Source organism: Gossypium hirsutum, chromosome D06 (genome assembly GCF_007990345.1).
Source record: "Gossypium hirsutum isolate 1008001.06 chromosome D06, Gossypium_hirsutum_v2.1, whole genome shotgun sequence".
Classification (NCBI taxonomy): domain Eukaryota; kingdom Viridiplantae; phylum Streptophyta; class Magnoliopsida; order Malvales; family Malvaceae; genus Gossypium; species Gossypium hirsutum.
Genome location: NC_053442.1, coordinates 11175287 through 11319465, shown reverse-complemented (window position 1 = coordinate 11319465; position 144179 = coordinate 11175287). Strand labels below are relative to the sequence as shown.

The 144179-nt window shown below is 33.7% G+C and overlaps 5 protein-coding genes and 3 long non-coding RNA genes across 14 annotated transcripts; 6 read left to right on the top strand and 2 right to left on the bottom strand.

Moving 5' to 3' along the window:
- Window positions 1–9574: 9574 nt before the first annotated feature.
- On the top strand, window positions 9575–12724 carry LOC107901255 (transcription factor bHLH68). 3 transcript variants are annotated; one of them, XM_016827180.2, is made up of 9 exons: window positions 9575–10179; window positions 10328–10664; window positions 10810–10884; window positions 11246–11311; window positions 11474–11539; window positions 11697–11753; window positions 11873–11917; window positions 12180–12227; window positions 12336–12724. In XM_016827180.2, the coding sequence occupies exons 1-9, from the start codon at window positions 9923–9925 to the stop codon at window positions 12453–12455; spliced, it is 1071 nt and encodes a 356-aa protein (XP_016682669.1). In that variant the 5' UTR covers window positions 9575–9922; the 3' UTR covers window positions 12456–12724. The 3 variants fall into 3 exon arrangements, with proteins under 3 accessions (XP_016682669.1, XP_040951598.1, XP_040951599.1); XM_041095664.1 differs by lacking the exon at window positions 11873–11917 and having other exon boundaries at window positions 9594–10179; XM_041095665.1 differs by lacking the exons at window positions 11697–11753; window positions 11873–11917 and having other exon boundaries at window positions 9594–10179.
- Window positions 12725–12995: 271 nt separating this feature from the next.
- Window positions 12996–17712, top strand: LOC107901254 (uncharacterized). Of its 3 annotated transcripts, none has more exons than XR_005914665.1 (3): window positions 13072–13446; window positions 13813–14327; window positions 17494–17712. It is a non-coding gene; the product is annotated as an uncharacterized lncRNA (long non-coding RNA). The 3 variants fall into 3 exon arrangements; XR_001685187.2 differs by lacking the exon at window positions 17494–17712 and having other exon boundaries at window positions 13080–13446; window positions 13813–14105; window positions 14182–14382; XR_005914664.1 differs by lacking the exon at window positions 17494–17712 and having other exon boundaries at window positions 12996–13446; window positions 13813–14382.
- Window positions 17713–29186: 11474 nt separating this feature from the next.
- LOC107901253 (uncharacterized) lies at window positions 29187–31869 on the top strand. The gene is made up of 2 exons (XR_001685186.2): window positions 29187–29381; window positions 29480–31869. It is a non-coding gene; the product is annotated as an uncharacterized lncRNA (long non-coding RNA).
- Window positions 31870–39087: 7218 nt separating this feature from the next.
- On the top strand, window positions 39088–41541 carry LOC121218472 (rac-like GTP-binding protein ARAC7). The gene is made up of 8 exons (XM_041095663.1): window positions 39088–39513; window positions 39620–39707; window positions 39830–39939; window positions 40132–40195; window positions 40304–40368; window positions 40498–40563; window positions 40644–40750; window positions 41236–41541. The coding sequence occupies exons 1-8, from the start codon at window positions 39415–39417 to the stop codon at window positions 41264–41266; spliced, it is 630 nt and encodes a 209-aa protein (XP_040951597.1). The 5' UTR covers window positions 39088–39414; the 3' UTR covers window positions 41267–41541.
- Window positions 41542–52083: 10542 nt separating this feature from the next.
- Window positions 52084–59210, top strand: LOC121218471 (protein tesmin/TSO1-like CXC 5). Of its 2 annotated transcripts, none has more exons than XM_041095661.1 (8): window positions 52084–52830; window positions 53167–53271; window positions 54474–54651; window positions 55055–55414; window positions 55664–55758; window positions 55835–55929; window positions 57260–57676; window positions 58253–59210. In XM_041095661.1, the coding sequence occupies exons 1-8, from the start codon at window positions 52523–52525 to the stop codon at window positions 58510–58512; spliced, it is 1818 nt and encodes a 605-aa protein (XP_040951595.1). In that variant the 5' UTR covers window positions 52084–52522; the 3' UTR covers window positions 58513–59210. The 2 variants fall into 2 exon arrangements, with proteins under 2 accessions (XP_040951595.1, XP_040951594.1); XM_041095660.1 differs by having other exon boundaries at window positions 57224–57676.
- A 312-nt stretch (window positions 59211–59522) lies between these two features.
- Window positions 59523–60696, bottom strand: LOC107901250 (uncharacterized). Its single transcript, XR_001685185.2, has 2 exons — window positions 60134–60696; window positions 59523–59832 (listed from the first exon to the last, which is right to left on the bottom strand). It is a non-coding gene; the product is annotated as an uncharacterized lncRNA (long non-coding RNA).
- A 39767-nt stretch (window positions 60697–100463) lies between these two features.
- Window positions 100464–107589, bottom strand: LOC107901248 (peroxisomal fatty acid beta-oxidation multifunctional protein AIM1). 2 transcript variants are annotated; one of them, XM_041095659.1, is made up of 18 exons: window positions 107278–107589; window positions 107038–107109; window positions 106721–106777; window positions 106549–106605; window positions 106013–106080; window positions 105826–105907; window positions 105650–105705; window positions 104938–105240; window positions 104597–104683; window positions 104200–104374; window positions 103803–103924; window positions 102941–103104; window positions 102411–102665; window positions 101963–102084; window positions 101744–101865; window positions 101423–101571; window positions 101022–101172; window positions 100464–100749 (listed from the first exon to the last, which is right to left on the bottom strand). In XM_041095659.1, exons 1-18 carry the CDS (start codon window positions 107366–107368, stop codon window positions 100699–100701), a joined length of 2184 nt encoding a protein of 727 aa, XP_040951593.1. In that variant the 5' UTR covers window positions 107369–107589; the 3' UTR covers window positions 100464–100698. The 2 variants fall into 2 exon arrangements, with proteins under 2 accessions (XP_040951593.1, XP_016682664.2); XM_016827175.2 differs by having other exon boundaries at window positions 101022–101160.
- An 18271-nt stretch (window positions 107590–125860) lies between these two features.
- LOC107899980 (uncharacterized) lies at window positions 125861–126316 on the top strand. Its single transcript, XM_016825711.1, has one exon. It carries the CDS (start codon window positions 125861–125863, stop codon window positions 126314–126316), a length of 456 nt encoding a protein of 151 aa, XP_016681200.1.
- The last annotated feature ends 17863 nt before the right edge of the window (window positions 126317–144179 follow it).

Sequence of the window (144179 nt, the reverse complement as noted above, 5' to 3'; positions counted from 1 at the left end):
TATTTAAGTAATTAATTTTTCCATATTATTTTATTAAAAAAAATAAAAACCCCAAAAGGTGTTGTCTATTTCAGTCGTCCATCTCCTCTCCTCTCTCACGGGCCAGTTTTATACTCACTCATTATTTACCGCACGTTTTTTTTAGCTTATTCTTATACATTATTTCTATTATTTACTTTGTTTTATTTTTTTAGTATAATAATTTATTTGACTCTTCAATTTTATAAAAAAAATTATTTTAACTCTTTATTTAATTTTTTTTACCTTTTTAGCTTTTAAATTTTCGTTCTTCTTTTTAAATCACTCCAAAATGAATGAAAAAATTAACATTTTTTTAACTTTACTGACGATTTCTCAAAATTTTAAAATTCAAAAAATTATTAAAAATTCATTAAAAAAATATTTTTTTAAATTAAAAAATTAATTAAATGTTAACATGTCATTTACGTGACAATCCATGTGGAAGCAACGTTAGAAAGTTAAGAAAAAAATTAACATTTCCATTTATTTAGGGGTGATTTGACAAAAACAAAAAAACAAAAAAAATAAGAGCTAAAAAAGATAAAAATTAAATGAAATGTTAAAATGACTTTTTTTTTAATTAGAGGACCAAAAACTTCATTATGCCTTTTTTTTAAAAAAATATTTCCATCATCTTAACATCATTGTTTAGCATTATATTTATAGTTCCATTTCTAAAAAAATTAAAATGAAATATGATGTTTATATTTATGTACTTTGTGTTAGTGTCACAGGTCGAGGTGCAAAGTCTATGATCATCACACAAAATGTGTCCTACGGAGGTCTATCAATTAGATGGTGCTCATTTGACCTACAAGAATTGACCCGATTCAAATAACGTATGAAAAAGCCTATTTATTTGAAGCCTGAGTGGCCTAATGAAGCAAATATGGAAAATTAACCTACCTTGGTAAAAAGAAAAACTAATCTTAGAATATTGAAGAGAATAAAATATGATAAGATTTGATTTGATTATGTAATCTTGTAAATCCTTTAATTGTAGAGATAGGCTTTATCTCGTCCGTCGATGTAAATTTAGCTAGAACGTTGGATTTGGAGAGCTAAACTATAAATCCCTCTTAGTTGTAAATCATCCATTGTATCTTGTATTCTTTGAGAGAATATATTGAGAGCATTTACTCAAACACCTCTCGTGCATTGTTTTTCTATGGCTATTCTTTTTTTTTTTAGCATTCTTTTGGCTTGAGTTGCTTCTGCTATATAAATTGGCGTTTTGGGGGAATTTTGCAAGAATACCCATTTTGTAGGAGTTAGGCTGACTTAAGCATATTTGAGTCAAAAGAATTGCTCAAGACCGCACGAATTGTGAGACTGAAAGTCTAACCCCGTGACATTAGTAACTACTATACATGAATAATGTTTGAAAAATATTTATTTATATAACCTCATGATTAAGGAAGCCACTCAACTAAAACTTCATACTTGCTCGTACTCATATCAAAGCAATTATAATAACCTTAAACACTTAATTTAATTTGTGTTATGATATATGAAAATTAAAATAAAATTATAATTAAGAATATTAAGCTTCATTTATTTGTTGAAAATATTTTCTATCTTTATATATTTTTTTTAAAAATTAAAAAACATATTTAGTATTTAAAAATAAAAATTCATTTTCAATAATAAAAATGTATATTTGGTGACTATCTTTTTTATTATTTTTTATTCTTGTAAAACTACCACAATTACACGTACAAATAATACACATTTGAATATTTATAATGTAAATAAACTATTTAAAAAATTATCTGAATAAATCTTAAGCTAGACATAGTTTATAATAATAGAGCACTTAATATGAAATAGTAAAAATTCCAAAAATTCAAATCTTACTATTAAGTTAATTGCTATTTTATTTATTTATTTACTTTTAAGATAGTTATTTAATATACCATTAATGAAGTTTTTTATTATCTCTTATAATATATTTGTCAAATTTTCAACCCATTTTTGAAGTCTAAAATTTGTTAATGATTATATATAAAATAATTTTCCATATTTTCATATGTATTGTTATTGGCTAATTTAGCCAAATATGCTGATTTTTTTAATTGGTCAAATAGTATTTTTTTTCAAAATTTAGGGAAATAAGCTGATTTTAGAGAGAGAGCGTAAAAGCGCGTCCAGATGGATACGCTTTCGGTACAGTTGGCAGGAAAACGTGCCCAGTTGGACGCGCTTTCACACTCTTTCTCTTTGGCTTCTGATTTTGTATGTGGTTTTTAGGGTTAGTGTTAGGGTTTTTTTGTTTAGGAATTAGGGTTTAGTGTTTAGGGTTTTGGAAGTGAAACCGTGAAAGTTTATAGGTAGATTTGAGGGACCGGGGATGCAATAATATGTCTCAAAACACATACATTCCATATGTCATGTCGGGATAAAACCATTACCTCAGAAACCCATCTTATAGAAGTCAGGTTTTGGGGTGATAGTGTTTGATACAGCCACAGGTTGAAGTCTAAGTGGAGGACCCAGTTGGCGGTCGTGATGCGGTCACGAGTTTGAGTATAACTTGGGGCTAATTGACTGTCATTATGCAATCACGAGTTCAAGTTTTTTGGATACCTGCAAATGATACATTATATATGTCATACATAAGATTGAGACCATAATCATAGGAAAAAATGAATGGCTTTCCGATGCAATCATAATGGTCGTCAACCGAGACCTCTACGTAGAATTTCACTCGTGACTGTATAAAGCAAAATCATTTCGGAACCCAACTTCCAAAGGATAGGTTTCCAAGGTAATGGTTCAATCTCGACAGGATATATAAAATGTATGTGTCTCAGAACAATACCACATCACCAACGACTTAAGAGTACCTCAAACAGAAAATTTTATTAGCGACGAAATTTTTTAACATTAAAGCGGGGAAGAAACCTGAGAGAGAAATATTATAAAGTGGAAGGATGGTGGCTAGGAGAGATGATGGGTTTAGGGATAATAGAGTATGGAGGGAGAGCCATCTTTTATAGGCGTGGGGGAAGGGTGAGATTGGAGAGAAAAAAACCCCATAGTTGAAAACTCATTGTAGGAGAGGCATTTTCATCAAATATCTAAAAGAGGTGCCTCAAATCTTACCCGGGATTTCTGGGATCATGACACTTTTTTCAAGATTTTAGTGGTGGTGGTAAGAAAGCTCATCTAACTAGGCAAGCTTTCCTATTTACATGGTAGGAAAATGCGCTCAACTAGAAGCGTTTTTCTTGTATTTAGTGGAATGTACATCCAGCTAGGCGCGCTTTCCTACCATGTCAGCAGGAAAGCTTGCCTAGCTAGACGAGCTTTCTTACCACCATCACTCAAACCCTCAAAAAAGTTCCCTGGTCTCGAGAAACCCAGGTAAGATTTCAAGCACGTTTTAAAGTATATTGAAGACTTTTTGAAGCACAAGTCTGATGAAATTAATTCATCTTTGAAACACGTTTTCAAGCACATAAAATTCTTTCATTATTATTATTTGATGAAAATGCATTTTTTGAAACGCATTTTGAAGTACGTCTTCCCTCCCTCCTCGTTATTTTTTTATTAAACTATCGAATTATTCAATACTTAGACACGCAACAAATTCATTCTTTTTTGAAGAGTTGCACTGTGAGTGTCGACTGCATTTCTTTAGATAACCATCTGAAGATTTCTTTATACTAAATATCTAATTCATTTTAAATTGAAGTGAAAAGATGATTGAACCATACCATTCAATTGCATGAGCTATAAAATAAAATCAAGAGAAAAGTTGAGGGTTCGATTTGGGGAAGAATTTCGAGCTTACAATGTAGATATTTGACATTGGCTGACCCCTTTAAGTATGAACTATTTGATGTGAAAGGCAGGCTCGAGCTGGAGGCAATCATATCATTGCACTATTGAAGCAAAAATGCTCTAATGGAGTTTTATGTTTAGTTTGTCGAGGTTGATGGAGCTGGTCCATCTTCAACCACTGTTGCAGTTAATGCGGGAATCAAAGCAGAAACAAAAAGTCCTACTACACGGTTGTGTGGTGGGTTCATTGGTTTGCTACAAAGCTCCTATTATGATATCCTCAAAGCATTAATGGGTAGACATTATTTGGTCTCAAGCACCGATTTTAACTTTAGCAGCCATTATCAGTCGGGGTATGAGCGTAACCCGAACCTCAACAGCTTGGCACGACATTCAGTCAATATACGGTCAAATCTGACAAGGGTACATTAAACCATTTGGTTGAAGATAACAAGGAAGATAAATTGAGGAAGAAGATGCAAATGAGGAAGAAGGGGTAGCGGATGTTGTTGATGGATTGGATTTAGACCTCGGTCTAATTCGGTAGTCCGTTTCGGATGATTCAGAAATAGCACTTTTTTCTGAACCAAAGCAAATTCCAACTAAGCCAGAACCTTGCGATTTTGATGTTGACAGTTCAAACAATGCTCCAAATAACCAACATCGACATCTCCACTGATGGTGGTTTAAAGTTCCAGTAGCTCCCGTACAAAACACCTAGCCATGCGAGTTTATTGACAAATGTCTGGATATTGGAAGTTGGCTTAGAGTATCCCAACAAAGATGTTTTTCTTGTTGCACTGAAGTGATACAGCTTTAAGAACGGCATGAACTATCATGTCACAAAATTTCTTTCGGAGAAATTCGAGGGAAAGTGCACAATGCGCCATGGGAGATGCAAATAGAAAATCATGATATCTTTTCGGAAGAAGATAGAATTGCGAACAATAAAGAAGTATATTGATCCACATACTTGTGTTGCAACATTTGCATGATAAGATCACCCAATATCTAACATAATGTGACCTGATCGGGGTTTTCGTTTTTGTTAATAACATAACTTTAACTCGTTCTTTGCAAGTGTAAGTCAGGATCATCCGCGAGCATGATATCTGACATAATTCTACTTATGGTGAAAGTGAGTCCCAAGATTCCCATCCAGATGTTGATTGCCAACATCTGTAGCTAGTACGCGTCACAAAACAAAAGGCTATTGATAAGTTGTATCACTACTGGTACAAGTTATATAATGATTTGTGGCAATAGTGTCAGGTATTAAATCGGTACATACTAGGTTCTATAACCAATCTGGAAATGCATCCAACATACTTCAATGATTGTCTGGTCCTTAGGAAAAGAGTATCCCATCGATTCTTTTAGACCTTCGATCAATGCAGGGAATATATCTAGCACTGCAAGCCTTTGGTACAAATTGACGGAACCTGGTTGTACAGAAGGTATGAGCATCGGTTGTTGATGGTAGTTGCCAAGATAGTAATCGGAGGATTCTACCGATAGCATTTGCAATAACTCCTTCTGAAAAGGAAAAAAAATATTTACTCGCAGTCTGACATATGTGTCATATCCTACAGGGGATCCAGAATCTTGGACGTTATTGAACGACATGGTAGGCTTTGGGATCACACACACCATAGGTACTATATAAGATATGTTGGCTCTAACTACCACTCAAATTTACCTTCGAAAAGTGAGTCAGATCAATGCATTGACATGGGTATGTAGTTGCCACTATTTCCATAATCATGTTAAACCATATTTCGTTCATTATTTGTATTCATAGGTATACTTTTCTCAATAGGAAACGAGCTCATCCAATATCGTTTCCATGAAATGTTAGATAACTTGTGTGCCATCAATAGTGCCGATACAGCCTACCTCGCTAACATACCGTTTGAACAGTGAACACAATTGTATGACGGGGGTTTATGGCACGGGTGCATGATAACGAACCTAGCAGAATGCATCAATTCTGTATTAAAGGGGACGCATCATTTACCGATAACCTCAATTTTCAAAAAAACATACTTCCGCTTGGCAACCTTATTTCCAAAACAGGTGGCTAATGGACTATCACATTTGATACTAGGATGTCATGAAAGAAATTAGACAAAATGCAAAAAGAGCAAACACTATGTATGTAGTGTGTCGTTCTCGTCGAAACCTGATATTTTGGGTCACATAGTATGCTAGACCCAACCAAGACATGTTAGGGGCATCATACTGTGTTAACATACCAAAAATGACTTGCAATTGTGGAAGATTCAAGGTACTTTGATTCTCATGCGCGCATGTAATTGTTACATGTGCAAACATACGAATAGAGCACATGGATTATGTTAACGATGTGTAAAGACTGGAATGCATACACAATGTATGGAGATCTGAATTCCCATCCATCTTAGATGAGAGTATGTGGCCGCCAGTGTCTAATTCCCCATTCGAGTTGGCCTCAAATATGAATTTCCGTCATGTCCCAAAAGGTCGTCCAACTTCTACTCAGTTACGCACCAATATGAATGTTCGGGAGAGGGACAATCAATAAAGATTATGTCACTATTGTAGCAACCTAGGGCATACGAATACAACATGTTCCGTATTAAGGATACATTGAGGCTTCAACGTCATTAACATATTTTTTTGTGTAAAAAATCATTACAATTTTTTTTGTACAAAATCTATTCATTCATTTTTGTTGTATTTCATTTGTATTTTCCACTGTCAACTAACATTCATGTAATGAAAAAATTTCTACTTTAAGCGCTACTTCAAGTACAAATTAAAATTTATCTAGCGAATGAATTTTTATCATTTTTACTATTTAGTCTCTGTACTTTAATTAATCGCTAATTCAATAAAACTACCTATCCGAAGTTCAATTCACCTACTATATAACTCTGTAAATATTGAATAAAAATACTTATGGCTCTAGTTTACGGAAATGAAGTCTAAAAATAACGTTTTTCAACACCATTAATTTTTGAACCGTTACGTATTTCATATAAAATATTATATATGGAAAATTAAGACCAATTTAAATTAAAACTTAACAAACACAATTATGAGTTGCAACAGAAATATAAAAAAAATGATCATTTGCCAGTAGGATTTTTGTATACAAGTTAGGGTGTCGACTCCTCCTCTTGGTTGTGATCATCGTCTTCATCTTCTTCGTCTTCACCTTGACCCCCGTACACATCTTTATCTCAACCCTCATCTTTACCTTCATCTCCACCGCCGTCTTCTTCTTCGTTTTCGTCTTCGTCTTCATCTTCTGTGCTTGAGTACAATGTCATCCTAGCCTCCCATCGTGTGTCCTTCATTCTACGAGAAGGTGGTTGCGACGATGAGCCACCTCGATAAAACAACAACGCGGTGAGTGTTTGTGACACTATCGATAAATAATCGTATGATGTCGCAAAGCCCGGATACATTGGCATTGATGCGGGCATTGATATTGGCATTGATGATGACATTAGTGTTGACATCAATGTCAACATCGGGGCGTAATATGCTGGGGACGAAGGTGTAGATGCAAGATGTTGCAGTGGTGTATAGTGTGGTGCATAATGTTGTGCTTGTGAAAAAAAACATGATGTTAGTGAAAGAAACAAGAATATACAGAGGGAACCAACCAGGATGTGGTGCAGACATCAGTGGCATTTGTTGGGTTGGAGCCGATGACGAACCCGTCACGGCATTTGCTTCGAACCTATGATGCTAGTGCAATCGTCGTTGCCTTTTCGAACAAAGTTGCATACTTCTCGCCTCCACCAACAGTAGATATAGCTTACGGACTACTCTAAACCAAGGCATGTACTCCAAATAGGCCGCCATGTCTAATGAGAAAAAAGGTTTGCGAATTGGTAAGAAACCCATCCTACGATCCCAATTGTCGATATACTTATTGTAGAAATCTTGTCAATTTTCATTGGGTTTCCCCCGCAAATCAAACTTGTGCAGTGCTTCCATGTCTTACTGTGGCACTGAAATTTATTTTCTTTACTCGAATTGTCGCATCACTTGATCTGATTCGTGCCTCTCTACTATCACGTAAACTATCAATGGACATTCGCATCCCATATATCTGAATGGCAAAAAATTCAGGCAGGACGCATTCTATGATATCCGGATTGGCGTATGACATCCATTCAAACTGTAGTGCATAATTATAAATTTTGTTATATACAAAATTTTAAATTCCAAATCATTCTGTAACTATTATAGGTTCAAAAAAATCAATAACTAACATTGGCTTCCGAGCGTTGATCTAACAACAACCGGGTATCTTCGAGCTGCTTTAGTAGTCCCACATAACTCAGCCTATGGTTCCACTCAAATAATATGTTAAGTCTATAATAAATAAACAACATTTACTATATTAATTTTATATTATTATCGAATGAATTTTACCTTATCACCAATGGAAATGTATAAGGGTCGTTCACTCGGGGATATAAAAATGGTAACTATCACCATGCCCATGAGTATAGTAGGAGCAGACAATTACCGATTAACATCTTATTTAGTTCTGTCGCCTGACACAACTCCCTGTACAACATGGCCAACATGGTTGATCCCTAACTCAGTCGTCTGTTTTATTTAATGTCGACTAGGTGTAGTAGCCACCTTATGTGTACCAAAATTTGAGATTTATCGGGCATTAGAATGCCCCCGATTAACCTTAGGATGAATGCTCAGACGTACTGTTCTTTGGCGATGTTAGTCGCGTTTGGAGGAAGGTCTTTGAAATTATTTTCCAACCATTTCATATCTATCTGGCCACCTTGAGACTTTTCGACACCTTCCCCCCAAATACCTTGCAAAGGTCCTCTTTATCAGGAACCACCATTGACCCTATAACGACTGGCCCATCCACTGGTAAATCGAATTGTAAAGCTACATCATCAAGTGTGAATGTACACTCATCACATAGAAGATGGAATGTGTGCATCTCGAGTCTCCATTTTTCCACCAACACACTTATAAGTGTAGGATCCAATTTGCAGCCCATGAGCATGCGATACGCATGTAAGAATGTCGCATATTGCAAATAACCACGAATTTTAGTGTATGTACACTTTGACAAATTATGTATGAGTCCCTCCAAAACACGACCATCCGCCTATTTATATTGACAAACTAAAATATTTTAAAAATTAAAAACTTTAAAATTAACTTAATTGAAAATAAGGAAATTAATTTTTTCCCTTACCATTATTGATTGAGCGACAGAAATGTGATTGTTGTTGAAATGAATCAGAGAGCTTGCCATTCGTGAAAATTTAATTGAAATGAATAATATACGAAATAATGAAATAAAACTATAATATTTTTAAACAAAGGTATTAGAAAATTTTGAACAAAAACAGAGAAAATTGATAAATTTGAGAGAGTTGAGAGAATTGAGAGTTTAGAGAGAATGGAGAGAGTTATATTTTAGTGAAAAGAATAAAAAATGACCTGATACTTATAGGAAAAACAAATAACCGTTGCTCCTTAAAAGAATTTTCCGTTGGCAACGTTTAAATTTTGGCCATTGAAAAATGATCGTTTCGGACACAGAACAAATTGGGCGCGCTTTCATACACCCTCTCAAAAAACCGCATATTTTTTAAAACTTCGAAAAAGTGACTTATTTGACCAATTAAAAAAATTATATTCTTCTAAATTATCCTTTGTTATGAATAATTAGAAATTAATTAATTGCTACTACTTTTTCTGTCCCACTTTGAGATAAAGCAAAAGCAGGGAAAAATAGGAAGAAACAGAAAAGGAAAACGTAAAAGAAAGAGAGAATGAAAAAGGCAAAGCAATAAAGAATTAAAGGGAATAAGGCAAAAAAAAACCACAAAGGTTTTGATTCAAATTCTCTCAAACGGAATCAATAGGAGTTGATGGTTTCTTCTTTCTTCCCCCTCTACTTAAGCTAGTGTCGGAACACATCTCAAACTTTCTCTACAAGTTTTTGATTCGACAAAGGAAAGAGAAAAACGAAAACAAGGAGGAAATTAAATATAAAGTTTTTGAAGCCATCACTCCACCACCATCATCATTATTAGTTCTTTTGATAGTTTGTTGGTGAGGGAGGACGGCCATGAACCGAGGAGTGTTGCAGAGCTCACCACTGCAGCAAATGACGGCTGGAAACCTTAACTGGTGGAACATCAACACTACCATGCGTCCACCGCCGACAACTCATCTACAACCACCTTCTCATTTCTTACCTCCTTCTCCCCCTACTTTATTCCCTCAATTCACTCCCACTCCCACTCCCACTCCCACTTCTTCTTCTTCCTCCTCTTGGAATGATAATAACCAGGAGCTTCCTCAGTCATGGAGCCAACTACTCTTGTAACTCTCTCTCTCTCTCTCTCTCTCTCTCTCTCTCTCTCTCTCTCTCTTATCCCTTTATCACTTTGATTCAGTCCATAAGTATATATTATACCATACAGATACACACTTGATTAAAATAATTTGTGTTATATGTTGTTATTTGTAGTTGTGGACTGATGGGTGAAGAAGAAAAGGGTGGCATAGGCCAGTTTCAAGTTCAACCCAAGAAGTTGGAAAACTGGGAAGAACAAGCATTACAACAAACTTCAAATGCTATTTCTGCTGTGGATGTGAAGCAAGAAAACCCAAATAATTATGTGTATGGTCATGCAAATGAAGATTTTCATCATCAGGCAAATAAACCAGCTTGGTCTCATCAAATAATGGCTACTTCTTCAGCTTTATCCCCCAAGTCAGGTGTAACTAGTTTCAGTAGTAAGATGTTGGAATTTTCTGGCAACAAAGCTGATGCAAGGCAGCCACACCCAGATCGGTCTTCTGAGGTGAGTGGAACAAAGAAAGAAAATTTCAAACAGAAAGTTATAATTACACACACTTTAATTTAGGGTTTTCTGATCTATTTCAACTGATATCAAATATATGGTGTTTCTTCTTTCTCGTTCCTTTTTTTTTCTCTTGTTTTGGTAGTGTAACAGCAGTGCAAGTGGTGGGGCATGGAAGAAAGCTAGGGTTCAACCGTCCGCAACCCAATCCACCTTCAAGGTAATGTAAAAAAAAAAGAAGAAGAAGAAAAGAAAACCCAGTAAAATATTGACCTAAGCTTTCAGCCTCCATTTCTGATCTCTTTCTATCTCTGTCATATTCACCACATAAACACAAATTGCACGCACACTCATATAAGATACCCTTAAACCAGAAAACAAACACACTCTCATCTGTGGACTGGTAGAAGTTTGTCCTTCTCTGATTGTCCATTTCTTCACAGCTGATGATGCTTTTGACCTTGCTCTCTCTCTCTCTCCCCTAGCATATGTATATATATGTATGTATGAATGTGAAAAGTAATTAACTAATCATCAACTTTTTTCTTCTGATTTTATAAATTAATTTATATTCATAACAGGTGAGGAAGGAAAAACTAGGGGACAGAATTACAGCACTTCACCAGCTTGTGTCTCCATTTGGGAAGGTATAATTAAGCATTAATCAATGAAGTTTAAGAAGGCTCAAAGATTTACATCTTTATGACTTTATGGAGAAGACCTATAAAAGAAGGTTTTTATTTTTATTTTTTTAAAAAGACATTAAAAATGACTTTGGAGGTTTGTGATGGTTTTACATCTTTTTGCAGACTGACACAGCCTCCGTCTTGTTAGAAGCTATTGGGTACATCAGATTCCTTCAGAGTCAAATTGAGGTAATTTCTTTTTTCTTTTTCTTCCTGCAATCAGTAACCATCAATAACACTAACACCACACTGTTTAAAGTCTCGGCTTCAGACAAAAATTTTAAAATATTTTGTTATCGAAGTCCTAAATATTATTCCTTCTCTTACACCCCCACTTCGACTATAGGCTCTCAGCTTACCGTACTTGGGCAATGGTTCAGGAAACATAAGGCAGCAACAGCCTGTAAGAACAAATATATATTATCTTTTGTTTAGGTTCTCATATTCTTCTATTAATTATCTATGCATGAGAATATGTATATAAGCAATTAATTGATTAATGATTGGTATGATGTTGTTTAGGTTCAAGGGGAGAGAAATTGTATATTTCCTGAAGACCCTGGTCGGGTAATAAGCTTTATTGGATCCATTAGTGGGGCAATACTTGAATTTCGAAAAAAGCTATCCCTTTACTGTATTTTTGTTTAATAAAAAGACAATAAAGAAAGTTTCAAAAGAACAATGTGCTTGGCTTTACTCTTCATTAAAATCATTTTTTGTTTACATTTAATTAAATAATTAAGCTAAAACAAATGGAAAATCAATGAAATGTGCTTTAGTTTGACAAATGAATTAAAATGCTAATATATACTTTTTTGAATTTGTGTAGCTGTTGAATGAAAACTCCATGAAGAGGAAAGGTGGTCCCGATCGGCAGGTAATTCTTCTTGACAACTAAAATTAATACTATAATTTCTTAATATTTCCATTTTTTTAATTTCACGTAAATGATAAATATTCATTTTTCACAAATAATATATTATAGGAGTGTGATGAAGAACCAAAGAAGGACCTTAGGAGTAGAGGGTTGTGTTTGGTTCCTGTGTCATGCACACTTCAAGTCGGCAGTGACAACGGTGCTGATTACTGGGCTCCTGCGCTATGAGGGATTCCGATAGAAGAACCCTCGGAAAGGCTAGCAGACTTTAAACAAAACTAAAGAAATGTAGAAGCAGTGATGAGAGCTTTCCATGGGAAAGAACGATATAACATCATGAGCAGTTACTCTGCAAAGTTGAAAGGCTGATTGCTCACGATGCTATATAAATGTTCTTTCTTTTCAACAATTTGTAGATGGTTTGTGTGTTAAATTAAGCTCTAACTGGCCTGATGATTTTGAATAATTTAAGCTTATAATTATCTATATTTTTCTTTCGTTACTTGCATTATTAGCTGTTTCTACACTTTTCGCTTTGTTTATGTGTATCCTGTTGTATGAATTAACCAGTTTATAATTCATACAACTAAATATACATTTGTATAAATTTCATAATTTAATGTATGAAACAAGGTCTTACATATTTTTCTTCTTTGATTTTATTTTAAAGATTGTTTTCTTTACAAACCCTGAATTTATTGAAAATTTATGTAGATATATAGATAGTAAGTAACAATGATGCACGTATATATACTTCTTTAGGTTAAAAATTGTAGTAAAAAATGTAACTAGGTTCACATCTCTCACCTACAAGAATTTTATCCAATTCTATATATTCATGGATCCTACAATACGTCAATATGTTTGGTTGGGGGAATGGAATAGTCAATCCCTCCTTATTCTTGATGAGCAGTGAAGCTATAGCTTGGTTTATCATTTTCTTCATTCGGCGAATAGCTATTCCTTTTATATTCGTCTAATTTACAGAATATCATTTAGTGAACGGGGCTAAGAATAGCCTATTCAACAACAGAGGTAATAGCAAAAAAAATTCCACAGAAAATTTTACCCTGTATTTGTTCACCCATCGATTCCATCAATTGGTGCCTCCCTCGATTTTTTCGTTGAGAACCGTCGATTCATCTTCGACTCGTTCACTCGATTCATTTCACGGAATAAGCCTCCCCAAAGCTGCCTTCTTTCGTTTGTGAGAACCTTTGTAAGTTCCCCTTTTTTCTTCCCCTTCTTGTTTTGTAATTTCAACTATGTTTGTATTATTGGTTATATTTTTCCTCTTTCCTTTCAAAAAATTTTTCAATTATCATTTGACCCAAAAGAATATTGAGAAATATAGTTCACATAAGTAATTATTTTTCCATAATTTTCTTGAATTTTGAAGAAAAATAGAATTTTTTTTAGTTGCAAAGACTGCAGTATGGGGATAGGGTTGGAAATTGTAAATTTTGGTATTGGGACCTTTTTAATTAACCAACTGGTTAAATCCAAGTTCAGAAATTGTAGATTTTGGTATTGGAAGTATTTTTTCCATAAATCTAATTGTCTTACTTCACATGTATACGCACAGCTGCAACATGTTGTAAAATTGCAATTGCTTTCAACATTGAGGCGATGCCAAGTTCTTTGGGATGAGATGAATCATTTTGATACCAACTTCTAATACTATATCATGTTTGAAGTCTTGGAGGTGTCATGGCCCGATTTTTCCAATGAAATGAAAGTAGCCAAAGATCTTGATGATATACTTGCAGCACATGAGAAGTATCTCCACTCAATTGTAAAGCTATCAATACGTATGGGTTTAAGGAGTTGTTGCTCATATTTGAGACATCTTTTTGTACAACATCTCTTCGTTTTTAGGTAAGAAAACTTGTACTCTTCTATTATTTTTGTTCTATATTTTTACAGGCATCTGACACTGTATATTATATTTTAGATAGCTTGTTTGGAATGTTGCAGTTGATTTGAAGGTATTCTTATAATTTTGTTTATGGTGTTTATGTAGTAGTGTACAAGTTTTGGATCTGATATTCCAAGGTTCTTGGTGTTTTCTTACAGCTCTTACAATTGATATGTCCAAAGGTTGTATATTTGTACCACATTTCTCTATTTGTTAATTGATGAGCAATTCATGCTATATGTTTGATTTTTATCTCTTTTATATTAACTTAACCAGTTCTTGTGTTATACCTTTAGGGACTTTATTGTGGCACTAAGATATGGTTTTTATCTGGTTTTTGATGCAAAGCCTTTTTTTTTTGTATTTGTTGCAAATTTGGCTCACAATGCAAACTGTGATGGCTCAATGCAAGTGAACAAGGAAGTTTTACTTTCATAATTTTCTACTATAAGGGACCATTAACCTACTTGTAATATCTATCCATTTTCATTTTCCTTTTCAATTTCAATTTCTGCATAGAATAGAGATAAGTAAGTACTATAATTTTGAAATTCAAAGTATGACTAGCAATCTGGAAAGAACCTTTTACAATTTTATTTTTAGGTAGTAGGAAATTAATAATATTTAAATGCAACCAATATTTTATTTCCTTGACAGGGATGACATATGTTTCTGTTCATTATTTTGTTGTGTTCCACTGTGGAACACAACTAGATGATATATTCAGTAGTTTTGGATTATTTACACAATGTTCGTGTCATGTGAACCTATTCCTCAGCCATGATATTAATTTTGTATGTCACCCCTTAAAACTGCTTTAGCTACAAACGGCTTTTCAAAAAAAGCAAAATCCACATTACCAATGATGCTAATAGCATCAAGTGGTTGGGTTTTTACCTTGTCAATGTGAAAATTCTTATTCTCATGGCTTATCATTATAGTTTCACCCATTGATAAGCAATAGCTTTTAGATTTGAGATGCCAAGGAAGTCAATGGTGTATAAGGTGAACTGAAATCCTCTGTCCCTTCTGCTTGCTCCTATTCATGGCCCACTAATCTAATTGGTCCATGTGTCAGATTGAATTTTTTAATATCCCTAAACTGGGTCTATTAGTTTTGGGTATATTTTTCGGGTTCCGAGTGTGAAGGGTTCCGAGTGTGAAACTAGGAAGTTATGGGGTTTCTAGTAATTTTTAATTTAATTTAGGAGGTTAATTTCATCTAAAATCGATTAAAAATAATCTAGAAAAATAAAAATATTTTTAGAAAATTAATTTTAAAGCAATTAAATAATTATTAGTGAGAATAATTAATTTTGGTCAAAAAAGAATTTTAAAATGATTTTATTGGGGTTAATTTGAGTTAAATTTAAATATTAATTAAATAGGATTTAATTGTAAAACAAGAGAAAATTTAGAGTCTTTATTTGGAAAATAAACCTTAAAATTCAGAATTTTGGAGGGAAAGGATCAATTGCTAAAGTAAGGGAAATGTGGGAGTGGGAGTGGCCAGTAGACAAATTTCTCAATTTTTAAAATTTTGGTGGGTTGTTTCAGTTTTAAACACAATGCATCTAGCCTACTTTTCACACCGTTTACATCAGATTAGAGAGTTACAAAATTCATTTTCTTTGCATGGTTTAAAGATATATCATCAGATGATAGATCCAACCAATTTTCTTCTAAAAATGCACTCTCAATTCACCCGAAATTATTTTCAAAAGTAGCCAAAAATGTTCTGAAATTTCTCAAGCTTCTTAAATCAAGATTTTCAATAAACGAATTTAGAGCGAATCAAAGGTAATCTTCAATCCTAAACTTGTTTTTATGAAGATTAAAAATATTTTTACATGATTAGAGAGTCAATTAAAGGATTTTTATCAATGTCATCTTCTTCCAAGAACACATGGTTCTTTAATGATGGATCTTAAATTTTGAGAGGAAATCCACAAATCAATGGATGTTCCAACTCAAAATGGATCTATTAAAAGGTTTTGGTCTTATTTATCAAGATTAAACATTATTTGTGAGGTAATTTGAAGAAATCCAAATTTCATCATCTTCATAAATCGATTTTTCAGATTTTTGTGAAATTGATTTAAATGTGAAATTGATGCTTAGTATATGTGTATTTGGACTAGTATTGATGTTTGGAAGTGATTAGGAGGGCTGGAGAGATTGATTTTGTGAGGAATCGAGTTTTTGACTTGATGTTACAAATCCGGTAAGGTATCTTTGTGAGAGAATTTCAATTAGTATAGTTAATTAAAATTTGTGTTTATTATAGCATTGGAAAGGCGATAATGTCTAATTTACCTCTGTTGAAGCCCCAAATCTTGAAGAGGATCGAGATAACCGAAATTGAAGCTTGGAATTACTAAGTTGATCACTTGTTATGATAGAATAAAATTGTGTGGTGAGTGTTTCTAAGGGTGATTTGGTAAATTGACCATCAACTATGTTTAATTAGTATCTTAATTAATGGTTTCAATTAATTGATTATGGTTGAATGACTAATTTTGCAAGATTTGTATTAAATGTGCAAAAATTAAATTTGTATTGGAAAAAATGGTAAGTAAGCTTTTGGGTGGTGTTGTGTTATTTAATTAGATTAATCTTAAAGATGATTTAAAGCATGTGTACTGAATATTTTTATCATGATATGTTGATGTTACAATTGGTAATTGAATATGAGAAATTGCAAATGAATTGCTTGATTTAATTAGATGTTAAATGGTTATGTTACAAGTTACACATAAGCATATTGTCACATTAAATTAAGCACAATAGTGACTGATTAATATGCTATGTTTGACTGAATATATTGGCAACATGCATCATGGATCCATTGGATATAGTTGGCATGTCATAGGGTTTGTGGATACTCACCTTTATTTGTGACATTGTAAGCATATGACTCTAGGTGGACTCATTTGTTTAGAGTAGATAAGGGAGTGTTGAGCATGAGTTTCCACTCAATGGGTTATCTGAGGCGCTATAATAGAGCGTGTGCTTCGACTCGCTCAACTCGGTGGACTGTTTTTGATATTTGTGGGAGTTCGGAAATCTATTTATTCGATGTATGATCACCTGATTAAGTCATGAGAAGTGTATGTCGATCTATTTATATGTGATTGTTGCTATATTAATTGATGATTGAAAGCCATGAATAATTGATTTTTCGTATTGAAAATGCTTATGGAAATTAAATTGACATGTTTAATCATTTGGCTGACAATTGGTGAATGATTGGTTGTGAATTAAGCATGAATTGGATGTTAATTTACTAGTCGTTTTTGTTAACATTCACTGAGCTTTTTAAAGCTTACACACTCAAAATTTGTGCAGATAATCGTTGGGGTTGAGGAGTCAAGCAAGAGAGTTCCAAGAGATTTAGGCTTGGTAGAGACTTTATTACACATTTTAGTGACTGTAATCGAGCATTGTGGAACTCTCGGGAATTAGTTTGATTTTGGTTGTAATTGGACTTTGGACATTAGACATTTATTTTGGATGGTTTTATAATAGTTTTGCGGCATGTTTGAGTTTAATTATTGAATGATTTACGGTGTATTGTTTCTTGATAATACGGTGATTGATAACGCGGTGTGTGAAATATGAAATTTATATTAATGATTGTTTAAATGAAGCTTCCATAGAGTGGTTTACTAGCGACTAAGGTACTCCACTTGTTTCATTTATTCGGTATTTGATGTGCATGAAATTAATTGCCTAATTCTATTTAATTGGGGCTTAATTGATGTTAATAAATTCAATTGAAGTTGTGTGTATATATGTTAGTTAATCGTAGTTAAATCGAGTTAAATTGGCCGTTTAAATATGTAAAATCGGGTTTTAAATCGAGTTTTTCGCAAAAATAGGTGCAGTGTTTTCACACGGGCGTGTGGGATTTCCATACAAGCGCGTGTGATCTGCCTAAAAGTTTTTCACGACACGAACACGGTCATTTAATGACACATGATCTAAGGGACATGACCGTGTGGGTTTTTGGGGGTTTGAATTTTTTTCTTTTTAAATTGAAATTTTAATTTGTTTAAGTTACAATTTAGTCCTGAAAATTTATTAGTCTAATTAGATCCCTAGATGATAAGGAAACTTGGTAAATTTTTAGGATTAGTCTCATAATAGGTAAAATTCGATAGAAACACACTTAATTTGTAACTCAGAATAGGTCTTGATTGTTTGTATTTGTTACAATTTAGTCCATAATAGTAAAACTTGAATTAGACATAGCAAATGAACTCAATTTAAGCTGAAACTTTTAGGCTTGCATAATTTTGACTAAAAAAAGGTCGGTAAATGTATAGATCTAAAATCGGGTTAGTTTTATTGTAGGTGATAAAATGACAAAAATGCTCTTATGTTAAATTACCTAGGAAAAGTTTAAAATTGGCTAATAATTTGCTTTTGCATTAATAAATAACTAATATTAAGGTTCGGGTATATATTGGGTGGTCGTTAGCCAGAGAGCCACTTAGGTGGCTAATGTAACTCTTAGAATTCAAGTTGGTCCGTCCCAGTCAGGTTTTTAGCTTAACAAATTGGCTTAGCAATAAAATCATATAATGTCCATTGGTAAATAATGTAAGAGAAACACAAGCAACCAAAGGTTTTCAACTTAAAAAATTTTAGTTTGCAGCCATACCATGCTTCAAATGGAATTCTTTTATAAAAAGCTTTGGTTAGAAGTCTATTGAGCAGATAAACTGATGTGTTTGCTACCTTAAACCAAAATTCCTTCGACAACCTTTTTTCATGAAGTAAGCACTTTACCATCTTCATAATTGTTCTATTTCTTTTCTCCACCACGCCATCTTGTTATGGAGTGTAGGGTGTAGTCAACTAATGCTCGATGTTTGCATCTTGATAAAATTTGTTAATTTTTTTTAAGTATATTCAGCTTCACTATCAGATCTAATTACCTGCATCTTGCAACCACTTTGAGTTTCCACGAAAGTTTTAAACTTCCAAAAAATGTTAGCAAGTTCATATTTCAACTTCATGAAATAAGTCCAAAAAATTCTTATGTGATCATCAATGAAAGCAAGTAGTACTTATTGTCGTTCAATAATAGTGTTCTCATGGGCCCTCCTACGTCAGTGTGTATTAAATCTGATTTTTGAATAGCCTCCAAGTTGTATTTTGTGGAAAAGGAAGCCTTGTTTGTTTCCCGTATCGACAAATTTCACGTGCAGGGTAGCTCTTTCTCCAATTGAGGCAAGCCTTTTGCAAAATTGTTTTTCTTTATAAAAAGTACAGCGGCATGGTGAAAATGCCCCAACCTTTTGTACCAAAGCAAATTATTGTTTTCTTCTTTGTGTACAACAACCCGCTCGTCTTGCATCATGTCTAAGGCAAAGCTTTTTTCTTTCATATGGCTTTGAGCATGTCTCTGATTTTTATATCTTTGATTATGCAGTTTTTTTTTTCAAACAAACAACACCTTATATCTTTTTTCCAACAGCTGAGCAACACTCAAAAGGTTCTGATTACTTTCAAGTACATATAAGACATCAGAAATAAATTTCAAACATGTGTGACTTTCAATCCCCACCGTTCTTTTGCTTTCCATAGTGATATATGCCCCATTTCCAATTCTAACTTTAAAGACAACAATCTGATGAAGCTCTTTGTAGAGTTCATGACCACAAGACATATGTTTTGTACAACTGCTATATATATATATAAGCCAACTCTCGGTTGAGTTGCTAGTGGTGAAGCAGGATGCCACAAACATTTGCTCGCCATCTTATGGATTTTGAGCAACAATAGTTTCTCCTTATTGTTGTGGAGACCTTTATATTTTTTTTTCCACGTGTACTAACTATCCACACTTACTGCGTTTCACATCCGACCTCCACCAGCACCTTTTTTGTGAGTGATTTGTCTTTTTACAGTAAGGACAACATGGAAACACTTGGGCGTTGTTGCCTTTTTTGTTGTCATCTGTGGAGCCTTTGGTTTGCTTGTTTTTATTCTGCATCTTTTTCTTGTTTTTTCCACCATTGCAGCTTAGTGATTTGACTTGAAGAGCGCCCTTTATTGTTCCTCCTTGTCTTATGTGTCTCCTTTGTTCATGCGTCTGCAAAGCATTCAACAATTCTGCCAAGGTGATGGTTGATAGGTTTTTCATGTTTTCCAAAGATGAAATTATAGTCTCAAATCTTTTAGGAGTGTAACGAGGAGTTTTTGCACAATCCTAGAATCATAGAAATTAGTGCCAATGAGTCTTACATTGTTGACAATGCCAAGCAGTTTATCGGAGTATTCCTTGATAGTCTCTGATTCTTTCATCTTTTCGAACTCAAATTCTCTACAAAAATTCAATGTTTTCATACGCTTGACCCTTTCGTCTCCTTTATACTCTTGCTTTAAGAAATCTCAAGTCTCTTTGGCAGTTCTCATAGTCATTATTCCATAAAAAAATAGAAGTTGAGACTGTTGTAAACAAACTAGCTTTGGCTTTTGATTTTTGTTGCTTCCGATCTTTGTGATTTTTTATTTAAGCCACCGTTAGATTGTTTGGCAAGGGAGGAATTCCATATTCTTGTTCTACAGCTTCCCACACATCAATAGCATCAAGATAGGCTTCCATTCTAACAACCCATCCTTGATAATTTGTGTCTTCAAAAATTGGAGGAGCAACTGCAGTGAACAAAGCTTCTGTATTCATGTTTTAATTGTTATGGTTTTGTGTTTATATAAATGGTTGAAGAGTGTTTATGGGTTTTTTTTGGTTGTTTGATTTCATAAGTCCTTTAAGATATAGCTCTTGATACCAATCTGTTGGTTAACAAAGTATTAAAAGCATTTAAAGAACTTGCAGAAATCATACATTTTATTGAATAACCAAGCCATCTACTTATACAGCAAAATTTTGAAATTAAAATGCAGAAAAATATGCTATAAATCAAGATAATCTAAATTGATTTTTTTAATTTTTGACTACTTTATTTCCCAAGAATTAATGACTGATATTTTATTTTCCTAAATACCAGGGAAAAATATAACTAATGCAGCTTCAAAAATCATAAAAGTTAAAATATTCTACATCAAGCTTGGCTTCTGGATCGACTATTAGAACATCTTTTTCTTCAATAGCTTTCTTCAGTTTTTGGCTTTCTTCGTTCAAGTCAGTAATTTCTCCTCTTAGGTTATCATTTATCATTCAAAAAAGATCCCATTTTCTGAGGGCTTCAGTTGCTTCATAGTCACTTACACAAAGACAGTCATAGTTAGTCTCTTCACATGTTGCAACAGCCATAACTTTTTCTTTTACAGTGAAAAAAATGCAGTTGCATCATCACTTTTAGTATCTTCTTCACTTCAAGTCACATTCTTTTTCAAGTTATTCTCACATTTGGCTTGGATATGATCATAACCTTCGAATTCATGACAGTTGATCTCTCTCTTCTTTTCTTTTAGTTATTCTTCAGGTATGAAAAACTTTCCTTTATTTTGTTACGAGCTTCATCAATACGTCCATTTTTCTTGGATACATTTTTTGAAACATTAGCTAAAATTCTTGGTTAAATAGCCAATTCTAATAGCAAATCTTCCAAAGAGACAAATGTTTTAACAGTACTTATAAGGATAGTCGTCCAACACAAATAAGTCAGGTCACATTCACATTTTTTGTTACTATTTCTTTTTAGTAAAATCATCATTTTACTCTTTAATAAAATTTGATAAATCAATTTTTAATATTTAAAAAAAAATCTTAAACACATTTTTAAAACCGTTTTGAATCATTGCCTAAGTGGTTGGACATGCCCAAAGCATAAAACGAAATTATGATGGCTTAAAATAACTAAAAGTACAAGTGCAATGGAGTACGTATTGTGACTTGAAAGGCAAGTCTCGAGACTTGGCATACAAGTTTGAATAGTTAGCTTCTAGGTCTCAAGAGTTAGCATGTTCACTATATCTTTTTAGATACCGACTTGCCAATCTCAATACTTGAGGGGTCTAGTCTCGATACTTGATGCAGGAGACCTAAAAATTGATTAAAAAACACTTTAAACATCCCCAAACATCATTATAACATATCAATTAGATTTAATTCATATCAAAACCTTATGAACACTCATTTGAACATAAATTCATCTTTAAAACATGGCCAAATCGAATCATGACCACAACTTATCTTAAAAACATTAAAAGCATTACTCACAATCATGAAAACTTTACAAACTTAATATAAAATACATTTTGTCTATGTACATGCCATTTAAACACTTTTAATACAGAGAGTAAAAATGAATTCTCTAAACCCTTTAAACCTCACATGGAAATGTGATCTTTCATTAACAAGATCTCTAGCTTCACCAAAATTGTCTTCCACCTACGTATTTAAATGGTATCGATATTTCCCTTAAATGGTATCGATACTGATTGGAAAATCGGTATCAAAGCAACATTTTGTTTCTCATCTAAAAATCAAATCCCAAAAAATATCGGTACATTTATTAAAGTATCGATTATTTTACCCCAAGTATCGATACTCCTGATAAGGTATCAATACCAAATTACAATTCTGACTTCCTGCACAATGAAATATCACAGAGGCATCATTTTTAAAACTTGAATATCGATACCTCTACTCCAGACACAAAAAATACAGCATAATAAGGCAAATAATCCATCCCAATCATAAATCATTCAACATGTAACTAATACTTTGTCAATTAAACATCAGAATGACCACAATAACAGTTCAATTATCAAAAACATGTCTGTAACAACCCGTTTTTCTGTGGTGACAGAACAGTGGTTCTGAGACCAAAAATTTTCGTCGTGTCGACCCGTCAATTTAGTTAAGAAATTTTAACGTTTAGATAACTAATTAAGGTAAAAGAACTAAATTGTAAAAGGAGCAAAATTTGTTAATTATTGCATTTAGATTATCAAATAGCTTAATTACTAAATGAGGAAGGACCAATGAAGTAATTAAACCTTGGTAGTTGTGTAAACGGAAAAATGGAACAAAAAATTAATTAATTAAGTGTAATTGACGGAAATTTTGTAAATAAATCAAAATTAAATAAAAAAATTGAAAGAAATGGACATTTCTTATTCATTTTTCTTTACCTTTTGCTGAAACACCATTGAAGGAGGGCTCCAAGCTTTGGTTTCATCTCCTTAGTGCATTTGAGCTCAATTATCACCTATTTCTTGTAATTTTTATGCTTTTGAAATTGTTGCAACTAAGTCCAGCTAGCCCGTACCTTCGTTTTTGAATCTGTCAAAAATTTTCGAAGTTGTCATTGATGAATCTTGATTGTTTTTGGTGATAATTATGTGTTTGAAGATTTGATATAATTATTTGTTTGAAGCTTTTATATAATTATGTGCTTGAAGCTTTGATTGTGATTTTTGGTTGTTTTGTAAATTGACTTTAGTTAGTTTTTAATTAAAGGATTAAATTGTTAAAATGTTAAAATCACATGGTTAATTGGTGAATAAAAGGTGTTTTGTGGACTATTTAGGAACCTTGAACATTCAGCTGGTATGCTAAGTTTTTGTAAATGTTTAATTTGATGATTTTCGGGGCTAAGGGACTAAATTGCATAAATTGTAAAAGTTAGGGGCAATTATGTAAATTTTGAAAATAAAAGGGTATAAATTGTAGAATAAATTAGAATATGAAATGTAAGCTAATAATTGAGAAATTTTACATTTTAGATCAAGACCCTGTTGATTTATGTAGAAAAGGGAAAATTGCAAAAAAGTCCCTAAACTTTTGCAACTATTACAATTCAGTCCAGGTAAGTTCGTTTGGTTTGTAATTTAATATCTATATGAATTGTATGATGATATGATATGAAATAGTGGATATTAATTGTTCTATTTATGATGTAAAGTTGTTTGGGAAAATGTTCTTGAATTTCGATACTTGGGTCGGATGAACGCGAGATAGAATACAACTAAATGACGGTGTGTTATACGGGGATTGGAGTGGAGATTGATATGGTGTGCTCTATATATTTTTCCCAAGTATACTGAGGTTCAAAATCTGTTGCGAACCCTCGTGTTATATTAACCTGTTCTGGTATTTTATGGGGGCAGATATATAGCCTATGGGCTAGGCACTTAATGCCGAGGCATGCTATCAGTTGGATTAGCTTTCATGAGCATTTGCACATGTTTCAGTTGGATTACTTATATACTCGTATTTGTAAGTTGTTCATCAGGTTGTAAATTATTGTATTATAATTTGTTTAATGACTTTGAATGACATGACATGTACTTGACATCTTGAATTGACTCCATTGTGGGCATGTATGTTCTCCCGGAGATTATTATTTAAGTTTTTAATTGAAATATGAAATTCACCAATTTGAAATTGTGGATGGTAGGAAACATGTGTTGTTGAATCATATTTGATTTGATTGTTATATTTACTTCAGTAAGATTTATTGCTTCTGTCCGTCGAACTTACTAAGCTTCAATAAGCTTACTTGTGTTAATTTTTGTTTCTTGTAGATACTTTTGAAGGTCGAACGATCGAATCAACACTCAAGTTACACTATCCATTCGATTTCGGTAGTTTTTGAACGTTTATTTTGGATTATATGGCATCTAATAGGCTTACTATGTCATTACTTTTGTTTTGGCATGTAAATATATATAGTGTGCCTAAGTGCAAGTTGATAACTTATTGTGATATATGAATGATGGAAGATGTCTTTGATACAAACTTTTAGCATATGTATGACTAATAGGTTATATTGAATTGTTGTGAATTGAGGTGCCTATGATAGTAATATTGGTTAGAAGTTTAAGTTGTGTGAATTGGCATGTTTTGATTGATGATTTATATTGTTATATAAGTGTGAATACTTGTGGTCCATTCGGGGTACATTGGTTAGGCACTTAAGATGGTTGAATTAACATGATTTGAGCATGTTTAATGGCATTTTAAATAGGTCTAATGGCTAGTAAATGGATTATTTAGTGTCTAAAAAATCTTGAAATGATAAACTTGATGTTTAAGGCTCATTTAGGTGCACACAGCTTGGGACACGGACTGCCACACGGCTGTGTGCTACACACAGTCTAAGACACGGCAATGTGTATTAAGTCAGTGTGTTACTCGGCTTGACACACGACCGATGACACGGTCGTGTGTATCAAGTCAGTGAGTTACACTGGCAGAGACACGGGTTGGGACATGGTCGTGTGTCCCAACTTCAAAAGTCACACGATTTGGGGTGTTCCACACAGTATGACCACACGGTCGTGTGTCCCCTATTTTTGAAAATTTTCATATTTTTCCAAATTTTCCTAAATTATTTCAAATTAGTTCTTGAGAGTTTTAAGATTATTTCTTTAGTCCCGTAAGCTCGATTTAAGCCTCGTAAATGTAAGTTATTATTGTAATTCAATTACTTTGTGGTATTTGAGAAATTATATTGTAATGATCATGATTTTTACCTGTCATTTCTGTTAACTTGTTGTAGCATTCCTATAACCCTATTTCGATGACGGATAAAGGATAGGGGTGTTACAATGTCCGAGTAACCAAGTGATATAACAAGAACAATATCCATAAATCTTAAGAATAATTAATTTATGCAAATAACCAAAACATCATGGCAACATTTATGCAATAGTTCTACCATATTGCTTTTATTTTCCCAAAACATAAACGGATAAATAAACACCTATGAATTAATGTAAAAGACTTGCTTGGATCACCCCTTGGAACCACACCACTCACACCGAAACACTACTAATCTGCGATGGATTTAAAAGAAGTGGGTGAGCTTAACGAGCTTAGTGAATGCCTAGAACAACTATTATACAAACAAGTCATCATGCATTATCGAAATATCCATTTAGCACAATTACAACGTCTCGTCTTTAATATCATATTAGAGTTATTCATGCATTATTCATTAATTCATCTACATAGTAATCAGATTCACTTGTTAACATATAACATATTTCATACCATCACATTTAAAGATAGTTTGGCACTTGAGCTATGAAACGTAAAAGTGGGCTCTATCATCACTAATCGGATACACAGATCTCCAACACACCAAATGACTCATAGAGTCGAACATATCCCAAAAAGTGAAGCATATAGCTAACACTCTTCATCACACCAAACATGTCCTACAACCTCAACGCCCAAATCACATAACACATATAGGTGAGTACTCACAATCTTATGGCATGCCAACTATATCCAATGGTTTCAAGGTTCACAAGGCCAAGATATTTGTTATTACACATTTACTTACTGTTCACTGTACTTTATCTCTACATAACCATACTATAAGCACAATGTTTTCACTGTCATATAGCTCGTATATCATTCCCATAATTAACTCTTTCACAATAGCCATCATAAGCTTATTACACATATCACAATGTCACATTATAATCCAAAAATTCACAACACATTTTCACATATAAAATCATGAGTATGAGAAAGCTTACACTCGGAATTTAGAGTAGGGGTTTAAGCTATTTCTAAATTCCCCATTAACGCAATGAATCGTGTCCACAAGCAGCTATTCTAAACACTCACCAATTACACTTTCGCCGAAATGTTGAAGCCCAAACTAGCCTTTCCTTAACTCATAGATGGTCTTAATGAATCTGAAGCTTTAACACAAAAAATCACACAACAACACATTCAAAAATTAGCTAAGGACTCAACTCAAGCAATCAAAAACATAAACATAAGTCAAGTTCTCAAGTAACTGAAGTCTTCAACATAACAAACTTGATATTAAAATATCTCGGTCTATACTCAATCATTTTGCCTAAAACCACTTCCATTCATCTATTTATTCACCTATGACTAATTTTCAACCTTTAAACTACGCAAAACTACTCAAATCATGGTATCAAAATTTTTGACACGTTTTTGACAATTTCACAAAAATTCACTAAATCCTTAGAAATCTTTAACGAAACTTCAATGTAAATTTAGAAACCTTCTAATCATGTCACAACTAATTGAAAAACACTTTGAAACACGTTTTTACCTGAAATCCACCATTAACGACCCAATTTTTGGCTTTTATTTAAAACATGCAATTTAATGGCTAAAAACTCTGTTTTAAAGACTAAATAACATTAAATACTAATAAAAAGACAAATGATTACCTTCAATGGAAGAAAAACAAAGCTTTTGTCGAAAATTCAGAAAACCCACAAGCTTGAAAATGGAGAAATCTATGATTTTTGGGTATTTTTCTTGGTATTTTATAGAGGTTTAAGGCTTGGATGTTGATAGAAATCAAAATATTAGAGTTTGGAAATAAAAAATCGATTGGAAGAGGCTTAGGAGAGCAAGAAACAACACTGCAAAATGAAGAGAAAACTTTAGTGAAAATAAGCTGCAGGTGGGGAGCTATTAGGTTGATTTTTAAATTTTAGTAAAAATGCTTCATAAACGCACAAAATTTTGACCCTTTTACAAATAATCCTTATTTCAAAATTGAAAGCCTTTTTAGTATCTTTTCAAAATTTGATTTAATTTCCAAAATGTCATAGACATAAGCATTTACAAATACCATGCAAACGAAATTCTCAAACTCATTAAAGCTAAAATCCCTAAAATACCCTCGTAACTTCTGGGCTTTATTTTGGGTGTAACACACCAACTTAATTAGGAAATTACGAAAATATTCTTCTATAATTAAAAAACTTATACTATTTGAGGGTATTTTAGTCTTTTCATTTTAAGAAAAACCAATTAAAATATGTATATAGTGAAATTTAAACCCACAACAATTGTATTAGTAAAACTTTAAATTTACCACTCAAGCAAAGCTTTATTTTGATGTAATTTGTACAACTTCATTTTAATATGATTAAGTTATTATCTCCATTATTTGCATATCTATACTATCTATTAAGTGTTTTACTGAGTTGGTGTTACCCTTAACCGAGTCACCAACTTGGTTAGGAAATTATAGGAATGTCCTTTTGTAATTAAAATAAGTTATACAATTTAAGGGTACGTACCCTAGTTTTTTTTTATTTTAACAAAAACCAATTAAAATATACATATGGTAAGATTTGAACCCACACCAATTGAATTAGTAAAACCTTAAATTTACCACTAAACTAAAATTTCATTTTAATACATTTTTATTTTAATATGCACATGTTATTATTTCTATTAGTTGTATAGTTATACTATTAAGCATTTTACTGAGTTGGTGCCACCTTCAATCGGGTCATCAACTCTGTTAGAAAATTACAAAAATGTCCTTTCATAATTAAAATAAGTTAAACTATTTGAGGGTATTTTAGTCTTTTTATTTTTACAAAAATCAATTAAAATATGCATATGGTAGGATTTCAACCTACTCCAATTGGATTAATAAAACCTTAAATTTACCACTCAGTCAAAACTTCATTTTGATATATTTTTGTTTTAATATGCACAAGTTATTATCTCTATTAATTGTATATATTAATAATGTTGTTAATTGAGTCGGTGTCATAAATCAACTCGATACTAACTCACAATCGTAGACAAATATTGGTAAATAATTGTAATACATTTTACATTGTTTATCTTATGTACTTATGTGTGTAAATTTCGTTGTACTCACAATTTAATCTATTTTTTATTTTAATAATGCACACATTTCATATGTTATTATAATTAATTAGTTTCAAACCATACACTTAATTATTTATTATATGTTATTTTTAAATTCGTGGTTTTCACATGCATAAGTGTGTGATAGGATTTCTAATGTTAATAATATTGTTAATTGAGATAGTGTCATAGATTAACTTGACACTAACTCAAAATTAATGATAACATAATAATAAATAATTTAATTTAATTTTTTAATTTTAATATTGTAAATATTTTGTATATTATTAAGATTAATTATTTTTAAACTATACAAGTTTTATTGTTTATTATATATTATTTTAAGCATACATCCATATTCTAAACGTGTAGTTGCATGTGATTCGATTTGTAGTAATAATAATAATCCACCGCAGCAATAAAGCCCACAAACAAAAGTGGCCGTCCCGCTTTTGAAATACGGAATCAAAATCCCATTTCCACCGATTCCTTCATCCAAAACCACGCTCAAAGACAAAAGGGAAAAAAGAGTAAGAAAAGGTTGGAGAAAATGAATCCCATGGCTTCTGGAGTGGACAAAATAAAAGGGTTCGTTCACGACTTAGTTAAAGGCCGTGATTACTCATCTCGCCGCAATCCGGTATTTATAATAGTTTTTATTATTATTTTTTTGTATATTTCTTTCTTCCTCCCTATTTTTCTTGCATTGGTTCTAATATATATATCTATATTCTTAAGATTGAAATCTTGAAGCGGTTGCAGCGAGAATCATTTTCAGACCTTGGATTCCTTAGCGACAAACATGTTGTTCATTTGATCAGCCATTTTAGATATCTTGAAGCCCTTGCCGAGGGCCTAAATTGGCTAGTCGTAATTTCCACCTTGGAGCCCTTGCGCTTCCGGTTGGATTGTCTAGATATCTTGAAGATGTTGATACAGTAAATGAGGAAGCTTTTATGCCTTCAGACACAAACGCCCCAGAATCTGGATCTGTTGCCCTAATGCTGGAGTCTGAACTTGATGAATACCAAAGACTTGGAGGTTGGATTGAGATGAAACAAACAAATCCGAAAATTTTACAATGGGCTGTTAATTTGACTGATACTTCTGAAGATGTATTTGGTTGGGGTGTGAGTGTTGGGGGGGGTTGTTGAAGGTCCTAGAAATTGGGACCACTTTCAGGTTGAATCCTACGTGAAACTTAACCTGGGTAAGAGATGTAGCTTGAAGCCCGGTATTGCTTATGTAGTAGATGGAAATTCCAGAACCCTGGCCCTTGCACTTCGATCTAACTGTTCCTTATGATTACCACTTTCTCTGAAAGGTAGGAGTTTCTGAATTTTATAGGAAGTCTTCTTTTGGGGAAGTTCAATTTTGATTCAGGTGTATAGTTTGCAGTATCTATTTTAACCATTTTTTATTCTTTGATTAAGTTCTTCATAAGTTTAATGTTGCAATTTTGTTGGAGCCATTGCCTTTTCTAGTCTTAGAGAAGAACATTCTTTTCTTGATATACTCCATATTAATTTCAGGATGTCTATTTAATCTCACTTGCAAAAGGATAATCCCATGACCTTTTCAAGTTTATGTATTACGATTATGAGACATCTAAGAAAATGGCCAGAGAAGAAGAATGAGACAATTGAGAAAGTTGCTATTGTGACCATTCAGGCATTTATGATCTTGCACCTGATTTATATCAATATGTTGAATTCCTTAGCGACAAACATGTTGTTCATTTGATCAGCCATTTTCATTTCTTACCTGTTCATTGGCCCTTTCCATGTTCCTTCATACTTGGATCAGGTTTATCTAATTTCACTAGGTTCAATCAGTTATTTTTTCCGGAAGTTAATTTGCTAATTTGCCTCACTTGTTACTATTTGATGGAAGAAGATACACAGGTTTATGTTTAGAATTTTACCTTTATTGACAATACTCTGAAGGAATCAATCCGCCTCAAAAGTCTTAATAATGTGCTTAGGAGCTACTTTAAGGTAATGCAGCTTTCTCTAGCATTAATTTGTTGGAGATAATTATTACATGCGATCTGACATACATTATCGGGAAAGCGAAAAGCCCTGGTTGAAAATTACCAACTATAATTATGGAGCTATATTTCCAGACTAAGTTTTCACTTTACCATGTTACTTCAGATATCAGTAACAGTATTGGTCCCACTTTAATTACTTGATTTCCATTTTCTGTATTAGCTTTAATACCTTGATAATGATTTGATTACCTTGCTTGTGTTTATTAACTGATAATTCTTCCAAGCACTGTCATGCTCTTAATCATCTATGTTATACATGTTGCAACGTGTTTTTGACATTTTGTACCTTTTTAGGGTCTATTTTAACAGCTGATGCTTAACACCTAACAAAATATAAAAAAGTTGCATGTCTTCAGAACCAAACTAGCTGGGCCTGTTATAGTTATTTATTCTGTAGAAGAGCTGCTGGCACTGAGCCTTGTTGATTGACTGTGCCCCAATTATATTCCCAATCTTAACGACCCGTAAGCTAAGGGGTTCTGCTGGAACTGCTTCGACTGGTATTATCCTTTGGTTGGAACAGCTTCTATGGTTATATTACATTGTAGTTTTATCTTCAAGACTAGGCCTGATGAAACATGGTCCTCAGATTGCCAGCAGGATTTATGATTTTTCATAATTTAATGTTCTCAGTGCTGATTTTCCAGCTTTCCCCAAGTCACAGTGGCGCCATAGAAAATCAATCGCCTAACCTTGTTGCCATATAGGATTCTGATGGGTCAGACTGCCCTAAAGGTTAAAAGATCAATGCAGCAATGGAGAAACCAAGGTATAAATATACTCTTGATTGATGAACTTGTAATAATAATAATAATAATATGTCATTTGTGATACTTGTACAATTGTTCAGTATAGGCTTCGAAAAAGGTTTTTTAGTTCTCCTGTATATGTTTTTGTGCCTTTTTTGTCCTTTAGTTTTAGCTTAGATTTCATTGTTGTGCATTTATATAAAGTAACCAACCTTTATATGGTTTCAGACAGATCTGAACTTTTATGCCTTTACTGATTCAATTTGTTAGTATGATACCACATACACCGTACCACTATAATATCATATTCACTGTTTATACCTTGATTTGAACCTTTTGAGTCCAATCACAACATCTAAATGTTTTCGTGACAAAATATGGCACAATTAAGTCAGTTTCTATCATTGTGTGGCATGATGAGAATGGATGGTATGTGATCCTATGATTGACATGGTGAGAGGAAATGATGATGCAAAAACTATGATCAATTTGGCAGCTGTCGTATATGATTCAAACTGTTTGATGGTTCTCCTGGATGGGAAGTAGTGTAAAGAGTAGGAGCAAGTTGGACCAATGTGTAAAAAGGAGGTGCTATTGTCACAGGGCTAGACCTTTCGTCTCGCAATTCGTACGGCCTTAGGCGACCCGTTCGTCCCAAACTCGCCTAAGTCAGCCTTTACGCCCAAAAGTGAGGATTCTTTTAAGAATTCCTCCAATGTATCAATTTGTATAACGGAAGCGGTTGTGCCAAAAGAAGCTACAAGTGAACAACAGAAAGCCAAAGAAAGAATGCACACAAAGTGTTAGAGTAAATGCTTAAAGAATTCTATTACTCTTAAGAATTCAGCTTACAATGGATGAGTACAAATGAGGGGGAGGCTTTCTATTTATAGTTGAGCTCCCCCAAAACCGATGGTTAAGATACATTTACATCGACGGACGAGATTCACCATACCCCTTGATTTTAGGGATTTACGAGATTTGCCATATCAAACCTAATCTAATCTTTACAAGATATGATTCTCTATATCTTCTAAGATTAGTTACTAAAATTGGCCTAAGTTGCCATGTCTTCATCATCGGGCCAACCAGGCTTCTTCAATAGTTCTCTGAATCAGGCCAGTTCTCGTGGGCTAAATGTTCCCCATCTAATCGATAGACCTTTATGGGGCGCTTCTTGTGCCATGGTCACGAGCTTTGCACTTTGGCCCGTGACATTCTCCCCCACCCATTCTCGTAACGCCCTCGTTGCGACTTCTGGATGACACTGACTTGATTCACCTTGAAACTTTCTCGTTGCCTCGGCTTCTTCCCGACTTTTCTTGCAATTGGGTTGTCCTTTCCTTCGGAACTTATGCCTCGGCTTCCGTCGCCTCTTATCTTGAACCGTTGCACTCGTTGGTACATTCTGTTGGCAAGAATTTATGTCACTCTTTTGTCCATATTCTAACTTTACTCGAACAGAATCCTCGTGGTTCACCTCACTTGGCTTCGCTTTGCCCACAGTCTTTCGGCCTCTTTGCTCAAGAACTTCGAAAAGGCCCTTACGTTCTTGTCAAGTCAACAAGTTAGAATGCAAAACACTATCACAGTGTTCGAAATGTACCTTTGCATTTATTCTGGTCAACTGTCCCTCATGCATCACTTTTTTTCCCTTGAAGTCCGATGCACCACCCACCTCTCCTATAGGTGGAAGCCTTGTCGATGACTCGGCCAACTCTGACGCTTCACTCAATTCGAGCCTCATTGGTCCCAGCTTCACTGTTTTCATTGTAACTTTTTCCTCTAAGTTCGATGACAAACTCACATCTTCCTTGGGTGGAAGCCCCTCCGATGACTCACCAAGCTCAGACATTGCCTTTCCTTTGACTCTGGCTTGCTTTGAACAGTTCTGCAACTCATGTGGATCACGGCACAAGAAGCACTTTACTCGTTTCTTTTTGCTCCTCTTTGTCCTCTTGGCTTCGGCTTTTTCCTTGCTCGAACCAAGCTTCTTGGGCTCCTTGTCTGTTTCATCGTTCCCTTTGATGACAGACTTACTCATACACTTCCGCAACCTATGCGGACCATGACACAAGAAGCACTCCACTGGCTTCTTCTTGTTTCCGGCCTCCTTGGCTTCGACACCCTTTGTGCTCGAATCAAGTACCAAGGCCTTATCCACCGGCTTCTCCTTAAGCGCGGATTTCCTTGGACATTTCTTCAACATGTGTGGACCATCGCAGAGAAAGCATTTCAGCTTGTCCCTTTTCCTCTTGGGTTTCTTCTTCCCAACTCGTGATTTCCCATTACCACCATTGTTGCTGTTGCCATTGCCATTAACAATATCTTCCTTGTGATCCATTTCACATACGTCCCTTTCCTCGGACTTGGAAGACCCAAGCTTGTCTTTCTCTAGACCAAGCTTGACCATGGACTCAACTACCGTCATGGCTTCCGACAGCTTTTCGATACCTCTTTGTTCCACCTCATGTCTGACCCACGGCTTCAATCCATTCTGAAAAGCAAGCAATGCCTCTCTTTCGGTCACCTCTGAAACTTGGAGCATGAGTTCCTTGAACTCTCGAACATACTCCCCCATTGTGTCTCGTTGCGTTATCCCTTGTAACTTTGCCCGAGCTTCTTCCTCGGTAAATTCTGGGTAAAACTATCCCTTCAATTCGCATTGGAACTCTTGTCACGTCTCAATCTCACCTTGCCTTCTATCTGTGGTCCTGCCTCACCACCATAAAAGCGCAATGTCAGTAAGAAACATTGAAGCAGTGTTTACCTTAATCGCATCGTCCACGATGCCTTTGGCACGGAAGTAGTTTTCCATCCTCCACAAGAAATTGTCCACATCGCATGCTGACCTTGTTTCCACAAACTCTTTCAGCTTTGAGACATCCTCGTTATTGAGTGCTGCATTTGCCACTCCTTTCCCCACGGCTGCACGACACAAGGCCAGCTCTCTCACGAGCTCGTCTATTCTTGTGCTCAAAGCCCTCGTCGTGGTCATTATTTCCTCCTTCAAAGCCATCATCATGGCCTCGAGAGCATCGTTCCTCTCCGTCGGTTTCTTCTTTTGGGAATCTAGCAACTCTTGCACGCTATCCCTTTGGGAAATGAGACACATGGTCACAAAGTCCCTAGACTGCTCCCTCAAGTCATCAATGCTTTCCTCAAACGTATTCTCTGACTCTTTTGCGTCCTCCATGGACTCCTCAAGTTTACCCACGCGTTCCTCAACAGCCGACATCTCCCTCAAAGACTTCTTCGCCCACCTTTGTTCGAACTCTTCTCTCGACATCCCAACGGTGCCTTTGAACCAACAACTCAGATATTACTTAGTTCAAACATTGCTCGGATACCATTTGTCACGGGGCTAGACATTTCGTCTCGCAATCCGTGTGGCCTTAGGCGATTCGTTCGTCCTAAACTCGCCTAAGTCAGCCTTTACGCCCAAAAGTGAGAATTCTTTTAAGAACTCCTCCAATGCACCAATTTGTATAACGGAAGCGGTTGTGCCAAAAGAAGCTACAAGTGAACAACAGAAAGCCAAAGAAAGAATGCACACAAAGTGTTAGAGTAAATGCTCAAAGAATTCTATTACTCTTAAGAATTCAGCTTACAATGGATGAGTACAAATGAGGGGGGCTCTCTATTTATAGTTGAGCTCCCCCAAAACCGACGGTGAAGATACATTTACATCGACGGACGAGATTCACCATATCCCTTGATTTTAGGGATTTACAAGATTCGTCATATCAAATCTAATCTAATCTTTACAAGATATGATTCTCTATATCTTCTAAGATTAGTTACTAAAATTAGCCTAAGTTGCCATGTCTTCATCATCGAGCCAACCAGGCTTCAATCTGACAAGCTTTTTCAATAGTTCTCTGAATCGGGCCAGTTCACGTGGGCTAAATGTTTCTCATCTAATCGATAGACCTTCATGGGGTGCTTCTTGTGCCATGGTCACGGGCTTTGCACTTTGGCCCGTGACACTATGTCGAGGAGTGACCATTTACTTGATACGGTAGTATTATTCTTATCCAAAAACTGTTCACCTGAAACGTGAAAATGCAACTAGCCTGATGACAGATTGAACTTGCCATAATTTGTTGGCTGTTGGGTTCCATCCCATTTCAAGGTTTAATTTACTATATCATTGTCGTTTAAAACATGATCAGAAACAAAAAAAAAAAGAGTGATCAAGAACTTCTACGCTAATTGAGTTTTAACTATCAATCTTATTGTAATAATTAATATGTGAGTTTGAGCTTGTATGTTTCTTCTTCTTTTTTTCCAAGGGATTATTGGTATAAGAATAAAAATACGAAGGTATTAATACTTATTAAAAAGGTACCGATTTTCGTTTAAATATCGATACAGTTTTCGGCATTTAAGCACATCGACCTCAAATAGAAGCTCAATTACACGTTTAGATAGAAAATTAAAATTAATTCATCAGTTATAGATTTAATCCGATAATTTAATTTTGGGGCATAACAATTTTAAATTAAAAATAAATATTAATTATTATAAAAATTAGCAATAATGCTTGAGAAAACATTCTCTAAACAAGTAACAAAATTTAAAATCAAATAATTATATATAGCATGTTAGTCTAAGGAAGTATTCTACAATATTACTATTAATAGAATTATCAAGAAAAATAAACATTTCATGTAATTTTATCTAAATTACTCTAACATTTTATATATATTGGGTTATTCTCTGTCTAACATAAATATATATTTCTTTTCATCATCGATTGGTCATTGATCATGTATAAATAATTAATAATATATATTGCAATTTAGTTAAAATTAGTATAAATAATTTATAACAAATACTATGCAATTTAGTTATTATTTAGTAAGTTAAAACGTATAGAAAATTATTTTTCATCAATAAAATAACTTTTTAAACTTAAATCATGTATTTGTATGTTTGAAAAGTTATAAAATAATTGAATTGATTATAATTATTTTTTAAATATCTACCTAATTACTTTGTTTCTTACTTTCCATTGGAGTGTGTAATTTAAATGCTCCATTACACTCAATTTAGCGTACCTACTAATTACAGTAGGTCACTAAACATATTATAATTCAAATTTATTATTGAATCATATGAATAGGTTTTACTCCATTTCAATTATTTGTATGAAGTTTGTCATTTTTAAATTTTTAGTAATTGATTGAGTCTTAGCTTGATTGGTATAGTCATTATTATCAGTATAGGAGGGTGTGGGTTCGAGTGTGTTGAAACACATTAGCCTCTTATTTAAGGGTTGGAGAGTGGCTATGGATAGTTTTAGGCATTGTATAAAAAAGAGCAAATATGATAAAAATCTATAGTGAGATTCATGTGTCAATGCTTGTGGAATAAAAAATACATTACCAATGTTCTAAATACTAACCCTAAAGCAAATATATAATATTCTAAAATAAAGTATGAAAAATTATTTTGTACACTACCAACAAAGTTTTTAGATTCCATAACCAAAATCAAAGAATTAACAAATTTCTTATAAAAATATAAAAAATATACATATTAAAATTTTAAATCTATTGTAAAATAAAAAGAATACACTATTAATATACCAATTACCAAATACTCACCCATAAAACATTACTTATTAAAGATAATGTAAAGAAGGTGAAAAAATCAGCAATCCGAGGCAATCCATGACAAATCTAATCCTCTTGAATATTGAGCTCTATAAGTCCAACTTAGGTTAATATGTATATGCTTTGAGATTGGATTTGGATCTATAAATTTAATACGCAAAATGATAATGAATACATGAATGTCGCATAGAATTTATACCATATAAATTATTTTATATTAAAATTATTTAAAATATTAATAAATATAATTATCATTAGATATATTATACGAATATCATACAAATATATAGTTGATAACTTGATCTTAGGATTCTTATAGATTTACTTATAGAATCTATTTGGATTTCAATTTTTAATTAACAAGTGATAAATTTTCGATGCGTGCAGGTGTGATATATGCTGTTTCTACTATATGCATGAGTACTAACCCTTTTAAGAAACCGGGTTGGATAAATCTAAATCCAACTCTGCAGTAGAATTTGGAGAATGAACATAGAAACAGAAAATGAAGCAGTGAATTTGCAAACTTTGTCGAGTAACCCCAAATCAAGGGAAAGTTTTTTTACAGGTAAAACTTGGGAAGGAACTATTTTTAATGATGATCAAACATTAAGTTTGGTTTGAGACAGCTCCAAATTGGCCCCAACACACCAAATTTCCCTCTCTTAGAAAACCCAAAAAGGCATTTTCTCTTCTGAAAGAAAAAATCAACCAAAAGATTGGAATGAGACTTTCACTTCTTTTTCTAATAATCGAACATTTATAATTTAGAAAAAGATAGCTAGAAATGAGCTTCAATTGCATCTGCAGCAATAACAGAGCATAAAATCCAGAGTTTCCAAATACATATAACAAAAGTGGACTGTCACAAAGGACACAAAGTTTGATCCATCACATTATTCTGTACTCAAGTTTGATTTCTTTCTTTGTCATAAAACCCATCTTTTTTCTTCAGGTTCACATCTTGTTTCATTAATCCATCATAATTCATTTTTAGCTTCAATTATACATACAATTTGTGACCATAATTCTAAATTAGGTGAAGAAGCTGAAAAACTCTTCAAAGCAGAGGAGAGCAAACGACCAAATCAGTTTCCTAAGCAATTAATGGCGCCCAACTAAACTCTCCCTTCCAACATAAATGCATGAACAAATTCACAGCCCCAAAAAAGTGGTCCATTTTTTTTTTCAAGAAAAGTTGAAAAGAAAACATTATTTGACACCCACGTTTATTTATTACAGGGTCGAGTAAAAGTCACCTGAAAAAAGAAAATAGAGATTTGGGCCAAGCAGAGAAAGAAGCATGGTGGGGATGAACGGGGGGATTGCCCCCCCAAAAAAAAATTGGCTATGGTTATATGTTGTCCTTTACAATAGGATAAAAGACAAGAGGACATAGCATAGGTTGGTGTAAGAAAATTGAATGAATCCAACGGTCGCATTCATTTCAAAAAACTGTTTAAAATCCGGATGTATTAAAGAAACCATTTCCCTTAAATGTTCTTCTGTCTTTTTATTTGAAGCACTGATGCTGTTACCTAAAAGACAGAATCCAATATCCATATTATAATTGTCAAAGATTGAATAAAAAAAGTTACCAGTTTACTTGAATTAGTAGATTAGATCAATGGATAATGAATTTGGAAAAAGTTTATAATAAATATATTCATTAAAATTTTATATAAACATTAATTTATACTTTAATTATAATTATAATTATAATATTATCCAATATTATTGTATTCAAATTTAACAGTTAATAAGCAGTTGAAACATGTTGGGAAAAGTTTGTCTTTTTACGTGCAATTTATAGGAGGGTTTATTCCTTTGGTAGTAATAAATAATGTGAAAGAACATAAGCTGGAAAGCAACAATGAGAAAGAGGTGCCCGTTTGAGAGAGAAAGGTAAGGTGGGGTGGGGGGACCCATTTCTGCATTTCAAAAAAAAATTTCTGTTGGATTCATTTTTGAAATATATTGGGAGGGATGATGGATAAATAAATAAAGTGCAATGCAACACATCCCCCTTTCGACTACAGTATCAGAGACGATTACTTCTCTCATAAGCCTTTGCCATTTTTAATATATATATTTCTCTTTGGGAAACTACAACTACAGCTATTTCATCTTCTAAAGCACACTTTCCTTTCTCTGTTTCAACATTTCCTACTCTATTAATCTTACCCACCTTGCTTACACACACACATATATTGTTGCTTAGGTGAAGGAAGTAGTTGGAAGTTTAAGAAGATGAGTGCTTCAAAGTTCATTAAATGTGTTACAGTTGGAGATGGAGCTGTTGGAAAAACATGTATGCTCATTTGTTACACCAGCAACAAGTTCCCCACTGTAAGTGTCACCACCTCTAAACACTTTCTTTACTCTTTTTTTTACTTGTTTTCATTGCATTGATAGACTTTTAACTTATTTCATTATTTTGGGTTTTTTGTGTTAGGATTATATACCAACAGTGTTTGACAATTTCAGTGCCAATGTGGCTGTAGATGGGAGCATTGTTAATTTGGGTTTATGGGACACTGCAGGTATTTTAAGGGTTTTTTTTTTTTGCTGCTTGCTATGATTGGTCGAAAGTTTTTTTTTCTGGGTTTTTCTTGGTGTTTTATTTCTGATTTTGACTTATCCATTTTTTTATCTAATCTTAAAGGTCAAGAGGATTATAGCAGATTAAGGCCATTGAGTTACCGAGGTGCAGACATATTTGTCTTAGCTTTCTCATTAATTAGCAGAGCAAGCTATGAAAATGTTCTCAAGAAGGTACCTTTTTTTTTTTTCTCATTTTCTACTTTTTAACTTTAAAAAGATTTTTTTTAATGGTCTTTTACATCATGTTTGAAAAAAGGTGGAATTTTTATAAATTTCAATTAAAATCAAAAGGGTTGTTGGCCTTGCTTTCTTCCTTGGAACAAAACATTCCTAATCCAATATCCCAAAATTCTCTGTTCACAGTGGATGCCAGAACTACGTCGTTTTGCACCAAATGTTCCCGTTGTCCTGGTTGGAACAAAGCTAGGTTGGAAACTATTTCATTTAATGTTTCACTCAACTATTGCTTGAATGGAATAATTCCATTAACAACATTGAATTATGTTCTTTCTGTGTGTATGTGTATATATATCAGATCTCCGGGAAGATAGAGCTTATCTTGCTGATCAATTGGGGTCTAATATTATAACATCTGCTCAGGTATGCTCCTCTTCACTTCAACTTTATAGTCAGCAATGTTTCGGTAGCTAATTTCTGGTTTCGGTTACGATCCATAACTGCAATTCGATCGCAATTCAAGTAGATGATTCGGATATAATGCTTACACAGGGAGAGGAACTGAGGAAACAAATTGGTGCAGCAGCTTATATCGAATGCAGCTCCAAGACTCAGCAGGTGAATTTGATGTCATTTATGGATATTGTGGCTTATAATGTGCTTCCTTCATGTTTTTGACGGATACAATATTGGATTAGAATGTCAAAGCCGTTTTCGATACTGCCATCAAGGTTGTTCTTCAGCCCCCAAGGAGGAAGGATGTGACGAGGAAGAAACGGCGCCGGAGATCTGGCTGCTCCATCGCGTAAGTTGTAGTTCATTTCTTTCTTCTCTTTTGGTACTTTTGGTTGCTTATGACATATTCATGTCATTTGGAAACATTAGTTTGTTAGTGTTACTGTTATAGTGCACATTATTGAGTTGTTTTGTACCATTGCAACAAATAATACAGTTACCTGCTATGTTATTACTAGGATTTGAGGGTTCGTATCTAATACGTGTATACATAAATTTTGGGATTATATCTTCGTCTTCATTTCTAAATATGTGTCGGGTATGGTATGTGTTCGAGAAGAGAATGTCCGGATATATGTCAGACATGAACTTCAAACAATATGAGAGGAGAAATGCAACTGAAACTATAGGAGCACCTTATAATCTCCTCTTTCTATAGGAACAAATCGAGGAAAAGATTCCTATGGTCATTCACCTTAACTGATGAAATCTAACACCAACTAGCAACATGTTTTCACTACCTTGTCTTAACAAACAAATGTTATCTGTTTTCAGGAGCATAATCTGTGGAGGATTTGATGCTTAAATTTGGCAACTGATGAAAGATGGATTTCGTTGTTGAATAGTATTGCTTCCCGACAGCAAATTTCAGAACTGGTTTTAATGTTTTCTGTTTTGGTTGACTCAATGACATGTTGATGGAGAGACAAACTGAACTGACTGGAAGAATGATAGAGGGAATTGTTCATTCTCTCATGTATTTATTGCTTTCTTGAACTCTGGTCTTTGTGTGTGTTGTGGTGGAATATTAACTTTGTGCGATTTAGGGAATCCATCAGCTTAGGATCTCATTTGCCCTTACTCTCATGCTGAAAATTATTTACTTGACCTACGTTGCTGTTTTTTGTACTCCAGAAAAAATGCAATGGTGCAACCAATATAGTATCACTTGACACTTTGAAACATTAGTTTATATAGTGAGTTTGAAGAGACTACGTTGAATAAAATTGAATCTCAAAATTTAAAAAAATTATGGAGAAAACAACTCATTCTGTATTTTATTTTATTATAATACTTTTGTCACCAAAAGATGGTTGGCTACACTCATTCTTTATTTCTTAAATCTGACTCTTAGTTTGTGAAAAAAAATGTCCAAGGCTGGCAATTTTTCTTTTCCTTTTGTTAGGGGTACTAGAAGAGTAAATTTTGGCTACTTTGGGGACAGTTTAAATATGAGTTACTAGAGTTAACATCTAAAGGTAGGTTTGTTTCACTAAAAATGGTTTCTAGAAAATAATTTTTGAAAAATAATTTATTTCCTGAAAAAATTAATATTTTTTTATGTTTTGATAAATTTGTGTCAAATATTTTCTATTGTTTGACAGATTTTTTACAAATATTTTATAAAAGTTATTTTTAATGAAACAATCATACATTTGAAATTTTCTTGTCGTTTCATTATTTAATTGAGTTTATTTTATATCAAAAATTTATATTTTACATTGTTTTTGCATATATTAAAAATATTTTGTTAAATTCAAGTTCATTATGATGTCATCTTTTAGTTACATGATTACCAAGTGAGTCTTTTATTTAAAAATGTGATTTCAACAAAATTGACAAAAAAAAATTGAACAAGGTCAGCAATTAGATTTGATTTTCAAATCTAAAAAGTAGAAGGACTAAATTCTTGAAAATAAAAGTATAGATACTAAATTGCAAATTTATGAAGAGTACATAGACTTATGACATATTTTAACCTTTATACTACAAAATATTTATTATTAATATATTTATAATTGTAATAAATATTTATTATTAAAATATTAATATTGAATATTTCTAATAATATGGAAGAATATTATTTAAAATTTATTATTAAAATAAAATTGAAATATTGTGTATAAATTGTATTTGAATCAAACATTTCTTATCAATTTTCACTTACACATGCATAATCTTACCCAGTTCACTTGCACATGCACTTATACACTTGACATTTATCACATATGCTCATTATTTTAAACGTACTTGCATACACACTTTCTTTCATATTCACTTTAACTCATTATTAATCCCGTTGAACACTCGAAATATACACAGATACGTAGAGATTTAGCACATAAGTGCCACACTGATATGTAGCCGAAGCTACCACTGAAATGTAGCCGAAGCTACCACTGATCGATAACACTGGAAATGTCCACGGGCCTGCTCACACAAGCTGTCAGGTGTCTACAACACATGTTAGATCACCCAGCACCCGGGACTCAATGTAACACTATAACACTGATCTCTAGTGACATGTCACTTGTATCCACTTCTATTCCTAAGTTCAACCGAGAATTTACACTTAAGACTTTATTTTCAAAACTTTATCACTTGAATAATTCATGAACAATTTTCCTTCCACATTCAATATTGATTCACATATCAAATAAAATTCACAATTTATAAAAATATATTGATATTATTTACACATAACTTACCTCGGATGCAAAACGACTATTTTTGTAATTTAGTCGATAACCTTCTCTTTTCCCCGATCACTTCCATTATTTCTTCTTTCTTGATCTATATTAACACAATTTAATGCATTTTATCAATATTTCATTCAAATACAATTCATACACAATATTTTGGCAAACTTACATTTTTTCCCATAACTTTTCAAAAATTCCACTTTTGTCCCAAAGCTCGTAAAAATAAAATTCACTAAATTCTTAAATTTCAAACTTCACTAAATCATATTTCATGCTCATAACAGACCTCAAATTGACAAAATCACAACTTTATGCACACTTTACCATCTTTCATAGTTTAGTCCTTTTTCAACATTTTCATCGAAATTCATCTAGTAAAACTTGTAATTAACACTTCAAACATTCATTATCTAACATCACTAATTAATTTACAATTATATCATGAATGGGTCAATTTTTAAACTTTAATTTCATTTAAATTAAATGGTAGAAACATGAAATTCAAGCTTCAATAAGCATAAAAATATGAAAATAATTAAAAACGGGGCAAGAAATCACTTACAATTGAGCTTAGAAAAAGCAAGAACCCTAGCCTATATAACATGAAAGTTTCGGCAGCAACTCTTCAATTTTGAAGAAGATGGACACTTATTTTCTCTTTACTTTGTCTTTTATTCAATTTGGACAAAAATGCCCTTGACCCATTACTTAGATATTTTTCTAGAATTACCCTTTTGTGTCCATAACACTAATTTATGGTCTAATTGCAACATAAACACTTCCAATTTCATGCAATAATTCAATTAAGTCATTTAATCACTAATTAGACACACTTTGCATTTTTCTCAATTTAGACCTAAAAATTCAATTAGGCACTAAATCATTAAAATTTCCTATCCATATTTTCACACAATATTTCATTCAATCAATAATTAATAAAAATTTATAAAATTAAACTATTTCACTTCGAATTTGTGGTTACAAAACCACTATTCCGATTAGGCCCTATTTCGGGCTATCACAGTGTGTGGGTTATCCACACGGCCATGTTGGAGTCACAAGGGTTGGACGTTGTCACACGGCCTGGACACACGGCTGTGTGACCCCTGACTTGAAAATTTACAAATTTTTCCTAAATTTTTTTATTTTTTCTAATTTAGTCCTTGAATGGTTATAACTTATCTTAGAGCTTTGGAAGCTCAATTTAAGACTTGATTCCAGATGGTCTCTGTTATATTGAATATTACTTTCTATTATGGAATTGAATTGAATATTGAATATAAATCATATTAATTGTTTCAATTTGACTGGTAACATTCAATATCTTATTCTGGCAACAGAAACGGGATATGGGTGTTACACGTAGATACAAACAGAATGCTCTGCTGGTGAGCTTTTCATTTGGAGCTCAAGGTAACCCATTCTCTCTTGCTACCAATCAAGACATCTATAACTTCATGTATCCACCTCTTTCTTTTGTCTTCACATCAATTATCAAAGGTTTCTACTTCTTTATTGTTTACTCTATTTAATAGGTAGTTGTCTTGGACCACATATTGCTATAGTTGACCCTTTAGGGTAGCATATTCAATGGCATCTTTAAGTTGGACATATCTATTCATAGTATGGCCTCTAATATTATGATAGTAATAATGAAAGGAAGAATCATCTCAGTGCACGTTGAAGGGCATAATAGGAGGATCTGGTAAGAATCCTTGCCACTCAACTTAGTCAAATATGATGACAGTGGAATAATTAAGTTAATGGCATGTGCAATTACGATTATACGAAACCTGCTCTCACTGGTGGTGGTTAAGACGACTGTACTTTGTAGGTCTTGAGTGACGAGGTGGCCCTATAATATTAACCATCCACTTGCCCCCTTGTTGTGTAGGGTTATGTTGTTGGAATCGCCCGTCACCTATTAGGGGTGAGTACTCTATTGGGGATGGTATTGGCATGCTGAAGCTTGATTGTGACATGGAGGGGAAGATCGTTTCGAAAAGTAGGATCCTTGGGTTGCTTACGTCGTAGGTTTGACTTGATCTATGTCTATATTATCACATTTCGTGAAACGGTGAACCATTTTGTATAATTGAGATAACCTTTCCAGAGGGTTACCAATGAGGTGGAATTGGAGAAACTTATGAGTAGTTCTTGCAAAAAAGATTGAATGGCTAGAGCATCAAAAACACCCTTTGTTATCATGGTTGCAACATTAAATCGCTTTATCAAATCATGGAGGGATTTATTCTTCTTCTGTCAAATGGAAATAAGATAAGTTGAGGACTATTGTAGAGGGTTTTGTTGGCTAAAAATATGCTCATGAATAAGCTGACTAACTAATTAAAGTGGTCGATGGACCCCGAGGGAAGTGATAGGTACTATTGCCTGACAGTGCTAGAAAGGGTCATGGAGAAAGCTTTGCATTTCACAGCATCAGAGGCTCCAATAATATTTATGTGGTTGTTATAATGAGCTAAGTGGTCCTCTAAGTCACCCGTGCCGGTATAAGACAACTTAGGAAACTTGAAAGAAGTGGAAAGGTTGTGAGTAAGCATGGAAGGGGCTAAAGGTTTGTTAGCATATCTCTAATAAACGTACTTGGACTTAGAACCTTTAGCCTTTTGCGAGAGCTCTAACTAGAGGGTTGTAATTTGTTCTTCAATAGAAACAACCTTGTTTTGGGGTTTCTGCTCTGAGGATTGATAGGTTGAAGATCTTGCACTACTTTATTATTGTCACGATCCTTCTTATATTTTTGGATAGTAGATTATGTCATACCTTTTAGTTTCAACGAAATGGGTAAGTTACCACCCTTGAAAACATCTTTGGTTGTATGCAACTTCACGATCAATTGTTTATTGCGAGCATTTTGTTGATCCAGCAGTCATTAGTGCTCTTATCGTTCCTGGAATTGACCTTTTTGAGCCAATAATTGTTTCTCCATGAGATACATTTTTCCTGCATCTCCATAAGATGGTGTTGAGAATAAATGAGTTGATATTGCTGGGAGGCTTGATTTGGAAAATTGACCATAACAGCAGGTTGAGGTTAGGAAGCTAACCTGCCACAAATCGATGTGGAAAATTAAGCTTTTTCGACGTATTTAATAAGCTTTTTCTCGAGCAAAATAGAGTTTTTAACATAGTTTTTTTATTATTTTCATATTTTTTGAGTAATAAATGAAAATGTCTCGTTTTTGTCTATTTTTTACCCAAATTGGCTGCTAGTGCCATTTGGAGGCCTAACATGTGTTTGAATGCTATAGAAATGTGTCGGAGGTCGAAAATGGGCAAGAACGACACCTAAGGCAAGGGTATTGCGATATCCAACACCTGGAGTCGCGATACCTCTGATAGTGTAGAAGACCAAAGATTCTCTTCAATGGTATTGCAATATCTCCTTTGGGTATCGCGATATCCACCTCCCAAGAAAGACCTCAAGTTTCAACATTGCCCGAGATATTACGATATCCTCTTTTGGGTATCGCGATATCACCTTTGTCAAGAGCAATCTTTGTCTACTCGGCTCACCAATCACATAAGGCCAGTGTAGGGGCATTTTTGGTATCGAAAAGTCATCAGAATACACTTCAAAATAGCCAAAATTTGCTAAGGAAGAGACACATACACATTAGCTTAATTTTAGGTTTAGTTTTCTCTAGTTTTTTTGTAGTTTTTTTTCTGCACTTACTTCTTGTTCCTGTTGTTTTTAGTGTTAGTTAAGTTAGTTAACACTGTAGCTAAAGGTTTATTTACATTTTTAGTCCATGTACCTTGCTTTCAAGACTCTTTAAGCTTTAGTTTAATGTATTTTAGTTTATTTTACTTTTAATCTGTTAAAGCTTATTCCTTTTATGTTTCTTGCCTTAGATTTCTCTGTTAAATGCTTTTGGTTTCATGCTATTTAAGTTTTCTTGCATAAAAATCTTAACTTTTATATTTTTCTCAACCTTTAAGGAGGTTGGTTGATGGAGATGTGGGTAAACTAACATCCCTTAGACAAAGGACTAAATTATAACAAATTGGACTAATTTTGTAACAGCCCGATTCTGGGCCTAGTCGGAATAGTGGTTTCGGGACCACAAATCCGACGAGGGAAAATATGGTTATTATTATATTTTTATGATCTAAAATTTCACGGAAAATTTTCGTAAAAATTTCGTTCGAAAATTTCGACGTTTGGGCACTCAATTTAGTCAAAAGGACTAAATTGTAAATAGTGCAAAAGTTGAGTTCTACATCTTAGAGGTGTCTAATTGTTATGAAATTTTAAATTGGAGGTCTTTATGTGGTAATTAGACCATTAGTTAGTTGATGGACAAAAATAGACATAAGAAATGAGAGAAATAGATTTTTTTTAAGTGGGGGCATACTAGTCATTTGGTAATAAAAAAAATAAAATGGGAAAAAGATGACAAAAATCATCATCTTCCTCATTAGTTGCTGCCGAAATTTGAAGGAAGCCATAGCTAAGGTTTCTTTGCTTTCTCAAGCTCATAGTAAGTGCATCCTAGCCCCGTTTTTAATGTTCTTTGCATTTTTGGAATCCTCGTAACTCGGTTTAGCTTATTCTAGCAATAATTCGTGTTAGGGCTCATATTTGGAAAAATACCCATAGGTGAAATGTGTTTATTTTGCTGTTTTATGGTGGAATATGAAGCTATAAATTATGTTAAACAACTTTTGCTAAGCGATTTTAAGCGAAAACGGGTAAATAGGCATAATCGGTAAAAATAATTATTGTTCATAAGTGTATGTTAGAGTGAGAATTTGATGTTGCCATAGAAGGGAAAGATGTTCAGCATGTCATAAAACCTAAGAATAAGTGATGAAGTTTAATTTCCGAGCTTGGGGACAAAAGTGTAATTATGCAAAAGTTTGGGGGCAAAATTGTAATTTTTCAAAAAGTTGGGTGGTGGATTATTTTAATGAATGTGAACATTAAATGAGTTAAATTTGCTATTATAGATCAAGAAAGACGTGAAGATTATCTCAAACGAGGAAAAGAAAAGATAGTGGAGTGAAGTGCAAAATTACGATATTTTGCACCGAGGTAAGTAAACACGTGACTTGATGTATTATTTTGACATTAATTGATATATGTTGAGATTTATTTGGAATTAAAATAAATGTTTGGCCATATCCTAAAAATGTTGTTAAATCGGGAAAGGTGGTAAAGGGTTGCAATATATGATTTATGGGTTGAACACTCGGAATAAGCCGAAGTATGTTGTACATAAAGGGGTTGCTGTGTGCTGATTCCCCGATTCATTGGTGGTGCTATGTGCGATATCCACCGTATCTTTGAAATGTGAAAGGGGGTTGCTATGTGCTGATTCCCCCGAGGGGTTGCTAAGTGCTGATTCCCCGGTTCATTGGTGGTGCTAAGTGCGATATCCACCGTATCTCTGAAATAAAAAGGGGGTTGCTATGTGCTGATTCCCCCAAGGGGTTGCTAAGTGCTGATTCCCCGATTAAGTGGTGGTGCTAAGTGCGAGATCCACCAATAACGGTTAACATTCCGAGTGCTCAACGAAAAAGTGTGGAAGGTGAATATTGCCATATGGTGGAAATTTTTATGGGGCAAATATTGAGTTGGATACTAAATCGATCCATGTATGAGATGGGAGAAAATATCAAAAACGAAAAAAGGAACGATTTAGTTATAAACTGTGTTGAACAACAACAGATGGGTAACTTTGAAAAATCACCATAAATGGTGGAAAATGAATGGGAAGCTGAATAATATATGAAATTGAAGCTGAATGTGTCTATTTTCATATGAAATAAATAGAATAAGCAAAAGAGTTGTATTTTTGGAGATATCTGAATTTTACTGAAACAGGGCTGGATTGATTTCGGGATCCCCTGTTCTAACTTTGGAAAATCACCAAAAATTGTACAAAAATAATTATGGTGTGAAATTTATATTCCTGGATTCCTTATTGACTCTATTTTTAATAGAAACAAGCGAAACCATTTTTAAAATTTTGTACAGAGAGTTAAGTGAATTTTTTTGAGGAAGGGTCAGAACCGTTGGGCAGTGAAACAGGGGAAGTTTTAATGAATAAACTGTACTAATTGGCTGGGAAAAAAATTCTTAAATTTTTATGGTGAAATGGTATATGAGTCTAGTTTCAGGGAAAATTTACGAAACTCAATTTGGAGCCCTGTAGCTCCGGATAAAAATAAATTAGCGACTATGACGCAGAAAAACAGTTTGCTGGAAATTGCCTAAACAATAAAGTTATTCATGAATAAGTTTATATTTTGGTGTAGTTATGGGAGTAATTACTTATTTATCATGTGTTTACTTACTAAGCTATATGCTTACTCGATTTTATTTTTCCCTTGATTATAGTGACTTCCGACAACTCGGAAATTTGGAACGAAGTCAGACAATCATCCACACTATCCTTCACACTTGGGGTATTTTGCTACTATCGTTCCGGAAAATTATGGCATGTATAGACGACCTATGAAATATGGAATCATCATGTAAATATATGTTATGGTTTGATTTAAAATGTGGTGTTCATTAATAGTTAAATTGTGAGTATTATTATAAATGAGTTTGGTTGATATATATATATTGGATTGTGATTTAAATTTGCAGGAGGTTTAAGCAAAATTAAGCAGAAATGCTGTCGAAATTTTTTTAAAAAAACTTAGTAATACCTCATACTCTGTTCCGAGCCGGAATACGAGTAAGGGGTGTTACAAATTTGAATAAAACTAAGAACTTAGGTAGTGACACCCCTAAGTGAATATGAAGATAAAGTGAAACTGGAAGGTAGTCTTGTCACACACCTGTTTGTTAGTCCCAGATTAACTGGCAAGATCGAAAGATAAACCGAACCTAATTCGTCTAAGTCAGTAAAATTGAGACCGAAAGATAAAATGAATCCATTTGGTAATTTACGCGATTTATGTCCCTAGTATGAGATTTGGTGAACAACATCGAAATAAACCAACCCCCATTAGTTATTTGTTGGATAGTCCCTCTATTTTTACATTTATTTCAATTTAGTCCTTAGAGTAGAATATTAAATTTTCTTGCAAACTCATCTTTTTATGAACTGTCGTACTATAAAATCGTATTAGTAGTCACTTAGACTCTATCGTGTATGCTAGTTATTGCTCAATTGCCTCTTCCTTTGGGTTTGATCCATTGGAATACTTCGTGTTCCATTGGAACTATAAATATTACAATTGACACTGTACGCTTGTAATAAAATCAGGCTTTAAAAGTAGTTTCATAAATTCAGTGTTTTAATGTGTACGTGTGTAGTCGGTCAGAAGCTATGCAAGAGAGAGGTTGCTTTATGAGGTCCTCTTTGGGATATTGTAGGGTGGTAGGAGATAATGGGGCGTTGGGAATTGAAGAGGAAGCCACAGTGACTAGATTAGCTGAGGGAGAGTTGAGGATGTTAAAGAGTTGGGTCAAGGCTTCCTTGGTAGATATGGTTGGGCGAGTTGACATCTTGGTTTGGGTTAAGGGAAGTTTAGTGTTGGCAGCATCATTGCCATTCATTAGAGTGGAGGGGTTGGTGGAGTTGTTGGTAGCATCATTCTGATTCTGAGATATTTTTGTCTACGTTCCTCGCACCAATTGTTGATACCAGATACAACAATAGAGGAGGATAATGAGGAGCAAAGAGGAGATCACGATGGTGCAAAGGAATTCGATTCACCTAAAGAGGCCCAGAGCCAAAATAGAGACAATATGATAGGTTGATTGAGAATATGCTTGGACAAAGTAACTTTATTGTATCTAGGGTTCGATCATTTCTCCATCTTTCTTAACAATATTTATATGATAGGTCCTCTTATCTATTGGTATGACATGGCGGGAGATACATTTAGCCTTGCAAAATGTAGAAAGAATAATCATGTCCGTATATCATGCGACTTTATCAATACGAAGTATTTATGCCTAAATAGACTCCTTAATGTTTTGGAAGTATGTTCACACTAGGGCAGTGTTTTCACTTAAACCTGGGTGGATGGCTTCCTTGAGATAGAACAAATGGTCATACTCAGAGGTACTAAGGTCAAGGTGGTTTGTTGGGATGCTATTTTAGAAGGAATCAACACAAAGGTCAACGATGGGTTTGATGTTGACACATGTTTGAGTGACAGAAGGATATAACATAAATATTTACATGTTTTAAGTAACATTTTCGTATTTTAAGTAATTTTTTCATATATTACGAAGTATTTCTTTAAAGTTTTAAATAGTTTTTTCATGTTTTAATATTTAGTTAATTTTCAATAAGCTTTTCATATTTTAAGTAATATTTTCATGTATTTCAAATTACTTATGAATTTGTTAGAGGTTTCTCATGTTTTAAATAATCATTAGATGTTCAGTAATTTTGTATGTTTTAGGAATAACAGAAGCATTTTCATATTTTAAATAATATTTTGATGTATTACAAATTACTTAATTTTTTATATTTTAAATAATCATTCTATATTTAATTATTGAGAAACATTTGATGTTTTAAATAAATTTGTATATACTATGAATTATTTAGAGTTTTGTGTAATTATTTCATTTTTTTTTAGAATTAAATATTTGGCATTAGCTGTTATTACTATTATTGTTTCAATAGCTCAAATTAATTATTATTTTTTATCCAAAGGGTGATATTTGTAAGAGGTTAGGACAAGCTCATATTAGAGAGCTTGTTTTAGAATTTCCCCCAAATCTCACATTATATCCCCCCGTCACACCCTTTTTAACCCAGGTGCGGAAAACTTTGCGTTTTAATAAGATCCAACGCTCATCAACTCACCACACTCACTCCTATGAATTTGACCCATCAGATTAATTCTTTCAACGTGAACTGTCGGATCCAAAACCCAAAGGCGAATCTCACCGTTCAATAAACACCAAAAAGGAAAATTGAAATTTCAAAACTTAGCAAGAGAGAGGGAGGAGAACCGAAGGGGAGGAAGAGGAGGAAGAAGAACACCAACAAAAGTTAAAAATAAGAGGTGCTTCAACTTTTGTTTCTCTTTTCCTTCTTTGTTTTACAATATCAATGCTTAAAAAACTCTAGCTTTTCTCTTTCTCTCTCTATGCATCGATCGGAATCAAAATCCTCTTGGTTTTTTGGAACTTCTTGGTGGAAATCTCGAGCTTGGTGGAATCGAAGTGCTTTTTCTTGGAATTTTAGGTTTTGGAGATTGTAGATTGGAATTTGGATCTTAAAGTGGTTCAATTCGAGTTTATTTAAGGCAATTTGTGAGATTATTTGGTGGATTTTCAGCTGTGGATATTGGAAAAAGATTGGAATTTGAATAATTTTTTATTTTATTTTTGAATTTTGTGGGAGCTGGAATTGGATGGGGGAAAGAGAAGGAGGTGAGTTCCCGCCAAAAAAGGTGCAATCGGATACGGCAGGTCTTCCGGCCAAGAAGCTTGCGAGGCAGCTGGATTTCACGGCCGGTTTTGGCGGGGGTTCTTCTGGTGGTGTAGTTCTGCCGGAACACCCGCAGTCCACACAAGAGATGGCTGTGGCTTCGTCTTCGGCTGTGGCGGCTGCAGTTACTCAGCAACAGCAGCAGCAACAGATAAAGCCGCAGATGGTGGCGACCTCCCCTGTAGCCGCTGCGCAACCTCCTCCTTTTACTACAGCATCGTCGAGGGTTATGTGAGTTTTTGCAATCAAAATTTGTGATTTTTTTTTCTTTTAGTCTGTTATATTCTTTTGGTGTTTGCTTTGTGGATTAATTCTTTTAATAAAATTAACTCTCTTTTTACTTCTTTTCCTTTTTGGAGATAAGTATAATAAGGACGTCTCGTAACGATTTCCCCTCACGTTTTATTTTTACATGCTTCAAAATTAGCTCTTTAGTTTCAGTTATCTTTTGAATCGAACTCTGGTAAATTTTCTTGGGTTTTTGTATGTCATTGTTTTAAGAAATTAGTGGAAGTTAGTTAGCTTTACTCGAACTTTATTCTTTATCATATTTCTTTCTTGCTTCAGAAAACCCGAATCTCCAAAAGTAAAACCAAGACCTACTGAACTAAAAGATGGTACTCCAAAGAAGCAGAAGCAGTGCAACTGTAAACATTCTCGGTGTCTGAAATTGTAAGTACATTGACTAATATACTCTTTGGGTGTGTATGATCTCTTCCATGATTTAGTGATGCTTTGTGTGGAATTCTATGCAGCTAGAGGAGCTTTAGTTGGTTAGAAATGATTAGGTTTGGACCTTATCTTGTGACCATAATCTTAAGAATGTTTTTGTGCCTATATTTTTGTGCTACTTTAAGAATGTCGCCTATCTGATTAGTCTCAAAGTTTTTTAATCATTTTTTTCTTCTTTCAATTCATTTACAGAATGAAATGTCAAATGAGTTTGGAGGCCATTATGAGAAAAAAATTTCTTGCAAAGTTGAGTTGGATAATAGACGGAAACATTGCCATAAATAGGGAAGTTTAGTATTTCCTATGTGGTGTAGTGTTGTTTCTATCTATTTTAATGGAAAGAACACTGCAACAGAAACTATCAAGTAAATACCCTTTTTGCACTTTTACCAATATTAATTAATGAATAGCTCTTAGAAGCAGGTTGTACAACATTATTTTTATATCATAGCCCCAAGGTCCAAGCTGAATCAACGTTATCTATTTTTCCAGGCTGAGAAGTTGTACTTCCTAGCTTATAAGTTTGTTCTGCATCCATTTCCAAACCCTTTCAATTTAGGTTGGTTTGCCTTGAGCATCCTCAAAACGCAAATAGTGCAAGGTGTAGCAATATTTCCATCTGAACTAATTGCAGATCAGAAATAAGAGGAACTGTTGTAATTGCAGAAATAGGAGGAGCTTGCCTTCACTGTTTAAAAATACACTTCATTCTCTGTCCAACTGTGCCATGCTTCAGTAATGGATGGTTCTGGTGAAAAATTCCTTTAAGCTAGCCTTTCTTCCTACTTACGTTGATCCTCTTCACCATATGCATCTAAATCTATTTTTTAGCTCTATGACAAATGTATAGATGTTTCCAACACACTGATTAGATTCAGAGTTCATGTATGTTCTAATTGTTGAGAAGCATTCATGAGAAAGAATTGATAGAAATAGGGTTATGAGTTATGACTTTTATAGGTAGCATTTAGGCAGCTTGTGTTGGCATTTTAGATAGTACATCTTTTTTTTTTCCAATTATTCATTCTTGTGTATGATTTTTCTGTAAATATGAGTAATTAAGCCATTTTTTAATGTTAAGTATAATCCACATGTTTGATGGTGTAAGATATAGAAAGTTAATAATGTAATGCTTTGATCAGGTACTGTGAGTGCTTTGCATCTGGCGTATATTGTGATGGGTGCAACTGTGTTAATTGTTATAACAATGTTGAGAATGAAGCTGCGAGAAGAGATGCTATTGAAGCAACTTTGGAGCGTAATCCAAATGCATTCAGGCCAAAAATTGCTAGCAGCCCACATGGTGCACGGGATAGCAGGGTATGCTGGCCATATTTTTTCATTTAATTTACATTTATGAAATGCGGACTTCCCCTCTTTCACTGTATTGATTCAGAAAAAAGCCAAAAAATTATTTAATTTTTACCATTGGGATTCTAATGTTAATATTGCTCCATTTACATGTCTAGCTAGGGCCACATTTTTCTTGCCTTGACTCATTGATGGCCTTCTAGAATATTTAGAATGAAATTCTTCTGTTGATTGTGTGACCTCACTTTTGATTTTAGCACATAGATTGTATCCTCTTTTCTTAATAGTATATGGTTAGACTGCTAAAAGATTATCTTATGGAAAAAGATCCAGGCAGGGTATTTGATAGCAAAATAGATAGAGCTTGCTACCCTTGACATTCTCATATGTACTAGTTTTGAAATATTTTTAGGAAGAAGCCGGAGAAGTTTTAGTACTGGGAAAGCACAACAAAGGATGCCACTGTAAGAAATCTGGGTGCCTTAAAAAGTACTGTGAGTGTTTCCAAGCCAATATTCTTTGCTCTGAAAACTGCAAATGCATGGATTGCAAAAATTTTGAGGGTAGTGAAGAGAGACAGGCTCTATTCCATGGCGACCATGCCAACAATATGGCATATATTCAGCAGGCAGCAAATGCTGCCATAACAGGAGCTGTTGGGTCCTCTGGTTTTGCATCCATTCCAGTATCTAAGAAGAGAAAAGGACAGGATCTGTTCTTTGGGTCAACTGCTAAGGATCCATCTGTTCTCAGGCTTGGACACTTTCCACAGGTAAACACCGTCCATTCTTATTTATTGACATTTGTCTTTGGAGAAACTTCCCGAATCATATTTTAGTTACACTTGAATCTAGCTAATCATATTTTGTTCTAACAAGGAACAGATGTTTGCTCTATCTTCATTCTCATTCTTCAGCTGCTGCTTAACATTTGATTAGTTTACTATAGAATCTTTCTCATCATTACTTTTAGTTTATGCTTCTTGAACTTATATTGTCAGCTTATTTTATTTGTGAACCAGGCAACTCATATCAGAACTTCTGCACCCTCTCCTTCTATGCCAGTATCCTGTGCAACTACAACTGCTGCAGTGGGCACGTCAAAATTCACATATAGGTAAATGGAGTGTCTTGATGAAAAGATATCTAAGAACTGCTTGTTCAGGAAACTAACTTATTCATTTTGGTGGAAGGTCTCTCTTAGCAGACATCATTCAGAAGCAGGACTTGAAGGAGCTTTGTTCTGTTTTGGTAGTTCTATCTGGAGAAGCTGCAAAGACACTTGCAGGTAAATGGGCATACGTGTAAAACAATTCAAATTATTGGTTTAAACTTGCAGTGTCTAATTCCTGACATACTTTTTACTTTAACCTTTGATTGGATTCAAATTAGTAAAGGAAAGGGAAAAAGGGTAGAGGTTTTCGAAGGAAAGGAAAGGAAATGATATTGTATTCTTTTGTTTGGCTAGCTAAAATGAGTAAGGGAAAGGAAAGGAAAGGATAGTAGCTACCTCTGTTTGGTTAAGTGGTGGAAAGGAAAGGAAAGGAAAGGAAAATATATTATATTATATTATATTATTTCAATTGTACTCTTTTCAAAATAAAATTAGTTTTTTTATGTATCTCATGAATAGTTTTGAAAATTAAAGAAAAAAATTTAACGAAAAATATTAATTTATAATTAAAGCATATAATTAAAAGTAAATTGGAATAAGTGTTTGCATTTTCCTTTAGTTATATGTGTTTCTTCATTTTCTTCATTTTTCTCTTTTATTTTTTTAAATTGTTTATAAATTTACAAAATAAAAATATTAAGCTTTTAGCATAAATTTAAAAAATAATAGAAATTTATTTATTAATAGAGAAAATAAATTTTCATTTAGTTGTATACAATTTAAAGGCACTGGTTGTTAATTAAGTTAAATTATTAAAATAATTCTATAGAAAATAAAATATAATAAGGGCGCTGCAAGTAATAAGAGGTAAAATATAATAAGGTGTAATAAAATATTATTAAAGTACACCTTTCCTTTCCTCTCTGTTCCCTAATTTGGGGCAAGTAAAAATGAGAGTTTTGAATGAAAGGGAGGGGAGCTTACAATCCTTACCTGATAAGAGTTTCCTTTCCCTCACATTAGTTAATTTTTGTGTTTGCATGAGTATGCTTATTTTCACCAATGCTTATATATTGGAAAACAGTGTGAATTTGCATGTGTCATTTTCTGCATACTTTTTATTATTTTCTAATAGAAACAAATTTGTGTAATGCTGTTTATTTGAATCTTCTGCTTCATGAATAAAATAATGCTACAACTTTTTCTTTCAATTTAAGACATAATATTAGCATTTATAGTTTAAGACTCTTTGTGATTGTCAACAAATATTGTGTTAAACTGTTCTGAATATTAATGTTGTTTCCCAAAATATTTTCTGTTACTTCAGATCAGTTTTGTCCTAGTGAAGTAAGAAATATTATTTGACACTTGATTCCAGTAGAAGAATCTCACATTTGTTAGTTTTGAATTGCTTTAACAACCAACTTTTAGTCAGTTAATAGAAGTTACAATGTGCCTATTTTTTCAGCTAATGGGTCTTCCCTCAATTTCTGTATGCATTCAGATCAGAGAAGTTTGACTGAAAAGCAGGCTGAAGATCAGACAGAAACTTCCCTTGTGTCATCCACTCAAGACACGCTACAAAGCCAAAAAGATTTTGATGCTGAGAAAACAGTGGCTGATGATTGTTCAAGTGCAAACCAGGCTGATAAAGTTTTCCCTGAAGATTCCAGCTCAGATGGTGCTGATACACCAAAGGAAAGCCCTATGTCTCCGGGAACTTTGGCATTGATGTGTGATGAACAAGATACAATGTTCATGAAAGCTCCCTCTAATGGGCTCACGGAGCATGGCTGTAGCACATCTTCTCAATTACCTTACGGACAGGGCATGACGGAGATCTATGCAGAGCAGGAAAGAATTGTTTTGACAAAGTTCCGGGATTGTCTCAATAGGCTTATCACTTTTGGAGAAATAAAAGGCAAGCTCCCATCTCCATTTAGTGAAAATTCACATCTAATTATATTTTGCACATCAAAAGGGAAGAAAGTTTCAAATGATGAAACTGTCCTTGACTTTATCAGTAACTAGGAGAGAACCAGTTTAGCAAAATTTTCAAAGACACTGATCGATATTCAATGAATGGATGTCTAGAGAAGGGGGATATGAAAATAAATAAAGTCCATATACTGGAATTTAGAGACTTGGATCATTTTGTTTCACAGATATTTGAAATAAGTTTATTTACTTCTTTGGAATAGTAGGTATATGATGATATGATGGCATATGTAAAACATGGTTCACAATTGAATGGTTCTCTACAATGAGAAAGTTTTCATTGGTGCAATCAGCTACATATTCCATGTGGTATCATGTATCTAATTGCTATACTTCTCTAGGATTTGTGCAAACATTCTGGACTGCTTAGGTAAATTGCTTTCTGTAGAGTGGCAGAGAGTGCATATTTTAAATGTATGTATGTTATCTATTTTACAGTGTGTTATCTTTTTCATGCATGAACTATTGGGAATTGACAACTGCTCTATTTCACTTTCAGAAACACAATGTTCATCATTGGCTAGAATAGAGATAGGTAGTCAAAGAAGCCTCAGCAATGGAACTGAAGTTGTGAGAACCGAGAGTGGGAATCGACAAGGATCCTTTACCAATGGAGTTCCGAAAAATGTCAGTCCACCTCCAATAAAGACATCTCAGACGGCTGCTGTGGTCATCACCACTGCTAACAATGATCTTCAACGGCCTCCATCCCTTCCTGAAAATGGGGATGCTAAACTGAAAAACGAAAAACAGATGTAAAGATCCTAGATGCTGACAATTGGCACAAGGTATGATACCATAGTTATCTTCACTACACCACCCACTCCACCTTCAGCTTTGATGCGATATCAAGGTGACTGGGCTTCATTCTTGGAACTGACCAGTGCTCTGATCAATATAAGCCGGTACTGATAAATTTATTGGTTTTCTGCCACAACCATCACTTCACAACTTGTAACAGTATAAATTGCATGGTATTGTATACACTACATGCCAGTGGTTGTCAATAGCTTCTATTCGTAGATGCTAGGAGTTTCATTAATCTATCCCTATATTTAGCAAAAACGAAGAACGGTTTTATAATTCTTTTTGGAGCATGTAGCTTAGAGTCCTTTCCAAGAGAAGTTCGATTAATGGTTAATTGGTGAATCATGATCGAAAAACACCTGTGGGAATTATTTCTTGTATTGGGTGCTATTTGCCCCTCAAATTTTTACAGGGATTCTTTTTATAGCCAGGATTTGCCTCAACCATTAACGTTCTTTCTTTTTTGTTACGTTTTAGGTCATAGTTTAAGAATAAGGAAAAGGGTTTAGACGTTGGGTGGGATTTAAATCCAAACCCGTTGAATGCCAGTTTTTAAGAATGCTGCATGAACCAAGATAAACCCCGAGTTCATGTGTCTCATTGTTTATATGTATATTATTCTTCTGAAATGAAAATTCTCGACTTTGTTAGTACTATGGCTCTTCATCTCAATGGCATACACCCGGTTTTCATTATCATTTTACCAATAATTAGATCTAGAACCATGTGATTGTTTTAAAGAATCGACTTATTTCAATTTGTTCAACATTTATTAAGAAAAAGAAGAAAAATCTAAAATCCTTACAGGGACTCGTCTGGTTTAATTACATATCAACGTACCACTTGGAAGATCAATATATTCATGCATTTTCTACATCATGAAGAAATCACGAAGAAGAATTGAAAGCCCTTCCCATGCAAATGGGTTTGTTAAACCAATTTCTCCTTAAGCACAGTGAAGATTTTCAGAACATGAAACTATTGTATATTAAATAAAGCTTGTAATAGGCCCAATTTGCCCGGGCCCACATGCATAAACCAAAAGAAGGCCAACAATTCCAAAGTCCATTTACATTTGTCCAAAAGACCCAAATTACATCAGCCCAAATATTAGACCCTAGCCCAAATACAATGTGACCCAAAACAAGCCTTCAGAAACCCTAGTAGCAGCGCACGACCCCTAGCGCCGCAGCGGCCAGAGTTTCCTCCGCGCGAGTTGCGCCTTCACGCGCGTGTGCACCTCCGTCCGTTGCTCCAGGCTGGCCTCCAAATCTGCAAACAAACAGCAACAACAGAAAAAGGCAACAAAAATACGAGAAAAGGGGGATAACAGATTGGATTTTGGAGGCCTTTTATTTTGATTTTTTTCTGTAATTCCGGCTATAAAAAGCCAATACGAATACTGTACAAGGGGGAGGAAAAATAAAAAAAGAGGCTTTTGAATACTAAAGGTGAATTTTTCGTTTTATTTTCGGGTGTTCATCATTGTTAGATTCGATTTTTTTTCATTTCTTTTTCCCTTTTGTTTTTATTTATTTTTCGCTTAAAATATAAAAAAGAGAGAAAATCATACTTGGTGCTGTCGCGGTGTACCCTCCTCCGTCACAATCGGAGACCGGGACATCGATGGAAGCCATGGAGGGCCTTTGATGACGACGGCGGCTGAGACAGGGTATGAAACCCTAGCAAACAAACAAAAGGATTTTGTTTTTTTTTTTGCCGAAATGACACTTTCTGAAAAAAAAAGGGGTTTAAATAAGGACATCGGAACGGTGTCGTTTTGCTGAAGCCAGACCTGCGCGTTGACCCGACCCGCAAACAGGGTCCGCGCGTTTTGGCTTGAATGGGAAATTTGCGCATATGGTCCCTCCGAGTTTTCAATCATTTTAATTTATTTTTTTTATTTTTTTTAAATTGAGCCTTAAAATTTTGGCTGGCTTCCGATTTGATCCCGATAAAGCGGTGCGTTTTAGAGGGTAGGGATATTTTCCCATTCGGTCCCTCTGAGTTATCCACGCCTTAAAATTGGGTCCTTTATTTATTTTATTTACGTTTGGTCCTCTAATTTCGTTTTAGGTTCATTTTAATCCTTACTAGTTTAGTTTAAGATTTTTATTTTTTAAATTATTTATAAAACATATATATACTTTTTATATCTTAATTTCAAAAACCTTTTTTTTTTGCTTTTATAATGTGTATATACGTATATTTATATATAAATATATTTTACATGTATATTATTCTTCATATTTTCTACAAACGAATACATATATATATATTCATACACTATTTTAAATTATTGTAAATATATTTTCCACATTTTTTATAGTATATGTATATATTTTAAACTTTTATAAATACCTGTACATACGTTTTATTTTTATTTCCTAATTTATATATATATTTACATTTTATAATACATATGTTTTTTTTTGAAAATGCTTAAATACATGCTTATGTCTTTAACACGTATTTTATAATTTATATATACATATTTTTTATTATTTATTTTTTAAATACGTTATGACTTTTGTATATATAAGTTTTAAAATCTAAAATTTTATTTGTAAATCATATGTATTTTTTTAAATTTCTATGTGTATATTATATACTTTCTTCTTTTTATTTATTTTGCTTACTTTCTTCATTCGCTATTTAATTGTGTTTATATTTATATTTTTTATTTAATATTTTGCATATCATGGAATATTGTTTTTTTATATATTTATTTATTTATATTATTTCTATGCTATTGTTGTATTTGTTATTATGACATTTGTACATACATTCAATATTACATTATGTCATCTTTTTACTCGAATTTAAAAATAGAACTTTTCAAAATAGAGATAATACTCGTATTTAGGATTTTCAAGAAAATTGAGCCCTAACGCATTGGGTTCCGATTTTCTTCGTTAAATCTAACAATCGAGAATTGCTCTTTGATCAAAAATAAAATGAAGAGCTTGTTGTTGGGAATTTAATGTGTGTCCTAACGCATTGAATGTGACGTATTGATTTCTCGAGACAAAGATTTTTAAAAAATATATATATAATAAAGGAGATATTGAATGTTTGGGATTTTAAGAAATCGTGCCCTAATGTATTGGGTTGCGTTTTCTTCATAAATTTTAAACAATTAAGTATTTTCTTAAATTTTATTACACAAGTTTTTTTGATAAACTCATCTTGAAGAAATAAAATATCGTGCCCTAACGTATTGGGTGTGATGTTTTCTGTTTCAAAATGAGGGCGTCTTAATAATTAATTTAATTAAGGATTGTATTTTTTTAAAACTCTCGACATTAAGACATTTATTAATCAATTTGGTACCAATTTTTGGGCGTACGGGGGTGCTAATCCTTCCTCGTACGTAACTGACTCCCAAACCTGTTTTTTTAAAACTCGTAGACCAAAGTCGTTTTTAGGTGGTCCAATCACACCTTAATAAAAGATTGGTGGCGACTCCAATTTTTGTCGACAACTAATTTTTTTCTTCCAAAAATAAAAAATGGTTTCGACAGCTTGACGACTCCATTGGGGACTTTTTAAAAAAATAAGAGAGTCGAGCCACAAAGTTGATTAATTTTTGTCGTATGGTTGAGAAAATATATTTTTTTAAAAATTCATGAGATCTTTTTGCATTCATTATTTTCTTGCTTAATTGATCTTTGCATTATACATTACAAGAGTTGAATGATTTTACCCTTTTAAGTGGGAGTGAGAAACTATTCCTTCGTGAGGTTTTCACCTCCGTATAGGATAGTGGATCGCTTTTGAAATACATCGGTACCTGTGCCTTCGTGAGAATATCATCTCCGTATAGTCATAGGGAAAATGTGTTCCCCTGAATCGAACTTGATCTATATGAGCCTATAATGGGTGAAGATCGAGGAATCTGTTGGTTCGGGTACCCTTACTTTAGAACCGAACCGCATATAATGAGCCTTAAGAGCCTACCCTAGGTAGAATCACACCGAATGCCTAGAGGTCACCTGAAAAATTGGTTTAAATTTACGATTATTTTGTTGTATTTTGTCCATTTTTGTTACGATTATAATTACTTCGGTTTGTAATTACTTTATTGGTTTGAATTTTAATGTTTCTGCATATTGCATTACATAACCACTCGATTATATCCTTTTAAGTGGGAGTGAGAAGCTATTTCCTTCGTGAGGTCTTCACTTCCGTGCAGGATAGCAGATTGCTTTCGGGATACATCTGTACCTATGTCTTCGTGAGATTTTCATCTCTGTGCAGTCATAGGGAAATGTATTCCCCTGAACTGAACTTGGTCCGTATGAGCCTATAATGGGTGAGGATCGAGGAATCTGCTAGTTCAGGTACCCTTACCTTAGAGCCAAACTACATATAGTGAACCCTAGTTGCCCACCTTAGGAATAATTACACTAAACCCTAGTGGTTTCCCGAGTAGATGCTCAATTTGTTTCTTTTTTGCTTGCTTTTGTTTTGCACTAACCTGTTTCGTTTTGTTATGGTTATGATTGCATTACATTTTCATCATAGAAAAGAGGTGTTGATTCACGTTCAGTATCTAAATAGAGAGCTTGTCATAAGAAAACAGATTTCTTGATAAAGTGGATGACAATATGGTTGTCCGAATATGGTCCAAGAAAACGTGATAAGAGAAGGATGAAAGTTTAATAGAGGACTACACGACTATGGCTCCGTTGCCCAAGGACTCAAGATGACAAAGATTATTCGAGAGCCGCTGAACTTTCTTAAAGAGAGGCCAACGAGCATCACGAGTACAAGTGAGCAACGAGTTGCGGCCCGGACCGAGCAAAAAGGAGATAGAAAAGACATCCTTTTTAAAGAGTTCGTGAAATTTATTTAGCACTCAAATGAAGAAGAGGATCGAATGTCTCCGCCTATGAGGGAAAAGCCGTATAAATATCCATTTTATGTAAAGAGATTTGTTTTCTAGTAAAGTTTTCTAAATGGAATTGAATCAGAATCAACGTCTCTTTATGCATTCATTGCATGCATTCGCATCACATGACATCATACGCATTAAAGTCCACTAAAAGAGCCTAATCAATTAAAATCATTCCTCAGTTAATCTGGAAACTAACTAACAAACGAAACACCGTTACAGTACCCAAGCAAAGTCAAGAGGCATGAATCAAAGATTGGAGAGAATAGAGCAGATGCAAGTACAGATGCTAGAGCAATTGACCAAATTTCAACAAAATATGAAGGATCAGATGCTAGAATTCCAAAGCAATGTGATAAACCAGTTAACCCAGTTATTGGCTAAAGGGTTAGAAAGAGAGGAAAGCCCAGTGGTCCACTTTGGGGAGGATAATGAAGACCCTAATTATCCCTCAAATTTTATCCTGATAAGTGTCCAGCCAGATATGCACCCATAAGGGGCACCCCTTACTATCAAATCCCAACAATATCAGACCAATACCTTAACACCACACCAATGAATCGCCCGACAGGCTCAAGATCCAATCTGAGGAACAATTTAGTCAATCCTATTGCTCTTGATAATCCAGTAGAAATAAAACAGGTGAGGATAGAATACTCAGATACTATAAAGGCCCCAAAGAGAAAGGGGAATAAGGGGGATAATGCAGGCTGATATAACAAGGGCCACTCAAAACCAATCGCTGTGGACCAGCCAAAGACAGAAACCACCAGCCATCAGAGTCCTTTAAAGCGAGAATCTTACACGAAGGTAAATACAGAAAAGCCTCAGTTCACACCTATACCGATGTCATATAGCGAGCTATATCAAAGCCTATTTAATGTGCATGTGGTGTCCCCTTTCTACCAGAAACCAATGTTGCCTCCATTTCCTAAATGGTATAACGCAAATGCTCAGTGTGAATATCACGCAGGAATTACGGGGCACTCAATAGAGAATTGCACTGCCTTCAAGAAACTGGTTGAAAGACTCATTAACATGGGTGTTGTCAGATTTGATGACTCGTCTAGTGCAGAAAATCCACTACCCAATCATATTGATAAGGGGGTAGACGTGAGGGCAGGAATGAGATTAGTTATTTTTGATTCAGGAGGAAACCATGGAAAGACAAGGAACTATTGTGAGTTCTATCACGAGAAGGGGCACGAGACCCAAGAGAGTGTGAAATTCAAGGCCTTGATTCAGGGCATGATGGATGACAAGGAGATGAAGCTTTGTGAGGAAATTAAAAAGGAGAAAAAGATACACATAATGATGGGAAGTGTTCACATCAATGACATATATGAGGACACAAATGAAAAGGGACCTTGTTAGATATCCGCCCTAATAAATCTGGAGACTTCTAAGCAATTGGACTGCGAAAGAAATTCCTGTAGTTTTTAGAGCTTATTTAGAGTAATGTTCAGAACATTTTTGTTGTTTTTAGCCTAAAAATGATAGAAATTCCTTTGTGAAAAAAGACTCATGTCTGAACGTCATTATTCTAATAAAATATATCTTTGCATTTATTTTTGAGCCAATATTTTTCATTCTTTTTGAATAATTATTCTTTCATTCTTTTGGATTTTCTTCCACAATCATTCTTTTATTCATTTATGACCATATTGTATAAATAATTATTCATAAATTCATATATTTCTGTGTAAAGTCTTTGGTATTTACTATGGGTCCCTAGATATCAATGACATGAGTGGCATTACTACAGATTTCGAACATTCTTTTGAGCGAGATATGTGTTTAGAGGGATCTCATGACTCTGAAGATGACATAGATTGTAGCCTATTTCCGGACTTGTTAAAGATGGTAGAACAAGTCGAGAGACGGATCTTACCCTACAAAGAGTCATTGGGATACATGACTTCTCCTTATGTGGGGCATGAAGGTCATTTGGTCGATCTCGCCAAAAGAGTCTGACGGTCATCGATTCATCTTTGTGGTCGTCAATTACATTCTAAATGGGTGGAAGCTGCTTCATATGCCAATGTCACAAAGTCGACAGTTAGCAAATTCATGAAAATCATATGTCAGTATGGAACGTCAAAAGGATTATATCTGACAATATACTAAATTTGAACAACAGCACAATATCAAAAGTTTTCAGTCTGTTCACGATTAATTTCATATTGTCCAACAAAAAAAAAGATGGCGCAAAAAAAAAACTTTACCGGGCAATGCCTTTCTCTTGGGCCCATCGCAGTTTTGCCTATTGAAGACAATATTCTTTCTCTCTGAGTTTTTGGATCCAATTTCGATTGAAGAGGAATGTTCAAAGTTATCCATCATGGTCAAATGTGCCAAAAGCAAATGATGCGAGCTCACAAAAAAAAGGATCCGTCCTAGAGAACTCCTTGAAAGGGACTTGGTATTGAAGAAGATCCTTCCCATACAAAATGAACTTTATCCCAAGTTGGGAAGGACCTTATGTTGAAGGCCTTATCTGGAAAAGCGTCGATCAGAAGGGATAACAAGGACATGCCTAATCCTATGAGTTCAGATTAAAAAAAAAGGGTCAAACTAAAAATAAAAAATGAAAGTGATAAAAAGAAAAAGAAAAAAGAAAAGAAAAGAAAAATGGAGAGGCCAAAGTGAAAACCTGCAAAGGGCACCTTGAGACCAAAGGGGATTTGAGTTGAAAACCCGAATAGGGCGGTTCAAATATTGATCAGAATGGGGCACGAGGTGATTAGAGCAACTCGAATTCTAACCAGATTGGGGCATGTGGTGATCTTGTTATACTTGAATTATCAGGAAAGGGTAGGCAACATCTTGGGGCATTGGCAGAGTACTGTGGATCTCCTAAACATATGTCAAACTCAAAATGGTCTCTAGAAAGTTTGTATAGAGAAGCTCAAGCTGCAATACCTAGGGCATCCAATTTTTATATTGAATTTGTTATTCTTGAAATACTTCATTCTTTTCCAAGATACACATTCCCAATCAATTTCTTTGCTATCCTTATTTACTATTTTTGATAATCTATTCCTTTCGAGTTATGCTCAGAATCGATTGTATTCTCATCCATTGTTATACCCTTTTTGCAAGCATGTTGCATTGGAATAATGATTAATGGACTAATAAAACTTTCACAAAGGAAGTTTGGCATATTACTCTAGAAGTTTCTAAATAATATAGGAACCTGAAACAGGACTATTGTTTAGAACGCACCAGGTTTAAAGGTTGGAAATCTGAAAAGGAAGAGTCTAAAGTAGGACTTTCTCTTTGAATTTTGTTGTCAAAAACATTGATTGAACAAAATGACAAGATTTCGTGTTGATGACAAAACTTAAATAAATAAGCAAGCAATGATCACCAGACAATAGGAAGAAGTTTCCTCAGAGAAGAAAGCTTTCATCTATGCATGAGCCTTTGGTACGATACCTTGGGAATGGTGTAAGAGACTAGAGAGATTTAGATCCTGTATCCTTGAATTGTGATAGGAGATATTCCTACCTTTGGGTTACAGTGGGAGAATGATGGTATAAATTTTGCGCCCCAATGGATTGAACTTCGAGGTTTATAGTGGGAGGCAATCTGACTAAATGTTTCTTCAGAAAAGCCAGCCAAGCAAGAAGGCATTGTAGCACATCAGTGTTAAAGCCTTAATAAACTTCGAGCAATGACAACCCAAGTGGGATCATTCTCGAAAAGAAAAGAAAAATTATGCATTTGTGCAAACACCATTCACATATGTCTAGTTAGGAGCATTTGATTCATTTTATGCCATCCTAATCATTAGGCATAATTAGGTTCATTACACAGGTCATGTTCCCCAGAGAGTAGATCAGTGAAGATAGTAGATCTTGCCTTCCTGCACCGACAGTGAAGCAAATCGAATACACCAGCCTTGCCTCCCTAGGTTGTAGTGGAGTAGGCTAAAAATAGTAGATCTTGCCTTCCTGCACCGACAGCGAAGCAAATCGAATACACCAGCCTTACCTCCCTGGGTTGCAGCGGAGCAGACTAAAAATAACAGATCTTCCTTTCCTGCACTGACAGCGAAGCAGATCGAAGACACCAGCCTTGCCTCCCTGGGTTGCAGCGGAGCAGACTAAAAATAGCAGATATTGCCTTCCTACACCGACAATGAAGCAGATTGAAAACACCAGTCTTGCCTCCCTGGGTTGCAGCGGAGCAGGTTAAAAATAGCAGATCTTGCCTTCCTGCACCGACAGCGAAGCAGATTGATGACCCCAGCCCTATCTCCCTGGTCAGCAGTGGAATAGGTTAAAGATTGTGAATCCTATCTCCCTGGACAGCAGTGGAATAGGTTAAAGATTGTAAATCCTATCTCCCTGGTCATTAGTGGAATAGGTTGAAAATTGAGAATCCTATCTCTCTCAGCAGCAGTGGAATAGATTAAAGAATTCTATCTCCCTAGATAGCAGTGGAATAGGTTAAAGATTGTGAATCCTATCTCCCTGGTCAGCAGTGGAATAGGTTGAAGATTGAGAATTCTATCTCCCTAGGCAGCAGTGGAATAGATTGAAGATTGTAGGTCCTATCTCCCTAGTCAGCAGTGGAGTAGGCTGAAAATAGCAGATCTTGCCTTCCTGTACTGGCAGTAAAGCAGATCGAAGACATCAGTCCTATCGCCTTGATGTTGCAATGGAAAAGATTAAAGCCACAACGACGAATCTTATTTCCCTAGTGTTGTAGCAGAGCATATTGAAGCCATGATGGCGAATCTTATCTCCCTAGCGTTAACGCTTGGATTAGCTGAAGTGGAGCGGATTGAAGCTGTGGGCAGCAAATCCTATCTCTTTGGCATTACAGTGGAGCAGATTGAAGCCGCAATGGCGAATCTTACTTCCCTGGCGGTGTAATGGAATAGATTAAAGCTATGACGGCAAATCTTGTTTCCCTAACATTGAAGATGTCAAATCTTATCTCCCTGAAGTTACAGTGGAGCGGTTTGAAGCCAATAATCCTATCTCCCTGAAGTTGCAGTGGAGCAGATTAAAGCTAATAATCCTATCTCCCTGAAGTTATAGTGGAGTGGATTAAAATAACAGATCTTATCTCTCTGAAGTTACAGAGAGCAGATCGCATCTAGAGTTATCTCCCTGAAGTTGCAGTGGAGCAGACTAAGTAATCAAGTCTTATCCTCCTGAAGTTGCAGTAAGACAGACTGAAGATGGCGAATCTTATCTCCCTGAAGTTGCAGTGGAGCAGATTAAAACCAATAATCCTATCTCTCTGAAGTTGCAGTGGAGCGGATTAAAATCACAGAGATTATCTCTCTGAAGTTGCAGTAGAGTATATCACATCGGGTCTTATCTCCCTAAAGTTGCAGTGGAGCAGACCCAAGAAAGCAAACCCTATCTCCCTGAAATTGCTGTGAAGCGGATTAAAATCTCGAATCTTATCTCTCTGAAGTTACAGAGAGCAGATCGCATCGGGTCTTATCTCCCTGAAGTTGCAGTGGAGTAGACCCAAGAAAGCAAATCCTTGCAGTGGAGCAGACCCAAGAAAGCAAATCCTATCTCCCTGATATTGCAGTGGAGTAGAAGATGCAGTATGAAGGAATAAAGGTACTGAAGAAGCTGAGGTTCAGTAAGACCGGGCACAATTGGGCTTTTTAGTCTTTGCTTTATTCTCGCTATGCGACAACGAGCAAAGAGGGGCAACTGTAATAGGGCCAATTTGCTCGGGCCCACATGCATAAACCATAAGAAGGCCAACAATTCCAAAGTCCATTTACATTTGTCCAAAAGACCCAAATTACATCAGCCCAAATATTAGACCCTAGCCCAAATACAATGTGACCCAAGACAAGCCTTCAGAAACCCTAGTAGTAGCACACGACCCCTAGCGCCGCAGCGGCCAGAGTTTCCTCCGCGCGAGTTGCGCCTTCACGCGCGTGTGCACCTCCGTCCGTTGCTCCAAGCTGGCCTCCAAATCTGCAAACAAACAGCAACAACAGAAAAAGGCAACAAAAATACGAGAAAAGGGGGATAACAGATTGGATTTTGGAGGCCTTTTATTTTGATTTTTTCTGTAATTCCGGCTATAAAAAGCCAATACGAATACTGTACAAGGGGGAGGAAAAATAAAAAAGAGGCTTTTGAATACTAAAGGTGAATTTTTTGTTTTATTTTCGGGTGTTCATCATTGTTAGATTCGATTTTTTTTCATATCTTTTTCCCTTTTGTTTTTATTTATTTTTCGCTTAAAATATAAAAAAGAGAGAAAATCATACTTGGTGCTGTCGCGGTGTACCCTCCTCCGTCACAATCGGAGACCGGGACATCGATGGAAGCCATGGAGGGCCTTTGATGACGACGGCGGCTGAGACAGGGTATGAAACCCTAGCAAACAAACAAAAGGATTTTGTTTTTTTTTGCCGCAAATGACACTTTCTGAAAAAAAAAGGAGTTTAAATAAGGACATCGGAACGGTGTCGTTTTGCTGAAGCCAGACCTGCGCGTTGACCCGACCCGCAAGCAGGGTCCGCGCGTTTTGGCTTGAATGGGAAATTTGCGCATATGGTCCCTCCGAGTTTTCAATCATTTTAATTTATTTTTTTTATTTTTTTAAATTGAGCCTTAAAATTTTGGCTGGCTTCCGATTTGATCCCGATAAAGCGGTGCGTTTCAGAGGGTAGGGATATTTTCCCATTCGGTCCCTCTGAGTTATCCACGCCTTAAAATTGGGTCCTTTATTTATTTTATTTACGTTTGGTCCTCTAATTTCGTTTTAGGTTCATTTTAATCCTTACTAGTTTAGTTTAAGATTTTTATTTTTTAAATTATTTATAAAAAATATATATACTTTTTATATCTTAATTTCAAAAACCTTTTTTTTTGCTTTTATAATGTGTATATACGTATATTTATATATAAATATATTTTACATGTATATTATTCTTCATATTTTCTACAAACGAATACATATATATATTCATACACTATTTTAAATTATTGTAAATATATTTCCACATTTTTTATAGTATATGTATATATTTTAAACTTTTATAAATAGCTGTACATACGTTTTATTTTTATTTCCTAATTTATATATATATATTTACATTTTATAATACATATGTTTTTTTTGAAAATGCTTAAATACATGCTTATGTCTTTAACACGTATTTTATAATTTATATATACATATTTTTTATTATTTATTTTTTAAATACGTTATGACTTTTGTATATATAAGTTTTATAATCCAAAATTTTATTTGTAAATCATATGTATTTTTTTTTAAATTTCTATGTGTATATTATATACCTTATTTGTTTTATTTATTTTGCTTGCTTTCTTCATTCGCTATTTAATTGTGTTTACATTTATATTTTTTATTTAATATTTTGCATATCATGGAATATTGTTTTTTTTACATATTTATTTGTTTATATTATTTCTATGCTATTGTTGTATTTGTTATTATGACATTTGTACATACATTCAATATAACATTACGTCATCTTTTTTCTCGAATTTAAAAATAGAACTTTTCAAAATAGAGATAATACTCGTATTTAGGATTTTCAAGAAAATTGAGCCCTAACGTATTGGGTTCCGATTTTCTTCGTTAAATCTAACAATCGAGAATTGCTCTTTGATCAAAAATAAAATGAAAAGCTTGTTGTTGGGAATTTAATATGTGTGTCATAACGCATTGGATGTGACGTATTGATTTCTCGAGACAAAGATTTTTAAAATATATATATAATAAAGGAGATATTGAATGTTTGGGATTTTAAGAAATCGTGCTCTAACGTATTGGGTTGCGTTTTCTTCATAAATTTTAAACAATTAAGTATTTTCTTAAATTTTATTACACATCTTGAAGAAATAAAATATCGTGCCCTAACGTATTGGGTGTGATGTTTTCTGTTTCAAAATGAGGGCGTCTTAATAATTAATTTAATTAAGGATCGTATTTTTTTTAAAACTCTCGACATTAGGACATTTATTAATCAATTTGGTACCAATTTTTTGGCGTACGGGGGTGCTAATCCTTCCTCGTACGTAACTGACTCCCAAACCCGTTTTTCTAAAACTCGTAGACCAAAGTCATTTTTAGGTGGTCCAATCACACCTTAGTAAAAGATTGGTGGCGACTTCAATTTTCGTCGACAACTAATTTTTTTTTTCCAAAAATAAAAAATGGTTTCGACAAAGCTTATATAAAGTAAAGTATAGGAGAAATTTTATTCATAGAAATTGAAACAACCCTTGGCTATATATATCGCCTTACATACAATCTAAGTTAAAATTGCATAACCTAAGTCAAGCATACCAGATATGATGAGATCAACGACCGATAATTACATAGCCTTACATTAAAATCTAAGTTAAAATTACATACATAACCTAAGTCAAACATACCAGATATAATGGGATTAATTACCCATAATTCCCGTGACAACTATGAATCCCAATAAAATAAGGATTTTTATTGACTGAAAAACAAAAACCTAAGAATTCTCCCCTTAAACCAAGTACGTACGGTTTATATCTGACTTTGAACAAACTCTAAAAGTTCTCACGGTCATCACATTAGCCAATTGCTCTTGTATTGCACAATGCACCGATTTCACAGTACTAGTTTTCTTGAGCAATTCAGTGCATAGTTGGATTCTTTGTAAAGTTTGATTGTAGAACTATTATCACTACACCAAAAAAGGGTTTTAGCGGCATCTTTTGTGGCGTTTGATAAACAAACGCTGCTAATAATCGAGCATTAGCGGCGCTCATTCTAAAACGCCGCAAAAACCCGAACATCTAGTGGCGTTTTTTAACAAACGCCGTAAAAGAATATCATTAGTGGCGTTTATTTGTAAGCGCCGCAAAATACCTTAACCAAAACGCAGCATTTGGTTTTGAGGTATATTAAAACTAAAGAGCAGTATTAGCGGCGTTTGACAACAAGCGCCACAAAAGATCTTAACCAAAACGCATCGTTTGGTCTTGAGGTAGATTAGAGTTAGTGGCGCTTTGGAGAACATGCCGCTAAAGCACAGTATTAGCGGCGTCTGTCTGAACGCGCTGCAAAATATCTTATCTAAAACGCAGCGTTTAGTCTTGAGGTAGATTAGAATTAGTAGCGCTAGGAAAAACGCTGCAAAAATCTTAACCAAAACGCAGCATTCGGTCTTGAAGTGTATAAGAATTAGTGGCACTTGGCAATAAACGCTGCTAAATCACACCATTAGCGGCGCATTATAACAAACGCCGCTAGATGTCTTATACAGGTATAGAGCCAATAGCGGCGGTTATTGAAAACACCGAAAAATATTAAATCGAAACGCAACGTTTCATCTTGAGCTATTGCGCCATAAGTGGCGCTTAGCTGTAAACGCTGCTATATATCAGCTATTAGTGGCGCTTATACTTAAGCGCCACAAAGGTTTTGACTAAAACGCACCGTTCTGGCTTGACCTATAGCTGTATTAGCGGTGCTTTTCTGAAAATGCCGTTATATATCATGTTTTAGTGGCGCTTTAGAGAATGCGCCGCTAAATTGTTAACCAAAACTGCGCCGTTTTTAGTACTTCATTATAGTTTAGGGTTTAATATATATAGTTTAGGGTATATGGTTAATTTAGGATTTAAGACCGGTTTAAGAGTTACAATTTTAACGTTTATAGATTATGGAATTAGGGATTCTGGTTTAAGGGTTGTAATTTAATGGTTAGAGATTAAGAGTTAGGGATGTAAGGTTTATGGATTCGGTGTCAATTTAGGATTTAGGGTTTAAATTAATTAGTGTGTTTTAATTTTTATGAAATAAGGTTTAAAGGTTAGGGGTTAGGGATTTGGGTTAGGATTCATGGTTTTGATTAATTAATATTTTTAATTTATATATTAAATAAGGTAATTTAGGGGTTAGTAGTTAGCAGGGTTAGTGGTTTGGGGTTAAGGGTTAGAAGTTAAGAGTTAGTAATTTAGGGTTTAGAGATTCAAGATTAGGGTAGGCCTGTTGGGAACTTTAGTGGCGCTGCAAAATTTTTTTTATTTTAGGGTTTACGTTATGGAATATATGATTTAATGTCTATGGTTTAGAGTTTTAGGGATTACAGTTTAATGTTTATTATTTTGGGTTAATAGTTTATGTGTTAGAGTTTGGGTTTTGGGTTTAAGGATACTATTTAAAAATTGAAGAACATTTAGATTTTACAAAAGATTCATGCAATTTAATATATGAATATAAAATATATATTTTGTATACAGTAACATTGGCCACACAATTTACCAAAAACATGGTTTAGGAATATTACGGTTTGGGATTTTTGGTTTTGACTTTTAGGGTTTGAGATTTGGGGTTTAAAGTTTGGGGTTTGGGGTTTGGTTTTTGGGGTTTGGGGTTTAGAATTTATGATTTAAGCAGGTTTATGGTATAGTAGGGGTTGGATTTTGGGGTTTGGTTGTTGTTGTTTGTAGTTTCTAGGTTAACTACACCAAAATAGGTTTAGGGTTATGGGTCACGAGTTTAGGGTTTAATTTTGGATTTTTTAGAATATAAATCTAAATAAGATAAATATAAATTATCATTTTAATATATATATATATCAAAATGGGTTAAGTCCCAAAAGGGTACATTAAGAATGATTTAATGTTAAATTGTATACGTACATGAACTTTAATTTGATCGAAATCTTGTAAAATAATAAGACAATTATTGGTATAATTAACCTCATTTTTTATTTATATATTGCATACATAAATATTTATATTTATTCAACATAAAAAATAGATTGATGGATTTATTTTTTAAAACGCGAATTTATTTTTTTTAAAATGTATTATTCTCTCATTTTATTTATTATTAAATTTTCCATTTTATAACTTTGGTTTTAATTTTGGATCAATTTAACTTCAATCTTGGATGACACTAATTTAACAACTCACATGGTAGTATATTTGTATTCTATTATTAGCGTAGATATAATTTAAAATAAATTATAAATATTTTTAAATTTTGTTGAAATTTTAAATATTTTTTTGTTATGAAAGGCTTTAGCGACGTTTACGTAAAAATGCTGGAAAAGTATTTTAACGTTAAGTAAAACAGCGTCGTTTCCTGTGGGATTTGCAGCAGCATTAGCGGCACTTATACATAAACGCCGCAAAATACTGTAACTGGGAAGGGGAGCGGAGCCGTTTTGTTCTTCTCTATTAGTGGCGCATTAACAAAACGCCGCAAGATTGTATTAGGAGTTAATAAAACTGCGCTGTTTTATGTTGCTATTAGTGGCGCTTTGTATAAAACGCCGCAAAATTGTAATTATGTTTATTGAAATGTTGTCGTTTTGTCTATGGTATTTGTGGCGTTTTTATGAAAACGCCGCAAGGTTGAGTTAACTGTTGGGGAAACGACTTCGTTTGAGCTTATAGTTAGTGGCACTTTACTAAAAATGCCGGAAAATGATCCAAAATTTATAGAAACGCTACCGTTTTGTAAATGTTATTATTGGCGTTTTTTGGAAACCGCCACGGGTTTGAGGTAAGTGTTGATGAAGCGACTGCGTTTTGGTTTATATTTAGTGGCGCTTTGGTTCAATCGCCGCAAAAATGTTTTAACATTTATTGATACGAGGTCGTTTTGCTGTATTATTATTGGTGTTTATGATAAAAACACCACGAAATGTGAGCATTAGCGGTGCTATGATCAAAACGCCGCATAGTTTCGTTGTAGTTTGAACAAAAACGTTGTCATTTTGTCTTGCACATTAAGGGCGTTAGTGGCACTATGGTAAAAAATGCCGTAAGTTTTCATGGTTGAAATAAGATGCTGTCGTTTTCAGTTATTCAGAACGTCGTCGTTCTGCTTGGCGTGACATATTTTCCCCTTCGAACCCTAAAACCGTACCTAGCCCCTAACTCAGCTTCCTTTCCCTTCCCCTTCCAAATCCCTAATTTCTTTTCGAAATCTCCTCCACTTCCCTAATTCCAGACATTCACGGAGTCTTTTAGTTTATTCGGTTCTTCATTTCATCGATTTAGTGTGTTTAATTCTTCACAGCCGTTGGAAGAAGATGAACAGTGGAATAGTTATTTAGGTAAGCAAGAACCGGTTTGATTTCCCTCTTTTTTTTCGTGTTTAGGGTTCAATATCGTTAACATTCCATTTCGTCCATGGTTTTAGGGTTTCCGAACACATAAAACAATCTCATTTTTGACTATCGTGGAATCACATCCGGCCTGATTTACTTTCTCTCCGTCTTCGTAAAGGTATGAAATTCTTTTCTCTTAATTCTAGCTTTACCAATTTATTTTGTTTAGGGTATTAAGCAGTAACGTTTTTGTTTAGGGTATTAAGCAGTAACATTTTGACAAGTGAACATTTTTGCTTTCGAATGCCTAAGTAATTTTTGTATTGATATAATTTTTTTAATTTGTTTCTGGTTAAAGTTAATTTCGAAATTAAAAACGATTTTGCAGCATATTCTAAACCTTGTTTTGTATTTCTAATTGTTTTTGTTTAAAGGAGTAAGGACGTTTGTTTTGTCTTTCTATTTAGGTTTAATCATTATAAAATTTAAGAAAATTTTATATATAAAATACACTATTATAATATTTTGATTTAGATAAGTTGACAGTTGATTATTCACTTAAGTTCATGTAAATTTGTTTTAGTGATGAAGTTGAACAAGTTTAGTTTTTTCTTAGTTAATTTTTTCTTTCCTTTGGTTGCAGCAATTTAGTTTTACCAATCTAGTCTGCAAATTTGGTACCTCTCACTGGTTTGGAGCAATACATAGAAAGGGTAGATAACTAGAAGGTTAGTTTATCCTTTATTTTATTTGTTTTTTTTTTTGTAAATTTACATGTGATTTTGGACTGTTTTTATATTTGGTATATTTGTAGTTGGGACTGTTTTAATTTGGTATTTGGTTAATGCTGCTGCAAGTGAACATTTTTACTGGAAGTTCTGCTTAATGTTGCTGGTTAATGTTAGGGGTTAATGTTGTTGCAAGTTATTTTTTTGCTGCACGTTGTGGTTAATGTTGCTGCTTTTTGTATTTATTTCTGGTTATTGTTCTGGTCTTCAAGATGTTTTTTGCTCCATCTTTCTACTAAGTGTTTGAATTAATTTCAGTTATGGAATATAATTGAAAATATTATACAGTATTCTCATGGTTTGTAAAGATCCAAATTGAAATCAAATATAATTGCAATTGTGAACTGAATTGATTTAAAGTTTTTAGTTCATGTAAATTTGTTTCAGGTCCAGATTTGATTTTTTTTCGTTGTAATTATATATATTTCAAATGATTAAATAATGCATAAGTTTACAAAACATAATTTAGGTTTTGTAATTTAAATGGTTTTGGATTTAGGATATAAAGGATTTTAATTGGTTTTTGTAGCTAATTAGATTGTACCTTCTCATCTGTTTTTGCTGCTAAGATCCAGCATTTTATTGTTTTTTGCTGCTAAATCAACCATGTACGGATACCGAATTTAGTCTTTGCTTAAATCTCAAATTGTACTTCATGTGTTCGGTTTTCTTTGCTGAAAATATTTTCCTTTACTTGATTTTGAACCATGTAAACAACCTTTCGTTAAAAAAACGCAATCAATTTGGGACATATATTAATATATAACATATATTAATATGGACATATAACTTATATTCCAATTTTATTAATAATAAATTTTATAATTTATTGAATAAATTTAAATTGGATATATAACCTATATTTCAAATTTATTAGTAAATAATTTTTAAATTTTAAAAATAATTATAAATAAGAAGTATAAAAGTGATATACTTACATAATACATAAATTGCATAACCAAATTTTTTAATATATAACATACATATCTTATAAATATTTATATACATTTTTAAAATCTATAATTTTTTCAAAATTTATCAATCATATCATAACTTACATAACTCAAAGTTATCAATAATATATATCATAACTTATATATAAACTTACATAATACATAAGTTAAATAACATACAATATATAAACATATATAGAATCTTATATAATAACTTATATAATAACATACAATATAATAACTTATACATAACTTAAATAACATACAATATATAAACTTGCATAACTTATATAATAACATAATACATGGCCTACATAACTTACATAACTTACATAACTTAAATAACTTACATAATACATAACCTTCCTAACTTACATTATTTACATAATACATAACTTAGTACATAACTTACATAATTTTTTCTAAATAACTTACATAAAATAAATAACTTACATAACTTACATAAATTAAATAACTTAAATAACTTACATAACTTACATAAATTAAATAACTTACATAACTTAAATAACTTACATAACTTACATAACTTACATAACTTACATAACTTACATTATTTACATAATACATAACTTAGTACATAACTTACATAATTTTTTCTAAATAACTTACATAACCTTCCTAACTTACATTATTTAGATAATACATAGCCTACATAACTTATATGTAAACTTACATAAATTAAATAACTTACATAACTTACATAACTCACATAATACACAACTTACATAACTTACATAATACAGAACTTAGTACATAACTTACATAATACATAAAAATATATCATATCATAACTTACATAACTCATTTATAGTTATATCTGGTGTTTTAACTTACCCGTGCAAATTATTGTCAACGTCAGACTTCAAGAATTAAGAAATGGATCGGTCTTGGATGAATTTGTCAAGGGTTAGCAACGGTTATCGAAATGGAGTACAGTATTTTCTAAATTTTGCATTTCAATATGCAAGCCAAGAGAACATGATTCTTTGCCCGTGTAAGAAGTGTGTCAACATAAACTGGCATTATCGTGAGGTTGTATACGAGCATCTAATTGTTGATGGGTTTGTTCGGGGTTATAAACAATGGTTATTTCATGGAGAATGCCTGCCTAGTACTTCCTCTTCAACGATGGATGTATCTTACTCTGGTACTGTTTACCATCAGTCTGATAGAGGGGATGACATGGAAGGTATGTTGCGGGATGCATTTAATATGCACAATCATGGTGTCCAGTCGTTCCCAACGGACTTTGTGGCTTTTGATGATTGTAATATTGGGAGAAATGCTTTTACCGAACCGGGAAGTAGTGTACCTCATGAAGAGCCGAATGAAGAAGCGGCGAAGTTCTACGCGCTACTTAATGACATGAACGAAGAACTGTATGAGGGATCAAAATTTTCAAAAATGTCATTTTGTGTTTGTCTTTTTCAGTTAAAATGTTTGGGAGGGTGGACCGGAAACTCGTTGACAATGCTGTTAGAGTTTTTGAGAGAAATGTTTCCGTTTGCAAAAATCCCTCAGTCATGCAAAGATATGAAGAAAATGATAAAAGATTTAGGCCTTGGGTACAACAAAATCCATAGTTGCTCAAAGACTGCATGTTGTATTGGGGCGATCGAAAAAACCAACAGTGTTGTCATGTATACGGCCAATCCCGTTGGATTAGTAGAAATACAGAAGATGAGAATGATGATGAAAATGATGCACAGTGGAGAAAGAAACCAGTCAAGATTTTACGGTATTTTCCCCTGATACCAAGGCTTCAAAGGCTTTTCATGTTGTCGAAGACAGCGGAGTCAATGACGTGGCACCATGATGGACGAACCGATGATGGATTACTAAGGCATCCGTCAGATTCTTTAGCTTGGAAATCATTTGACAATAAATTTCCAGGCTTTGCAAGCGATCCTAGGAGTGTGAGGCTTGGGCTAGCATTTGATGGATTTAATCCTTTCAAGATAATGAGCACTGCGTACATTACTTGGCCAGTAGTGCTTGTTCCTTACAATCTGCCTCCGTGGATTTGCATGAAACAATCTTCCCTTATCTTATCTATGATTATCCCTGGAGAGAAAGGGCCCGGGAATGATATCTACATTTATTTACAGCCACTTATTGAAGAGTTAAAAAAATCATGGGCTGGTGTCGAGACATACGATGTGCTGAGAAAGGAGAACTTCAATTTACGTGCAGCTTTGATGTGGACCATTAATGACTTTCCCGCTTATGCCAATTTATCCGGTTAGAGTACCAAGGGTCGTTATGCATGTCCTTGTTGTGTTGCACAAACATGTTCGCAATGGTTGTACAATGGAAAGAAGTTCTCTTACATGGGGCATCGTCGGTGGTTACCGGAAAATCATAGATTTAGATTTCAGAGTTTTGCATTTGACGGCACTGAAGAGTTCAGAGAAGCTCCTTCGCAGACCAGTGGCTCTGAAATCTCATTCATGTTGGAAGATATGAATTTCATTTATGGGAAGATGAACCAACCACCAAACACGCAAAGAAATAGAAGATCAAATGATGAAGCTGATGATGACTCCGATGAAGAGGATGATCCTAATGATGCGGACTTGTGGAAAAAAAAAGTTTTTTTTGAGTTGCCTTATTGGAAGCACCACCTATTACGACACAATCTTGATGTTATGCATATTGAGAAAAATGTCTGTGAGAACATTGTCGGTACAATTTTGAATGTAGTCGAAAAATCAAAAGACAATCTTCAGAGTCGACTTGATTTAGTTCAGATGGGAATTTGACCTGATCTTCATCCGAATCCACTTTCGAATGGGAAATATTAGTTGCCGCCTTCTATTTTCTCAATGTCCAAGACAGAGAAAGAACTATTTTGCACGGTGTTGAAGGATATAAAGGTTCCAGATGCGTATGCATCAAATATATCTCGATGTGTTAGTGTTAAAGATCGAAGATTATATTCGCTAAAATCACATGACTATCACATCTTGATGCAAGATTTACTGCCAGTTGCTCTACGATGTTGTATGTCCAAGAAGGTGACGTCTTGTATAATTGAACTATCCAATATAATGAAAGCCATTTGCGGCAAAGTGTTGGATGTTCAAGAACTTCAGAAGGTACAGGATCGAGCCGCTCTGACTTTATGCAACATGGAGAAAATCTTCCCACCTTCCTTCTTCACCATTATGGTTCACTTGATAATCCATCTCCCGCACAAATCAATTCATGGCGGACCCGTTTTCTATCGATGGATGTATCCCATAGAAAGGTGTTAATTTAAATTTTTAAAATTTTCCAATATTCACCTCTATGCCTTTAGTTACAACTTTTGATAATGTTGTCTATTGTGTTTAGGTTCCTATCCAAATTAAAGTCTTACTGCCGCAACAAGCGATATCCAGAAGGATCGATTGCTGAAGGCTACTTGGCAGAGGAATGTATGACCTTCTGCTCAAGATTGAAACAAGGTTGAACAGACCAAATAGGAATGCTGGACTCACGGACCATAACTTAGCCGATACTTATTTGTTCCAAAGTTTTGGAGAACCAATCGGCAAAGTTGAAATTGCAGAATTAGATAATTTATCGTGGGTACAAGCACATCGATATGTTCTGTTTCACCACGAATCAATAGAACCTTTACGGAAGTAAGTTCTACAAATTTGATAAATATTTATCAAACTAAAAATTGTTTATCTTCTAACAAAGTGAACATTTTTTAACATAGTGAGTACAAACAAATATTGAGATCTCGTTTGCGCTCCCGAAGAACACAACATCGAGATATCAATAAGTTGTTTACAGAATCTTTTTATGAATGGTTAAGCCAAACGGTATGCAGTTGGAACTTCCGCTTACAAATAATAATGTTTTCTCATAACATTTTTAATTACTCAGTTTACTTTCCATTCAATAGGTTTGGAGTGGGAAGAACGGAAACGACGAAGTTAAATGACTCTCCCAAGGTCCAAATTGAGTGGCTAAAAGATATAGTGCGTTCCTCATCAACGGATTCAGATTTCATACAAAATATCACGAGAGGTTGAGGAGAACGCAAAATTGTGGAATAGTTGTTAATTCTGCAATTACAAGTTATGCTAGTGCTAGGGACAATAATCCTGTCGAGGGAAATATGGAATATTTCAGACATCTTACTGATATAATTGAGTTGGATTACTACGGCAAATGGAAAGTTGTCTTATTTCGAGGTGATTGGGCCGATGTTAATACAGCTCGAGGAATTAAGCAAGATCAATTTGGTTTTACAATGGTGAACTTTGACCGATTGATTCACACAGGACAACAACTGATAGATGAACCGTATGTATTCTCATCTCAAGTCGAACAAGTTTTTTACTCAAAAGATCCAACTAATGAGGGTTGGTACGTTGTACTCCGTAACATCCCTAGAGACTTGTTTGACATGGGCAGTGGAAGTAGAGATAACATCGACGACAGATCAGAAACTTTGCCCTTTCCAGAACAAAACTTAAACGATAATATCCCTAGTACTAGTGCACAATTTCAATGGGTTCATCAGGATATGGATGAAGATATTTACGAATAATGATGTAGTAAGATTTTACGATTGTTTAATTATATGTAATATCATAATTTAAATCTTGGTCTTATTATATATTTCAACTATTTTATATGTGCTATTATTGTTGTAATTAGTTATTAAGTTTACTTACATTTTATGTGTATTGCAGATAAAATGCCTAGAAGAAAAATTCTAAGGGGAAGCATTGTTCAAAATGATCCAAACTCGACAGACACAAATAGTACTGAACAACATATAACAATTGAATCTTCGAATGTTCCGATTACACCTGAGGATCCTACAGAAGTTCAAAGTAATTTTACATTTAATTTACATGCGTGTTGACTTATAATTGATTTATTTTTCAAATTCTTATATTATAATATACCATTTGTAGCTGAAAATGGTGGGACGCGCAGAGGTCGAGGACGTACGCTACTTAGAGAGTTATACGAGTTAGATCCAGTAGATTGTGTCAAAGTTGGACGAAACAGTTTTGGTCAGCCTGTTGGATCAGAAGCTCGACTTTTAGCAGGATACATGGGCATTTTAGCACGAAATGCGAATATGTTGCCTATCAACTACGAGTCATGGCGTCAAATGCCCGATAGCAACAACAACCAAGCCCTCGATAATATCAAGGTAACAAAATGTTAATGTCATCTGTAGTGCTTGGGAAATAGTTTCATTTATATTTACTTTATTAACTTGTGTTTTTTGTAGGCGAGGTTTGCTTTAGAGGTCTCGGATGCTTATGTAAAGAAGGCATTGGGAAAAACATGGAGAGACAATAAAAGTACTTTGAAGAAAAATTATTATAAGACAAAAACAACCCTCGATGAGAAATTGCAAAATGTCCCGCCAGGTATGTTGAGGTACCAATGGGAAGATGCGGTTAGATTTTGGCATTCGAAGAAAGGCGAGGTATGACATACTTCCAAACTATTGTAATTATTTTGGTTTATAGTATTTACTATTTACGTACTAAAAATTTCATAATGTAGGATCGTGAACAAGTTGGAAAAAGTAGCAGGCAGAAACAAAAATTCACTCACACAGCCGGGTCGAGAAGTTTTGCATGTGTAGCTGAGGCGGAGGTATTTTTAATTTTTTAATATTGTTAAATATGTATAACTTTCCATTAAATAATATTTTTGCTACTATATTGTAGGAACTGTCGTCCAGTCAAAAAGTTGGACGCCTTCAACTTTTTGAAATTACACATAGGAAGAAAGATGGATATCCCATGACTCTTGAAGCTGGTGAAATAATGGTACGTTTACTTAATACGATTTGACTTGTTTTAGTTATTTATAGTGTTTATTTTCTAATGGTTTAATTCATTGCTTGTAATGCGACTATTGTTATATTGCATATGTTTTTTAATATATATTGCGTTCCTAACTATGTGATTTATTTATTAGGAAAAACTAAAGGACAAAAAGGCGGAGTACGAAGCGATTGCTTCTAGTGATAGTTCTGTTCATCTTGAAGACATTGATAACCGGATTATTACTGAAGTTTTGGGTCCTGAAAGGTATGGTCGGGTTCGATTTCAAGGATCTTTTATTAGCCCAACCCAATATTTTGGATCCAGTTCGCAGCAATACATGGCTTCGGGGAGTCAGGCTCAAGCTGAAGTTCAGAGGTTAAAAGACCAGATTGCTCAGATGCAAGCGACCACAGTTGAGGTTCAAAGGAAATATGAAGAACTCCAGCTACAACTTAAAGCAGAGGAGGCAGCGATGGAAGTAGAGGCTGCAACGAGAGAAGCAGAGCAGAGCAAAAAGTATGACGAACTCCAGCAGCAGCTTCAGACTATGATGAAGATGTTTCAGTCGCAACTTCCGCCGTCATAGTGTATTGCATAAATATTTTTATCATTTGAACATTTAACATTTTTGCAAAAATAATATGAATTCACTTTTATTTATTTATATTAATATTATTTTATTCATTTAATTTGAAATATTATATAAATTTATTGCTTTTGGCTGGTTTAGATCTGGTTGCTTTTGATTTGTTGCTACAGGAGGGCTGAAAAAATTAAAAATTTAATATAAAAAAATCCCAAAAATAGTAGCGTTTTTGTATAAAAACGCCGCTAAAGAACATGTTCTTTAGCGGCGCTTTGAAAAAAATGCTGCTAAAGATAATGTTCTTTAGCGGCGCTTAGAAAAAAACGCCGCTAGAGACCATGTTTTTTAGCGGCACTTAGAAAGAAACGCCGCTAAAGACCATGTTCTTTAGCGGCGCTTAGAAAAAAACGCCGCTATAGACCATGTTCTTTAGTGGCGCTTAAAAAGAAACGCCGCTAAAGACCATGTTCTTTAGAGGTGCTTAGAAAAAAACGCCGCTAAAGACCATGTTCTTTAGAGCCGCTTAATAAAAAACGCCGCTAAAGAACATGATCTTTAGCGGTGTTTTTCTCTAAGCGCCTCTAAAGAACATGGTATTTAGCGGCATTTTTTTCTAAGTGCCGCTAAAGAACATGGTCTTTAGCGGCGTTTTTGTTTGTAAACGCTGCAAACGTTTGCAACGTTTTCGTTAGCGGCCTTTTTTGCGGCGCTTGAGGAAGCGTCGCAAATACCTTTAGTGGCGTTAAAAAGCGCCGCTAAAGGCCTAAAAAAACGCTGCTAAAGACCTGTTTTGGTGTAGTGTATCATAATGGATAATAGTTGTCTTGCATTATTTCGAATCTAGCTTTTGCAAGACCTGTTTCAACTAAACTACTTGACATGCATAAGAAGCATCAACAACAGTAAATTTTGCCTCCGTAGTGATGGATTTTCTACTTTTGTTTAAAGACTAAGGTACTGCTACTAAGCTCAATAAAAACACATAGCCTCGTGTGCTCTTTCTATCTTCCAAATCTCCAGCAAGTGATTTGTGTAAGGAACGAGCTCATCATCGCCTCCCTTATAAAAAATTCCAAACTAAGTTTATTCCAAGTATCTCAAAACACTTTATTTTATGATGCTTGTAAAGGAAGCTCCATAGGATTCTCCATATACCTACTAATAAGACTAACCATGAACCTCATAACTGGTAGAGTTGCTATGGGATGCATGAGATTACCCACAACTTGTTTATAGTAAGTCTTGTCCACCTTTAACTTCACCCTCATCCTTCGTAAGCTTAAAGCTTGGAACAATTAGATTATAGGCAATGAGATTTTATCTGTCCCAAGCTTCTAATCTTTGCACCACTTCCAAACTAAGGAAGTATATCATTCCGAAATCTCTCGTGTTAAACTCATGGTTTATGAAATCTTTGAACTCTGCAAACATTAGTTCATCATTTCCAGTAAAAATAAGATCAACATACAAACTTATGATTAATACTTTGCCATTAGTCTGTCTTAAAAGAACAAAATATGTTGGTGGTCATACTTTTCAAAAACTCTTATGTTACGTTTGGTAGGATTATTATTTTTTGCACATGTTTGAATATGTCTTTTAGCAATAAACTAATTCAATTGGTAATATTTAGCCACTCCCATGACTTATTTTTAGCAAAGAGAAAGAAAAAAATTCGCTTATTTTGAAGAGGTCTTACTTTTTACTAGAGTTATTATTTATCTTTCTAATTTCAAGTTTAAATTTATATTAACTATTTTTTATTTTATGTCTAACTATTGTAATATATACATAATAAATAAAATTTTCCTGATGGGTGTCGATTCCACCAATATAAACCTACGCCTAATTTGCAATTTAAGCAGTATAGGGAGTAGGGTCGATCCCTCTGAGATTGGGTTTACTGTAAATTGTTCCTCTTTTGACCAGATTTATGTCGGGGCAGTTGTCGTGCCCAAGAAATTCGGGGGGATAAAATTTGAAGACCTGAAATAAATAAATAAAATGCGTGAAAAGAAAAAGTTGAAAACAGAATAATAAATACAGTTAAATAAATATGAAGAAAAATTAATTAGAATAAGCTCAGCTTCAGGCACAGATTTTTCCTCGTCTTTGAACCGATCCTCAAAATTAGATGAACTCCTCTTTTCCAATAAGCTAGTTATAGCTACCAAGGACGCCTCGGACACCAACTCTTCCTTTTGTAAATTAGTTATGGAATGTCCAATAACTAACCCTTACCGATCGAACAACCACGAAACGTTCGTGATTTAGAACTCCGGCAGCCTTGCGTTCTAGAAGAGCCTAGCTCGAACTAATGTCCTCAACCACGTGAGACATTTAAATCCAGTTACTACTTCCCTTGACGGAACCAAACAACTATCTCCACTTGGCACGCCAATGTGTTCACAGAAAACCGATTAGAAACGTTCCTTTCAGAATTCCAACTGTACGTCTAACCACACTAACTTAAACGACGTCTTTTTGACTTAGTGTTGATCTGACTTCATGAGCTGACAAAATCATACTCTTAATCTGGAGAAATAATAAGTACTGGAATTTAGGAATTAAGTTGCTCGGGTTCGTAACTCACGGGTTTTGACGAGGCTAATTTCGACCTAAAGATGAAAATGAATTTAGTTGGCTAAGGTTTGGGGCATGTTGGTATTGGATAAATTAAATAAGGTAAAATGGGTGAAAGGAATGGATGGCGTGATTTAGTTTGGGGGCTGGAATTTTGGTGGTGTAATAAAGTAGGGTGGCTACTGGAAATAAAAAGAAAGTTTGAAAAAGAAGTTGTAAATGGTAAGTGGTAACAAGCTGGAAATTTAGGAATTGAAAGTAAAGGAAACTAAAGACAATAAATTTGTGAATAGAAAGGAGAGAATGTATTGAAAGATGAAAGCTTGATATTTCAATTGATTCAAGACTTGATGATTAAAATGAACAAAGTAGTCCACTATTTATACTAGAGGCTTTGCTAAATTAAGAGTCAACTAGTATAGAAAATCAAGGACTAAAATATTAAAAATACATACATAATCTCCCACTAAGTCAACCAAAAATTTCAGCTAATTAATCTTGGAAAAATTCTGCTTTGGCCCTCCTTCTTTGCTCATTTCTTCAATCTAGCCCAATTGTTTCTTTTTTCTTCTATTTAGCCCCAAATTGCACCCCTGCACAAAATTCAACAAAAACATGGAAAAATTAGTGGTACACTCTTATAAATTAACCAATTTAATTACATAAAATATGTAACTTTAGCATTTAATCATTTCCCCTCATGTTATTGCACTTGTAACGGTTGAAAATTGGCCAACCATGTTGTTGTGATATTTTTGGTTGAAGTGCATGCAACTTGTAAACACACTGTAGCATGTATGCTTGCTATAATAACAAGGTTTTTTTTTTGTTTAGTTTCATTGTAATTAAACTAGTTGAAAATGAACAAGCTTGATGATAGCTTGATACATTATGTGTTGAACGACTAGTTTAGGTGGCTTGTTTATGTGTACAAGCAACGTTTTAATAGTCCCAATGCTGATTAGTGGGATTAGTTGAGTATTTGGTGATGTATTTGGTTATAAATTTATTGTTTTTCTGATTGAAAAAATGAGCAAAATGAGCTAAAAATCCATAAGCTCCCTTGCTGCACATTTGTGAGCAAGTAAAAATATTTCTTGCATCTTGCTACCTTGTTTTGTTTCTCTATTTTCTTCCTCTGCTCCTCCTCACTGTCAACTATTGGTATCAGAGATTTTATGATCTTTGAACGGCTGCTCAACAAATGGTATATTTTTGTATTAATTTTTTGTTTCCACTGCTTGTTAAAAAGAAAAAAGTTGTCAAAGCATGTTATTAAGGACTGCTTGTAGGAAAGACAACATCAAATCAACCTTAAGAGACTCCCAAACAAGCTTGGAATAAGTTGAATGAGGAGTTTTAAGGAAAGTGTGTGAGCTTATCAAGTGGTGCGAGCTCAACGAGATGTGCGAACTCAGCAAGATGTGCAAGCTGTGAGCTTAGCAAGTGGCGCGAGCTCAGCAAGATGTTACGAGCTACAAGCTTAGCAAGTGGTGCAAGCTGTGAGCTTAGCAAGTGGTGTGAGATCATCAAAAGGTGCGAGCTCAACATGTTGAAGCTCAGTGCAGGTTGTAAAGGTGCTAGCCCTATATAGTTACAAGCATGTTAAAGACACCAGTTGAAGATAATATGCAAATATGCGAGCCTGTTAAAGGTGTGAGCTCTGTATAGTTACGAGCCTGTTGAAGACAATATGCAAAGCTGCGAGTCTGTCAAAGGTGTGAGCTCAACGACATGTAGAAGCTCAATGCGAGCTGTAAAGGTGCGATCCCTGTAAAAGTGCGAGCCTGTTGAAGACAGTAAGCCAGAGTGCGAGCCTGTTAAAGTTGTGAGCCTGTTGAAGACAGTAAGCAAAGTGTGAGCCTGTTGAATTGCAAGCCAAAGTGGAGGATAGTCTAAATGCAAACCCAAGTGGGTGCAAGTCGAAGTGGCAGACGGTCTAAATGCAAGCTTGAGTAGGTGCAAACCAAAATGGAAAACTGAAGGCAAGCAAATTATACTCGTAAATTGTATATGTAAGAAGAAACATGATTGTAATGAACAAGGGAACAAGGCAAGATGTGTTGTCAACTAAGGCTGTGAAGGAGGAGAATACTCTATTTGATGAACAAATCTTTGGCACAAAAGACTAGTATGGTCAATTGTGTGAGTCAGATTTGGTTGAAAATAAGGCCAAGGTTGAAAATGTATTCCTTGAGCAGGTTCAGCTTGAAACAAAACATCTTTTGACTGTCAAGTTTAAAAATTGTTGAATTATTGGTATTCGCAGCATGGAGTCCAAGGAGGAGTGTTGAAATTGGCCAACCATGCTACTGTGAGATTTTTTGTTGAAATGCATGGAGCTTGTAAACATGCTGCAGCACGTATGCTTACTATAACAACAATGTTTTTTTTTGTTTAGTTTCATTGTAATTAAACTGGTTGAAAATGAACAAGCTTGATGACAACTTGATACATTAGGTGTTGAATGACTAGTTTAGGTGGCTTGTTTATGTGCACAAGCAATGTTTTAATAGTCCCAATGTTGATTAGTGGGATTAGTTGAGTATTTGGTGATGTATATGGTTATATATGTATTGTTTTTTTTATTGAAAAAAATTAGCAAAATGAGCTAAAAAGCCATAAGCACCATTGCTGCACATTTGTGAGCAAGTAAAAATGTTTCTTGCATCTTGCTGCCTTGTTCTGTTTCTATGATTTCTTCCCCTACTCCTCCTCATCACCAACAATAACCAAATGAGACATTAATGAAGTAGGCTTCTATGCAGTTGTACCAAGCTCATGACACTTGTTTAAGCTTGTTAAGGGCCTTTTTTAACTTGTAATCCTTTTGCTTACCCCCCCTTTTACACATAACCACAAGATTGTTCCACAAAAACATTTCATGCAACTCACCATATAAAAAATGCTAACTTGTCTAGTTAGTATATGGACCATCCCTTTTGACATGCAAGTGGTATCACTAATTGAATTGTCTATATACATGTCACAGGTGTAAAAAATTCTATGTCATCCAGCCCATGTTGTTATGCATACCCCTTCAATACAAGCTTGGCCTTGTGTTCATTCTCTTTTTCATTTTCATCAAATTTAATCTTATAAACTTACTTGTAATCCTTTTGCTCACCTCCCTTTTACACATAACCACAAGATTGTTCCACAAAGACATTTCATGCAACTCACCATGTAAAAAATGATGACTTGTCTAGTTAGTATATGGACCATCCCCTTTGAGTTGCAAGTGCTATCACTAATTGAATTGTCTATTTACATGTCACGGGTAAAAACTTCTATGTCATCCACCCCATGTTTTTATGCATACTCCTTCACTACAAGCTTGGCCTTGTGTTCATTCACTTTTTTGTTTTCATCAAATTTAATCTTATAAACTCACTTAACTCCAATCTTTTTTCCTCCTTCAGGCAAATCTATTAATTCCAATGTACCTTGTTTATTGCTTCTATTTTTTCTTCCATCGCTCACCTCTAGTTTTTACTTTTTATAGTGTCTTCAAAGTGAATAAGACCAATTTCAATAGCTGCAAACTTAACATTATCAATTTCATCTTTAAAAAATCCTTCACTTGTTTCATAGCCTTTCATCCAAACTGGTGGAGCTCTCTATTCCTTGATTCACAGTAGAAGCATGGTTTCTAGATAGAGTTAGAGGATAGATTTTCCTCTTCACTATCAAGGTCAAAACCAATCTTATTTTCAATCTCGACAATAGGAACTACACATGCACCCCACTTCAAATTACACAAAATGGTTTCTTTATTATTATCCTAATCCCAATTCTTGTCTTTTTCAAACATGACATCCTCGTTTATGATAATGGTTTGTGAAATTGGACCACAAAGTCTATAAGCTTTTATTCTTCATTAACTCTCAGCAAATTACACTACAAGCTCCTATCACCTAGCTTAGTTAGTATTACTGACCGCACCCCAGCGTGAGTGCGTCGAGGCATAAGAAAATTCAATTAAATATAAAAGTGAATTGCGGTTTCTACAAGTGTACATGTCAAATTGTAATATAGTTTCTATTTACACAGAAGTATTTTGAGGATCGTACCCAAAGGATTGCTAAGTTGGAGAAAGTTATTACTAAATTAATTATTTAGAAAACAATTATTTGTCTAGTCGAGTTACGAATTAGTAGTTTAGTCCAATATTAAGATTAAAATAAAGTTAATTAAATTAAAACTGCTCCTAAGATTAAAACTATTGGACTTCCTATTGCTTGTTTAAATGATGCAAGCTACTTAGCCTAAAGTTGATTGAATCCCTAATTGTTAATCAAACCAATATCTACTTAAATTGAGCTATTTACCATCTTTAACTAAGAATACCTTCTAGATCTCATCTTCACTAAGAGTTACTACCCAAGATACCCTTTCAGTCTCACTCAGGCATATGGACACCCTTTCGGTCTCATTGCTCAGCACAAGTCTACTAAAGACTTACACAACAGTATACCCTTTCGGCCTCACCTGTCTAATTATCCCACTAGGATCGTCAATCCTAGTATACTACAAACTTTAGCAAACTTGAATAAATACCCAATTTCAGATAATAAGAACTCGGTTAAATAACTAGTTAAGTAATCAATCATGCAAAATATTTATGAAGCAAAGATTTCATTCTCATATTTATAAAAACATTCAATTAACGAATGAGATATAAATAAGAGAATAGATAATAGAATACTTATTGATAAATTAATATAACAACATGTGTCCGGAACATTGTCCACTCGCAACTTCTAGACTTGGAATAGAAGGATTCTGGTTAAGCAAAAATAATGAAAACCTAATCTAGAGAACCGAAAATTGAATAATGGTTGAAAAGTATGAAAATTCATCCTTAATATGTGGTTTTGAGTTGATATTTGTAGTTTCTATGTACTATGATCTAATTAGGTCAATTACAAGTTGGTTAACAAGTTAAATGTGATTGTGCGAACTAAACCAACCTTATAGAATTGTTGAGTCCATCAAATCGATGTGGCGACTTTGCTAGCAAAATGCTTGGCCTTTCAGAACTCAGGTGGAATGTCGCGACTTTGCCTTTGTGATGTCGCGACATTGACTCCAGTAGCTTGCCTCGTGGATTTAAGCTGGAAAATCGTCTAAGTGCTGAGACTTGCTTTAATGTCGCGAATTTCTCCTTAAATGTTGTGATATCCATGGTAGTTCATTGTCTCCTCGACTTAAGTTGTTGTCCTGCACACTCAATCAAATTGTTAGTTCTTCTTTAGGCCCAAACCGGCCTAAAACGTCATAAAACAACACAAAATCTCAATTTATTTGATTTAAACTTCAAACTAATAATTCTAAAGTTAAACATAAAAAGACGTAAAATTACTTGAATACAAGCTCATTAAGTAACGAAAATAGCTTAATTTGTCTCAATAAATTGTGGCAGATGAATTGCCAGACAAATGAACATGAGAAATGTAGCAAAAAAACCCTAAAGTATTCAACTGAATTTATAATTCCACTCCATGCTTCCTTTGTGGTTATATTTTTCACTACTAACGAAAGACTTCAATTCAAAACATGTACTCTTCTATTGATTGCTTTAGGCTAGAAAGTTTTGGGTATTTTATTTTCTAAAAGTATGTTGCTAACCATATTGATAATGATTCTATTCTTTCACCATGCAACCCCATTTTGTTGTGGCATGAAAGTAGCTATAAATTTTTTTATGCCATTTTCATTCACAAAAAAAAAAACTATTAAATTCTTGTGATGTAAACTCTCTTCCTTAATCTATAAGCAAGTATCTAAGGAAAAAACTCATCTATTTCTCAACACGAGTTTTAAATATTTGAAAAACAACAAAAGCTACTAAATTTTATCGGTCCGAGATTAGATTCTTACTAGCCCAACCATTCCTACACTTGCCGATATGATTGATCTGTTACTTTACATCTCTTCAAACCAATTCCAAGTTGAAGCAGAATCCTCTATGCTAGCAATACATAAAACTAGCTATCAAGATGATAATCGAAGAGGAAAAGGAAAAGGATCTTGGCCTTATTACATTTATTGTAAGAAAAGTGGTCATGCACATGATACTTGTTGGGATTTACATTGATGGCCTTCTCACAAAAACCAACCCACTACTTATGTCACCTAAGTTCAAAGAGATGGACTTCTTCCGCTTCCAATTGCCCATGCACAAGGAGTCAAATCTGTTACATTGTTTGGATATGCTTCATTTTTTGGGTGATGTTCTTATTGTTTGTTATCTTATTAATCGAAGGCCTTCCTTTATTTTGGAGAACTAAAGTCCCTATTCTATTATTTTTCCATGTCAATCTTCTTATCCTCTTTCTACTCGCATATTTGGTTATACCTATTTTGCTTATAATCATACAATGGAAAAGAAAAACTTCTTCCAAAATCCATTAAATGCATATTCTTGTGGGTATTCTCGACATTAAAAAGGGTACAAATGTTATGATTCTACTAATAATAAATACTTTTCTTTTTCATGTCACATTCTTTGAAGCATTTCCCTATTTTTCCTTTAAAACCCTTGATTAAAAAGAAATTGAAGAAACTCTGCCAATTTCTATTTTTCCTATTCTTAATGTCATACTTCCTTTAAAACTGTTTCAAATATACTCCAGATGATCTTCTATACATCTTTCTAACAATCCTCCTATAGGTACAAAATAGGGGTATGTTCCAACTCACTCATTTTCTTAACTACCATGTTCTCTAGCTTTGGTAATGCTTCAAGTAGACAAACCTATTGCACTGTGAAAAATTATATGTTCTTCTCATAATCCTCATATTATTTTCAATTTTTTGAGTTATCATCGTATCACCTTCATATTATGCATTCACCTCATTTTTATCTAATGTGTCAATTCTTAATACTATTAGTACAACAAAGGAAAATCTTAGTTGGCAACAAGATATGTGGAAGAAATGAATGATTTTCATGGTAATCATACATGGGATTTGGTTGCATTACTATAACACCTCTTCCTTAGCTTGGTCTTCGGGCTCGAGTTATGGAGTGCCACAGAAGAATAAATATATTTTTAAAGTCATCAGAATTTTTATTCTACTCATACATATATATATACATTAGAGGTATAAAAATTTATGAGACTGATCAAGGTTTAAGGAACATTATTAGTTTCAGTATTTTATAATTCATTACGAATACTTTTAAACAAAATGACCATTCGAGCTTATTCACCAAATGACAATCTGCCGCACATTCTTATTATATTATTATTATTTGCCAAATAATCCACTTTTATAAGTCCGCCAATTAATCAAATCAATTAACATTTCTAATACACGCAATTATTTCCATTTTAAGCGTATTAATAGTTTACACCAACATTGAACAATTATCATGAAAGTGCATATATATATACACAACGTTCAAAACGTCATCATTCATTTCATATACATTATGACCAAATAAACCATATGTACATGCCACTTAACATGGTGCAGAGTTAAAATAATTCTATCGAAACATAAACTAGATAGTGTGAGTTGTGGATCAATTTGCCTGCTAAGTTTTGCCAAAATCTCTACAGGGAAAGGAAAAGATAAATAGGGTAAGCATTAAATATGCTTAGTCTGTACATAGGTTTAAAATGTTAAACTCACATCGAATAAAATTCATACATTTTTAACACTGAATTAATTTCTTTATCCCGCCAACACATTTCACATGTAAAATATGAGTGCATTACATTCAAACATATAGCGCATCTCAAATTGTTCATCACCCAATTATACCTTATTTCAATTCAAATAAATCATTCAATCAACACTTTCTAATTTAGAAACATTTAGTCTGACAACTCCACATGAACAGTAAGGAATACGCGAGTAATCATCCGATAACATGCCAGATTGCTCATAAGTGCTTTCCAACCGATAACATGCTAGATGCACATAATGCAAACCTCATAGCCTAAGTATTCTCCGTCGATAACACATTAGTTTACTCATAAGAGCTTTCCAACTAATAACATGCCAGATGCACATAGTGCAAAGCTTGTTGGCTAAGTATTCTCCCCTGATAACACACCAAAACCTCTAAAGAGATTAAATTGAAAACTCGCAACAAATGCAGAATCCCAGAAAAATTAGTTAACTTTTTTCATCTTCACTCCATCACCCTTTTTTCCCATATGGTGCGCAAATACCACTATTGACATGCCAATTGTATCCTTTGTTCATTTAGGCTCCATATACATAACAAAAATTTCTTTTTACTGACTACTACCTTTCTCACATTATCAATACAAGTTTACTAACATTTTACCATATACATTTATATACAAAAATAGCAGGAATTGAATGTCAATGATCAATCCATGATCTTTCCTTTCCTCTATTATCTACTGGTTAATTTGGTTCTTGATCTATACATTAATACATTTAGTTTATCAATGACAACACTTCGGACTTTAACAGGGTTGAGACTAGACATGCAGGTTACCTAAATCGAGATACGAGGATCTCAAAAACATGAAACTCATTAAGAACAGGCTTTGGGAACACTTACATGCAAAATCGATTAATCAACAGAGCCTAGAGCTTTTCTTTCCTTTACAAAAAACAATATTTACAGTGAAGTAAGATGAGAATGAGACTTTCTTTCCCACCATTTTAGTCTATACACTTAACCTCTTAATTTCATCATTAAATGAAAATTAACAAGTGTTTCCATTAATGTTGACACAATCGTACTACCATGTAATAGTGGTTATTTACCACTTTTAACCTTGAACATTTTTTTTATTAAGCTCATTTGACCAGCTTGTCACTAATTCTTACGATTTAGTCCATGCACTTTCATTTCTATCCTACTGAACGAATTCACCAATTTAAACATCAATAAAATTGTAACACCCTTAACCCATTTTCGTCGCCGGAACAGGGTTATAGAGTATTACTAGAGTTTATAGAACAAATACAGGTAATTCATGTCATTTAGTATTCATATCCGAAACCAATCATATTCAATCATATTGTCCCTTAAATGGACCCTCAAGACCCAATTCATGAGTTAGAAACAAGTTGGGACTAAATCAGGAACTCAGAGAATTTTTCGCGAAATTTTAAAAATTTCTCCTAGATGCAGTAGAATTATATAAATTTTAAAAAATTTCGCGAATTTTTTGGGACCAATCATATGTTCATGTATTCGAACTTACCTAACTGTATAATTATATAAATTTACCAAAATTCAATCCAACCATACTAAATACACATATATTAAACATGATATAACCTCACACATATACATCAAACATGTCATTACTAGCCATTCCAATGGCTAGATACAACCAACCATTTACATACCACCATTGGCCAACTTAGTCTATACATGCCATTATATCAAAATAAGTTTGCTATTTATACCAAAATGAGCTGTAGTATAGTGTGATGATACTCCGACCAATTTTCCAACTTTCACGAGCTTCCGAGTACTATAAATAGAAGAAAGAAAACAAAGTAAACATTTTAATGCTTAGTAAGTTTACATAACAGGAAATTAACTTACCATTCATGATCATTTAAAATAAACATACAAATAACATGCACCCAAAGCAAATTGGCCAATTGCCTAAACACATATACTCATCAAGCAAGTTAGTATGAATTCCAAGTACTTTTTCATGTAACAAAGATGAGCTCATCAACAATTTCAAATACATATACTTTCTATATCATATATCCATCTATCTTATACATTTAAAATAATTCATCTCAAATTAAGATTATCTCATATCAAAACTTTGCCCGTTGAATTTATTTGAAATTTTAATGGATACACTGGTAGTACACTCAAAGTGTATAAAACTGTAATCCGTCAATTCATATTCGGGAAGCACACTCTCGAGCCAAATAATGGGAAGCTCATGTGAGCCATGTAACGGGAAGCTTATCCGAGCTAAATAACAGGAAGCTCATGAGAGCCATAGTCGGGAAGCTCGTGCGAGAAAATAACAGGTAGCTCCGAAGAGCCATTAATCGAGAAGCTTCAGATAGCTATATATCGGGAAGTTCAAGCGAGTCATACCGGGAAGCTCCGAAGAGCCATTAATCAGGAAGCTCACAAAGAGCCTTTAATCGGAAAGCTCACGAAGAGCCATATAACGGGACGCTCATAAGAGCTGCGGTGTGCCCACAACATATGTAAGATCACAACCGATTTGGATACTCTTAAAAGCTATTAACGGGAAGCTCGCAAGAACCATATAACGGGAAGCTCACAAGAACTATATAACGGGAAGCTCGAGAGGGCTTATACGGGATGCTCTTTTGAGCTATGGTGTGACTGCAACATATGCAAGACCGCAACCAATACATGAAACTTGTATCCATCGATTTTCATTTGTTCAAACAGGATTTAACACTTATTGGGCATTATCGGATATTTGATCAATTTCATATACATGAAAATTACATAATTCACATATAAAATATTTAATTCAAACATATAAATTTACACAATTTAGTTACACGAACTTACCTCGATACTTGTTCGTATATAAGAATCTATTAATCAGATACTTTTTGTTTTCCTCGATCCAATTCTATATTTGGTCTTTCCGGATCTATATAAATGAATTTAACCATTAATTTATTACATTTCATATTCAAATATACCCAATTCACTTTTTAGGAAAAAGTACCATTTTGCCCCCATACTTTTGATTAATTCTAATTTCGTCCCTAGGCTCGAAAAATAAAATTCATGCAATTCAATCCTTAATCCAAGCCTAGCTGATTTTTTCATATAACATTTACAACTCATGTATTTCACAAAAATTAGAAATTTTCGATGAATTTTACATCTTTACAATTTAGTCCCTAAATCATAATTTCATCAAAATTCACTTTACAAAAGTTGTTTATCTATCAACAACCTTTTATTTTCTACCATAAATTTCAAAATCTCAGCGTATTTATACATGGAAAAACTTTGATACTTTGATAACTTTCCAAATTAATCCCCAAAATAGATAGATTAGGTTATTACGATCTCGAAAATATAAAATTACTGAAAACGGGACATGATTACTTACCCAATTAAGCTTGCTTGAATTTCTATCTCTTAGCTAGGGTTTCCATAGAAAAATTTGGGGAAGATGATATAAAATGATGATATTTTCTATTTAGTTAAAATATCATCTTTTATTATTTCCTTTTTCCAATTTAGTCCTTTTCTTTTCTTAAATTTCCATGGATGAATCATCATAAATATCTAATAACTACATTTAATGGTCTAATTGCCATATAAGGACCTCAAATTTTGAATTCTATAGCTATTTGCAACCTATAGCTACTAGAATTCAACTTTTGAATTTTATGCAATTTGGTCCTTTCCTCCTAATGAAATATAAAATCGGTAAAATTCTCTTATCAAAATTTTCATACGTCTTTCCTATCATAATGCATACCATGCAATCTTATTAAAATAAATTTTCTTTCTGACTCAAATTTGTGGTCCCGAAATCACTGTTCTGATTTCACTGAAAATGGGCTGTTACAAAAACACTATAATGGATTGGTAAATATAAATAAATAACATTTATTGACTCTTTCATCATAATTGTGATCCCTAAACCATTGTTTTCGACACTATTGTAAATAATAATTACCACTAGGTAAAATTTTTGTTAGTTATTGATGGGTATACACAATTAAAGCCAATTCTGATGGAATGATAGACCGGTTGAAGGCATGTTTAGTTTCCTAAGGATTTACATAGGTTTCTAACCTTTATTATGGAGAAACATTCTCCCTAGTTTCCAAGATCACTTCAATTCGACTCTTGATCTCCCTTACTGCAATGAATTACTAGACTATTCATTTAATTGCTTAAGGGGAGTCTAGATTAGCACATTGATCATGAAATTTTCATTATGGTTTAAAGCAGTCCTTGAGAGCTTGGTTTAGGCAGTTCAGTGTTGTTATCCAACCATTTGGGATGAAAAAGAGTGAAGTAGATAACTTAGTCTTCTACCATCAAAACACTTATCGCAGGTTTATCTATCTGGTAGTATATATGTAGATGATATTCCTATCATAGGTGATGATCATAAAGGGATAGTGCAATTCAAGTAACATCTCTTCAACCGCTTTTATTCTAAAGACTTGGGAAAGTTAAAAACTTTTTTTGGGCACTGAGGTGGCACAATCAAACACATGAATTGCTATTTCTCAGTGGAAGTATCGTTGGATATAATGGAAAAACTAGGATGTTGAGTTGTAAGCCTATTGATATACCAATAGACCCTAATGTTAAACTTGTTATGAGATAAGGGAAGCCACTAAAAGATCATAGTCAATATTGAAAGATGATTGAGAAAGTGAACTATCTTACTATTGCATGTCAATATTTCTTTTCTAGTAAGTGTGGTAAGTCAATTTCTCTAAGCTCCATATAATAGTCATTAAAATACAATAGTACACATCCTTCAATACCTCAAAAGTGTTCACGGACACGGTTTGTTATACGAAGATAAGGGAAATACATAGGTCATTGGGTATTTAAATGTTGATAGGGTAGGATCTCCTTATATAGAATGTCTACTTCATGATATTATGTCTTTATTGGAAAGAACCTAATATCATGGAAAAGTAAAAATGCAAGATGTTATGGTAAGGTTAAGTGTAGAAACAAAGCATTAAGCCATGGCCTTAGTCACTTGTGAACGTATTTGGTTGAAACAACTTCTTCATGAATCGCGATGTGAAATTGACAGCCTAATAAAGTTCATATAATAATCAAGTAGAACTACATATGACCACAAATCGGTTTTCTATGAAATGACAAAACACATAAAAATAGATTGTCACTTTGTGAGGCAATGTATTGCCTTTAGTTGTCAATTCTATTGATTAGTTAGCGCATATTCTCATTAAAGTTATTAGGAAATCTCGTATTGAGTATATATTTAACAAATTAGGACCATATGATATATATATGCTCCAGCTTGAAAGGGTGTAATTTAGAGATTGTAATATTTAAAATTTTGTATTTTAGGTTGTAAATCCGAGATTGTGTTCTTTCTTTTGTATATTCTTAGATAGTATAAATAGCACTCTAAGCTTGGGGGATAATTAAGCAAAATTTTCAAAATATAAACTCTTTTATTTTCTTTTTTTCCTCTTCTCTACTTTTCCTTCTTCCCCTTATTTTCTCATGGCTGCAATAGTTCAATAGCAACCTCTTTTCTCTCTCTTCTCTTCAATCTCTTCTAAATTTACATCATTGAAAATTCCAAAGCTAGTGACAATTATAATACTCCACCATGGCTTTGTCAAGACCTTGTCTGCCTCGTCTCCTTCCATATCCTCCTCTTCCATTACCTAAACCCTTTCTTCCAAATTGACCTCCATGAGAAATCTTTAAAGCATGTTTTTCCTCAGCATGAAAGCTTATGTATTGTTCATGCACAAGCAAACTGCTTTGCAGCTTATCAAAGATTAACATGCTTATATCCTTAGACTTCTTTATGGAGTACACAACATTATCAAACTTAAAAGAGTCATGAAACACAAAATCTTTTCAACATCTCCTTTTTACCATTTGCTTTCATCTTGTTAACAATGGTAAGAGTTTGAGCATTGTACTCATTCTTTCTATCTTCATGTGAAGTACCTCAAACTCTTCTTATGCACACTCAACTCATGTGAAACCTAGACATTTCTACTCCTAGAATCCCATATGTCATTTGTTGTATCTTTTTGGAGAACCATCTCTAGGACCAAACTATTCCAGGCTTGAAAAAAATATTCTTTGCTTTTAAGTCTTTTAGCTTCTGATCAGTGATGTTCTTTTGTGCTTTTATCATAACCACACCTTTTGTTGCTACAGGAATTTCATTCTCCACCGTGAGCATCACCTAAAGGTAATGTCCATCAAATTTCAACAAGCAAAAGAACCCTCTGTTTTGACTACAAATCACTCAGAATCATTGTTATTGTCATATTTTGGTATGGCATTTGGAATAAAAGAAAGCAAAACAACCCTCTTCATACCAAAATGCTTTAAATAAAAGAAAGCTTATAAAAACTGAAGTATGGGAGAAATTTGATGCATAGAAATTGAAACATTCTTAGCTATATATATAGCCTTCCAAAATAAACTAGGCTAAAATTAAGTAACCTATGTAAAACAAATTAAAGATAAGAATGACAACCAATAATTCCTGTAACAATCATGAACCCCAATAAAATGGGAGTTTTTATTTAATCCCAATAAAATGAGAGTTTTGATTCAATCCCAATAAAATAGGAGTTTTACTGAATAAAAATTAACTGAATCCTAACAGAAACTAGGACAAACACCAATTTCTTTTTCCTTTTTTAAGTTTTGCGTGCAATAAGTAGACTTATGTATTACACTGCTTTTCATCCAATCATCGCCATTATTTTGTCGGACTACAACTTTGAGTTCGATTTTAGAGATGATTTTGCTTCTACTGCAACACTCTGCAAAAGAAAAAGAAGAGTAGGAATGTAGATATCACATTAGTATAAAACTAATTTAATTTGATGCTTTTGTAATTTTTTCTTCACGATTTGTATATTTAATCTGACAGTTATATTCCATACTCTATTCATGCAAATCATGCAGATCGATCCATATTTTTTATCAATAAACATTGGATTGAGTTGAAACTTAATGAGCATTATGAATGCAATTACATTGTTGAACCATTCAAACAAGCTTTAAAATAAGGATAAGAGTTCTTAGTTCTTACCAGTGGCATGCCTTTCATGGCTCTTTCTTCCAAATATCTCGATGGTTTAAAGTAGCTACCGTACATTTCTGACCATTTCTTGAGGCTCAAATAGATATGCTTCGACCCAACTGTATCTGCCCAGAACATGATACCACCACTGCAACCAAAGCTATTGTTTTATAAGACATGGTGAAAATAAGAGATCAAGTAACTAACCGTAACATAGAGAGTGCAAGAAACCAAATTCATTTTCTTATAGCAAATAGTGACTGAATTTGGCAGGCAATCTATTAGCAAATAGTGATTCTTAATAGCAGATCCTATGGTAGTTAACAATGGAACCATTAAATTCTCCAAACTTTAGAGACTATTCTTGAGTTCAAGTTGCAGAGACTAAAAATTGGTGGCGAAGTAGTTACCAGTAGGATGGGAAGCTCATTCCGAGTACAGATGCAACATCAAGGTCTGATGCTCGAGCAACGACACCCTCATCCAAAACACGACATGCCTCGTTAATCGTTGGAAACAATACCATCTCGGTAATTTCCTCATCTGTAACTGATATAGGCTGTTGAATGAGACCCAACAAAAATAAATCAGAAAAACAACGGAAGATATAGTGTTTTTTTGTTCTTAATGCATTGGCACACAGAATGCTTCCAGCAGAGGAATGAGCCCCCAAGTGTACAAAATTTCATGTCATACAACTTTTTCTTAAAGAAAAATAAGAGGCCAAATACCTTTCCACCAGGCATAATATTCATAAGCTTTCTAGATTCATCAACAATAGGTAGCACTGATGGATCAGGTTTTGGCTTGCTTCCTTTTTCATGAACATAAAATCCTTTCCCGTTGCTTTTGCCTAAAATACCAAGAAAAAAAACCAATGATTCGAAATGCTAGACAATAAAAAATTATTAAAAACATGAACAGAAAGAAAAACCAAAAACTCCTTTTACCGTTTCGTCCATTTTTCAACAAAAGTTCAGTCAATGGAGACCTGAATGTTCGATCAGGGAATGCATTTTCATATTCTTTCCCAGAAGCCTTGCCTAGTCTAAATCCACCCAAGTCTTGAAGCCTGCAAGTATTGCAATTGAAAAGAATAAATTATCACTATTCATTCAGAAGGCATTTCTACATTCATTAATTTGAAATAGAGCTTCCTAAGTAATTATGCATGGCACAAGTAACATAAACCATGCAAGTGGGAGCAACTGGATTTGCACAAGTTAATGTTGCTATTATTATGCCAAAATCATCATTACAATTTCTATTTGGACCTATATGTAGTTTGTACTTGTATTTCACCCATTTTCTATCTCGTAAAAGAGATTATCCATGAACCAATACACACATTAAACTCAAAAGTCGCATAAACTACTTTGGGAATGGGAAGAAACATACTGGAATGGACCTAAAGGAAAGCCGAAGTTCCTGATCGCTCTGTCAATTCTGAACAAGTCCACACCAAGATGGACCAAAAGATGTGGAATTTGCATATAGGGGAAGAATGATCGATTAACAGCAAAGCCAGTGCAATTAAGAACCACAATAGGAACTTTCTTCATTATTTTCCCAACTGTTAGGAGATCAAGAATAACTTGCGGAGAAGTTTTCTCTGTTCGTATAATCTCCAGGAGAGGCATTATATGAGCAGGACTGTTCATCAGAGAATCATACAAAAAAGACATTCAGATAACAAAGTAGTCAAGTTTTCGATAATACAAAAACATTTTAGTGTCAATCCAACAAAATATAGTTCATTTCAGTTAATAGCAGCACATGCTTCCACTAAAGCAGATGACGGTGGTGGTGATATGGCAAACCTGACAGAAATTCATGTTAAAACAATTCATTTTACGTTATACATAAGTCAGACTATTACGATGGTAATAATAAATACATTAGCATACAACTAAAACAAGTTTAACAACCTGAAAAAATGAGCCCCAATGATACGATCTTGTGATTTGGTCTTTTCTCCAATTACACTAAGGTCAATGGAGGATGTATTTGTAGCCAAAATGCAGCAAGAAGAGCAGACCTTCTCGAGCTCGCTAAATATTTCTTGCTTCAATGGAATGTCCTCAATAACCGCCTGCAAAAGGAATAAATGAAGTAAACAACTTCAGCCAGTAAAGATAGTTAGGCATATATGCGTCTTATATTTTCTAAATCCTCTGATGTCATAAAAAACCGAAGTTACTAAGTAAAATTTGATAAACAAAAAATTCAGAGGTAAAAGTTCAATTAGATCATTTTTATTCTGCCTCAAATTTCTGGACAGATCATGTCCTGCAAAAAAGATTGATGGTGCCAGGTTGCATATGCTTATTCTGAAGCTAAATCCTGTGTGGACTGACTTGCTGGAAATGCTAGAGGACATCACTTATGTTTTCTTATTCACAATCTTCTTCCTGATAGCTTGAAGGCTTTGGTCAACAATGGCTGCTTGGGAAAGCAAACGCCTAGTTCTAAATTGGAGTGATCATACACACTTCTATAGACTCGAGTAAGAATAGAAAATTCCTATGTTCCTCGGACTCAAGTCCAACTATTGGGAATGAATTTTTGGCTAGTCATGAGCACTTCCAATTTTTCTAAGTTTGGACAAATACATGTATTTGAAGGGTCATATTGTCATATTCCTGACCAGATATGCATTGGAAAATGAAGAGCTGGAACAATATAGGAAAATTCTGTTTGGCCAACTTGAGATTATCTTCTGATATACCAAATTAGCAAAGAGACAAAAGCAACCCAAGATTTTGAGTTGCTGATGACAAAATATCCCACCTCTATGACCATATCCATTTCCTTAAAATCTGAATAGTCAGAAACTCCTTCGAGCATAGAAAGGGCTTTTCTTGCCTTATCCTGTGTCACTTTTCCTCTAGCTACCAGGCTTTGGATATTTGCTGCCACCAAAAGGAAAACATGTAATACTTGTGTTTGACACACATTCAAGCATAAGTATTGGGTATGATTCTACAATTATATGATAAAATGAGGGGGGGGGGGGGGACGAGCATTCTTGTGAAAATTCGTGTCATACTGTACTATATTTCAGTAATCCAACCCTCCAACAGGCCTTTTGTAAAGATTAACATCCAAATATTATAATATCCTTAAAACTATATTCAGAGTACTATATTCACAAATGGAGCACATAATGTATCAATGTAATAGCCACCTTCTACTGTTTTCATTCCTTTTAGAAGATATTCAGAGTTGATTTCCTTGAGGAAAACAGTTATGTTGCTAAGCATAAGAGATGTAGCAATTCCAGAGCCCATTATGCCTCCACCAATGATACCAACTTTCTTGACATGATTTGGTTTGAGGCCGACGTCAGTAATGTTTGGCACCTGAAGAAGCAAAAATTCATGGAAAATTTTTTACTGCCGAAACATTACAATTTCTCACTACCAACCAATCAACTTTCGTAATAAAAGCAATGGATTCCCTAATTGCAAAAGGATGGCAATGCATCAAGAACAGTTTTTAGAACTCACTCAATCCATCATTCAACTCAAAATCACTGCAAGAGGGAATCAAAGAGATAACAAATTCTAGGAATCATTAGGTACCTTTGCTGTAGCACGTTGGGCGAAAAAAAGATGAGTAAGAGCTTTCGTAGTGTTTGACTGAACTAATTCTTTGGACACTGCTGCCTCCTGTTACAATAAGAATGTATATGATTTATTACAATCCAGATGTCGCAAGGCAAATTAACTAGTAGATTGTACGAGATGAAATAATGAAAATTGAAAGGTTAGAATCCAATAAAAGTTGTCTCCGAACATAACATACTGTGGTGGGAATAAATGGTTCTTCCTGAGATAGTCAGCTTGATGTTACTAGCATTAGGAAACAGAATAAACGTTGATGTTTAATGTCTAGTAAATTCAAGGCCTCCGAACCAAAATACCTTTAGAAGCCCTTTATATCCTCCAAGGAGAAGGCCCTCCTCAACAGCATCAAGGCATGCAAGGTGTTGAGGCATATTTGGAGCTGTTCTTTTGGCTTGTTCTCTAGCAGTTCTTAACAACTGCTGTGCTTCAGACAGGGATCCGATTTTGTCTGTCCTGTGGAGAGAATGCACCCATGGTTTACGTCCGTCAGAAATTTCCAAAGCGTGTAGTCGAGACACTCTAACTAACTCTTCAGAGGTTGCTATTTCATCAATAAGACCAAGCAACTTTCCTTCTTCAGACATTATTGGCTTAGAAAACTGTTAAGAGTAAGTTTAAACCGAATTAGATTTAATGACAAAAAAATTGCCTAGATAAATCATTTAACCATGCAAAATTAGTTCCAGGAAAGAAGCATGGATCTCAAAAGGAAGTAACCATGGTTGGGGTCTCGTATTAAGAAGGAAAAGATGGTGGTTTTGTACTTCCAAAGCTTACTTGCAGCAGTGATTTCTATAATCATTCTATCAGAACCATTGAGCAAAGTTAAATCCAGTGGGAAATGAATGATAGTTCAAAGATTTTATCACCAACCAGAAACAGGACTGCATGATGCCTCTAACCAAGCAAAAGAAACTAATGAGACAAAATTAAGGAATCAAGACCACATATTTTAATATGATGGTCAACCACTATGATATGTCTCTGCTCTACCCATAACAGTCTTACCAGCATCATTTCAATAGCCTTTGATACCCCAACAAGCCTTGGAAGACTTTGAGTACCTTAAAAAACAACCATATTACAGAACAAGTCAATGTTTGTAAACCTCACCTCAACGAAAGCACTATTTCACCAGAAGAACAAAGCTATGTTTGAAGTTCCACATAAGAAAGCAGCCATACCTCCGAGTCCAGGAATCACCCCAAGTGTCAACTCTGGCAACCCTAATTGAGTTTTTGGAGCAGCAATACGAGCATGGCAACCCTGTATGAGGTTGGAATAGAATGAAAGAATTCAGCTATGATTTTGACAATCAAAGTGGCTACAAAAGAAGTGAATCACCAGTGTTCCTCAGCAGAAAATACAAACCATTGCCAATTCTAAGCCACCACCAAGAGCCAATCCTTCAATAGCCGCAACAACTGGCTTCTTGCAATCTAGATTATGGAAGACCAACATTGGCGTTTTCAAGATTACAGTAGATAATTTTTGGGTAATTACAAATAATGAATTTAACCTGTTTCCTGAGAATGTCTTGTCGCTAAACCCTAAACTAGGTATTACTAAGGATATTATGAAATCAAGTTAGTTGTTTAAACCCTGGCAGGGTCTATACGTGTATTCCATATTCTTGAGATGTTTTAGGAAGTTTTGGCGTAGGGGACTCAATTATGATCAGATATCTGAAAGAATTAGTGTCATCAAATATGTTATTCTTGACATATGGCTATTACTACCAGTGATATAATAATTTTAAACTAGAAAGTATTTCCCTAGTGTGAACTGCAGCCTTCTTTGATACTGGATGCACTGAACTTATTTCACTTCTTCATGTCAACAAGGGATTTGGTGAATCCGAAGTATTAAGTTCAAGAAAATCATAAAGGCCAAGGACAAGTACGCACCCTCTATAGTGTTGAGAACAAGATCAATTGATTCAATTGTTCGATCCGAAGTATCACCTGTCGTGCCAACATTTATTGATGCATACTTTAGTACTTCCAGAAAACGTATAAAACATGCAAACAAGTACAACCTTGATTGAAAAGGTGACAACCAACAAAGAAGAACTCATACCGCTGGGATTCTGAAAAGCATTGATGTCAAAACCCCCTGAAAACCTTCCACCCTTGCCTTCAATTATCATGAGAAGGCAAAGAATCAGCAAAAAATCTCCAGTATTAAAAACAACTTTTTAACATGACCACCTTTCCCGTGCTTGCACTTTGCTATGGTTCTTTTTCACAACAAACAATTGAAAACTATAATTAGAAAGAATCAGTCTCGTAACTTACGCAAACTCCAGATCCTCTTATGTATGGGTTTTAATATAATTTCTTATTTTTTTCAAGGAAAGGTATCCAATAAAATGAGCAAGGAACTCCAAAGCTCACCAGTCAAAACAATAGCTTTGACATCTCTTCTCCTAGTAGCCTCACCGAACTTCTCCTTCAGTGCGGCTAGCACTGTGTACCATCAGAAATTTAACAACAAACATAAATAAATAAATTTCCAAACGAATAAAACATCAAAAGAGAGAGAGAGAGAGAGAGAGAGAGAGAGAGAGAGAGAGAGAGAGAGAATCATAGTATAGATAAGTGCAAGGATCAAAGGAGTGATAAGTTAAAGCATACTTGCAGCGTTGATGATATTCAAGGGAGGATTAGAGATGGAAATGACAGCGACACCATCGTTTCCAACCTCCATCGTCACTGCCATTGCCATTGCTTTTTCTTCTGCCCTTTACTTTGTTTTTAATCTGGACAAGGACAAGGGAGTTAAAATAAAGAGGCTTAAATTTTAGACATGATTGAGTAGGCCACACACAGATCTATAGCTCGAGAGCCGACGAGCCACCGCTATTATTTTGTCGTCTCGGTTGAATTCAATCTGTCTGGGTTGGACTTTTTCAAATTTAACATTTCAGTATATGACCAAAAATAAACAATATCGCAGTAACATTTTCAGGAAGTGAAATTCATACAAATTTTGCGGCGCGTTTCATAAAATAAAAATAGCCGTTAGATTTAAAATATTTAGATCTGAGCCATTTTAAAAAGAGAGAAATAAATAAGTAAACCACTGTTTATAGGTTAGAGGCTCTTTTCCTTTTTCTTTAACTTAAGAATTTTTGTATGTTTTTCATAATTTTTTTGGCACTTTTTCATGTTCTTTTATTCTCTCATTTACCTTTTTCAATTTTTTTTTATATTTTTTCACCTTTTTTATTCCCTTATACACGCCTCATAATTTTTTTACTCCCTCCTTTCTTTTATAAATTCTCATCACCTTTTTGTACACCTTCGAAATTATCCAAAATATTTAATTTTAATAAAAATATTATTTTGCATATTGTGAATTTTTAATGGAATTTTCTTGAGGGGAAAAACTTTATATATAAGGATAAATCTTAAAAAAATAAAAAAATAAAACAAATTTTATAAGATTAACCAATATTTGGTAATTCATCATGATTTTTGGTACTTCTTTATGTATTTTGGTATTTTCTCATTTTTTTTTATATTCTCTCATAATTTTTTGGTACCCTTTTGATACTCCTCCATGTTTTTCGGTACTCCCTTTATTTTTATTTTTATTTTTGTGTTCCCTTTTCATTTTTTATACTCTCTCATGTTTTTTTGTATTAGCTAAAAATTTTTGATATTCCCTTGCAAGTTTTGATACTACCAAAACTTGGTTATCTTATTAAACTTGTTTTATTTTTCTTTTCAATATTTTTAAAAATATATGATTTTTTTACCGAATGTTAGCATGAAAAATTAATAATTTAAAAGTTGCCAATTTTTTCCATCTACAAAATTTATTGAAATTTCTTAATATGAAATTCAAAATCCTCTAGAAACCATACCAAAAATTTTAAGGGTATACTAAAAAATGTGAGGGAATATCGAAAAAAATGGAGTGCCAAAATTTATTATTGGAATACCAAAAAAAATAGGAAGTACCAAATATTATGAGAGTACAAAAAGTTATAAGGAATTACCAAATATTTGAGCTTATTAGATTTGATGTATTTATTTAATTTTCCAATATTTTTAAAATTACTATTATATATAATTTTTGTGTGCCAAATATTAGCATGAAAATTTAACAATTTAAAAGTTACCAATTTTTTGTCTACAAAATCTCATTGAAATTTTGCAAAAATAATTTTTTTACTCCAAAATTATATTTCTTATTTCAAATCCTAATTTCAAAACGATACCAAAAATTCTGAAATTATACCAAAAACTATGAAAAAAATACCCAAAAATATGAGGGAGTGTCAAAAATTATGAGAATACCAAAAATTATAAGGGGATACCAAATATAAGGGAATATAAAAAAATATGAAGGAGTACCAAGTATTACGAGGGAATACCAAATATTATAAGGAAATAAAAAAATAAAAAGTAAAAAAAAAATCATGCGAAAATACTAAAAATTATGAGGTAATACTAAAAAGTATACAAAAAAAAATACAAAAAATTATGAGAGACTAAAAAAAAACATAAAAGAGTACAAAAAATTACAATAGAATATTAAAAGTTCTAGGAGGATACCAAAAATTGATTAGTCTTGTTAAATTTAATTTATTTATTTTCATTTTTCATTTTTTTAAAATTATCATTATATCTAATTTTTCAATACTAAATATTATCATGAAATAATAATTTAAAAGTTATCAATTTTTGCGTCTATAAAATTTCATTGAAATTTCTTAATATGAAAAATAATATTATTACTTACTCCAAAATTATATTTTTCATTCCAAATCTTTATTCGAAAGCATACAAAAAATTATGAAAAAATATAAAAAAATGAGAAAGTACCAAAAAAAATATTAGGGATTATAAAAAAATGAGGGAATACTAAAAGATACGAGTACTCAAAAATATAAGAGAGTACAAAAATTATATGAGAATACCAAAAAAAACATGAGGGATTATAAAAAAAAATTAGGAGGGACTATCAGAAAATTTATTTCGAGAGACTACAAAAAATTTTGAAAGTATACCAAAAATGCTTAGGGCATACAAAAAATTATGAGAAAATACAAAAAAAAATGAGAAAGTACTAAAAAAATATTAGGGATTATCAAAAAATATAAGGGAATACTAAAAAATACGAGTACCCAAAATATAAGAGAGTACAAAAAAGTTATATAGGAAAACAAAAAAACATGAGGGATTATAAAAAAAAAAAAGATTATAAAAAATTATGAGGGAGTACCAGAAATTTTATTTCGAGAGACTACGAAAAATTTCAAAAGTATACCAAAAATTCCTAGAGCATACAAAAAATTACGAGATGGTACCAAAATATTAAAATATGCATAAAACATTATAAAGGGTACAAAAAGTTATAAAGATATATTTTATTAAATATTTTGGTATTAACTTGTAACCCATTGAACAAGTATCTACTCTTTTTGATAGAATGTCTAAAATTAGGTATAGTTCCCCCTAATTAATAAATAGGAGGATAATGTACTTCAATGTATTCAAACTTACGTCATCCTGTATTAGCAACAATACATGTACTAATCGAACTCAGACTCAATCAACAACTTATTATAAATGACAAAAACTAAAAAAAAAAAAAACTAAGTAGGAATAGGTAATAATTGAGGCTACATTACATAAAAAATATATTTTATAAATATATAAAATATGTACAGCTGCGATAATTTATTTAATTGACTAATTGAGTAATGCTTTGTGTTGTTTCGATCAAAAGGGTTAAATTTGGCTATCGGTACTTGTAGTTTGTTAAAGTTGTGGATTTAATTCTTCTACTTTAATTTTGATGTTTTAAGTTCTTTATTTTTCAAATTTTAAAATTTCAGTTCTCACAAAATGATAATTGTTAAATTCATTTAATTAAGTTATGCTATTTTTGAAATTTGATGCGCCAAACATATTACCATATATGTAATATCATGTTAGCTTCTTATTTTCACATATTACATACTAAAAATTCAATTAATGGATTAACGGCAATCATTTGTGTCAAGATTAAATTTTCAAAATTTAAAGAGTATAGGGACTTAGAATGCTCCAATTGGAGAATATAAACTATATCTACAAGTATACACACAATAAAAGACTAATAATTGGATTTAACCAAAAGTATTTAATTGCTATTGTTTGGGTCATGACTAAAATTTCAAAATCCTAAAAGTACAAGACTAAAATTGACCAATTTGAAAAGTGCAATGACTAAAATTAAAAATTAAACTATAGAGTTAAATCCACAACTTTGCAAAGTACAAGGACTAATAGCAGAATTTAACCAAATTGTTGGAATTGATGGAACACTTAGGTTGTTTGATAAACCATTGAAAAAATTAAATCAATTGAAAATTAATATTTTTAGTGGTTAAACTTTTTTAATCGTGTTTGATAATTCATAATAAAATGTAAATGATAACTTTTTTTTAAATGAAAAAAGTGTAGAAAATGATAAGTAGATAATGAACAATTTATTACTTAATGTAAAATTTTTAAGTTCTTTTTATTTTATTTCTTTTAAAATTATCATTTAAATACTTTACCTTTAAAATTTTAAAAATTAAATTTATCAAATAATTTTAACTTCATGAAATATACCAAGCAAATTTTATAACTTAAATACAAGAGTTCAGATTGATGTTCGAAAGCCTCTGAAAAGAAGAAAGAAAATTATGATCACCGATTCAAGTTTTATTTATGCAAAGTTCAAGTTTGAAAAAATTAATTTTGTTTTGTTTCTTATGTGGCTGCCTAGGCCATGGTGATAATTTCTGCCCGATGAGGTTACAATATAGGATGCAATAAATGGAAATGGGCTGGGATTTGACGTTGAGGGCTCAGCCACAGAAGGCTACCATTGCAAACAGTATCTGGCAAAGGGGGGAGGGAAATAATAAGTTTTTTGGAAAGACACGATTTGGGCAGCAATCTGGCCAAAATTCAAGGTAAAATCAAGGGAGAGGATCAAGGCAAAATTGGTCTTTCTTGGTCTTTGCTCTATTCTCGTTACACGATAACGAGCAAAGATGGGCAGTTGTACAAGCCCATTTTGCCTGGTCCACCACAAACCCATCTAAAATCTACCCAAAACCCAATTACAACCCGGGGCCCAAATTAAAAGACTAAGCCCAAATAACCCCAAACCCAACAAGGAGTCAAACTAGGGTTTCAGGTTTTCTGAAACCCTAGTGCCGCCGCCGTCACATCATTGCAAGTGGCACTCCTGCCACCGCCACACCCCTGACCAGCGCCGCGTCTCTGCCCACCTGCTCCAACCGCCCTGCAAAATGAAAAGACAACACAACAAAGTAGACAAACAACAAAAAAGAAACAAGTTGAAAAGCAATAGGGAGGGCCTTGTATTTTTCGACTATAAAGCCATTTTTGAACAGATTGTAAAAGGGGAGGGGAACCGATCTTGAGGTTTTGTAAAAAAGGGGTCTTCTTCTAATTTTTTTGTTAATTTTGTATGAATATTTTAGGAATAAAAAAGAGAAAAACAGATTCAAAACAAAGGAGATCTAAGGTGATTTTCCATTCGTTTTTTTACGCATTAGCCTTTTTTATTTCTTTCTCTATCAATGCAAGAACATAAAAAATGAAAAAAAAATTTACCTTTTTTTTTAATTTTTCGACCACCGTGTACGGTGGCCGGTGCGACGCCGACGACGACAGTGCGGCGGCCCCCTTGCCGGAACCTGGACTTAGTCTAGAGAGAAAATCCTCTCCCTCTTTCTTTTTTTCTTTCTCAAATGCCAAATGATTTTTTTCCCAAATAGTGGCTTTTATACCCTGATAAAACGACGCCGTTTTGGCCGGTGTCCTTAAGCCCCAAAACGACGTCGTTTTGGCTTTGATCCGATCCGCCCGACCCGCTCCAGGCTAGGATCCACGTGTTTTTTAGTGGAAGGGCTAATTTCGCTTTTAGCCCTTCCGATTTTAAATGATTTTGCAATCGAGCTCTTTTGTTTTTTTTTTAATTTTTCCCTGCAATCTATTTTGCTTTACAATCTCGTCCATTTTCAAGCTGTGCGTTTTATAAGCGAGGGGTTATTTCCCTCTTTGGTCCTTCTTCCTTTCACGCCCTTCCGTTTTGGTCCTCCTCTGCCTATTTTATTATAGTTTTAACCTTTGAATTTTATTTTTAGTTCAAATTGGTCCATTTTGTTATTTTTGTTGTTTTATTAACTAATCTAGTTATTATTATTATATTTTTCCTTTATGTATATATATTTACGCTACTATTATTATACTATTAGTTCCTCCTTATTATTGTTATATTTTTATTTATATTTACTTATTTAAATTTTAAATAAACTTGTTCTATTATATTACTATTATATAACTATTTATATATCTTTACACCTTATTTTATATATATGTTTATATTTTCTTATATATCTATACTTCTTTATATATGTATTTTTATATATATGTTTTCTATACCTTATATATACACACATATATATATTTATATACATATTCTTAATTTTCGTATATATATACGTAATTCTATATTTTTTATATACTCCTTAATTTATATATACATACTTTCATATATACATGTTTTTATATATTTCCATTATTTTTATAATTCATATATATATCTTTATTTATTTTCTTCATGTACATGTTTGCTATTGTTATTTTATCTTGCTTAGGTTTGTCTGTTTGGTATTTTTTATATATTAGTCTGATTACTTATTTATATTTTGTTTTGCTCGTGATTATTTTACTTACATTATCATCATCATTTCATTACACCCATTTTTTAGATTTCAAAAAGAAATTTTAAAAATATAAGTAATATTCAGTATTTTGGATCTTCGAGAGAATCGAGCCCTAAAGTATTGGGTTCCGATTTTCTTCGTTGAATTTAAATAATCGAGATTACTCTTTTAAAAATGATAAAAAGCTCATTATCGAGAATTCAATACGTCGTGTCCTAACGCATTGGATGTGACACGTTGTTTTCTCGATACGAGGATTTTTCGAAATAAATACAATATTCAATGTTTAATATTTTGAAAAATTGTGCCCTTACGTATTGGGTTGCGATTTCTTCATTTGATTTAAACAATTGAATATTCTTTTAAACTTTATTACACGAATATTTTCATACTCAAGTTTTAAACGATATCGGGAATTGAAAAAGGATCGTGTCCTAACTTACTGGTCGTAATCCCTTTTCTAATCCAAGATAGTTAAATATCTTTTAAATAAGCATTTTTCATTCACGTATCGGGAATTCGAGACGTTGTGTCCTAACTTACTGGATATGATTCTCTTTCTCGAATAACGTGAAATATGCTCATTTTTCTTAAAATTTTTAAAGTTTTAATACAAGGATCGTATTTTTAAATTTCTTCAAAGCTCTTAATTTTTCGACATTAAGACATTAAGTAACCAACTAGGTACCAATTTTGAGCGTATCGAGGGTGCTAATCCTTCCTCGTGCATAACCGACTCCCGAACCCGTTTTTCTGAATTTCGTGGACCAAACTTGTTGTTTTAATAAAATCAAAATTGTTTATTAAAAACAACCACTTTCAAGGTAATCCAATCACACCTATTAAAAAGGATTGGTGGCGACTCCCGTTTCATTTTTCAAAACCCAAGTCGACCCCGTTTTTCCTCCAAAAAATGGTGTCAACAGCTTGGCGACTTCTCTGGGGACCCAAAATAAGAGAGTCAAGCCACGTGTTGATTAATTTTTGTCTTTTGTCGAAAATTGAAAATTTCGTTTAAATGTACGATCTTTTAGTTGCATTTTGTCCATCATTTTTGTGGTCTTTAATATGTTTACTTTTTTTGTTCAAGCTTTTTGATATTTTTGCACATTGCATTGCATGACCGTAGGTCACACCTTTTTATGTGGGAGTGAGAAGCTACTCCTTCGTAAGGTTTTCACCTCCGTGCAGGATAGTAGATTGCTTTCGGGATACATCCGTACCTATGTCTTCGTGAGATTTTCATCTCCGTGCAACCATAGGGAAATGTATTCCTCTGAACCGAACTCGGTCCATATGAGCCTATAATGGGTGAGGATCAATGAATCTGTTGGTTCGGGTACCTTTGCTTTAGAGCCGAACCGCATGTAGTGAACCTAAGAGCCTACCCTAGGTAGAACCACTTCAAACCCCTAGTGGTCACCCGAATAGGTGTTCTATTTATTCTTGCTTGCATTTGCTTTGTACTAACCTGTTTTCTTTTTTGTTATGATTGCATTGCACTTTCATCATAAAAGGAGGTGTTGATTCACGTTCGGTTGTTAAATAGAGAGCTTGTCATAAGGAAATGGGTTTCTTGATAAAGTGAATAATAATACAGTTGTCCGAATATGTTCCAAGAAAACACAACAAAAGAAGGATAATAGTTAAATGGAGGACTACACGACTATTGCTCTGTTGCTCGAGAATTCAAGATGACAAAGATTATTCGAAAGCTGCTGAACTTTCTTAAATAAAATCCAACGAGTGTCACGAGGATGAGTGATTAATGAGTCATGGCCTGGATCAAGAAAAAGGAAGATAGAAGAGACGTAATTTTGAAGAGTTCGTGAGATTTATCTTAACGCACAAATGAAGAAAAGGATCGCGTCTTGGAATATGAGGGTAAAGCCGTATATATATCAGCTTTATATAAAGAGATTTATTTTCTAGTAAAGTTGTTCTAATAGAATTGAACCAAGAATCATTGTCTCTTTTTACATTCATTTCATGCATTTGCATTACATAACATCATGTGCATTAAGGACCATTAAAAGACCCTAATTGAGTAAAATTATTTCAGTTAACCTAGGAACCGAAAAAAGTCTATCGACTTAGCATCGTTACGGTACCAAAGATTGAAAAACTTGAATGACTCCAAAAGGGGGGGAATACCAACTAAAACTGCAAATACAAGAGCGGTTAGCTAAGGTCCAACAAGATAGAATTCTGTGAATGGGTCAAAAAATGTTCATATCAATGTCATACATGAAGACAACTGAAAAGGGACCTTGTTAGATATCCACCCTTATAAACTTGGGAGTGTTCTAAATAATTAGACTGCAGAAGAGACCCCTGTAGTATTTAGAGCTTACTCAGAGTAATATTCAGAACACACTTGTTGCTTTTAGCCTAGAGGCAATAAGAACTCTTTGTGAAATAGGCTAATGTCTGAACGTCATTATTCTAATAAAATACATCTTCGCATTCCTTTTTGAGCCAATATTCTTTCATTCTTTTTGAATAATTATTTCTGATTATTTCATTCTTTTGGATTTTCTTCCACATCATTCATTCATTCATAACCATATTGTATAAATAATTATTCATAAATTTATACATTCTTTTATATATATTCTTTGGTACTTATTATGAGTCCCCAGATATCAATGACATGAATGAAATTGCTGCAGACTCAGATTTTCCACTTGAGCGAGGCATGTGTTTAGATGGATCTCATGACTTTGGAAATGACATAGATCGTGGCTTATCTCCGGACTTGCTGAGGAGGGTAGAACAAGAAGATAGACAGATCATACCTCTCAAGGAATCATTAGAAATTGTGAGCTTGGTGAAGACTAGAATTGACCTGACCACAGAGACGAAACAAGACCTTGTTGAGTTACCTCTAGAGTTCAAAGATGTCTTTGTATGATCATACCAGGGTATGCCTCGATTCTTATAATAAAACCTGCACAATAGCACGATGTCAAAAATATACAGTGCGAACGATGCAATTCTTTGCCAGGGCAATGCATCTCTCATTGAGTCAGCATAGCTTTGCCCATTTGAAGTCGAGTTTCCATCCCTTCAAGATGTTGTTGGATTTTATCCGGATTAAAGAAGATCCGAACTTTTCTATCGTAGTTGCATCCCAAAAGGGCTCTATGAAAGAAATCTGGTACCAAAGAAGGTTTTTCACATACAAGATGAAAGTGAAAGATCTTATGTGGAAAACTTTAGAATAACATTGATTCTGGTCGAAAAGCATGACCAAGACTTGCCTGATCTCATGAATTCAGACTCAAAAAAAATCAATCAAAAAAAAATAATCAAAGTCAAAAATAGGAAAAAAAATAAGAAAAAAATCAAAAAAAGGGGAGAGGTCAAGGCGAAAACCCGCAAAGGACGCTTTCACCAAAGGTGGATCTGAGTTGAAAACCCGAAAAAGGGCGACTCAAATTTTGAGCAAAATGGGGCATGAACATCACTATTATCGAAGACTTCTAATGGGCATTGCTTCATGAATCAAGGTCATCCTAAACCGATACAGAATTTCAGAGAGGATAGTATTGGAAAATGCATTGAACTTAAATGATAGCACGATAACTGAGGTCTGAAATCAATTTAGAAGCAGACACCATGTTTTGTCACTGAATTACCTAGAGGTGAACAAGGACTGGCATGAGAAATTACCATTTGCCCTCATTACTTGTCGAACATCTGTACTGGGGCAACACCTCTCTTTCTGGTTTACAGGATTGAGGTAGTTTTACCTATTGAAATCCCCTCATTGCTTGTTGGAGGGATTCAATCGCGATGTGATCAGTTGGCCCTAGGAAAAGGGTTAAAAGCTATTCATCAAGGTCGGATGTACCAGGAATAAATGATATGACCCTATAATAAATAGGCTCGTCTTAGAGAATTCCACGAAAGGGCTGGATGTTAAAAAAATTCTTCCTTAACGAAAGTATTTTAAAGGGAAATGAATGCTAAACCGGGAATGTCCCTATGTTGTAAAGAAGACCATTTTCAGAGGAGCGCTAATCCTGAGTGAGATTGCTAATCCTATAAACTCGGATCCAGTTAAGAAACACTTCGTTTGAAGAAGAAGAAATGACCAAGGTGAAAATTTGCAAAGGGCACTTTGAAAAAAAAAAGAAGAAAAAGAAGAAAAAGGAGAGGTCAGGGTGAAAACCCGCAAAAGGCACCTTGAGACCAAAGGGGATTTGAGTTGAAAACCTGAAAAGGGCGGCTCAAATTTTTGATCATAATGGGACATTAGGTGATCAGAGCGACTCAAATTTTGGATCAAATTAGGGCATGAGGTGATCAGAGCAGCTCAAATTTTGATCAGATCGGGGCATATGGTGATCTTGTTATACCTGAATCAATAGGAAAGGGTAGGTGACATCTTGGGGCATCGACAAAGTCTTGTTGATCTCCTAAACACGTCTTCAGAAAGTTTGTACAGAGAAATTCAAGCTGCGATATCTGGGGCACCCAACCTTCATATTATTTATATTAAATTTATTGTTCTCGGAATACTTCATTCTTTTCCAAGATACACATTCCCAATCAATTGTATTATTATATTTTTATTTTGATAATTTATTCCTTTTGAGCTATGCTCAGAACCAACTTTATTCTTATCCATTGTTATGACCCTTTTTGCAAGCATGTTGCATTGGAATAATGATTAATGGACTAATAAAACTTTCACGAAGGAAGTTGTGCATATTACTCTGAAAATTTTCTAAATAGGAACCTGAAACAGGACAATTGTTTAGAACACACCAAATTTAAAAGTTGGAAATTTGAGAAGGAAGAGTCTAAATTTGGACTTTCTCTTTGGGTTTTGTTGTCAAGTGCATTGATTGAACAAAATGACAAGATGTCGTGTCAATGGCAAAACTTAAATAAACAAGCAAGCAATGATTATCAAGCAATAGGAAGAGGTTACCTCGGAGAAGAGATCCTTCATTTACACATGAGTATGACACATTGGGAATGGTGTGAGGAACTAGAATGATTCAAGTCCTGTATCCTTGAATTGTGGTAGGAAAGGATTGAGAAAAGGCCACATATTTCTACCCTTGGATTACAGTGGGAGAATGATGGTACCAATTTTGCGCCCCAATGGATTAAACTTTGAGGTTCACAGTGGGAGGGCAACCTGGCTAAATGTTTCTTCAGAAAAGCCAGTCAAGCAAGAAGGCGTCGTAGCACGTTAGTCACAAAACCTTAATAAACTTCGAGTAATGACAACCTAAGCGGGATCATTCTGGAAAAAATAAAATTTTGCATTCATGCAAACACCATTCACACATGTCTAGTTAGGAGCATTTGATTCATTTTGATCATGCCATCCTAATCATTAGGCATAATTAGGTTCATTATACATGTCATGTTTTCCAGAGAACAGATCAATGAAGACATCATATCTTGCTTTCCTGCCTTGACAGCGAAGCAGATCGAAGACACAAACCTTGCCTCTCTCGGTTGTAGTGGAGCTGGTTGAAGACAACAGATCTTGCCTTCCTGCCTTGACAGCGAAGCAGATCGAAGACACAAACCTTACCTCTCGATTGTAGTGGAGCTGGTTGAAGACAACAGATCTTGCCTTCCTACCTTGACAGCGAAGTAGATCGAAGACACAAACCTTGCCTCTCTCAGTTGTAGTGGAGCTGGTTGAAGACAACAGATCTTGCCTTCCTGCCTTGACAGCGAAGCAGATCGAAGACAAAAACCTTGGCTCTCGCGGTTGTAGTGGAGCTGGTTGAAGACAACAGATCTTGCCTTCCTGTTGACAACAGAGCAGATCTAAGACAGCAAATCTAACTTTCTCAAGCGGTACAGTGGAACAGATTGAAGCTACAACAGCGAATCTTGCTTCCCCGATATTGCAATTAAAAGATTGAGGCCACAATGGCGAATCTTACCTTCCTAGGCGATGCAGCGGAACAAATTAAAGTTACGACGGTGAATCTCACTTCCCCGACATTGCAATTTAAAATATTGAAGCCACGACGGTGAATCTTACTTCCAGGCGATGCAGCAGAACAGATTGAAGCTACAACGGCGAATCTCACTTCCCCGACATTGCAATTTTAAAGATTGAAGCCACAACGGTGAATCTTACTTCCCAGGCGATGCAGCGGAACAGATTAAAGCTACGACGGCAAATCTTACTTCCCCGACATTGTAATTTAAAAGATTTAAGCCACAATGGTGAATCTTACTTCCCAGGCGATGCAGCGGAACAGATTGAAGCTACGACTTCCCAGGCGATGCAGCGGAACAGATTGAAGCTACGACGGCGAATCTCACTTCAAGGCAATAAAGCGAAACAGATTGAAGCTACAACGGCGAATCTCGCTTCCCCGACATTGCGATTTTAAAGATTGAAGCCACAACGGCGAATCTTACTTTCCAGGCGATGTAGCGAAACAGATTGAAGCTACAACGGTGAATCTCGCTTCCCTGATATTACAATTAAAAGATTGAAGCTACAACAGTGAATCTTACTTTCCCAGGCAGTGCAGTGGAACAGATTGAAGCTACAACGGCGAATCTAGCTTCTCCAACATTGCAATTAAAAGATTGAAGCCACCACGACGAATCTTACTTTCCCAAGCGGTGCAGTGGAACAAATTGAAGCTACAACGGTGAATCTGCTTCCCCGACATTGCAATTAAAAGATTGAGGCCACAACGACGAATCTTACTTTCCCTGGGGATGTAGTGGAATAGATTGAAGCTACGACGGCGAATCTTATTTCCCCGACATTGCATTTAAACAGACATTGAATCCAGTAATTCTATCTCCCTGGTTGGCAGTGGAATAGATTGAATATCGAAGATGGCAGATTTTACCTCCCTGTGACTACAGTGGAGTACATTGAAGCCGATAATTCTATCTCTCTGGTTGGCAGTGGAATAGATTGCAGATCGAAGATGGCAGATTTTACCTCCCTGTGACTACAGTGGAGTACATTGAAGCCGATAATTCTATCTCCTTGGTTGGCAGTGGAATAGATTAAAGATCGAAGATGGCAGATTTTACCTCCTTGTGATTACAGTGGAGTACATTGAAGCCAGTAATTCTATCTCCCTGGTTGGCAGTGGAATAGATTGAAGATTTTAGATCTTATCTCCCTAAGCAGTAGTGGAACAGATCGAAGATGGTAGATTTTACCTCCATGTGGTTACAGTGGAGTACATTGAGGCCAGTAATTCTATCTCCCTGGTTGGCAGTGGAATAGATTGAAGATTACAGAGCTCATTTCCATAAGCAGTAGTGGAGTAGGTTGAAGATTGCAGATTCTGTCACCCTAAGCAGTAGTGGAGCAGATCGAAGATGGTGAATTTTACCTCCCTAAGGTTACAGTGGAGTACATTGAAGCCAGTAATTCTATCTCCCCGACGTTGCGGAGTGGGCCGAAGCGCCAATATCTATACCTCTGAATTTGCAGTAGGTCAGATTAAATCTATCACAGCAAGTCTTATATCCCTAATATTGCAGTGGAATAGACTAAAACCACAAACCTCGCCCCCCTGAAGTTAAAACAGAGTGGATTAAAGCTACAAGTCGTATCTCTCTAAAGTGCAATGAAGTGGATTGAAGTAACAATACACAGTGGATTGGAAGGAGACTACCTGAAGAAGAGAAACACCAGAACAAGTCAAGAATCATCGAGACTGGGCAAAATTGGTCTTTCTTGGTCTTTGCTCTATTCTCGTTACACGACAACGAGCAAAGAGGGGCAGTTGTACAAGCCCATTTTGCCTGCCCATCACAAACCTATCTAAAATCTACCCAAAACCCAATTACAACCCGGGGCCCAAATTAAAAGACTAAGCCTAAATAACCCCAAACCCAACAAGGAGTCAAACTAAGGTTTCAGGTTTTCTGAAACCCTAGTGCCGTCGCCATCACATCATTGCAAGTGGCACTCCTGCCACCGCCACACCCCTGACCAGCGCCGCGTCTCTGCCCACCTGCTCCAACCGCCCTGCAAAATGAAAAGACAACACAACAAAGCAGACAAACAACAAAAAAGAAACAAGTTGGAAAGCAATAGGGAGGGCCTTGTATTTTTCGACTATAAAGCCATTTTTGAACAGATTGTAAAAGGGGAGGGGAACCGATCTTGAGGTTTTGTAAAAAAGGGGTCTTCTTCTCATTTTTTTGTTAATTTTGTATGAATATTTTAGGAATAAAAAAGAGAAAAACAGATTAAAAAAAAGGAGATCTAAGGTGATTTTCCATTCGTTTTTTACGCATTAGCCTTTTTTATTTCTTTCTCTATCAATGCAAGAACATAAGAAATGAAAATAAAAAATTTTTACCTTTTTTTAATTTTCCGACCACCGTGTACGGTGGCCGGTGCGACGCCAACGACGATAGTGCGGCGGCCCCCTTGCCGGAACCTGGACTTAGTCCAGAGAGAAAATCCCCTCCCTCTTTCTTTTTTTCTTTCTCAAATGCCAAATGATTTTTTTCCCAAATAGTGGCTTTTATACCCTGATAAAACGATGCCGTTTGGCCGGCGTCCTTAAGCCCTAAAACGACGTCGTTTTGGCTTTGACTCGATCCGCCCGACCCGCTCCAGGCTAGGATCCGCGTATTTTTTAGCGGAAGGGCTAATTTAGCTTTCAGCCCTTCCGATTTTAAATGATTTTGCAATCGAGCTCTTTTGTTTTTTTTTTAAATTTTTCCCTGCAATCTATTTTGCTTTACAATCTCGTCCATTTTCAAGCTGTGCGTTTTATAAGCGAGGGGTTATTTCCCTCTTTGGTCCTTCTTCCTTTCACGCCCTTCCGTTTTGGTCCTCCTCTGCCTATTTTATTATAGTTTTAACCTTTGAATTTTATTTTTAGTTCAAATTGGTCCATTTTGTTATTTTTGTTGTTTTATTAACTAATCTAGTTATTATTATTATATTTTTCCTTTATGTATATATATTTACGCTACTATTATTATACTATTAGTTCCTCCTTATTATTGTTATATTTTTATTTATATTTACTTATTTAAATTTTAAATAAACTTGTTCTATTATATTACTATTATATAACTATTTATATATCTTTACACCTTATTTTATATATATGTTTATATTTTCTTATATATCTATACTTCTTTATATATGTATTTTTATATATATGTTTTCTATACCTTATATATACACACATATATATATATTTATATACATATTCTTAATTTTCGTATATATATACGTAATTCTATATTTTTTATATACTCCTTAATTTATATATACATACTTTCATATATACATGTTTTTATATATTTCCATTATTTTTATAATTCATATATATATCTTTATTTATTTTCTTCATGTACATGTTTGCTATTGTTATTTTATCTTGCTTAGGTTTGTCTGTTTGGTATTTTTTATATATTAGTCTCATTACTTATTTATATTTTGTTTTGCTCGTGATTATTTTACTTACATTATCATCATCATTTCATTACACCCATTTTTTAGATTTCAAAAGAAATTTTAAAAATATAAGTAATATTCAGTATTTTGGATCTTCGAGAGAATCGAGCCCTAAAGTATTGGGTTCCGATTTTCTTCGTTGAATTTAAATAATCGAGATTACTCTTTTAAAAATGATAAAAAGCTCATTATCGAGAATTCAATACGTCGTGTCCTAACGCATTGGATGTGACACGTTTTCTCGATACGAGGATTTTTCGAAATAAATACAATATTCAATGTTTAATATTTTGAAAAATTGTGCCCTAACGTATTGGGTTGCGATTTCTTCATTTGATTTAAACAATTGAATATTCTTTTAAACTTTATTACACGAATCTTTTCATACTCAAGTTTTAAACGATATCGGGAATTAAAAAAGGATCGTGTCCTAACTTACTGGTCGTAATCCCTTTTCTAATCCAAGATAGTTAAATATATTTTAAATAAGCATTTTTCATTCGCGTATCGGGAATTCGAGACGTTGTGTCTTAACTTACTAGATATGATTCTCTTTCTCGAATAACGTGAAAAATGCCCATTTTTCTTAAAATTTTCAAAGTTTTAATACAAGGATCGTATTTTTAAATTTCTTCAAAGTTCTTAATTTTTCGACATTAAGACATTAAGTAACCAATTAGGTACCAATTTTGGACGTATCGAGGGTTCTAATCCTTCCTTGTGCGTAACCGACTCCCGAACCCGTTTTTCTGAATTTCGTGGACCAAACTTGTTGTTTTAATAAAATCAAAATTGTTTATTAAAAACAACCACTTTCAAGGTGATCCAATCACACCTATTAAAAAGGATTGGTGGCGACTCCCGTTTTATTTTTCAAAACCCAAGTCGACCTCGTTTTTCCTCCAAAAAATGGTGTCAACATGGATCATTTTCTCTCGGGGGTACCTTGTATTTCTAATAGTGTGAATCAGAGCTTACACAGAGGAAGAAATTGTTGAGGTGTTGAAAGGAATAGGGCCTACAAAAGCTTCAGGTTCAGATGGTTTTCCGGCAGTATTTTATCAAAAGTATTAGCATTTTATTGGTAAAGATACTAGCATTTTCTGTTTGGATATTCTGAATAATGTTAAATCTTTAGAAGAAATCAACAAAACTCACTTGGTTTTAATTCCAAAAACTGCAAATCCTCTCAATTTGAAAAACTTTTATCCTATTAGCCTTTGTACAGTTATCTATAAGATTATTGTCAAGACAGTTGCCAACCGATTACAACAGGTTCTGGATGTTTGTATTAATGACTGTCAAAGTGCTTTTGTACCAGGCAGACTTATAACTGACAATGTGTTGATGGCGTATGAGGTACTTCATTCTTTCAATATTAAAAGATCCGAACGAAAAGGATTTATGGCTCTAAAGCTAGATTTGAGCAAGGCCTATGATCAAGTGGAATGGCCTTTCCTTAAAGGTATGATGTCAAAATTGGGTTTCGCAGATCCGTTTATTGATTTTATTCTCCACGGTATTAGTTCAGTTCAATATTCAATTTTACTAAATGGAGAAGAATGTTCAAGTTTTAAGCCATCGAGAGGACTACGTCAAGGGGATCCCTTAAGCCCTTACTTATTTCTGTTCTGTGGCCCTTAAACCCTTACTTATTTCTGTTCTGTGAAGAGGGGTTATCTGCGCTGATGAAATTAGCAAGTCAGGAAAGGAAAATCTTAGGAGAAAAGGTATGTAAATCTTTCCTACCAATCACTCACCTCATGTTTGCTGATGATTGTATAATATTTGGAGAGGTTTCGGATAGGGGGAATAATGTGCTTAAAGATATCCTGAGTGAATATGACTCTTGCTCGGGAAAATGTGTAAATTTTGAAAAATCCACGGCTTTTTTCAGTTTGAATGTGAATGATCAAGATAAGAATTTAGCCTTCCAGGTATTCAATGTTCATTGTTCAGTAGATCCAAAGAAATACTTAGGATTACCGAATATGGCGGGTCGAAGAAGGAAAATGGTATTCCAAGGTTTGAAAGACAGACTGAAGCAGAAGATAAACAGCTGAAGTATAAGACATATCTCACAAGGTGGCAGAGAGGTATTTATCAAAGCTGTTTTGCAAGAAATTCCTAAATACACGATGTCTTGCTTTCTTTTGCCAAAATCTTTTTGTATGGAAATGGAAAACATAATAGGGTCTTTCTGGTGGAAAAAAATTCAAGGAAAGAGAGGCATGCACTGGTGTGATTGGAGGTCTTTATGTGTGCTGAAGGAAGATGGTGGTATGGGGTTTCGTAATTTGACTTTTTTTAACATTGTATTATTGGCCAAACAGGGTTGGCGTTTGTTACGTAATCCTAATTCTTTACTAGCACATACTTTGAAGGCCAAATATTTTAAAGACTTCGATTTCTTAAATTCCAGGTTAGAAAATTTATCTTCTCTTACCTGGTAGAGCTTATGGACTACAAAAGGGCTTCTTCTGAAGGGTTTGGGCTGAAGGATTGGTGATGGGAGGAAAGTCTCTATCTGGGGAGATGCTTGGGTTCTTGGAAATGACGATTTCAAAGTTCAAAATACGAATGCTAATTCGAGTATAATAAAAGATGCAGACTTGATTGATGATAATACAAGAAAATCGAAAGCTGATCTGATTTGTAATACCTTTACGAAGAAAGATGCGGAGAAGATTTTATGCATTCCTTTGTCCATGAATCTGAATGAGGACCATATCATTTGGGGTGGTGAGTCGACAGGAGAGTATTCGGTTCGTAGTGGGCAAAAATATCTTTTACATGATGGACAGAACCAAGAACAGTTTAATTACAGACAATTTTATAAGAAATTGTGGAACTTAGATATACAGCCACTTGCCGAAGATGTCAGAATGAAGCGGAAACGAGGGAGCACTTTTTTAGGGAGTGTTCTACAACAAAAGAGACATGGGAGAAGTTAAATGTTACCTAGTCTATTATAGATGCAAACACTGATTACAATGAATGGATTACAAACATCTTTGAGTCAAATTCTATGGCTAAGTGCAGGTTGATAGCATGTGCAATGTGGGTGATATGGACGTCAAGAAACAAATTCATTCATGAAGGAGAGATGAAATCGGGTTCTCAAATAGCAGACTTCGTGATCAACTACCTTAAGAAACTGGATGGGTTGAATACGCACTCACTAGTGAGAAGGATACATACGAACAGATGGGCTGCTCCGAATGGGTTAAGAGTAAAACTCAATTTCGATGTTGCCTTCAACAGGCAAAGGAACAATTCATGTTCTGGGTTAGTGGTTCGAAACGAAAGAGCAGAAGTTATTTATTCAAGAACAATCATGCACGCGAATATACGGTCTGTTTTTGCAGCAGAAGTAATGGCTTGTCTTCAGGCACTCAATCTTGGGTTACATCTTGGGCTGAGGGAGGTTGAAATTGAAAGAGATTCTCGTTCGATGATCCATAAACTGCAAGCGGAGGAATAAGTGGGTCTTGTGTATTTCGATTTATCCATAAATAATCTAACAAGGTTACTCATCTCATAGCTACAGAGGGAATAAAAAAGAAGGAGACAACTTATCTGATTCATATGGTTCCTTTTGGCGCGGAGGGAGCGGTGGACGCCGATCGAAGATGGACGGAATCCATGAGGGAGTGAAGCGGCTGGAGTGTTGAAGGAGAGATTGGAAATAGACTTGAATGGTCAATGGGTTTGATGTATTCAAAGATGCTTTGAGGAAAGTGACTGCTTCTGATGAAAATTAATGGAGAATAATGATGAAGCTCTGCTGTTTCGCATGTGTTTTGTTGTTTTTCAAGAGAAGGGTTAATTAATTGGATAATAGATGGGATGTAGATGTCTCGAGAGCTTCTCCGTTCTACAATCTGGATCCTTATTTTTTAGGCTGTTTTTATTTTTGACTTTTTTATTTTTATTTTTTCTTATTATTCTTTTTTGGATAATAGCGGAATGTATTAATTTCGTATTGAAGGGACGCGACATTTGCTAGTAACCTCGGTGGTCAAGGAAACATATTTTCGATTAACAACCTTATTTTCAAGGCGGGATAACACATATGCGAGATAGATAAAGGGCGGTCACATTTGGTGTGAGTTAGTGCTGAAAGATATTGGAGAAAATATAGAAATTGCGAAATCAATGACTTTAGTGTGTCACTCGTAACCGAATCTAGTATTCTGGGTTAAGCAGCCCCATTGACCAGGCCGAGGAGTTATCGGTGGAGCATATCGCGTAGACCTGAGACAAATGACCTGCGATCGTGGGAGATTTCAAGCACTTCGTTATCTATGCACGCATTCAATTGTGACATGTGCCTCGGAACAGGTAGATTGCATGACCTACATTGACGAAGTTTACAAACTTGAACGCATGTATAATGTTTGGAAACCAGAATTCTCACTTGTCCTAGATGAAAACATGTGACCACCTACCTCGCACGCTCCATTCGAGTTGGTAGCAGATAAGAACTCGCGGCGCAAGCCAAGAGGTCAACCGAACTCAACTCTAATACGAGGTAATATGGTTATTTAGGAGCGGGGAGACAAACTGAGGTTATACTATTACTATAGGAACCCTGGGCATACAAAGCCAACATGTCCACACAATCCGAGAGAATTGAGGAGAATAGCTAATTAAAACACTAACTCATGTAATGAAAAACTAACTTATTTGTTTATTCATTAATTTTTTTCTGTAAAGTGTAAGTTAATATTAATTATTGAATTAAGATATATTTTAATACGCAAGCTAAAGTTTTAATTTTTTTCCGAACCTTCTGAGCAATTCTTTGCTTTCTCAAAATATTGTACTTAACAAATGGACGGAGAAAAACTTAAATGAAAAAGTAACAAAAATAATTGTAAATTTTAAACTCACAATATGATATGGTACAAAGCTAAACAATGTAATAGTTTTGTTTTGTATATTGTAAATAAGTTTACATATGGGATGTAAAACAAAGTATACAATTGGGAAAATTACAAATAACATAAGCATCGGCATCCCGAATATGTGCCACAATCGAGTGGACGTTGGGCACGCCTAGGGTTCCGTTGCACTATTTGAGTTGGTAGCTCCTCATCAACTTCGTCTTCATCTTCACGTGCATGTCGAGATTGTCTGTTGGAATCCTATTAGTCGCTAAAAATGTTACCATTAAAATATAAGGAAAACATGTCCTAAAGGGCATGTTTTCACCGCCACATCAATGAAAACGCATCTTATAGAACACGTTTTTTATTTTTTCTAGAAAACACATTTTTATTGATGTTGCAGTGAAAATATACCTTATAAAATTCTTTTTTTTTCTAAAAAAAGCGTAAATCAATCAATTTCAAAATTTTCAGCTGCTTTCTCAAATTTTTTTTCAACATACGTATAAAAATTAGCCTGCCAAAAAGTCGGTGCAAGACTATAATTTAAAATTTAATAAAAGCAAACGTCACTAAACGCAAAATCGGTATATAATAAATGTGAAAAACGACATAAAAAATAAAAGAAAAGAAACTAAATGTTAGTCACCCATCCACAAAGATCGGCATTAAATAATTCTTATATGATTCTTTGACTCAATCATACAGTATATCTTGCTCGATCAAAAAAAATCATACAATATATAAAATTTTTTTTCTTGACATCATTAATTAGTCACTGAAATAGTAGGAATGAATCAAATGCCAATATATATATATATATATATCAAAATCAAATCAAATCAAATCAAATTTAATTTTTATTTATTTATTATTTCATTGAATTTTGCGTTCGGGTAAGACAAAATAATAATTATGTTATTATAAATTATGGTAATAAATCTTTCGTTTTTGAAAAGCAATTGGCAGCCAACAACTTCAGATTTAATAGTAACAATAAGAAATCACTCGAATAAATTAATTTCCTCACGTCATGTCGAGTTTATTCTAAAAATAAAAATAGAGTTAATTGTGGTATATTAGAGGTGTAGTCCACTCCAGCCAAACTTAATAAGTTTGAGTTTGGTTGGATATTCAATTCAAATTCAATTAAATATTATTTTTTAAATTTAAATTTAGTTTGAAATTTAATTGAGTTATTCAAGTTTATTTATCAATTTTTAAACTCAAACTTGAACTCGAGGTCAATTAAGTTTTGTAGTTCTAAACCAACTTCGTATGGTAAAAGAAAAAAAATTATAATTTCATAATATAAAAAATAAAAAGTTTAATTAGACTTGCAACCCAGTTGATGAGTATTATGGTGGTTGAGTTCGATTCTATCGATAGCTTGAACTTAGTTTGATAATTATAAAAATGATTTGAAATTCTTTTTTAATTAAACTTGAATAATATATGAGTATTGATATCTCAATTCCACTCATAATCCTAATTAACTCAAATATATTTTTATTTTATATAGTAGTTGAAATAAAATATAACTTTTAATTTCTGCCAAATCAGTTTTTATAGAAGCAGAAGATTGAGGAGACAAATCTGAGAGGAAAAGACAGAGTAGGTGAAAAGAAAAATAATTTTGTTAATGGATGCTTTTTAGGAAAGTTCTACCGTGAGCTCCAACAGCACACAAAAGTATAAAGTTATTGACGGACTACAAGTTGAAGCGCGAAACTGATTCATTTAATGGTTTATTTTATTGTTTAAAATTAATAAAAATATTTAAATCTAATTAAAAATATTAATATTAATAAACAATCAAACATGTTAAGTTGAATTAACCCACGATTAAAAAATATAAATTCAAGCCCAATCGAAAGTAGGTTGGGCTGGGTTGTGTTGGCCAAGCCCAATGGCCATAAACACCTCTACTCTAATGAGACCTATTAAACTACAACAGTCTCCTTGGAGCAGGAGTAGAGTTATATAATCCAACTTCTCCCGTCTCAATTTCTTTGGCCATGAAGTCTACCCCTACCTTTCCTTCTCTATGTACATACAACAACTCAACATCTCAATGCTTATGAAGTAACTCCACCATTTTACAAACTAGTGAGCTACTGCCATAATCTTCATTAGCTTTCTACGTCACATTTACCATGTTGACATTGTTGTTGGAAAAGTTAGTTAAGAAGAAAGTGAACATTCCACAGCAGAATTTTAAATTTTTTTCTTAAAAATTAAGTCTTGTGATATTTATAGTAATAAACCCTAAATCGAATTATTACCTGTGCTTTGAGCAAGGTGGTCTAAGTTGTTTCCTGATTTTCTACTAAACGATCTTCTTTGTTATCCTTGAATTCTAGCTTGCTGTGAATCTGGGCTCAAACGTCACAAAGTGAATGCACAAAATGAAAACTTTGATTAATACTTTCTGCGTTGTGGGCCGCCATAAATAATAATCACAAAGCAAACATCTAGTAATCTAGCATCCTAAATTACACCTGTTCATGGGTTGGGTCACCCAGCTCGGCCCGAAGGTCCGCACGAAATGTGGGAGGGTTTGGGCAAAAATATAGGCCCGAAAAATGGGCTTAGACAAAAAATAAGGCCCATTTGAACAACGGGCCGGGCTTCGGTTAATGCATTTTTAGCCCGACCCGACCCGAATTCACTAAAGGACAAAAAATCTACTTTTTTTTGTTTTTTAATGTTACTTTCTTGTTGTTTTCTCTCTATTTTGCTACCATTTTACTATTATGTTGCTACTATTTTGCTGTTATTGTTTGAATATTGTATAAAACTTATTTTATTGTTAATTTTGTTATTATTTTAAAGACATTTGTTAATTTTGTTATTATTTTAGAGGCATTTGCTTGTTAAGTTGTATTTATCTTAGTGTTATTTAAGTATACATATTTTTTAAAAATTTATTTTCAATTTGTTGAGAAATATTTATTTTGATGTTTTTAGTATTTTTGATGTATTATATATATTTAAAAATTATATAAAATAGCTCGGCCCGGCCCAACCCATGAACACCTCTATCCTAAATCTTTAGATGCACAAATAAGCTGTGATTATAAACTTTATTAATAGAAACAAAATTTCTCTAGCAAATTCATATTTCTCTTGAAAATCCCTAGCTTTTATATGATGCAAAAAATTAAACCCAAGCTTAGCTATAATTCTATCTACCTTAGTCATGCTAACACAAGTTTTTGTAAGAAAATCTGATATCGTATGTAGTATTAATATGTCAGTAACAATGATAATGCAATACAATGCAGTAGCAATAACACAACAGAATACATGTAATCGAAAAAAGTTAAAAATTAGAAGAAAAATTTTGTCGAGGCCTATATAAACAGTTTCCTTAAGACAGATTCGTCCTCTCCTCGGTGCTTTGAGTAAAGTTGGACGTCTTTCTCCCAGGATACAACAACAAACGATCACAGTAGTAGCACCAACAACAGTGATTAATCAAACACAATCTTGCATTTTCTCTATTACCAAGAGAAATGAAATTTAGAAGGAATTTTTTATATTGATTGTTTTGATGATATGTTTTAGAAATCTCCTAACTTGACTTTATATAGAGGAGAGGAAATGAATGAAGAGATTTGTTGAAGAATTAATAGACATGAGTGAATAGTGACAATGAATGAAAAAAATTCAATATTAAACCAAGAGATACATTTTTTTTCAAAAGATACAACTGTATGGAAAAATGCAATACTAAATCAAGAGATACAATTATCATTCATCACTCAATAAATATTTTCCAACAATTCCCCACATGAATGAAATTGATAGATCAACGAGACTCAAAGACTCAAAGAGGTGATAAATTCTACGTTCGATATTTGCATAAGATAGGTAGGCATCAACCCTTAAACCTTCCTTTGTGAAAGTACATTTACTTTATTAGCTAACCAGTAGATGCAATATCCTTGAACTGTTCTGCCGTTTGTATAAACAATGATATTCCTCACGCAAATACCTCTATGGCAAGATTTTTGGTTCTCATGGGTATGTTCATAAGGCCATGAACATCCTCCTGATTCTACAAGAGCTTAGAGAATTATGCCCCAATAGTCTCTTTGAAGTAGCCCCACTTCATTCTCACATAGATGACTTATGTTATCCGTTTCACCGAAACAGACAATGGTCATTAAAAGCATTGCTTAACATTTTCTACATTTTAATTATTGTTTTCACCATAGGAATGGACTCGAGATAAGAATCCCCATAGTGACCTCACAAGGTCTATGCAAGTAGGTTCTCCCATTGAACCTAGATATTGGGATCTCCAGTCAACTAAGTTTGGTTTTCCTTCACATAGTACCTTAAATATTCATGGGCTTTAGTCTCATTCCTTTCGATGTTTTATCAACTTGATCTAGGTTTAACCCTTTGGTTAGCAGATCCGCAGTGTTATCTTTTGATCTTACAAAATCAATAGAGATAACTCCAGTTGAGATCAATTGTCTAACGGTATTGTGTCGACGATGCATGTGTCTCAACTTACCATTATACATTATGTTTTGAGCTTTACCAATTGTTGCTTGGTTATCACAATATATGCATATTATGGACACAAGCTTTGGCCATTCAGGAATATCCTCTAAAAAATTTCATAGCCATTTTGCCTCTTCTCTAGATTTTTCTAGAGCTATAAACTCAGATTCTATTGTGGATCTAGTTATAATCGTTTGCCTTGAGGATTTCCATGACACTGCTCCTCCTCTCAATGTGAAAATATAACCACTTGTGCCTTTGGTATCTTGAATATCAAATATCCAACTGGCATCAGAGAAACCTTCTAATACAGTAGGATCTTTAGAATAATGTAATTCGTAGTTCTGAGTATATCTGAGATATCTCAGTACCCTCAAAATCGCTTTCCAGTGGTTCTCCCTTAGATTGCTTGTGAATCTGCTTAAATTGCTTACAGTGAAAACAATATCAAGTCTAGTGCAACTCATAAGGTACATTAGACTGCCTATGACTCTTGCATATTCCACTTGGTCAATACTTTCACATTTGTTTTTAGACAGATGTTGATTTATATCTATGGGAGTTCTGGCTACACCAAAATCATCCTTGCCAAATTTCTGAAGAATCTTGTCTATGTAGTGTGATTGAGTCAATACGAGACCTTCAAATGAATTTTTGATTTGGATGCCCAATATCACATCAGCAAGTCCCATATCTTTCATATCAAATCTTAAATTTAACAAGTTTTTCGTACATTTTACCATTTCATTGTTACTTCCAACAATGAGTATGACATCAACATATAAACATAGAATTACATATCCATCAACAGTGGTTTTAACATACATACATTTGTCACACTCATTAATTTTAAATCCATTTGATATCATAACACTGTCAAACTTTTCATTCCACTGCTTTGGTACTTGCTTAAGTCCATACAAAGATTTTACCAATCTACAGACTTTTCTTTCTTGCTCTAGAGCTACATGACCCTCGGGTTGTTCCATGTAAATCTCCTCATCAAGAGCTCCATTTAGAAAAGTTGTTTTAACATCCATTTGATGAACTTCTAGATTCTGCAAATCAATAATAGCAAGTATCATCCTTATAGAGGTTATTCTTGATATAGGAGAAAATGTATAAAAGCAATCAATGCCTTCCTTTTGTTTATAACCTTTTTTAACCAATCTGGCCTTATACTTATCAATTGTTCCATTTGCTTTCATTTTTCATTTGAAAATCCATTTAGAATTTAGTGGTTTAATTCCATGAGGTAGATCCACTAATTCCCACGTATGATATTTCATGATAGAATCAATTTTACACTTGATAACATCTTTCTAAAAAATGCTTTCAGATGAGCATATAGTTTCACTATAAGTTTAAGGTTTAGTTTTTAGCATATAGGTTAGAAAGTCTGATCCAAAGGATTTTTCCACCCTTTCCCTTTTACTTCTTATTGGTTCTGCCTTGACTTCAATTTCTTGTTGAAAGTCTTGACTATCAATAGTTTCTGAAGTTTATTTTATTAAACTTGACCCATCTTCCCTAGTCTTACAAGGGAATATATTTTCAAAGAATGAGGTATTTTTAGATTCCAATATCATATTCTTGTGAATTTCAGGATTCTTTGGTTCATGTACAAGAAACCGATATGCATTGTTGTGATGTGCATAACCAATGGAAATACAATCTATTGTTTTAGGACTTATTTTCATTTTCTTCGACAAAGGAACCATTACCTTTGTAAGACACCTTCACACTTTCAAGTAGTTGTAGGAAGATTTCCTGCCTTTCCATAAATCATATGGTGTTTTGTTCATTTTCTTACGGGGCACCTTATTTAAAAGGTAATTCGTTGATATAGCAGCTTCCCCCCACAAGTTTTGTGACAACCCAGAACTTTCTAGCATTGCGTTCATCATTTCCTTTAGGGTTCGATTTTTATGCTCTGCTACTCCATTGGTTTGAGGAGAGTATGGTGGTGTCACTTCATGAATAATACCATGTTGTGCACAAAATTTACCAAATGGTTCAACATATTCACCACCAAGGTCACTTCTCACCCTCTTAAGTCTTTTATTAAGTTAAGTTTCAACTTTCTGCTTATAGAGAACAAATTCCTATATAGCTTAATCTTTTCTTTTAAGCAAATATACATAGCAATATTTTGTGTTATCATCAATGAAGGTAATAAAATATTTATTCCCTCCTCTAGCTTGAATAAACTTTAAGTCACAAATATAACTATGTATTAAGTTAAGTGATTCAGTATTTCTTTTAATAGATTGAAATGAAGACCTTGTTAGTTTTGCCTCAACACACATTTCACATTTATGATTATAATTAATGTGAAATGAAGGGATGTACTCTAAGTTAATTAATCTACGGTAAAGTATTAGAATTAACATGTTCGAGCCAACCATGCCATAAATCAAATGACTCAAGCATATAAACAGAAGAAGAAGCATTATTCTTATTCATAGTATTAGCTTTTACAGAGATAGTATTGAGTTTCCACATCATTTAATACATATCCCCTTCCCATAAATGTTCCCTCTTTTCACAAAACTAACTTTTAGGATTCAAATACCATCCTAAAGCCATGCATACTTAGGAGGGTCTCAAAGACAAGATTCTTGCATATTTCAGGCACATACAATACATTTTGAAGTTTCAACTCTTTGCTAGAAGTCAACTTCAAAATCATAGTGTCTTTCCCCTTAATCTTGGAAGTTGCAACGTTTCTTATATAGAGTTTCTTCCTTTTCTCACAAGGAACCAACTCAACAAATGAGTCATTGTTACAGAAAATATGACGGGTGGCACCAATATCAAGCCATCATTCTCTTGGATTTGAATCAACCAAGTTGACTTCAGAAATCACAGTGTAGAGGTCAAGATCAGATACTTCCTTAGAAATATTTTCCACAACATTGGCCTTGTTTGTTCTGGCCCTCTTTGGAAGCCTACAATCGAATGACTTGTGTCCCATCTTATTGCAATTAAAGCATTTTCCTTAAAATTTTGGCTTCTTGAAAACATCGTCTTGTGGTCCTACTTTAGACCTAGTCTAAGAATATTTTCTTTTCTTGGAGTCCTTTTTTACTTCCACCATGTTTGCCCAAGTAAAGTTAGGATTGGTTGTTTTGTTTAGCCTTTTAGCCGGACCTCGATTGTCTTCTTCAATTCGAAGTTTGACAATCAGATCTTCCACAATCATTTCCTTTCTCTTATGCTTAAGATAGTTCTTAAAGTCATTCCAAGCAGTGGGAAGTTTTTCAATAATGGTTGTCACCTGAAATGATTCACTTATCTCCATCCCTTCTGTGAGAATACCATGAATGATCGGTTGGAATTCCTGCACCTAATTTACAACAACTTTAGAATTAACCGTTACAAAGTTTAAGAACTTGGCAACTACGAATTTCTTAACACCAGCATCTTCAGTTTTGTATTTATGGTCTAGTGATTCTCATAATTCCTTAGCCGTTTTCTTGATAATGTATACTTCATAAAGTTCATAAGATAAACTGCTTAAAATGTAGTTACGACATGGGAAATCAGAGTTGTTCCACGCTTCAAAAATGTTGAAGGTCGTAATAGCATCTTCCTCATCCTTTCTAAAAATAGGAGGATTATCCTTCAGAAATTTTGTCATATTCAACATGGTCAAATAGAACAGCATTTTTTGTTGCCATGTTTTAAAATTCTCTCCAGTGAATTTTACAGGCTTTTCATTGTGACTCATAGTTACAGCTAATGTTTGGCTTGTAGCATGAGCCTGAGTAGCTACAATCACCTCAGCCTTTGAATTGGATGAGTTTTTTGATGTATGAGACATTTATATAATCGGAATAAAGAACCAGAATCTATAAATAAATTAAAATCTGAAATAGAAGTATAAACCAATCTTAAATAAGTTATGATGGTAATCTGTACGCCTTAGATTAAAACTACAACAATTAATCTGTCTTAAGAATCTAAGAAAATCTAATATCGTATGTAGTATTAATATGTCAGTAACAATGATAATGCAATACAATGCAGTAGCAGTAACACAACAAAATAATAGTAATCAGACAAAGTTAAAAATTAGAAGAAGAATTTTTTCAAGGCTTGTATAAACAGTTTCCTTAAGACAGATTCGTCCTCTCCTCGGTGCTTTGAGTAACATTGGATGTTTGTCTCCCAGGATACAACAACAAACGATCACAGTAGTAGCACAACAACAGTGATTAATCGAACATAATCTTGCCTTTCTCTATTACCAAGAGAAATGAAATTTAGAAGGAAATTTTTATATTGATTGTTTTGATGATATGTTTTTGAGATCTCCTAACTTGGCATTATATAGAGGTGAGGAAATGAATGAAGAAATTTGTTGAAAAATTAATAGACATGAGTGAATAGAGACAATGAATGAAAAAATTCAATATTAAAACAAGAGATACATTTTTTCAAAAGATACAACTGTATGGAAAAATGCAATATTAAATCAAGAGATACAATTATCATTCATCACTCAATAATTATTTTCCAACAGTTTCTAATAAAGCAAAAATATTATAAAAGAACTCGTGAACATATTCCTTTATAATTCTATAGATTCTAGGGTTGCCACACCCCTAACAATATAAAATAAAAATGTCTAGCTTCATCATCAATATCGGTTGAAAAAAAAAAGCTTTCTAGGACTTCAAGACTCCACCCCATACCATTTAGGATCAAACTACTTCTTCTCAACTTCAGGAGATGATGCAATAACAACCATCACTTTATGTATTGGCATCTTTTATAGTCCACTAACTTTGGCCTTGGTATATCTCCCATTGAATTTCTTCTTGGCTTTCATCCACTTTTATAAGGATAAATTAGGCGATACCAATGGAACTAGGACATTGGGAAGTAACCCTTCTAGCCTCCTCTCCCTAATGGCTTAAAAATCACTCGTGATAATGACATTGGAATTCACATTTTCGTCCACTGCAATCACTATGTTAGACAATTTGTCCAATGTAAAGTTCACATAATGAAATTGAAAGTGAGTTAAATTATGTTTAGTGCATTATGGGCCAACAATGGGCTCTAAGGTCCTTTCCCTTTTTATTTTTCTACTCCATAACAAACTTATTATAACACTCCTTGCTCGAGTCCAAACCTAAATTCGAGCAAAAAATGTTACCTTTCAAGCCAAACACTTCACTCAAATGCCAAACTAATCTTTTAATCTTATTTAAGGCCTTTTAAGACTTCTTCAATCATTTCTAAGCTTACTCTATGATTCAGATTCAATCAGAGGTCATTTGGGCCCTTTTCAGTGATAAAACAACCAAATTAGGGTAAAATAGGGTAGTTGTATTAGTACAACTCCCCAAGGTACTGATACCTCTACTTAATATTGTTCATTTTTGCATTTTGTCAATGTTATATTGATATAAGTCCTTCAAGTATCGGTACTTGGATGCAGGGGACCAAAATCAAGCTTTAAACATGATCGTACTTCAGTGTACATGCACCAAAGCTATATAAACAATCCAAATAACATATATGGAATTGTGCTATACTGCAAGTATACAAGTCAAATTGTAATATATTCTTGAATATACAATGAAATACGAAAGTATTCCAAGGATCGTACCCAAGGGATTGTCAAAATTGGGAAACATTGTTACTAAATTAATTATTCAAAAACAAGTACTAATCTAATCGAGTTATGAATTATTAGTGCGAATTCAAAATCAAATTGAAATAAAACTAATTCTAATTTACTAACTACTAAATGAATTCTTATTTCCTAATTAAACAATGCATAGATCAATTAATTAATTACTAATTAAGCTAAAATCCTAACCCTATTGAATTGTTACTACCCTTACTTAGAAATATCCTTTTGATCTCATCCTCCTCAAAAATTACCACTAAGATACCTTTTGGGTCTCAGTTAGAGGCACATTTACCAATTTGATACATGACAAAATACCCTTTCGGTCTCATTTTCCTAAATATTTTACCAAAGGAATCAATTCTAGTATTCTAATAATTTGGCGAAATCAAATAACACCCCAATTGAATCAGAATAAACCTAATAAAATAATCGATTAATTAATCAATTAATTCATACAAGATATTCATGCAAGCACATAAACTTATTCTCATCAACATACAAACATTTGATAAAATAAATGTCAAAAGAATATATGAAAACGAGATTGAATGGAGAAATTTCTTATTGGTGGAATCTAGCTGATCACGAAATCTTGCATTGTCTCCGAATGAAAAGTTTGATTGGAAAATAGAAATTCAATACAAAGACTAAATCAACATAAAGAAAAAGAAACTAACACAAAATTATTCTAAAAGAAAACCTAACCTAAAACTAATCTATTGAGTAACTACCCTACTAAAAAGTCTGAATGTCTCCTCTTTAATTCTGAATAGAATGCCTGTTATATAGTGAGGAAGCTAAAGACTAAAATTCCCTTCTGTTTAATACAATATTTAGGGTTTAATGTGGGAAAATGACCCTAAATTACACTTAAAATCGAAGCCGACACACGTAGGAAATCTTCGTAATGTCGGGTGTTTCCTTGTCGCAATATGGAATCTGTTTTGGCTCTTCATCGCGTCTGCCTTTGGTATTGCAACTTCGATGGTCTATTATCTCGACATCAACTACAGTTTCGTCCCAACAGTTGCACGTTCAACTCCCAATCCATCCTTCATAACCATATAATCTTTAATAAATATAAATTACTATAAAAACTACGAAAAATCATACTTTTACTAATTAAACTCTAAAAACATAAATTATTACTAAAATGACTCGATTTTACTTAGAAACATGCTAAAATAAGTATAAAAGGACATCAAGTAAGCATGATAAATTATGACAGATCAAAAAATACCCAAGAACTTACCTAAACATACTCCATTGATCCCAAACATTTTCAATCATTTTCAAACCTTAAAATGCCCCAAAATATCATGCAAAATATCACATATTCATTTACTAACTTATGACCACAATGTTCTCAAAACATTCCCTTTTATACTCAACTCTTCTATGAACCAAAGAACTTTCATACCAATTGAAAACTTAAATACATGTCACTCTAATGTCCATAATTCAAATACTTATTTCACAAACCTTGCTTTGATGAGATGCGATTTGAATTGCCCCGTTCAAACTCCTCACACATGATTACTTTTTGGACAATAAGCATTTGAAAACAATGTGTTACACTTCACGGAAGCTTAGTAAGTTGCAACACCCCACACCCGACCTAGTCGTCAAATTCGAATGTGTGACGCCACATTACGTTGACGAAGCAATTCAAGCTAACCCACTATTATTATCATATCATTTTAAGCATGATTATCAATCATATAAAAAAACAAGCATTTAGTTCAATCATAACCTTACATTTTTTTAGAGAAATTATTTAACTCATCGAGTTATGAGATGATACTAAGTCATTTTAAGAATTAGAAATAGTATCTAAGCTCTATTATCAATTTTCAATGGCATTTCTAAAGACAGAGGGCTTCTTGTCTCAAGATAGACTTCAATTTATTTTAGGTATTTTTGCTTCGAAGTTAGATTGTTTCGAGACATTGAGAATTGTGTCTCCGACCTTCACTATTCTCTTATTTTAACTTTGATGTTTAAATGTTTTGAGACAAGGGGTTCTTATTTCAAGACCTTGAACAGGGCAAAAACTAATTTAACTTCGAAGTTTACTTATCTCGAGACAAAAGTCACATGCCTTGAGACTTAAATAGGATTATCTCAAGACTAGGTTGCCAAAGTCTTGAGACATTAAGCTTATAGATAAAAAAAAATATGGTAATTTCTTTTCATATGGTTTTAGGGCATGTTCAACCTGTTACAAGACTCAATTGTAAATTCTCCCTAAATGCACATTTTTAAGCACCTAAAACCTATCAAAATGTACCTTAAACATACCTAAATATTACCTCACTGTAAGATCATCAATTTATCATATACAAACACAAATAAACTTCATTAAACCATAACCATTAATGCAACATAATTTAACCAACTAATTCACAAAATTAAACTTATATAAACTAGCATTGCTATCTACCCTTTAAAGATTAAAACTCATATTATAAAACCTTAAAATTTAAATACCAAATATTCCAAAATGTACACTTAAACCACATGACCAAAACTATCTAGGTACATTCCATATTAACACCATCACATGTATACATACAAAAGATGTAGCAAAATGATTCCCGAGCTGAGTTGTTGAGATTGAATGCCTTGACACTTTCAACTACGAAAATCTTCGTTCGAGACCTACACACGGAAATAAAAAAAATCGTACACTGAGTATTGAATACTCAGTAATGCTAATATAATTCAAATTCAAATATATTACATTAAGAATTAACCAAAATAAGTATATATAACAAGTATCAACTACTAAAATGAGTACTACTTTAACTTATCATAACATTTTCCAACTTTCAATACCATTTCATAAACCAATATCAATTTCAACACTTATTCATTCTAGATGACTTTTATAATTACTATATTCTACCATTTTGGGTTGCCCAACAACGATGGTTTTTTATATCTATTATTACTTCTCAATCTACCATCCCAGATTTCTTGACAACGATGACTGCTATATTAATGACCTTATGGCATGCCAACTATACCCGAACTACGTCTAATATCATTTAACGAGGCATTAACATCATAATCATCTCTACAATGCATATCATCATAATATCATCGATTCAACACTTTTGTACATCAATCGCAATCTCGAATATTTATCACATATTTTGAATATCAACAAGCGAAGTCATTTTTTGAAGTTTATAGGGAAAAGATATCATTACCTCAATTCATAGTCATATTGAATATAATGAATAATAATCTAAGAAAGTAAATCAAAATTGAATTATAGAAGCACAAACATCAAAATTGAATTATAGAAGCACAAACCGCGACAGCTAAACGATGTTTGACTTTTCTTTTATTTTCCTTTTGCCTTTAACGTTCCAACGCCGTCTTTGGCTAAGTTCGATAATAAAATTATGAAAATATCATTAATCATACAATTCAATACAATTCAACGAAATCAAACATGAATACATTCAATTAGATTTAGTCCTTTTTAACTCTAATATTCAAACTGTTCGTATTTCCCAATCTACCCAATCAAATTTAGATCTGAGTTAATAAATATAGTATAAGGACCACTAGCTTTCAATTCGTAACAATTTTCTAACAACTTTCAATTTAGTCCCTAATATTCAACAATGATTTCAAAGCTTTTAAACTTAAATCCAACCTATTCATACAATACCCATTACTTTATTAACATTATGTAATACCCATTACTTTATTAACATTTTAACATAATTTTCTCTAAAGTTTTCCTCTTTGATCTCTTTCTAACTTAGTATTCAACCTAATTTCTCAACTAAACTTTATTAACTACTTATTCTAATAATTGGACTATGTTTATCAACTATCAAAATCTAAAAATCTAACTAAAAAATTGAAAGAAAGTTTACCAATTAGCTAGAAGATATCATAGCAGTGAAAGAAAAAATGGAAAACTTCTTTTCTTTCTTCTTTGTTCTCATGTAAAAGAGTAGATGAAGATGAGAAATATATTTCTCTTTATTTCCACTATTTTCATGTATTTATAAGTGTCATTAACAAGACATGTAATTTAATAAACTTATATCAAATAACTAATACTAAACTATTAACTAATGTTAATAATAATAAAGATAAGACATTTTAATCATGTCTTTCCACTAATTGTAGCTAATTGTTGGTTTAATTACCTTTAGGTCCTTAGTTTGATTTCCAACTAGGTATTATTCTATTTTCCTAAATTAAAAAATTCAATAACAATTAGTCTTTTACAATTAAGTCTCTATACTATAATTACTAATCAATTCATTCTAATTTTACTAAATAATTTAATCTATCACTATCATAGGTGACACATAAATTTTCACTTCCAAAATTAACCCCTCTCATTTAGTAATTAAACTCCAAAACCAAGTTTTTTTGACACCGTGAAAATAGAACATTGATAATGAAAATGAATCGCAATGAAAGAGAGAAAAAGCAGAACACATAGAATTCTACGAGGAAACCCTTTGAGGAAAAAACCACGGGCAGAGGAGAAAAAAATGCACTATGTCGAATTCAAATGATATAAGTGGAGAGACGATTACATCTATTTATAGGTTTAAAAACCTTATTCTAATCAATGTCAAATAGAAGTAATATAGTAATATTAAAACACCTTATTCTAATCAACATCAAATAGAGGAAGTAAACTTCTATATGGATTTTACTTGTGCATCCTATATCGTACCACAGGGGGCCTTTGGCCCATGCACCCCCAATTGCGACCCCAATCCAATATTTTGCTTATTGGGGATCTATGATAGGTTGCGACCTTCGCCCTCCTTGATCCCCCTATCTTGCCACTTGTATTTATTTTAACAAGAATTTAGGTCACACAACTTCTAATAGACACTATTAGAAATCGGGTCATTACATATGTACTCATATGGATTCAATTTTTATTTAAGTAATTAATCTATATTTCATTTTATTACACTACTACATTTTAAGCTTAATTGTTCATATTATGATTTAACATATTCAATTCACTAATGAAATATTAAACATTTAATTAATAACTTTCTACATTACATTTTATTTCACGAAGCCTTTAGTAAACTATGAAGAGACAAATAGTCTAATGTCTTGAGACACTATTGGAAAACTGTAGTATTTTAGCTTAGAAATAATTTTAAAAGACTTGGGGGTACTCAAAAACTTTTGAAAATTGTATAATTCATTTAGAAACTTTGATTTTAAGATTATAACACTTGAAAATCATTTTTGAATAATTAAAGAAAATTTTGCAAATTTGATTGACGGATTTTAGAATTTATTTTGTTGTATCAAAATATTTAAAAATCAAAGCTAATAATTATTGATGCCCTGTTGTGACATATCAAGTTATTGACACCCCATTGCTGCAAATGAGATCGTAATGGAAACCATAAAAAAAGATCGTACTTGGGAGTCATAAATGACCAAAATAGGATTAATGGTTGTTATATGCATTGAAATGCAATTGTGTTAATGGTTTATTAATTGATATATTAATTATGAGATTAGTAAATAAGTTAAGCTATTAATATGGAAAGAAATGAAATTGGCAAGTGATAAGCACTATGGATAATCACTAGAAGTGAAAAAGTGATTAGTAATGAATGAGTTAATTAGTAATGGAAATGAACACTAGAATAGTTTGGTAAATTTCTTAAGCATTGCTTAATTGTAAATTAGACTTGAAAGTGTATAGGGCATTGGCTAACTATATAAGATTGATAATGAACATCAGTAAGCTGGGGAAAAGGACATTGAAACACTACATAATCTTAAGTGCTTATAAATGAAAAGGTGTAAATTAGATTTATACTCTATATCTATATTGTTGTATTGGATGTGCTAATCAATGCAATAATGTTATATATTAGCATAGTTTTTTTCTTATTGAACTTAAAACATGATGTATATATTAAATGGCATTGAATGATTGTATGCATAGTGATAATAGCTTAAGGTAATAATATAATGATTAAGTAATTGGTAAAATATGATAGAAGAACCATATATATGTAAGAGTAAACCATAATGTTTTGCATTATCTAAATATGCTTGATGATATGAGATTTAAACAAAAGTATGGTAACTTTGTAACTAAGTTGGTAAATGAATGATGTGATGAAGTGCCATGCTAGGCAATGTAAAATGAAGTTGTGTTTAAGACTAATAAAAAATCATTGAAATGAGAATGATTAATGGGTGAAAGTGCATGAACATATTATTGTAATGGAATTGGTAAAATAGTAATGTAAGAAGGTAAG

Excerpts from the sequence above, each read along its gene's own strand:
- LOC121218472 (XM_041095663.1), top strand. The coding sequence starts at position 39,415 with ATGAGTGCTTCAAAGTTCATTAAATGTGTTACAGTTGGAGATGGAGCT. Across the intron at positions 40,196-40,303 it reads CCTGGTTGGAACAAAGCTAG|ATCTCCGGGAAGATAGAGCT; the intron begins GTTGGAAACTAT and ends TATATATATCAG. Across the intron at positions 40,751-41,235 it reads AGATCTGGCTGCTCCATCGC|GAGCATAATCTGTGGAGGAT; the intron begins GTAAGTTGTAGT and ends ATCTGTTTTCAG.
- LOC107901248 (XM_041095659.1), bottom strand. The coding sequence starts at position 107,368 with ATGGCAATGGCAGTGACGATGGAGGTTGGAAACGATGGTGTCGCTGTC. Across the intron at positions 107,110-107,277 it reads GAATATCATCAACGCTGCAA|TGCTAGCCGCACTGAAGGAG; the intron begins GTATGCTTTAAC and ends GATGGTACACAG. Across the intron at positions 106,778-107,037 it reads CAAAGCTATTGTTTTGACTG|GCAAGGGTGGAAGGTTTTCA; the intron begins GTGAGCTTTGGA and ends TGATAATTGAAG.
- LOC107899980 (XM_016825711.1), top strand. The coding sequence starts at position 125,861 with ATGGCTAAGTGCAGGTTGATAGCATGTGCAATGTGGGTGATATGGACG.
- LOC107901255 (XM_016827180.2), top strand. The coding sequence starts at position 9,923 with ATGAACCGAGGAGTGTTGCAGAGCTCACCACTGCAGCAAATGACGGCT. Across the intron at positions 10,180-10,327 it reads TCATGGAGCCAACTACTCTT|TTGTGGACTGATGGGTGAAG; the intron begins GTAACTCTCTCT and ends TGTTATTTGTAG. Across the intron at positions 10,665-10,809 it reads ACCCAGATCGGTCTTCTGAG|TGTAACAGCAGTGCAAGTGG; the intron begins GTGAGTGGAACA and ends TTGTTTTGGTAG.
- LOC121218471 (XM_041095660.1), top strand. The coding sequence starts at position 52,523 with ATGGGGGAAAGAGAAGGAGGTGAGTTCCCGCCAAAAAAGGTGCAATCG. Across the intron at positions 54,652-55,054 it reads ATGGTGCACGGGATAGCAGG|GAAGAAGCCGGAGAAGTTTT; the intron begins GTATGCTGGCCA and ends AAATATTTTTAG. Across the intron at positions 55,415-55,663 it reads GGCTTGGACACTTTCCACAG|GCAACTCATATCAGAACTTC; the intron begins GTAAACACCGTC and ends TTTGTGAACCAG.